This window comes from Megalops cyprinoides, chromosome 2 (genome assembly GCF_013368585.1).
Source record: "Megalops cyprinoides isolate fMegCyp1 chromosome 2, fMegCyp1.pri, whole genome shotgun sequence".
In the NCBI taxonomy this organism is placed as follows: Eukaryota; Metazoa; Chordata; class Actinopteri; order Elopiformes; family Megalopidae; genus Megalops; species Megalops cyprinoides.
In genome coordinates, this window is record NC_050584.1 from 11,987,100 (window position 1) to 12,100,434 (window position 113,335).

Genomic DNA, 113,335 nt, shown 5'->3' on the forward strand with positions numbered 1-113,335 from the left:
GTACTTTACAATCACGGATTGATTTATGGTTAGTCTCTGAATCCATATCTGACATCTTAGACAAGGTCGAAATTGTTCCAGCTACCAAATTAACATTATAGTCATATTTGGTATTGAGGCAATCCAAAAGTAACTGAAAGTAATCAAGTTATGTTACTTTAATATTGTGATACTTGGATTAGATTACTGACTACATTTTTAACAGGTAATTAGTAATTGTATCGGAATACATTTTTAAAGTAACCCTCCCAACCCTGATAAGGTATGAGAGGTATCCCTGAAAATACTACACAGATGCTATCCTGTCGACTTAAACATGGTTAAATATAGATTAAATATTGACCCTTTTTGTTCTTTCTGTAACAATCTGAATGAAACCATAGCCCATTTATTTTGGGATTGTGCCTTTAGTAAAATTTTCTGGAATGATATTAATACATTCATAAATAGCAAACTAAAAGAACAACTCGAATTAAGAATTGAATGTATATTGTTTGGGTTTTCTAATGATGTGATTTCCGCAAAGAAATTGTATGTTATTAATCTTATTTTGTTACTAGCAAAATTTCATGTACATTTCAGCAAATTTGCAGAACAGAAGCCCAATTTCTTGGTTTTTATGTGTTACGTTAAATCTTATCTGGATACAGTAAAGCATTGTTTGAACCCCGAAGCTATTAAGATAAGAAATCTGTGTAATGAGTTTAATATTTAATTTATTGTTTTAAAATACATTTATGGAATGTGCGGAATCGCAATTTTCGGAATTTAAGAACAAGGACGACATCATCAGGCAAATCTCAAAGCTGAAGTTGTCTGATTCAGCTGTAACCAGGCGAGTAGAAGTAATTTCAGACGATCTCTTATCACAGTTGCTAAAAGACATTGAAAGTGCGGAGTAGGCTACTTTAGTTTGGCATTGGATGAATCTACCGATCACACAGACATTGCGCAGCTTACAGTCTGGGTGCGCTTTCTCAAAGGGGACAAATTTGCAGAGGAAATGTTGGCTTTGCTACCATTAGCGGGTCAAACACGGGACAGGACATTCCCTCCGCACTGATTAGTTTTTTTCACAGACCAGGCAAAAACATAAACCTGAATAAGCTGGTTTCTCTGACTACCGATGGAGCTCCTTCAGTGGTTGGAAAGGAAAAAGGATGAATCGCTTTGCTCAGAAAAGTGCTCAAAACTGCATTTTGCATCAAGAGTAGTTGTGCCGCAAGCTTAGAAGTGGAGAGCTCAAAGTGACAATGGACTTTGTGACAAGACCTGTCAATTTTATTCTTGCACACGAATGGAAATACAGAGTTACGTTCGTTGGTCGAAGAGTTTGAAAGTGCATACTTTGACTTGGTAATGCATGCGGAGGTCAGATGGCTCAATCGCGGAAAGGTCCTCGATCGCTTTATGGAACTGCTACCGGCTTTGCGCACATTTTTGGAAGAGAAGGGCTGACGTGATTTACTAGCACCCCTAGAAGATGAGACTTTCATCCACAATGCAGCTTTTCTGACTGATGTAACGCGTCAGTTGAATTCACTCAATCTTAAACTTCAAGGGAAACAAAAGGTTCTGCCCATGATGCTGAATGATGTGGCTGCATTTGAAATGAAACTGAGCCTGTTTGTGCAGCAGCTTCAGGAAGGAAATTTCACGCTCTTTCCTACAGTCCCAAGTGTCACAACCAGGTTCATTTTTACCCACCCCTTATTGCGCCTGCCTCGCGGAGTTGAAAGATGAGTTTTCACGGACGTGAAGTCCTTGAAACCCGCGCTGGCATTCACAGAGAATCCATTTTCTTGTGACGTACAGGCTACTCTTGTCTCAGTCACACGTGTGCAATTCTGAGTCGAAAGGGCTGCGTTTGAGGAGCAACTCATAGAACTGCAGCACAACAACATTCTCAAAGAAAGACACAAGGAAGAGAGCATTGACACATTCTGGACATTCTGTGTTCTGAAGGACACATACCCTGCATTAATCCAGTGTGCTCAGAAAATCCTGACTTGCTTTGGATCTACTTATGTGTGTGAAAGCTCCTTCTCTGCCATGGGAATAATAAAATCAATGTTCCCATCTAACCGACAGACATTTGGCAGACTGTCTCAGTGTAGCTACCACTGAGCAACAGCCAGACCTGAAATTACTTGTGAAAAGAATACAAACTCAGATTTCTCACTAGGAATAAGTAGCTTCTTTTCCACCATGGCTTGTGAAGTTTATTTATCCAAATAAAATGGGTTTTCTTTATTCAAATTGCATTAAAAAAGACTAGCAAGACAAACTTTATTTACCCACATACCTGGTTTGTTACTCAAATTAAGAATATTTTTTCAAACTCCATGATGCTTTGGGATGCAGTAAGTAGTACCGCTGCTGTAAGAGAACATTAGACACCCTTTAAGTGTGACTAACCACTTCTTTCTGAAAATACATGGAGACTTCACTGGCTGTTACTACAGTGTCATTTCTCAGTGGAACAAACCACAGCACAGATATGTCTCAATCTATAATTTGAGGCACTTCACAGAGACCATTGCTACAGTGTTATGTTATCATCTTAGGCTCTAAAAGTCTTTGATATATTAACAAATCCTTACCTGTCGTAGTTTTATCAGGCAGGACATACGATGATTGAAATTGTTTCAGATATATTACACATCTCATTGACTGCAATAACATATGCACCACTAAAGCAAATAAAGCTGAATACAGAGAGAAAGAGATAAATCACTACTTACCTCAGTAATGCTGCAGTGCTGTTCTTCAGAGCAGATCATCTTCAGGGTCTCTTACTGAAGGAGGCTGAGTCTGTGTGTGCCAGCAGAAGTCAAGGGGAGGAATGAGAGAGGCTGGATACTAATTAAGGACTCAGTGTCCCTTGGTGAGAATCTTCACTCAACTGAGTTGCTACTCACATTACAAAGGTCTCATTCTGTACCCTGGAGGTGTCAATCAGAATAGGGCAGCCTGTGATCTCCCTGCCTTCAGGCTGACCTGACATCCCTGAAGGTGCAAATCTAGGTGTAGTTTTATCTCTGGGTGTGCTGATACACAGCATACAAGATCATATCCAACATTTTATGGATAGATTACCCAATTCAGAAAGGTTAAAGGAACTGGTTGGGGAAAAAACAAAGCAAGAAAACATTCTGGTAGTGTAGAACTGTTACAAACCTTCCTTTTGCTCAATTTTTACAAGGAAGGATACCGCTGATATCATTTAGTGAATAGGAGAGATTCTGTATGCGTGAGACAAGCACTCAATCCAGCTGCATCCATCCAAGCAAAAAAACTTCAGCCATGGGAAGTGCAGACAAAAAGGTAAGAGGAGGACTCATATCACATGTGCCCTTTCAATCAAGAAAGACGCAAAACCCCTCTAATAATAGGCTCCTGAGGAAGATGGAGTGGAGTACAGTTACAGGTTCCAACAAGTTCACTGTCAATTACACAGGTACCTTTGTGTTAGAGTGACAGGGGGCCTGCTGGTGAAGTGCTGATTGGAGGAGTGTGATGGCAACAGCTGAGAACTGAGATGTTTTTTGGGTCACAGGGCCTAATTTATATCTACACACATGTATAGATTCAGTCCGTAAACAGTATGTACACTCATAAGTATGTCAAATGTGAACATGATGCAAAGACGTTCTTACCTCCACAAACACTGCAGACCTGGTTTACGTATTTGTCTTTGTTGCTTGTGCTAGTAAGCAAAAAGGAAATTGTTTCCTCTAGTCAGTTTTTTCATGAAAGTGGTGTATGGTCCGGATATTTGCTATTTTAATAGCTGTCTGTTAACAAAATTATACATATTTCTATGCATACAGCAGTGCATGCATTTCAATAGTACACTGAGGTGTGAAGTTTTGTATGCTATCTGCCAGATAATGGGTTAGCTGGTCATATCCATAAACCTTACAACACTGAGAGGTAGGCATTTTCCTTCTAGAAAGTGTCTTCTAGAAAAAATGACCCAGGTATCTGAGTCCTTATTACAAATAATTACTTCTCTAAAATATAACATCCTTGTAACACAGACATTTAGAGAATTGTGCGTACACATAACAACTTTGCACAATAATTCCCCAAAGAGTAATTCCTAAAATGGTCTGGCCATTTTATTATCTTCCCTTCTTTTATCTCTTTCTTTTGCTTTGTTTTTGTTTGTTTTTCTTTGATACTCACTTCTGCATTAGAGAGACCACATTTGTAATGAAACAAGGAACAGCAACGCTATTAATAAACACAAAACCAACTGGCAATGAGGATGGCAATGATTTCCTCAATTGGTCATGTAACATACATCCACAATTTCTCTCAAAAAAACAAAAAACGAAAATGGGACGCTTAGAAGTATCTTAGTTATGTGCACTGAAACCTATACCGACAGATCACTTGCCTCTCTTAGAACTAAAGAAATTCAGCTACTGCAGTCTGGACCTCAACGTGCCTCACAAGCTGTTCTCCTCAATCAGTGAGAGGCACTCTGGAGGAATTTCACAGGGTTATCTTTGTACTCAAGGACAACTAAAAGGAAACAATGCAACATCAACAAGATGCAAGTGGGTAAAGTTTAACTGGCAAGTAAGTGACCTTGGCCATGTCTTTGTATACATTTGGAGACAGCTGCAGTCCTACACAACATCTAGTGCTTACAGTGTGTCCAGTATCTTACAGTGTGTTCAATCTGTCTTTAAACAATCCCCTATTATACGGCCCCAGCCAAATAAATTGCATTTCTGAGGAAAAATTCATCAGGGCCTTGACTGATCTCAGAAGTTAAGAAGGTTTTCTAAAGAGCTTTTTAAAGAATGTTCGTAAATTTCTATGTGTTTTCCAAAACAACTCTTAGAAACGCACTTACAATAATAAAGAACACATTAACAATAAAGAATAATAATATAATGTAATAAGGAAACAGTAGTTGTGTCTACTTAATAGGTGCTGAGAATGTTGTTGAATCGATTTGATAATAACCACCCCTCTGTGAAGCATGCAATGCAGTGAAAAATATCAAATACTGTACATAAATTAAGAAAACAACACAAAAGAAGCAATAGAAACATTTTATACACAAAGAATAACATAGATTAGCCATCCATATTATGCACAATTTCAAAAAGTAAAAAACATGGACAGAGCATATATTTGCAAACAGAAGAATCAGCGCTACACAAATATAATATTCACATAATATTCAGTGAATGTCACTAGTAATTCACACTGTCCTCACTTCAAGCACTAGTGGGCAATTTCCTCCTGCACTTTCACCTTTACATATTTTTTCAGTTTCCCTCTCCACAGAGGTTTATCACTTCAATTATCTGCACCAATCAGTCCAGCCACACAAGTCATGTAATATGCCCTAAAAACACAATCATATCTAACAAGCCCTACCCACCGTCTAAATGTATGTCACTAGCTGACATTGTTTCTCTATTTTAACAAGTAGGGTGTGCTTTTATATGTTTATCACCATGTAGAAATATTTTGCTGTGACTAAAAACATGAATCATTCATAATTTAGTTACAATCTACATACATTGAATACAAAGTCTTTCACACTCTTAACCACTGAACACTGCTGCAACACTGATCACCAGTGTTGGTGGTCATAACAAGATTTAACTGTTAAATCTATAGTTTGTGATGACTGCTGTAGGTGCTCTGTGATGCGGTAGGGATTTTTCTAGAGTAGTATTTCTTTTCTAGAGACATGCTTAGATTTTGTTAATTATTGTGTATGAAATTACATCAAAAAGGAGGTATAGTGATGTTATAGAGCCTCCTCATTTCTTTTTAAACAAAATTCATTCACACTTCCATCTTGTCCTTGATCTCTTCATTATAACTAATTGTTATTCACTGATATGACCCAGATGGCCTTAACAGCAAAGTCATACCTATTAAAAATTCTACAGGAAAAAAAAATTATTTACCTCTTCTCTTAAACACAAACCAAATTTAACACGGTCACATCACATGTCCCAAAAACACTGTGGCATTCCTGATGTTTTACATAGTACTTCCAAACTTAGCGACATTATTCCTTTATAATGTGAGAACTGGTTCTGGATGATGCTACTGCAGGCAGGTTACAACACCTAGATAAGTACTGAGAGAGGCTTAGGGCTTCTTTACTTTCAAAGAAACATGCTTTATAACCTTTAACTAAATCTTCTTTTAACAGCCACTTATTTAGTTTTTAATGAAAGCATGTTTCTTATTAAATACATATTGTATTGCTTCATAAGGATACAAAAACATAAATACTAACTGAAGTAATAGGATTTACCTGACTCTGTGTCTTTGCAGGTACAAGCAAAGCTCACATTCTCTGACAAGGTAATAATTAAAACCTATGATAAATGCTTAGTAAATGCATTGATAAAACATTATCATTGAATTACGTTAATGTAGAAACCACTCTCAGCACAGTGGGGAAACTAAAACACCACAAATGCATGGTTTATTGATATTAATCAATTTAACAGATACTATAGTTGGGTTAAACATTGCTTTTCAGAAAGTACATTAACCTAAATTTTGTTGTTTCACCATATCACTGTACTTACTTTCCAATACACATCAATGGTGAACAAGGTTATACTAACCAGATGTAGCTTCACACAAGATTTTCAAAATGTTTTAAATATGACATACATTTGTCCCTGAACTACACTATTATAAAAACTGTTAAAAATGACATCTATTAGTACCATCAGACTCATACTAGTGAATGTCTCAGAGGAAAAAAAATATTAATTTAGGTATCTTTAAGGCATTTTCATTCAGAACTATAAAGATAAATGCATTGACAAGATGTACTGAGAAATTATTTGGCAGACATAAAGAGTAAACAGTAGTACCATAAATAAACATTAAGCTTAAAACATTGCTAAAATAATGTGCAGCAGTAATTTTTGATTAACATAAAATGATCAACTATCCCCAAAAGTGTCATGGGGCTCCAAGAATCACTTTGTGAATGGATGGTAATGAGGTGTTCTTTCCTGTTTGTGTGTCTCTTTTGCTGAGAACAAACCCTCAAATGTTTACAAGGCAGCATATCTGAAACTAAATCCTACCAAACTCTTCAAGGCACTCTGTTAACCCATAGGTAAAAAACAGAAGTTGCCAGGGTTACCAAGAAAAAACCTTTTGTGTTGGTGAGATACAGAGCTAGTTTAAGATTCAGTTACATGAGATTCATGAATTTACTATTGGTGACATTTCATGATTTCTTTATCTTATTAGTTCAGATTTAGTGATAGAATACTTCGTTCTACATGTAAAATACTTAAGAAAACTTCTTCCTTGTCTTCTTTAGTGCCAATGTCCTTGAGAAAGAAATGTTTCTAACAATTAAAAAACAAATTTCAAACACTCACAATCCTTGAAGATCTCACTTCAGAAGCTATTTCTCTACTGCTGTAGCAGTACCCTGCTCTTTGAGGCTGAGAGCTGAACTGCCTTACTGTTACTTTCCACTGGAGGGTGCACATATCACTTTGACTTAAAAAAATATATAAAATAAAAATGCTGAAGTGAAAAAGGTAAAATAAAAGCAATACATTTCTGTCATATCAGAGTAATACTGTAATTGTTGTAATGATTTACACCAATTCTCCTGGGTACATGGTCTCAGGGCCAGTGAAATAGCTGATGTCCTTCTTTATTTTGTCTCAACACAGGGCTACTCACAGAGAACTAGACAAGACAGCGAGCTGGGCTGTCACCAAATCAATTTCTTTTTTTTTTTTTTTGGGGGGGGGGGGGGGGGGGTGAGAGAGTAATGATAATTGACAGACAATTGGTTTCCTGCATTCAAGACATATTCAATACACAAGAAAATATACTCAAAATATGCTTTTAGGGCCTTCTCATTGTGACAGAGTTCCACACAATGTGTACTTGTGGCCTGCTTAGTTCATTATGTTTCCTTTCAAGAAAAGCTTACCCACACATTCTTTGCGTGTTGTCTTTAAGTGTCTTTAAAGCTTGTTGAGCTTCATGCTTTCAGCCTAGAATGTGCTGCTATACAACAGACATATGGCTTTTTCCTCACTGTTTTCCAGGACATTCTCAAATCCATAAGAAATGACTTGTAAATTTTTCTTGCACATTTTGATTTCTATTGTACAGCTGGCTTAGATTTGTTTGTTGAAGCTGAACTGGTGGTAGAAGTGGATGGTTGAAGAAATCTATCCATTTTTCTTAACCGCGTTAGCTAAAATTTAGAAGGTCCCAGTCATGCTGCATCATTAGCACAATGCAAAAACATTTCCTGTGAATGACAGGTAAGCTGAGATGGCATGAGTTCATTTATTGTCAGTCTGCTCTTGCATTGGTTTGAAATGCCAAGACATTTTAATGAGATTACATTTAATGATTAATTATTAAATTTACAGGATGTGGGAAAGCAGTGAGATGGAGGGACCCTACCAATATAACCCCCCCTGCCCTGACTGTAGTGCTGTGGGCTCCCACATTACATTTAGACCAGACACCCTTATATCCAGAGGAATTTATACAAGCAGTACATAACAGTGGGGAGATGACAAGGACAGAAACAAAGTCCTTGTCCTTGTCCTCCAGGGTGGACACACATTACATTCTGTTTATTAAACCCCATCAATTCCTATTTTAAACATAGCTGTGATATAGCTCCTCTCCCTCGCCCTCTCCATTTCAAAGTCCACACACTTGTGCAGAGGGAGAGATTCTGGGCCTGAAAAAGCAGCTGGAATGACATGGCACCATCAGAAAGTGGAGACAATTGTGGTCAGAAGATGGCCGAGGCTGGTCCATTTGTAAAAGTAAATAAAATGAGATAAAGTGACATTATCCAAATAATTTGCCCTTCTTGAGGAAAAGTTGGGTTACAGCTTCTGAGAAACAAACTGAAGTTAATTACCCTGCAGCAGTGCTGATGGCAGGAGAAGACTGGACAGCTGAGAATGGGATTCTGCTGCGTAACTGAGGGGCCAAGAATGGAATCTCCAACTCCAGTAGTTAATTAAGGACCTCAGAAAAGGACAGCTGGTGCAAGGGCAATCCTATGCAGAGGTCTTGAAGGAAGGGAGACTTCGCACGATGATAAGATCATACTATTATCACCTTGTAGATGTCTTCTCACTTTCCTAAGTGAACAATGTTACCCCCACAGCTACCTTGACCTCTAACAGAGTCACTTGGTGCTATGAGACCTGGTGGCCCTCATTCTCCAAAAGGAATCCAAATCAGTTTTTGGTTTGTACACAAAGAGATCATTAAAACAAATCTGAACATACATTATGGTCTGTGATTAATCACATATAATTTTGATCACACTCGCTCAGTTATCTGGCTATAAACAGCAAGCAAGCAAAACTAGACTACTGGACTATTGGAAGAGCATATGCATTCCAACACTCTTCTTGATTGAGGAACGTGTGTTGTTATTACTTATTAAGTTAGGGATGAGCTATTCCTTTCATGGAGGGCTGCCCTTTTGGTTTTGATCTGCTGTACTTCCTGTCAGGGCACAGGCAAGGACTCAGGCACGGACCACGAGAACTCCAGAATCCAGGCGTTTATTAACAGAATCGTAGAACAAGCAGGCAGTCCAAAACAGGCAGGGTCAAAATACCAGGAAGGCAGTCCAAACACAGACAGGAATCAAAGCCGGGGACAGGCAGGGTCAAACCAGGTAGTCAGGAAGATCAGGTGAACAAGGCAGGACAGCAGGCAGGAGCAAGGTCGAAGAGCAGGCAGGGTCGATTCAGGGAACAGCGATCAGGCAGAAACCACGGCGGGACCGAGACAGGCAAAAACACACTGCGACAAACTGGCAACAAGACAGAGACAAGCAGGGTAGATATAGGGCTGGGCTGATGAGGAGATGGGAAGCAGGTGTGTAAGCAGGCAGGAGGGGATGATCGGGTGGGCGGAGACAGGGCGGAGAGTGGGGCAGGGCTAGAACACAAGGAAAACAAAACACAATAGCTAGGGGGCGGGAGCACTGACACTTCCGCTATCAGGACATCGCTCATTTCAAGTTAAAACTGTCTTTTTAACAAAAATGGATAGAATTGATAGAACATTGAAACTATTGATAAAATGTATGTGTATGACACACTCACAAATAAACAGCCACTCATACACACACACTCTACCAAATAAACAGCCATAATAAAATAAAGATTCTTCCGCTTCCTGAAAGCCTTGCAATACTGCTCTTATGTGATGGTGCTTCAGAAGGTGACAACTAGGTCTACATCTACCCCTGCAAATATTTACGTGCATTCAGACCTTTCAAACTGAGAAGCTGCTACATCTGATCCAACACAAATTCAAAGGGTCAGGTACAGGACCTTTAAGCACCTGACAAGCTGCCCTTCTCAATCAATGGGAGGTACCTTGAAAGACATTTCACAGGTTTATCTTTGTACTCAAGCATAAAAAAGAAATACACAATACCATGCCAACAATATGAAGCCAAGGGTAAATCTTTCAGTGCTCAGTAGCTGGATATGAAGGGCAGGCCACCTGTGACCTTGGCCTTGTCCACACTGGACAACAGCTGCATGTACACAGCTTCTTTTGTTGTATTTCACACCCAATCACCCACGTCAGTCCTTTTCTGGCACTTATGGCCTATTAATTCTGTATGTTTTGCCATATAAACAATAAACTGGCTTTAAACTTTATATAATATGTCGATGATATATCAATGTGAAGGAGCACAAAATGCTGTTGATGTATTAGATGATGTAATAAACAGCGTATGGAAGATCTTAATATATATTCAGTTTCATGTCCTTTGTATCATTTTGAAGGTGTCCTGAACACAAATTTAAACACAAAAAGTTTAATTAGGGTCTTTGCATTCATCCCCATAGCATTCCCAGTTTATGTTTTTTTGTCATTTAAATAACTAATGAACTTTACCATTACATTTTATTTTTCACTCTTCAGTATTTTACATGCAGTACCTGGTTTGTTAGTTGTCAATAATGCATATTATTACAAATATTATAGTCACTGATGCATTTGTCTTAGATTACAAAAACAGATTAGCATGGTTTGTGATGAAAAAAATATTTAAAGGATTGATCCAACTACTATTTTTATTTAATCACACAAGTTTTATTGTAGATCACGTAAATCGGATTGAGATTTCCTTTCAGTAACATGCCGCAGACCTACTTAAAATGTCTTTTGCCAAGAATCTCAGGGAGGCCTGATTGATTTATAAAAAGAATAAAATAAAATAAAATAACAGAAGGATGTACAATCAATGAAACCTAAAAACAGATAGTGTGACTTGAAATCATAAGTCAGTTTGCAAAGAAACATGCAACAGTGGAAAATGGATTGTGGTGTCTAGAATTACTTTTAACAATCAGGATGTCTCAGTGTAATGCAATTATTTTTTTACAGCAGTACTGGATATTCAGTCATTCTGCAAGTGAGCCCCTTCTGGCTCTCTTTGTCACACATTAGTGAGACCATATGTCAATGCAATAAAGATAAGACAAACATACCAGACTTGCATTTTTCTGATGACTAAAAGGATAATGTGGACATCCTGAGTGATGAGGGGGGACCAAAATAGACAATAACAAAAATGAAACAATGTCAAAATTATTTGAAAATAGGATTTTAAACAGAGCCTGGTAAGAAATCCATTATACAGTGCTTGTCCCCACCTTCCTCTAGCCTTCTGTCTACCTTCACCTCTTAACGTCTTCTTTAAAAATCCATCACAACAAACTGGTACACACCCCCACTACCAAATATGGACCTACTTTTTTAAATTACCAGGTCAATGTCCTCTATGCACTGCCCCTCTCCATATTTGGAAGAGTGGTTCCCTTTATTATAAGACTGACAGGCATGGAGATCAGCTTGCTTTCAACAACCAAAAGGTAAGCACCCTAGGGCTGGCCACTCTAATTATTCTAACAGTGTCTCAAGATGTACCTGTTTGATCTTTATTATGATTTCTACAGAACTACTACAACTGCATTTCTTCATTTGGATAGATGTAAAACATATAGTAATTAAATATTACATTCCATTTCCCACGTGAGCTTTAGTCATTTTTACTTCCCCTGCCAAATATTGCTAAAGATAAAGATGAACATTGAAGAGTTTGTTTCATTCATAGGGGTAGGACATTGGTGGTGTTTTCTTAAGTGTGGAACAACACCAGGTAAGAGTCATTACCTACAGTTGAAACAGATGGCTGTTTCCTGTAAAACATTTCATTTTTAGAAACCTTAGCAAAACATTTACCTCACAATTATATTAGGATAAGATAAGATAAGATAAGATAAGATAAGAGAGCTTTATTGTCATTGTGCAGGACAATGAAATTACAATGAATTATTAATTATTAAATACAAAGCTATGCTTTAGTTTAATTGACCTTCATCTTGGAGAATTTGTTTTTTGTTCAATGCTAAATTTAGTTTAATTAAAGTTGCTTAAATTTTTCCTTTAATGATTAGCTTCAAAGGTTACCACTTCTTGTGGTATGAGTTAATTAACAAGACTAACTTTGTGATTAAATCACAAAGAAATAGAGTTACTATCCATAGCAAACAGTGGGGCATATTTTAGTTTATTTTTTTCTGTTTGCATTTTTTCTAAAAGGGGATTTTGGGGTAGATAGGAAGTCACGATCATAGCAAAATATGAACTTGCATAGTCAGCCTTTGTCAATGCCCCAAATCCAATCCCAAATTGGTGGACAAAAATCCATGATTAAAATCTTACCAAATACATTTTCAGGAGCAATAACTCTTAATGCCCAGTAATATTACAAAGAGGACCAGGAAAAGGGTGCATTCAGAAATTATCACCATAAAGTAATGACCTGCTGTCCTCTGTGACACCTCTTCTTTTATTGCATGTTTGACAGATTTAAGCATGCCTGATGCGGTGATGGAGGAGTTTGGGGCGATAGCCCCATACCTGCGCAAATCTGAGCAGGAATCTCTGGAGGCCCAGACTCACCCCTTTGACATGAAGAAGGAGTGCTTTGTCCCTGACCCTGCAGTGGACTACGTCAAAGCTTCCATCACAACCCGAGAAAGTGACAAAGTCACTGTTGAAACTGAATATGGGAAGGTAGGTCTGTTGATCACCGCACACATTGTGGTCAGGAAACAACTAATCACTCTAAAAAGAGTAGCATTACAGCATCACTTCAGCCACAGGATGGGTCTGACATGTGACTCCATAAATTTGGAGTCCTCCAATTTTATCATGTGCATTACTAGATGTTCTGTTCAGCTTTTATACTTTGTGTAAAACTTCAGTTATGGAACATTTGTCCCTAAAATCCTGAACAGTGTCAATACCAGTGGCGGCTGGTGAGCTGGAAACAGGGGAAGCTGAAACATTACCTTTAAATCTATCAGTACTTTCAACCTGTTCCCATTTATGTTCCTTGATTAACAATAAAACAAATAATTCACAGAATAATTTACACCAATCGCGTAAATGGATTAAATGAGTGTGCTCGCTAAACAGCACAGATTGTCTGTAGTTTGTGTGCTTGCGAAAGCTACAACGTGAGATTGTTTAATTAACAAGGATGGCATTTATCGATTTAAATTACGTTAAATGCTCATGACACATCACAGCTTTTGTGAGGTCTGTGTTCTAAACGTTATTGTTCATTGCACTCAACCTAGCCTAAAAGTTTATTCTCAGTAATTTAAATCGATCTAACTAAATTTAGCTCTGTTTTATAATTTGAATTTTGTAACACAAGAAAGCTATAATGTGAAACATTTAAGAGAAAGCTTTGGGATTACTTGCCACTTAATTGTTCAAATTGCCATCCTTGTTAATTAAACAACCTCATACTGTAGCTTTCACAATAGCGCACAAACTACAGACAATCTGCGCTGTTTCGTGAGCATTGAATTGAATTTATGCTAATCTGTTTTGTGTCTATTTTCAGTGGAGAATCTGGTGCAGGAAAGACTGTAAATACAAAGAGAGTCATTCAGTTCTTCGCCAGCATTGCAGCTGTTTCAGGAAAGAAGGATGCAGCTTCTGAAAAAAGGTGAAGTTATTAGCCTAAAATACAGTATAAATTAATTCTTTTTTTAGAACTGAGTACCGTAAAATACAGTGTCTTAAACTATGTTGTGTGTAGTCTGTAAATGTGTGTTCACGTGTGTGTTAACTGTTTTAAATGCAAATACTGAAAGCCTGGGTGTTTCTTCTCAGGGCACCCTGGAGGATCAAATCATTCAGGCCAACCCAGCCCTGGAGGCCTTTGGAAACGCCAACACCATCCGAAATGACAACTCTTCAAGATTTGTAAGTGTCTTTCTCTTGCAGACTGAATATTCACAGAAAAAGCATCTTGCAAAAATATCTTTGTGTAATTTAATGTATTTTATTTGTGCTATACATTAGGGCAAGTTCACCCGAATTCACTTTGGAGTCAGTGGAAAGTTATCCTCTGCTGACATTGAAACTTGTAAGAACATCCTCTGAAATAATTTTATTTTCATTGAAGGAATTATGTCCTTTAGATAAAAGCTGTAAATGTAATGTCATCAAAGTCTTTGATCCAACAGAGTGTATTGCTTTTTTCCTGTGTTTCAGACCTTCTTGAGAAGTCTCATGTAACCTACCACCTGAAAGCTGAAATGAAGCCAAAAGAAGCCAGAGCTGCTGGGTGAGTACCTCTTAAATCTGTGCACGACTGAACAGATGGTTTAATCACAGTAACAAACTGCAAATCTGACACCTGTCACATCTTTCTTTTAGAAATCACCAACAATCCCTATGACTATGCGTTTATCTCTCAAGTAAAGACAACAGTAGCATCTATTGATGATGCCAAAGAGCTGTTGGCTACTGATGTGAGTGGTGTAATGAATATACCAGAGTTGCCTGATCTGATGGGCCTAAACTCTGCTGACCTCATCAAGGGTCTGTGTCATCCAAGGGTCAAAGTGGGGAATGTGTGGGTCACCAAGAGACAGAATGTCCTGCAGGTAAGAAAGTTAGTTTCCCGCTCATATTAAGCAATATGGAAATCATTACAAACATGCTCATTGTTTATCACACTAAACACTAAATCACAAGATCATAATATGGAATTAACTATGGAATTAACTTTCCTACAAATATTTATGGTTTTTAGTTTTCCACTTAGCTCACAGCTGGACTGTAGATGACTTGCTTACTATACCCATCATATCTAGATTTGCAGGTGTATTACTAAATTGGTGCTCTGTTAAAGGCAGTGTATGAAAAAATGTTTCTCTGGATGGTGGTGAGAATCAAACAGCGGTGGACACCAAACAGCCTTGCCAGTACTTCATTGGTGTGCTGGATATTGCAGGATTCGAAATCTTTTTTCCCTCTGGGAAACTTCACACTGAAACTTTGAATGTGTCCAAAATGCATTCAAGATCAATTAGTCTGAAAGCCTCAGAGTCAAATACAAACATATTTCTTTGCTGCAGTTCAACACCTTTGAGCAGCTGTGCATCAACTTCACCAACGAGAAGCTGCAGCAGTTCTTCAACCACCACATGTTTGTGCTGGAGCAGGAGGAATACAAGAAAGAGGGTATTGAATGGGAGTTCATTGACTTCGGCATGGACTTGCAGGCTTGCATTGACCTCATTGAGAAGGTGGGCGGGTGACAGAAAAAAAATTCTTTGTAATAAATTCTTCATGCAACATATGTGGTTTATGAAACTTGTATTTCTTATAGAATTAAAAATTATGATGAATTTCCTCTTACAGGTCAAGAAGTCCATTTTATCAGTATCTACAAAATAAATATTGGAAATCCAATATTGACAATCATTAGATGCCTTTTTATATTTGTAGAACATTTGTAGAACAAGCTAATTGTAAGCTTCATAACACACCAGGTTCAATAATCAAATCATGAGAAATACACACAGTGTTGCACCAGGAGAAACTGCAAAAAATGTCAGATACTTCATATCTATTGTATTTATTTAAAGTTATGTTTGTTTTGTTCCCATGTTCTTCTTTCAGCCCATGGGTATCATGTCCATCCTTGAAGAGGAGTGCATGTTCCCTAAGGCCTGTTATGCCACCTTCAAAGCAAAGCTATATGACAACCATCTGGGAAAATCAGGCATCTTCCAGAAGATTGTCAAGGGGAAACCAGAGGCCCATTTCTCCCTGGTTCACTATGCTGGCACTGTCGACTAAAACATCTCTAATTGGTCGGTGAAGAACAAGGACCCTCTTAATGAGACAGTGGTCGGGCTTTTCCGGAAGTCTACTCTTACATTACTGGTATACCTTTCTGCAAACTACGCTGGTGCAGAATCAAGTATGTTTATTTTCAATAAAAAGGCACTGATGATAGAACTCGTACAACAAGTTATTTAGTTTACTTTCTTGCCACGTAACAGACTTACGTACAGAACATGTCTGATGGTAACAACAAAGTCAAGTGGACTGTTAAAATTGTACTTCAGATGTATTAGAATTAATTTTTACCAGCACATTATCAATGTTGTGAATATGATGTCAGCCAAAAAACTTATTATTGTATATCCTTATCTTTTATTCTCTGAAATGAATCATTTAGCCCAAGAGTCTGGAGGCAAGGGAGGCAAGGGAGGTGGAGGAAAGAAGAAGGGCTCCTCCTTCCAGACTGTGTCTGCTCTCCACAGGGTGAGTCAAAGGACTAAATTTGCTGGAAATTAAATTATGGTAGTGGGAATCCATCTGATAATGCAGATATACTTATCTAAAGAATAATGCTCACAACATTTATCTTAAGGTACAATGAGTATTTAAAATCAGTTACATTAATAATATTACATGCTATTAAGTTGGTATAAAAGACCCTTTGCGGCCATATCACAGATCCTGAAGGAAGGAATAGGCATGTAGCCTATGAATGTTCACTCTCATGCACTACTGTACTATATATGTACAGACTATAAAAGCTTTTCCATTTCATTTCATAATTCCAGTGTGTTTTCCCCATAGGACTGCTTTATATTGTTGTTAATATTTAAACATTGATAGGCTTTTATTAGCCATCCCATAAAACATAGCTGCAGTTGCTTTCTAACTAGATGAGTATTACTTATGGTGCTGCATGTTGATGTGTTATTTTCTCACGCAACATTTTTCATGCAACCATGAGCACAAAACACAGATCTTTCTATGAAGTTAATGGATGGCTTGCAAGGTACATCAAGCAAAAAGAGTAACTCAGCTAAATGTCAGTGGCATACCATGCTGCAAGTGAGAACTCAATACTATAAATATCAAATTTTCAGACCGTTTGCCCTTGGAAGGAAAATTACTTATCTCCTTCAAGTTTTAAAGGTGCCAAATACAGGCATGACACTACAGACACGCTAAATGGGATCTTTTTATAATTTTTTTCTGTAAAGGAGGCACCAATTAGTATGTGTCACTGAATTGCTATTACTAGAATACTGTTAATTCCTTAATTCATATAATGATGAGGTCAAAGTTTACCTTGCCACTCATCATGAACCTAAACAATCATATATCTATCAATCAATCTAAACTGCTCAGACTAAATACTGCAACAGTGAATGATTTAACACAAACTTGTCTTACTGGATAAAGGACATGCACATTAATTGGAGTTGTATTTTTTCCAAATGCAAAAGGCTTGATCTCAGAAAATATTTCATATGGAAAAGAAAATATGAAATGTAAAAAAGAAAAGAAATATGAAATGTATTCTTCTTCAGAAACTTTCTTCAGAAGGGGCCCATGATTGCAATACATAGCTAGCAATACATAGCAGCAAACTCTAAAACTACTTAAGACTCCTAGTTTTGACTCATGATTACTTATGTTTTATAAAAAATAAAAGCAGGGAAGTTCAGCTTATAGATGTCATAACACATTTGGCACTTTATGTTTGATTTCAAAAGAAAACATATATATACTCATGTTCTGTCTAGAAAACTGAGCTTTTATATGTTTTAAACCCAGAGGAGAACCTGAATAAGCTGATGACAAACCTGAGGTCCACTCACCCTCACTTTGTGCGCTGCATCATCCCCAATGAGACCAAGACTCCTGGGGCCATGGAGAATCCACTGGTGATGCACCAGCTGCGCTGTAACGGTGTGCTGGAAGGCATCAGGATCTGCAGAAAGGGCTTCCCCAACAGGATCCTCTATGGAGACTTCAAGCAGAGGTAGAAATTATTCATAATTACAATCCACTGAGACAAAATTGTGATCAAATTACCATGACATAATACATGTATTAAAAAGTAGACTGGGTAGGTACAGAGAAGGCACATATCCTGTAGGGTATGTCATACCGCAGATACATAGACCAGTAAAGCCACTGTTCAAATAACAATTCACATTGTGCGCTGAATACATATATGGATATTATTATTAAGGACAAGCATAAGAAGGACCACGTGACAATGGAGCAGAAAACCCATACCAAACTGTGCCCCATGAAATTCCACTTAATGAAATTTTCTTACTAGTCTCCAATTGCATTCCCCATTATAGATATTGTATCCTGAACCCATCTGCTATCCCTGAGAGACAGTTCGTTGATAACAAGAAAGCAGCAGAGAAACTGCTGGGGTCTCTGGACGTTGACCACTACCAGTACAAATTACGACATACTAAGGTATGAACACAGAATAGATGATCCAACATGAAGGAGGAGTTCCTGGAGCTGAAAGAGGCATATGCCAAATCTGAGGCCTGCAAGAAGGAGCTTGAAGAGAAAATGGTCTCTCTTCTCCAAGAGAAGAATGATCTGCAGCTTCAAGTTCTTATAAGTATTTATAAGAGCAACGACTTTAGAGCAAAACTTTGGAGGAGGCTGGTGGGGCCACAGCTGCCCAGATTGAGATGAACAAGAAGAGGGAGGCAGAATTCCAGAAGGTGCGCAGAGACCTTGAAGAGGCCACACTGCAGCATGAGGCTACAGCTGCCACACTGAGGAAGAAACACGCTGACAGTGTGGCTGACTTGGGAGAGCAGATTGATAACCTGCAGAGAGTGAAACAGAAGCTAGAAAAGGAGAAGAGTGAGTCCAACATGGAACAGACTGTTAAGTCTAAGGTAAAAATGTGATTTCAATTAAGAGTATAAAACATTTCACTACATTTTGTGTAATAAGGGCAGACTGGGTTGCATATCATATTAACCACCTTTAAGTCCAGATTCACTGTGATTGTAAAGTATACTTTTACAAGTATTTTACTTGCCATATTCAAATACATGAATCCTTACAGCATATTTCATATTTATTTTTATATTTCAGACAAATTTAGAGAAGATGTGCCATACTCTGGAAGACCAGATGAGTGAATGCAGAACCAAGGCTGAAGAAGGCCAATGCACCACCAATGATTTCACGATACTGAAAGCTAAGCTACAGACTGAGAATGGTATGTATGTTCATAATTACACAACATTTTCTGAAGACAAATATTTTAGTATGAAATTATAACATTAGTGATTATATACCACACAAGGGGAGCTTGCCAGAAAGCTTGAGGAGAAAGACTCAATAGTCTTTCAGCTGACCAGAGGAAAGCAATCCTATACTCAGCAAATTGAAGACATCAAAAGACAGCTGGAGGAGGAAGTCAAGGTAAACTATTAACAGCAGAAGACTCTTAAAATCTTACTTATTCAAGCATTATGTATTAGTTTATTTCTTGAACTGAAATGGAACTGATCCCAACTGTGGTAACATAAACAATGTTTAACACACAAGCCAAAGGTTTCCTTTTTGTCTAGCGGCACGCTAATGCTATCTTTGTGGTTGTAACGTTCCCACGTTTAATCTTGTTTTCGATAGCATTATATAATGTTACCCAAGTACAGTATACTTTTAAATCTTAGGCATGCATCTGCTGTTATTTCTCGCATCCGGATATATTAGCTTAACATTGCAAAAGTAGCAAACAACATGACAGAATCTGAAGCGACCTTCACCTTAACTTTGTTAACCGTTACTGTTATATCCTCTTCCTTCTGATTGCCCTCGCCACTCCAAAAAGGCCTTTGTTTTGCTCCCCTCAAAGGAGAAAGTGTTACTGTCCACATTAGACTAAGATTTTCCCAAACTTACCCTTAATTTAAATGACAAAACAAGCCCAGCAACCAACTTCGCTTAAAGCTTTGACGCTGTCCATTTTCATTCCTCTTACTATGCCACACGTATTGTGTTATATATCTGAAAAGTATTTGTAAATACGCTTGCATTTATAAAGTAATTGTTTACCTACAGCCAAATTTCCCCACTTATTTAACACGAACGGTTAACCGTAATTTAATTCCCCGCACAACTAACGGGCACCGTTGCTAGGTGATTGCTTTTAAGCACACAAAGCAGCAGTTGAATTTCGATTTTGACACCTAACGTTAACTTAAAACCGCCGAAAATCGGTCAAACGTCATGGAGAGTGGCGCTCGGAGGTGTTTAGGAGTTAATGGGGGAAGATGATGTCAAGGGTGTGAGAAAAACAGAGGCAGTTGACTTACTCAACAGTAGGAAGTGATTTATTGAGTTATTGATTACTTAACTTATATTTTCTCGATTCAGTGTGTTCCAAACACAGTAAACAAACATTGTTGATGGCCATTGTTCCCAGTTTAACATATACAGTCGACATCAGCTGTCACAGAGAGTGTCTAAACCTTGAACTAATAATCAGAGATCGGTGGCGCATTCCCCTGATAGCATGGAAATGAACAACAATGAAAAGAGAAAGCTGACTTTCCTGTTCATCCAAGGAGGAGAAAGAAGATTAAACTGCAGTCATGGTTGCGGTTTAGACAAATGAGAATGGCAAATTAATCAGCTTGGTTGAGAAGAGGCCGACACTGTCTAGCAGAGAAACTATACAGTAAGAAACTCATGAAATCTGATCTCTGTTGGGAGACTAAGGATTACTTAACATGGTTTAGCTAACTTTAAGATATTTGTTCCATGTTAGCCTTCATTATACATTATTAAGGTAGCATTTGAATATAATCAGGCCATTCAAGAACATTCTGTCATTGAGAGGTTATAGTATCAACTTGAAAAATCATCCTTGTACTCTGAAAGACGCATTAGAAAAGCTCTGTATTCTGTGGTTATGTTCAATACATATATCAGTGTATGGCGCATTCATTGGTCCTGGTTTTTGCTCAAAGTGCTTGACTTTGTGGGTGTCTGTGGATTTTTTTCCCCCACAGCACATTCACTTAAAGCTGCTGGTGGATTCTGACTGATTTTTTTTTTTTTTTTTAATTTGTGGGATATGTTTTTGTTTATTCAGTGAATGTAGAGTGGGTTCACCATTTGCATGAGTGTCACTTCTGATCATCAGCATGACTTTACATGATCATCTCCTTGCAGATGCTGCTTTCATATATAAACTGTGGCACATTTTCTTTTTGTAAATTGGAGAAATATAGAAAAAAGGTATGTGGCATGTTTTGGTATATGACATTCTATTTGAATACATTATTGTAAGTAACCCTCCAAACCCAAATCATTAATGTGGAACTTAATGAGATGGGTTGTCATATCAACCATATCCCCTGGCTTAAACCAACCTCTTTACCTGAATACTAGTAAATTAAGTAAATAATTATTTACTGGATAATTACTTGCAGTTACAGAGTAACTTGAAGAAACACACACTTGAAGACACATTCTGCTTACTGTACACTTAATGTAGAATGACCACGACTGAATTTTTTGTGGTATTAAATTATGAAGTTCAAAATTCAATTCAATTCAATTCAAAATAAATCATTACAGAAATAGTTTTTTGTAATGTTTTTCTTTTTATTTCATGTTTAATAATCACATCACTAGTTAACAATTATAACCACAATAAACACTTCTTTCAAACCAAAAAAAAGTTAAATTCAAAAATAAACAAAAAAAAAAAAAAGACAAACAAATCCTGCGAATGATAACTGTCTACTTAACAGAACCCCTTGTCTTCGGCATGCTCTTACTGTGTGTTCTATTAGTTTGTGTGCACATTTGGTATGCTCTACTAGCAGAAGCAGGACTAAGGGGCTCATTGCTGCTTTACCGGAGCACTCTAAGTAACACAGGCCGACCGACAGCTACTTTCAGTCTCACACGAGGGTGTGGAAGGGCACTAACATTGCCACCATACTCCAGGACTGTGTGTGTAGGGAGCAGGGCACAGGGGCACCCTCATTCCAAAATTAGAGATCTCCCCTGACCTCGCTTCTAACTTTCTCCCTCTGCAGAGCACCCTGCTCCTCAATGGCACGTTGAATTTCAAATTTTACACCTCAATTTCAATCCCATTTATGTGGATTTATTTAAGAGGCCTGTGTTGCAATAGGAGAGGCTTTAACTTGGAATGGAGTTAAGACTGGGGCTGACAACGGTTTTCTGGGGAGACTGAGACTTTGAGAGATTCAGTGAGATACTATGCACCTTCTGTGCTGACAGCCTGCTACCTGCTTGTACCCCTCACATGCTCCCTACCCACACACACACATACCGCGTTGTGGCTTGTAGAACAAAATAAAAACACATATATGCATCTTTAATACATTACATTTCAAAAACATTCTTGTACTTCAGCCCTTTATGAAAAAAGGCAGACTTACTGAATTTCAAAAAACACCACTCTCCAGAAATGGTTAAAAAGGTAAATGAATGTAAAAGTTGTACTTAACATCCATATGACCCTAAAAATATATTTTTTTTTCCTGTGGTGATAGAGTGTATAAACAGTAAGATATATAGCTATATACAACCACGTGACCACAGAGGGATAAGAGTGTGAGCTGTAGTAAAGACTGGGGAAGGTAAGTGATCTTAAAGTGGCCGCGGACAGGCACAAGGAGAACTCAATTTGAGAATGACCGTGGCACCAGAAGCACGACATTGAAATCCACAGTGTGCAGACTCACCACCAGGAGACTAAGACAGGTCTACAGCAACTGCTTGCGCTAGTGCTGCACTACAAAAAAAAAAAAAAAAAAAGCTCATATAGAAATATCTACAAACCTCTCTTCATTCAAAATAACATCTTTGATATTAACAATAAACATTATTGCAAATTTTTTTGAACACTTGATTTTTTTTTTTTAAACTCAAGGGATTATTCTAGCCTGAAACAGATTTCATTTTTAAGATTTGAAAATTTACTTTGTTTCAACAGCCGTATAGTTTAATTTATATTAAAATTTTTCATCTACACATGTAGTGCATTTCCTTCATTTAGTCATCTTGAGGCCCTCTGTACCATACTGTGTCCCATCTCTGACACCTCTGCCTGCAAACAAAGAAAAATTCCTCATCACAGTGTACCCTCTGTCATCATCAATGGTGTGGCTCTTTTGCCGATACTTTTGTTCATTGGCTCTGCATTGATTGTTCAAACCAACCTACTTCACGCTACAACCATAACTGAAAAGGAACCCTCAGAAGCGTGCGTGGCACGACCGAGAGATGATGGGCGTTCCCTGCACTGCTTGCTGTTACTTGTTTGGGCATTACCGTAGTTCATGTGGAGCCCATGAGGAGTATACCTAATTAAGAGGGCTTCAGAATGAGAAAAGCAGCAGCAGTTAACTTCAGTGGGAGCTGAGGAAACAGAATTCTCCACCTCTCCACTGTGACATACATACACACACACACACACACACACACACAAACTGCCTGCTGATCTGCACTGCCTTGAGCAACGTATAATGCACCCCCTTTGAAAAGTAAAATATCCATGTTTTAGGAGAACGTATAGCTCATACAGTATACGCAAAATCAATAATCACGTGCACAGGTTCAATTAGTGTGCTGAAATCAACAGTGTGCCAGCACCCTCCTCTCCCTCTCCCTCATGCCCACGGTCCTCAGTACAGGACAGAGATGAAATCAAAAAGCACATCACTGACCAGAATCACAACAAGCTTCAAAGGTATCATCAAGTCTTTACTTAAGAACAAGAGCATTCCTCAAAATTCTCAATGGACATCGATACTCAACCACAACATTGCAGTACATATTACCAGAGCCCCTTCAGCTCTGATGACAATATTACCTTGCCTTGCACTTTTATAGGAAGCTATATTGTATGTTACAGTGTTACAAGAAATGCAAGCCACACCTAGTGTTCTATGGCCAGTTACCACAGGGAACGCTTAACAAATATAATTCTCAAGAAATTCCTACATTTTTAACCAAATATTGTGCCCAATAACACAATAAGTTACCCCCCAAACACACCTTCAATAGGATAACAAACATGACTAATAACACAGCTGAAGTTATAGATAATTCAGTACAGAACCTCAAAGAGCAAAGGGTACGCTAGGCTGCTAAAAAAAATCTTCTCTACTAACATCGACATTCTGTTTGTCTGTCTCTTAAGGGAGACCACACAGAGCCCCTTAGTCTTTGAAACATGCCCCCATCCCATGCAAACTTCCATCAGGGAAAGAGGCACATTCGAGGCACATCGTTCCACCAATCTCACAGACCACTCCCATTTTTGAAAGAACTGCATTCCATTTTTGTAATTGGATCTCAATCACAATAACCCCAAGTCTGCCTCATCACAACGACCAACTGCATTCATAACCATCATTTCTTCTATGTTTGCCGCTGGATGGAAACGGTTAATCGATACCCTTTAATATCAGTCAAGGAAAGACACAAGAATAATATACAAACCCTAGAATACACATCCAACTCTTCCTCACTACCTCAGCATCACCTCCCTGTTTTGGTATCTCTCCATCATCACCCCTCCATACTTCTCTGACACCCCTGCCTCAGTCTCAAAGCCCTGAATGGAGGTGTGTCCATCGCTGTGACTGTGTACCATTTTCTGAAAGATGTGCGTGTATTCATGAGGATTTTTGTGTTTTATTAGCAAAGACCATCGTATTGCTTTAAGAGAAAAAAAAGAAACCAAACCAATGAGGAAAAGAAAAGAGTAAAAAAAAAAAGTTAAAACAGAACATAACAACACAGCTCATTATTACAGCAATTACTCAAACACATCATCACGAAACACAGAGTTTAAAGATATTTAAATAGCCTACTGTTCAAACAGACTACTTGCTTCTATTTGTTGTGAGCGTAGTTGAAGGAGAGTTAAGGGGAGGGGTTTGTATGAGGGGGGTATGGGGAGATGTGGAAGGGTAGTCTAAGGTTATTGGGACAGCCCCACATGCTCACAATAAGGGGTGCTACACTTTATTACTGTCAGGCTGCTCTATAAGCTACATGTGATTCCTGGGGTTCCCATAGCCAGGGGGGGGTCTATGCTTGCAAACAGGTGTAGACAGGACAGGTGTTGCCCGTGAGGTTACTCTGTCACCAACATAGCAACGGGACGTACTGTACGCTGTGTAAGACTGAAGTGCTACACTGTAAGCATCATGCTCTTGGTGGGGGAGGGGGTCACACTATGAAGAAGAGTGTTGTCACTGGAAACAGCCAGGGACCAGCCAGGGCAATTACACTGTGCTGGCTTCACACTGCCTGTCCTGGAGGTTGACCCTCAAGCCTAAAATTTCAGCCAATCAGGAGACTGGAGACTGCGTAGTCTCAGGTCATCCAATGTAACGCTCCAAGAGAGACCCTCCTTTACCCTGTACAGTCCTACCCTGCCTGGAGCCCTGTCTATGTACAATGTTAGCTTAGCCGATTAGAAATTGGGGAACCAATAAGGGAGTGAAACACAAAGATATATGGTGTGGTGCGAGAGGCGGGGTGGGGGGCTCAGAGTGGGATGGCTGAAATCAAGTCCTATGTCCTGCTAATGCGCCGTTGCCCCCCTGCCCCGTTGGGGAGAGGAGGGCGAGGGCTGGGGGCGAGCGGAGGAAGCTGGCGGAACTGAGAGAGTCATTGAGAGAGACGCTGCGTTGCGGGTGATGGGGGCTCCCGCCCGAGGCTGGCCAGGAGATGATGTCAGCGCCGTGGTCCGTGCGAGCCCGGGCGTTCTCGCGAAAGTTGAGCTTGCGGGACTCAATCTGCATCAGGAAGGGTGGAAAAAACGAGAGAAAAGAGAGAGAGAGAGAAAGGGGGAGGGGGCGTGGCGGCAGGAGGGAAGAGGAGAGATGAGAGGGGATGTTGGGGGGGGGGGGTGGAGATGAAGAGGGTAGAGTGATAGTACAAAGCAGGGTTAAATGCCTGAAAAATAAGAGCCAAACACAATTTGTCGGTCAGTGAATGTGAACTAAAAACAGACAAAAAAGTAGAATGACAAAAAAAATAACCAAAGTCTCAGAACATATGAGTGAAATTATGATACACAGTTAGGCTGTGTCTGTCTCTTTTGATTCCGTTCCCAGACCCCGGAGGGGAGAGAGAGCCTCAGATATCCACTGGAACAGTAAAAGCGTAACACATGGCAGCGATCACATCAGCTGAATCCCAGGCAAACCTTTTACTTCACATTAGCTGAGCCATTTTAGAAAACACCCTGCCGACAGCACAGACGAAATGTGCCAACGTGTTTCATTAATAAAATGAAAGCCTGATGACGGAAAATAAAACAACAGGAACACAGCTCACAGCCCAGGATTAACCTGCCTCCGACTATAAAAAATCTATTTATGATCACGTTTTAAAATGAGCAGATCTAAGATCTAAGATCCAACAAATGTTTCCACATCTTGATGCAAAGCAGCGACTTGAACATAACAAAACACATAAATGACGAATGAAAAATATTCTTCTGCTCAAGAAGTTCACCCCTTCATGTATTTCACAGAGGAAACCCCTTTCAATGTCTCGACCCCTGGCACAGAACAGCTCTACCGAGGGACTATATTCACTGCGGCCTGCAAGGGCTGATGACCTGGGACCGGTTCTAGAGGACTGCTGGGAAGCTACCACAGCGGTGACCAAGACCCAGAGAGGAAGTTGGGAGCACAACGATTAATCCCTGCGAGTCCTGCCATGAAGGGGAAGAGTGGGAGGGAGGACGAGGAGGAAGAAGAGGTTGAAACTGGGAGCAGGGCAGGACATGGGCGGGGCACACTTACTTGTCTCAGGGATGCGCGAGTCCAGGCCCTGGGGGTCCCGGAGACCCTCGCCCTCCCCACAGGGCGCGCCCTCCTTTACGCCATTCTCCTGGGCTGCCCTCCCGGCCGGCACCGGGGCCGGGTCACCACTAGAGGGAGCCACATTTCCCTCAGCTGTCTCCTGCGCCCCCTCAGCCTAGAAACACAGCGGGACAGCAGGGTGTCAATAGGGGGATGGGGAATGGAATGGACAGGGCGGCGGTGAGCGTGTGCCTGCGGAACAGGTGGGGGAGAACACAAGAAAACTCAAAGGAACATGGATGGGATCCGAGGATGGCAGTCTGCAGGGAGGTGTCTTCTAGTCTGGGTCAGCGGAGAGAAATAAACGGTTAAAAAAAAAAAAAAGATCAGCAGCAGGGTAATACAGTGTCCATGGTGGACAGTGTGCAGGTACGCCTCCATCTCTACAATACAGCCACACTGGAGGGTGAGTGTTACAGAGGCACCTGGTTAATCCAGTCAACAGTCAAATCACTCGCTGGTGCTAATGTGTCTTTCAACATGAGCAAGCTTGTTCTGACAATGTGTAAATGTACCATTCACTCACATTTTTGATTACTTAAACAATCAGTTGACCTTCAGGTGACCTCCATACAGTACTGTGTATTTAGCATATTTTGCTCAGACTACAGGTATGTATTACTGTGTGGGCGCTGTCACTGGTATTTGTCATACACGCTCCAGTTGAGCATCAGACCGCCGGAGGTTGCAACGGTTCACAGGAGATGGCGCCTGCTTTGTCTTTGCTTGTTGTGTGGTTAAATGAAAAGGGACATTTCTGCCCAGAGCAGAGAGGCCTGTGATTCTGTTTACAGACAGAAGGGAGCAGTCTAGACAAACTCCCCCTGCGGGACAGAGGAACGGGACGATGGGTGGACAGGGTAGCGCGGTGAGCAGGTGAAGCCGCGCATGACAGCCTTCGACGGGGAGGTGAAAAATGAGTCAGAAAATCCAGGGTCATCTGAAGACCAGCCCAGCACTCCAGCCCTCAGACTGAGAAATTCAGTTTGATTTATCTCTCTCTCATTTTGTGCATGTGGAATAGGTCCATCATAGTGCTCCGTGGACTGCCACTGGCTGAGAGACTCATAGGTCCTATCAGCAAGTGGCCCTGGATTTTATCACTTCTGCTTTTTATAAAAATGGCAAGTGAAAGCTTATAAAATGTACAATAAAAACCAAAAAGAACTGGTGCAAAATGAATGATTGGAAGCTGAAACGGGTTTTGTGCAAGTAGTTTTGTGTATGTGTGAGTGTGTGTGTGTCCTTGCACTGTTCTGCCCTTGAGATCATCAGACCTAGATTTTATATTACAATTTTATTTATGGTTTTATGGCTCTGTATCTCCTCATAAATAGTTCCGTAGTATTGTGTGCACATTGAGGGCATTCAAAGTACTCACTGTACCACCACAGGAAAAGCTGTATGTGTCTGCTTTATGAAAGCCATAAAATTAGGTAATGAATGCAGTAAAATGAGGTTATTTTCATTTCACCTCTATAATATTATTTTCAAAAACTGAACTTATATGTTCTGAGTGCATCATAAAGCACTTTAACCATGGGACCAGTATTAAACAACAAACAGCTGGTTTCAAGCTGAAAATTCTGCTCCTCCCCTTGTGAACTCCAATGTTCGTTTCTGTGTGCGTGTGTGTGTGTGTGTACACTGTATGAAGTCCATGATCATATTTTTGTTCACAGTGCCACAATGGATGAGTGATGCATGGAGATGATAGTCATGTGATACAGATGATGGACTGCCATAGGCTGAGGGGACGGGTGACATCACGCTAGATCTGTGACAGTCCGCCTGACTCCAGCAGGCGCTGTCGATTTGCTTCCCCAGACTCAGAATGAGCTTCCGGGGGGTGGGGGAAATCAGTGTAGATAATCAACTCCTGATGAATAACCCCTTCCCCTCCATCTCCACCCTCTTCACCCAGTCTCAGTCTCCTGCCCTATTTCTGTCTGAGCCTGCTTTCCTCTCACTGTATCTCACGCACTCCAGCTACCTCACTCTTAGACTACCTGTCTCCCACTCTCCCACTCTCTCTCTGCTTCAGACCCGCAGCCACAGCTGCCAGGCCCCGGGCCTGCACTGAGCTCCAGCATTCCCACCAACGTCCATGAGATCTCACTCACAGCAACAGGGGCAGGGGGTGGGGAAAGGGGGCAGGGGCTCGTGCTGGCAGCGCAGCTGGAGAACGTGACCAGGTAACACTGTACTACCACGGCAACAGAACTGACACACAACTCCAAAACCGAAATATGAAAACCAAATCCCGTCATCTGGATGGGGTCATGGAAATAAGAGGACAAGAACATAAGGAACGATGAGGCTCATTTTTCCACACCCCCAAAGTGAGAAAAGCGTAACAGTTAAACAAAGGATTCAGAGCAGACATACTCCACAGTGTGATGGGGATCTCTCTCACACACACACACACACACACACACACACACCCAACTCACGCAGACAAAAGAGAAGCATCCATTCTGCTGCACTGTGTTGACCCCAGTGCTCTTGTTGAGCTGATATCTGCAGCGTGTACCGCCTCCGTAGAACGGATGAGGAGCGGAGGTGAAGGAGAGGTTCTTTCTCTCATTCTGATTGCTCACTCACCTTGCAGATCCACCCTTGCCCCTTTCAACTGAATGAAACAGAGCTCATGAACATGAGCCTGTGTTGGTGTAAAAAAAAAGAACACTTTATTTGGAAATGTGTCACTTTACAATAAAGGGTGGAGGAAAACAAGTATTTTAATTTACATTGTCCTTTTCCATTAAGGTTAGTTTATTCGTCAGTAAAACAGGAAAGATATCCTGTTTGGTAGGCTCCTGCTGAGCAGCCTCTAAAGACACAGCATTTTATACTTAAGTCAACACTTCAATAGATTGTTTTTGTGTATTTGCAGATAGAAGAACTGAAAAAATGGAAGACATTAGCAATGTTACATGATGCGCTACTCCAAAACAACATCATAAAGAAATCTGAATAAAATAACAAATAGCATGCACTGAATGACACAAGTTGACAGAGTTCTGATACTATGTTGCTATCTGTACCATCTGTGGGTGTAAAGCGAGTCTAATATTATGTTTAGCACGGTTTGTGTCATCCTGAAGTCCAACCTGTCAGTGTTTACAATTTTGCTGGTTTTGCTGTTTATGCTACTAGTTGTGTTGCATATTGTATACCGAAGGCACTACAATATATTGTAAGAGACCCTGATAAACCTGTCTCGGAAAAATGGTAGTGTGGACAAAAAATACCAAGGACGATAAAATTCACTCTAAATCACAGGATGCCCTATCAAATATGAATTTTGTGGATATAAAAGCGCACATTCTACACTTTGAGACTGAACAGCATAAGTCTAAGTTTAGTTAAGTATGTGAAGTATGAAAGTCTCAACTGCAGTGAGCGTGTTGTGGGGATGTACAAAGCCTGCTGTACTCTGTGAAGTACTCTGACTCGTGACCTCACCTTGATGTGGCCACCTCCTGGTTCATGACTCACGTTGTCCATTGACCCCACTTTGGACTGAGCCTTGTCCTTGAAGTTGACCTTGTGGGACTCTATCTTCACATCACCACCCCCTACAGGATACATATCATACATATCGTTTTAACTGCACAATGACCTCTAATCAAAGTAATCGTGGCCAGAAATGCTGCAAATGCCGCTTTGTAACAGAATAACCTAAATCTGTTCCTGTCACGCATTCAAAGAAGATATAATTTACCACAGACATACAAATGAATAGACAGACAGCCTTAGATATGAGGGTTCTTACCGGGTTTGTGTTTGATGTTGACCTTAGACCCACATTTTGATGTCACTTTGCTTACGTCAACCTTCTTGTTCATTATCTGGACCTACAACACGTACAACACAAAACAGGACCTGTTTCACCAAACCATTGGCTAAGGCTTAAGAATATCAAAAGATTTGCTGATCAAGTGAATGGAAACACCCTCTTCATCCTCAGAGCCCTATTTAGAGGGTGCAAAAAAGATGCCAGAATGATAAAAGACAGTGCACCATTCACAGATTTGTCGTGAGAGGCTTCACATATTCACACCAGGCAGCACACACTGTTCCCAGGTTCACTCTCTCTTCCTGGGCCACAGATTGCCATGCCAAACACCCACCCTCTTACATTCATTTTACATATCACCCATTAAAAAAAAAAAAAAAAAAAAAAAAACTTAAGTACATTAATTAAATACCCTCCTTATAAAGATTTTTTTTACGAGTGACAAAAGAAAAAAGGTGAAAAAAACGTCATTATGTAAACGTCAGGACATTACATAAAATGTGGGTCAAACATGAGGGAAGCATTTATTTAATATAGGTATGCGAACATACAGTAAGAAGCATTAACACTCCCTTTTCATTGAAGCTAGAGCTGTAGTCACCACTGCCGTGGCTATAACCGCTAATGTCACTAGTGTACTGTACACACCACAGTTTTCCCCTTTTCTGTTTGATTTAAAATGGTTTTCAGTTTCAGCTTTGCTAGCTTGATCAAACATGCCATTTTTAAAAGGCAAACTGAAAAAAACTTCTCTGTAGCTTTTGATAATGCAAACCGATAACGTTTTGCCCTGTTTTGAATTGTTTTCACTGAATTCCTTTAATTTTTCAACAATTAAAAATATAAAAATTTCAACATAAAGATTAGTGAGCTAACTTTCTCTGTATAGTGCTGTTCATTATAATTAAAGTGATATGTATAAAACTTTTGCGAAAAGATAAAATGTTGCGTTGAATTCAAATATCTTAATTTATTTATAAAAAAGCCTTTATACACTACTATACGCAAAGCACTCTTGCCTACAGATATATCCTGGTTTGATTAAGATTTTGGTTTAGGTGTCAGCATTAATACATTCAAGTAAAGAATAAATGCTCAATTAAACCGAAACACAAAAATGAGTGAAATATAAATATAAGTACAATGGTAATCAGAAATCATTATGATAAATTAACAATAATAACACCAATGATAATAAACTCACTGTTTCTCATCTGCATTTCAATCTGCCATTGTTCTTGTCTGTGACCCATTACTGCTCATTTTCTACTCATGCTTAATTAAATTTGAACTCTCAGTGGTTCACCTGTAAAAATGTGTCAAATAATTGCAAATCTAACTGTTGTCAGCAATGAGTTTATCAAGGTTGGTGGTGGTGGCTGGAAGAGGAGACACAGCACCTATTGCATGAGTATTGTTTATTTTTGATTTACTTTGTTTACAAGACTGTCTGCTTACAAGGCTTACTTGATTTAGCTATACTTTATACCTTTGTAGGGAGACTGTTGCCTTTCAGTTTTGACAAGTTTATGTTTTATTTTTATATGTTTGTATTTTTTATTTTATTTATAACAGACTACATATACAGAGTAAGTCTGCATTATAATTCTGTGTCATCTCCAATTACGTATGTAAGCAACACTATGCCACGGAAATGGTGCTAATGCTCATTTAAAGGTGTTGTGGCAGGTGTCTTGGTCGGCTCGTTACTGTGACACCTTCAGTTTATTAGACTATTAGATTATAAGACCTTTTCCCAGACAGCATCATTATTATACCAAATCTCATTCAGACACACATCTGAAAATAGCACTGCTTGCATTTTAGATTGATGCCTAAATAGGGCCCTGTAACTTCAAGCCTTGAGGAAAATTTGACATATATGTTTAAACATGTTCATTAAATCCAGCACCCATTAAAAAACACATTTACACAGATTCTGCTTCAAGCTCCCATAAGAACTTCATTGTGCACTGAAGTAATGTGCAGTCCTTTCCCTTCCACCATTTTGGTTTTGAATTTCTGTAACTGGGGTTGTAGCTGAACATGACAGACACTGCTTTGTCATTTGAATATATTAAGTTAAATATGATAAAAGTCTTCATTACAAAGAAAGACAGAAATCAGGCCACAAATGTTGTCAGTGGCATAGCTGACTCTTTGATGAATCTCTTACGGAAACTTATAGAAGCTTCTTTATAAAAAACAGAGCGTTGGTAGTTTTGTGAAAACAACTGCTCTTCACGGGCCAGTTTGAAGGTGGTTTTGGCTGACAATTTCTGGGATGTTATTTTGTCCTTTAAACATAATTTTGTGCATAACTGTATTACAAACACACCTATGACGGTTTAATTTAGTATCATTAATTAAAGGAGATCAGCTATTGTGTCACAGAGACAATTTAAGAAAATGCTGACAGAGACTAGGAAGGTTTGTCATCGAATTTTCTTTCTTTTATTGCTGACTGAAATGTTTGGCGCTTCTTTTTATAACTTAGCTAAGTTAGCTTGTAAATAACACCTGAACTGAACTTAAACATGAGGAATGGAAAAAACCACTGCTCTGACTGTGTTATACTACAGTGTCAATTAGACTGGCCCTGTTTCCTTTAAACATTCCACTGTAGATGAAAATTGCCCAAAACACAAAAAATGCTCTGTCCTACGGCAGTTATCACTTTTGTATATGACTTATTTTATGTTATGCAGCACGCGTGTTAAGTTACATGATTCGTTATGTTTTCATTAGCGTTATTAAGCTTCTCATAGTTCTCACCACTGCTTTTGCTATACTTTGTAACGTTAAATCATGGTAGCCTCAAAGCTAACGTTAGCTAGAATTTTTCCAATCTAGTGTTCTAATCAAACTGGTTTGACTGTACGCATGAAAGGGCTTATCACACCGGTGTGACCGCATGCACGAAAGGGTTAAGGGGTTTTGTTAGTAGAAGCAGGCTATAGACACCGTGAATAGGACTGCTATTATGTCTACAGTTCTGGCACTCAGGGAAAGATGAGGTGAGGTGAATCACAGTGGCAAGGACCACACTGAAACCATGGCAGTGTTGCCAACGCAATGCTCTGGCCAATAACATAATTCCTGTAACAGGACACTCTTTACTGTTTACCACCTTTCTAATAGAGCAGTTACAATCAGCACCAGTTCTAATTAACAACTTGACTGGTGGTTTTAGATTCTGATTTTGATGTTTACCAAGTATATTGGTGGTTAATATAAGTAGCCCTCCTCGCTCTTCGGTATCCTTAGATAAAAGGCACTGTACAAATGCAATTTGTTTCCCTTTCTTTGTTTGTATGGAAGTGTTCTCTCCGGCTGTGTTAAGTGGACGTGTGCTCTTTACCCTGTTCGTGAGCGGTAAGAGGGCGAGCCTTTTTGGGGTGAAAGTGGTCTCACCGGTGACGGCTAGTAAGCGGAGTCAGTCTCGGTCCTCTCTGGGGTTTGTGAGTGGGGTCAGTCTCAGTCCTGTTTAGCTGGGGATATCCACGGGTTTTAAAAGGCAGGGTGTCAGTGGGAAGCGCGGTGAGGTCTGCAACAGGATGTGTACTTACATTCCCTCCACCAGGCACATGCTTGATATTGTCCTTGGAACCCAAGCGTGAGGTGACGTGGCTGAAGTCCAGCTTTTTGTTGACTATCTGAACCTACAACACAGCATAGCAGCAGAGAGGAAAGGAGAGGGTCACCGGGGTCCCGGGTTAGAGGGGCGGGAGGAGGTGCGGCAGGGGGAAAGGGAGCGAAAGCTTCTATCAGCTGCTAGGCTTACTTAGCCAACCACCCGCACCCACACCCACACCCCCACACCCATAAACTCTTTGACACGGGGTCAATCACAACTCTAACTGTCAGTTATAAAGTGCAACTGTGTCCTAAAGTCCTAATGGTTACCCACCTTCACGACACAATAATGTGTGCCTTACTGTTGTATAATAATGTAAGAGTAACCAAGCAGGGGAATTAGGATTGTCATTTAAAAAAAATTATCACAGCTCATATTTCTTATATCTAAATTTCTGAAGAATTTAAGATGCCACCTCAATCAATCCTTAGAGTGCAAAATGGTCTGGTTTCACTGCTGCAGCTCGGCTTCAGGTAGGGTGAACTGAGACACCAAACATTTTCCCTGAAGAACATTGTCAGAGCCAACCGAAAACACTTAGACTAAGGTTAATGGCATGTGTTGTGGAACTGAAAAAGACCCCTTATATGCACCCGTATCAATTACTTTATATGCACATACTTTTTTTTTCCCCTCTAAATGAGGTTCTAAGATACTGCCTGTGCCTGTAGACCTCTCAGTGACCAGCAGGGGGCAGTGCACACAATAAACAAAACACTGGTTTTGTTTTTGTCTCCCAGCCTAAGCTTTCCATTTTACAGGACGTGAGACCTACTCCGCTTTGACCAATGGTGTCTTGCATTTCTGTGAAAACACTGAGCAAAAAGTATGTTTAACCACATTAATATTAATGGATATTAATATTAATTCATATTGATGAATGACCCCATGTCACGACTGTCATGCAAACGTCATAAGACACGCGGCAAACACTCATCCTTACTCCCTCCACGACTCGACACTAGAACTGTACTCATACTTAGACAAAGACACATAGAGACGAGACCAAACAAAACATTCAAAAAACATGTACCGCCATATATTAAGACTACATGATCTAGAATCTAGAATCTGGGACAAACTGACACCAGTAGCACAAAGAGCTCTCGTACACTCACTAAATCATTAACACAAATGGGATACCCTCCCATGCACAGACACAGTATTAATTCAGCGAGGCACATTCACACTGTTAAATTGGCAGCGCGTTCTAAAGGTCAGTTGCATTATTATCCAATGCACACACTCACACACGCTATACACGCTTAAGTGCACACACACACACGCACGCACACACACACACACACACACACACACACACACATGCACCCACCCACACACACACACACACACACACACACACACACACACACACACACACAGTGTCCTGCAAGAGAGGTACTATGGGATATTCTGAGAGAGAGCGGAAGGACCTCAGACCGGTGAAGTCCGGCAAAGCACAGCTAAGAAAAGGGGAGGATGTGATGTTTCCCTCAGAGCCAAGTCTGGTCTTCATTCACCGGTTACACTGTACGCAGTTTCCACGCGTTGATCTTAAAGCTGCACAGCTTTTTCCAAACTGTTCACCATGGACAATCTTTCCAGGAACGTTTTTACTGCAGTCATGAGAGGGGCGCTGTACGCCCCAACGTTAAAGACTAGACTTGTGGCTCTCTGGGACCAACTGTGGCTGCTGCTCTGCTACATAATGTAACGTACTCTAATAAGCCTATGAGGAGATACAGCACAGCTAGGTGTGAGTTAGAGGTGGACCCAACCACGACACCGCACTTCAATTCCAGAGATAAACCATGCAATCTGGGTGTCCAGCCCTTGCTTTTGTGTCACTGACATTTCATTTTGCCGACCCTGTTTTCAAAATGGCTTGAATTACCAAGAGAAAACAAATCAAGAAACCTATGACTCATGAAAAGGGGAATAATGAAATCAGCTGCATATTGCCTATGTGTTAACCACTGAAAGGCACAGATGGGTAGAAAAAGATGTACTCATTATGAATTCCTCCCTCTGCAAGACACTCTCTTAATGGCTTGATTAGGAGTTGTCTATTTTCCAAAAAACAGCTCAGAACAAATAAGAGGGGCACTGAAAAACACACAGATTAGAGACTAAAGCAGAAAGGGGTGAGAACTGAAAGCTTCTGTCATGCATCAGAGCAACGCTTCTTTGTAAACACGTGCCGGTGAATGTTATTTCCTCAACAAGTATGGGGACATAAAACCATTCACTATTTCAGTTCTCAGCTTGGAATGTCCTTGTCCATCAAAAGCGCCAACCCAAGGAGCACTTCCCAGTGGTCTAGCAAAGCCTGGAGCCAAAGGTCAGCAGCAGATCCCGGGCGGAGAACGCTGAGACTGACTGCAGAGAGGCCATCCGTTTCTTGTTTCGGTCCTGTGCTCGTCAGATACCGCACATGCAATTGTAACACAAACGCATCTTTGCCAAGCCAAAAAATACACTGAGCCCCACAGAGACAGACCTGTCTCCCCCACACAATGCATTAAGTGCAGTGGAGAGCTCATGCTCGCCCTCCACCTGGATAATCCCGCAACGCCCCAGAGTCAATCAGTTTGTCTGTCTGTCTGTCTGCCTGCCCGTTCGCAGGTCTACAGAGATACACCTGTCAATTAGTCAGTCCATGCAGCAAACTTTGACCAAAGCGGTGATATAGAGGCAACAGGCAGGTGAGTTCACACAGAGGAATGAACAGGTGTGTGTGTGTGTTTGTTTGCGATCTACACGTTTGTGAAAAATCACCAAGCGAAGGATTAGATGGCAAATGGAAGGAGAGATGAGGTTTAGAATGACAGGGAGAGGCACAGGTGTTGTGCCCACATAAACACATGACAACTTGGGTCTGGATGTGCTTTCAGTGGGAGGACAAAACAAGGGGGACGGAATGTGATGCAACTCTTTGGCAACACTGGCGTACTGGTCATGCCAAAATAAACCAGCTGGGTTCAGAAAACCGTGAGAGAAGGAGAGAAGGATAATTGTGAGGAGACTAAACAGATTGGGACCGCTTGTGTAAGAGGACAGTGTGAACTGACATGGAAGGAGAGAGCAGAGAGAGAGAGAGAGAGCAGAGAGAGAGAGAGAGAGAGAGAGAGAGAGAGGGTGATGGGATGAACTCACTTTGCCCTGGCTTGTCTCTTTGGAGAGGGAGCCTTGTGCCAGAGTGTCAGTTCTGCCCTGTGCTGCAGACACCTGGGGAGACAATCACCCCCCTGGGTCAATACCAGGTAGGATATTTAGGAGGTGGAGCAAGGGAGAGGAGGGGTGGAAGTAAGGGGAAAGAGGGAGGGAAGTAGGAAGAGAAGCTGAGGTAGAAAGACAAGAGAGAGAGAAAGGGTGGGAGCTATTAAGGGAAGGGGGGGGGGGGTGGGGGGAGAGAGCTGACCACCTTCTGGATCAATATCACACAGGGGAGAAGGGTAGAGGAAGGGACAGAGGGATGACGCTGGGGAGGATAAGCAATCTCTTGGGTCGATACCAGAGAGGAGAGTGGGTGGGGTCAAAGAGGGAAAGGTGGGGCCATAAGTACTTGATGGAAGGATGAGGGAGATTTGCTCCATTATGATCTCATCTGTCCCGAGCACCACATTCTATTCATTTCATTTGTTTTCCTTATGGCGCGTAAAAACTGTCACAAGAAAAGGCTTGAGAAAAAACAAGAGTTTGCCTGTTTTGTTGCTCTGCAACTGTATTTTGTCAGAACTGTCGTTATTTTGTTAGAATACTCAATGATCAACATAGAGAACCCAGTCTAGGTTCTAGCAAAACAGTCTCTACAAAGCGCCACACCTCTGATATGGTGCCGTTGCTGACACAGCAGGTGCCCGAATTAGTGACAGTTGTGAAAAGCATTAAAATGTGACAAGACAGCTGCCAGTAACTATGGGAAGCACAGGCATATTAGTTTTAAAGGCACTCTGTCAGGTGAGGGGAGAGAGAAAAGGAGGAAAGAGAGAATAAAGGCAGAGCTACTCGCCGGAATGAACGTTAGGCAGTGATATTAAAAACGGGGCAGTGATACAGTGAGAAAGGGGGATAATGGGTGAGCGACTGAGAGTGAAGTACGCCGGGAATGGAGTGAGAGCACTTCAGTGACTCAGAGGGTGAGTTGGGATGGTTACTGAATGGGGACAGCTGAGGGCGGGTGCCATGTCAGAGCACCCAAAGCGGTGCGTCGATTTTGGTGTCTGCATTCAGAGCTACAGTGGAGAGAGACAACCTGTCAGCAGGAGGAAATGGCGACTGACAGAAACCCATGAGAGGCACAGACAAATGAGGGCTGCACTGAGTGTGATGTGGCGTCAGCCGATGCTCGAGGAGCAAATGGTGATGAATCGTAACAGCAATGCTGTGACATACAACATAGTACCATCAACAATTTCCTCTTCCTGTGGATTTTGTTATTTCCACAAATACCCCCTCAGTCTCACTCAGAGCCACTTCAGACGTTGCCCGCTACGCCAGCCCGTCCCCCTCGAGGCGGCCTCGGTGTCCCTCTCCTACCTTGCCCCCTCCGGGCTGGTGCTTCATGTTGTCCGTGGAGCCGATCTTGGAGCGGATGTTCCGGATATCCGGCAGGGGGGCGGTGCCGGGGCGGGACGAGGCCTTGGCGGGGGCAGCGCTGGGGCGGGGCGCGCGTGGGACGGGGGGCTTCTTCTCCGGCACGCTGGGGGTGGAGGGTTTGGCTGCGCGGGCGCGGGTGGCTGCAGTGCTGGCCACCAGGCTGCTAGAGATGGTGGCAGGACTCCGGCTAGGGTTGGTCCTGGGGCGAGTGGAGTCAGCTGGGGGGGAGAGAGAGGACTGAACTGTCTAGGAATATACTGCTGAGGTGGACATTTTCCTAATTTCTTTTTTTCCCACTTTTTTGGATTAAATTCTCTTTGAGCACACCTCTTTTACAACTGCCCTTTAAATCCATTACTTACAAGTCTTATTCTGTCTTATTCTGCAGCTGAAAGGTATGTTTAACTGTAACTGTCAACGAAGACCTCATTATACAGGAACTGCAGCAACTCATTACGCACCACCTGCCTTTGTATAGCAAGTCAGTGTCGGCAGGCTATGATATAACGTCACCGTGACAAATTACCAGCTTTAAATTGCTGTGGTGGGGTTTCTGTTTTAGGAACTGCTCAGGGAAAGCTTATTTTTATTCATCCATTTGCCATGATGCAACTTCACCATGGTGCTACTTCACCCAGCCACTGTAACAGCATGCAACAGTCCTGCTCATTTTCACCTCCAGTGAAGCATGCCCATTCTCCGGATAAAGAAGAGCTCTTATGAATCACATACTCTCACTGGAGGCAGAAGTGGACAGACGGGGAACATCGAGGGGAGGGAGATGACTGGACGTTACCTGGGGTTGTCTTTAGCGTACTGGACTTCTTCACCTCCCCTGGTTTGCTATCGGTCTTGGCAGCTGAGGAGCAAAAACTCATAAGTGATCCACACTGCACTGCTGATCTCCCTCACCTTGCACACAGCATGAGGCCAGGCTCATGGTTGCTGTACCTTTCACTGCCCTCTCATACAATCAATATCCAAAATCTCACAGAACACTCTTGTTGCCAAGTATGTATCTTTTTCCACTGTATGTAAAATGTGGTGCTGTTCATATGGAATAACCTGGTTCTACCGCCTACACGTCAGATTCACACACTGAAACAGTCAAAGAGCAGGACTAACCTGTCGAGCGTCGTGGTGTGGGGGCACTGGTGGAGGTACGACTGGCTAGGGGCACACGAGGAGCCCCAGCTGGTTTAGTGGTGTCTGTGGCCGAAGAACCATTTTTGGAAGTTGCGGCTGGAGTTGTGCCAGTAGCATTAGCCTTTGGCACAGGGGGGCGCCTCTCTGTGGTACGGGCTTCTGCTGTCTGGAAAAAGAGCAAATATGTCAATAAGGAGATAGGGAAAGAAGAACTGGGGTAAAACAGTGGTACCACAAGATGTGTATATTGACTGCTGACTTGTGTGAAAGGCATGGGAAGAGGAAGATTCACTACATCTCAGAGAACACATAGATTGTCTGACTGTTCACTCCAGATTTCTCTAAGCCTCTCCTGAATTGTATCAGGAAAAAACTACAAAATCCATTCTTCTGAAAGCTTTTACCCATTTACCCATGAGTGGCAGCTCTAAATAGGGTTTATTCTGATCAGTACAGGTACATATTTCAATGACTCATTATCTTGCTCTGTTCTAACATAAAGTGCTGTTTGTCAAGTACAAAGCAAGCCTTGCTCTTCCAGCAATGACTCTTTCGCTTATGTTTCCATTTAATGTCTTTCATTCTAGATAAGAAATCATCATTATGCTATTTAAGGAAAAGTAGCAAAAAAGGAACCCTTTTGTATTTCTCTGTTCGTTTTAATGAGGCTGAACAACAAACAATGAACTTTACTGGCAGTAACATCGGACTGCATCCTTGATTGGCAAAGACAGGTCATATTGTAGGATAATACAGAATACAGTGGGAATGCTCAACTGCACATCTGTACTTCACAAATGTCATAAAAATATCAGATTTTTATTTCTGATTTCTGATTTCAGTTATCTTATATCCGGGCTGGTGATAACTACACATATACAATACTACCAACAGCATATCAGCTTTATGTACAAATGTACAGGGGAAAATGCTGGTAGCACAAGTGTTGATCGATGAAGTAGTGCCCCAACCACGGCCCTGGGGTTGTTCTGTATCACTGCACAAAACACTAAGTGTCAGGGACTGCGGTTAGTCATCTACAAAGGCATCTTACAAGTATCAAGATTTACAAGCTTCAGCCAATAGCTCACATAGCCCTTTTCCTACTTTCGTCACTCTTCTAAACCTATTTCTGCCTGCACATCCTGCTACTTTCACTGCAGGTAACTTTGCTCCCTGCTTTAAGGTGAAAGTTATTCTTCTGTCCCTCTGCATTTTCACCCAATCCTGATGCTAACATCTGGAAACTCCTGTTATCCCATGGACTCACTGCTGGTCAGGTAAATCCAGTCACCTTTCCTCTCCTCCAGGCTATCTAACCTGAACTACTTCCACACATATCCTCTCTGCTTCATATTTCCCAGACCACTGGCTGTGTTCCTGCTGCCTTCAAACTGGGCTGTGTCATCCTCTGATTAGAACACATACTCTTGAACGCTCTACTGTCTAGCCTCTCTTCTCTAATTCCTCTCTAAAACTCCACAATGCAGTGTCCATAGATTACCCCTTGTACAATTTTTTTAAAAAACGGATGTGACTTCAAAGCCAATAAATCTAAATCACTATTCTCTGGCACTGAGGCGATCCACTCTGCAAAAGCAGCCACCCTGTCCTTGACTGTGATCTTCCTGGATCTATCTACAGCATTGAACGCAGATGACCACCAGGCCCTCTTATTTACCCTGGTATCTTGAGCACTGCCCTCAGATGGATCCAATGTACCTCTCTGAATGCTCCTACCCGGTGACATGGAGAGGAGCTGTCTCAGTACCCCACACAGCCTTTTGACAGGTGTCCCCCTGGGCTCAGTGCATGGTATCCTCCTGTTCTCTCTTTACACAAATCCTCCAGTTCTGCTACTTCTTCTTATGGCTTTTCTTATCACAGCTATGCCGATGACACCCAACTCTCTTTCCCTTCCTTCCTCTGACAAACAAATCTTGTCAAGCATCACAGCATGCTTCAATGACATCTAAAACTGGATGACTAATCGGCATCTAAAACTTAGTGTTGCCGAAAGCTAACCGCACTACTTCGCAGCCAAACCCTCACCCACTCAAGATCTCTTTACTATTCTTGATAATACAACACTGTCTGCATCTCAGTTTGCCAAGAACCTTGGTGTGACACAGGAAAACAAGCTGTCCTTCACCGAGAATATCGCGTCAGTGACCCAAAGCTGTTGATGCTTCCTCTACAACATCTGTACAACACATTTCTCACCTCCTACTCAACACCAGTTCCTAGTCTAAGTCCTTGTGTTCTCTTGTCTGTAACTCTTAACTCGCTGGTCTCCCTCCATGTGCCACAAGGCCTTTCCAGCTTATCTAGCCCGCTGTGGCTCTGTGTCTCTATAACCTACTAAAGTATTCATACGTTTCACCGCTGTTCATTTCCCTGCTACTGGCTACTGGTCACAGTTCACATTAAATTCAAAACTCTGGTGCTGGCTCAGTGGGCAACAAAAGGGTTGGCTCCTACTTAACTGTAGGCCATGAAAAAACCCTACACCCCTACCAAACCTCTCTGCTCTGTGATCTCAAGTGGGATGACCTGCCTACAGCAGTGAGCATCACTGATCATAGTCTAGTGTAAACTGAAATCCTTTCTACATTTGGCTCATTCTATGTTGTCAGTTTTACTATGGCACTTGTTTTAAAGAAGGAATAGTGTTTGGTTAGCTGGTCCTGGATACGTGCTTGGGGTTATATGATTGGAAATTCTCCTAGCGTACACAGTATAATACAAATTCTAGATCTGAAGGGATTTGAATGTAGCCAGTGCTGTTTAAATGTCAATTTAAATGCCATTACAAATATATATAGGAACGCTTCTCACGCTGTTCACTGTGTGTGTGACCAGAGACACCAACACATGAACACACACACAGTCTGAGGATGCTGGTTTATTTCGAGACATCGGGAAAAAAACAAGAGCAGCAGCCTTTGCTTTTCTTCTGGTTGCCCGTGGTTACGTGGTGATGGTGATGCAGTGCTGCGATGATATGGCTGAAGTGAGAGAACCGCACTTTAAGTGAGACAGACGTCGGAATGCCAAGGTTGTCTCATCTGGTTACACTGCCTAACAGGAGCTGCTAAAACTCAAACTGCTTTGTTTCATAATGTCTTCAGACTAATGGAGCCTAATGAAACACATATTTGTACACGATTACTAAGGTAGGAAAAAATGAACTAACTGAAGTTCAGAAGGGCTCTGTCCTTCTGGAAACACAGATGCACTTAAAAGATTCAGGTGTTATATGCTTCAGCGAGGATTATTATGGTGATGCATAAGCCTGTCCAACCACTCCAACCTTACATTTATGTAATAGTTCTGGTAATCCCCTCAACTTTGACAATAATGACTATTTCTGACCTTCGATAGAAAGGTTCAGGGGAATAAATTTAGAGTGAATGGAGAGAAGCATTCCAACAGTGTGCTTGACAGAACCGGAAAACTCTGAATGGCATGTCTGCTATTTTCAAAAACACATAGTTATTGATAGTAATGATAGGTGATGGAGGTTTCTGGAGGGTTTCATTCATTTCAACTAATCAAAATATTCGGCTGCTGAGTGTTTTGATTGGTCCATATTATTGTGCGACAGTAAACCAGCTACACTCTTTAAAGGTATACTGAGTAATTACAAATCTTAAAAAAGTAGTAATATTTTGTATTTCCCAAAACAATAAATAAAATATAGAACATATAGCCACAACATGTTTCATTTCCACACTTGAATTTTCAAAAGCAGGTCAGATGTCTGCAAACATTCCGTTCTTATTTGCAATAGTGAATGCCCTCTTATTCTGAGGGCTCATACGAAACTGCAATAAATGGAAAATGATATAACTTGGGAACACTCTCCATTGTTAGTAGAGCTCCACGTGTCACAAACAGAAATCAGTGATAAGGAACAAGCAGCTTTTAAGCAGAGAAGTGCTAACTGCTATTAGTATAAATCTTCATGCATGCCAAGGTAGCAAATAATGATAGATATTCACGTGTCTGGTCAGGGGATTAAAGAACAGCTTCCACATATTTATACCTCCATAAAATGGTTAATACATAAATTAGCTTTGCAACACTGTGACACTGCAAACTGGCATTTAAGGTTTGCGTCTTAAAGGTTATCCACTTGGTTAACAGAAGAATTTATTTAGAACAGAATAGTAACATACATTCCAAGTGTATGATTTGCTATGAACAATAAGAACTGTTGCACAGTGAAAGTTTGTTTGCTACTTAAGTGCAACTTATATTTTCCTTAATAACGAGTGAGCAACTATGCTCAAATATGTGCCGTTTCTCATTGGCTAAAGAACATATAATGGACCGTTTCTGGAAGTCATATAGATAAGTTCTGTTATTGTCATCTATTCTATCATTACTCCTAGAGCTATTTAGCTAGCTAGAGAGGAAACCACATATCACATACTGGTGAAGTATGTTATAGCATGAGCTTGCTACATAGCTACTACCATAGCTATCTTGTTCTGAATATGACTTTGCCATCAGCTTACACTGGTGGTATCTCCCTCTCCACATGTGAACTGATGACCTCTCCAAAGGCTTCAGAATCTGAATGAAATTTCAATGATGAGCTTCTCATATAACACAGAAATTGAATGAGGGAATAATACATTTGGGTGTACTGACCCATATTTTGGATTTGACAGAGATCAATGGATATATTCCAGGAGGGTTTTTTGCTGTTCACAGCTGGAGAAACTGAATTGCAACCTGCACTGATTTACCAGCAACCATCATTTACTTGCAGACCAGACCAGTGCAGTTAGCGTAACTCCAGAATATAAGAAGATAAGTGATTTAATGAGGCAAACAAACCATACAGCCTAACTAGGCTCCTCATTTTGTGTATCAACAGAAAACCGCTCAGCTCCAAGGCTGACGACATTAGATTAGAATCATCATTTAGTCCCCATAGCTATCTCTTGGCAAGTGAGAGGATCTATTCATGTGCTGCAAAGGCAATGCAGAGTATTTTCCAAGGGCTGAAGAAAAGCATTCTGACAACACCAGTCCTGACCAAAAGGGAGGGCAGCTTGTCAACAAAGAAAGGTTTTGTCTAAGGCAAGAATGTGGACACACTCCTTTTCCTGAACAAAAATACTGGTATGTATGCTTATCTTTAGATACTGGGCAACTAATTTATGCTTGTATGATTAATTTTCATCATCCAATTCTGTCACATGAACTCAGAATAAGGATGCACTTGGTCTATGTTCATAAAAGAGTTTGTGACTTCAATTTGCTCATGTTTTTAAACATCAAAATGTTGGGAGGTATGTATGTTTGGAATAAGCTCAAAAATCACGCTTGAACTATTTAAATTAAAGATATCTACGAGGTTAAATGAGAAATTTCACTGAAGAGAAAATGATGTTTATATTTATTAAAAAAACATCTTACAGTAGATGTTATAAAAATAACACACAAGAGATTGTCCTTACATTTTTGGTCAAGTTCAAGACATTTTTGGTCCACTTTGCCTTACACTGAGGGCCGCAGCAGAGGATATGAAGGAAAGAACAGAGACATGCGCCCTACAGAGAGAGGGTGACACTGGAGAGACAAGCTGTCGGAAGTGGAGTTTAGGAAGCGCCCATGGACACGCAGGCAGCGCTGGGGTCCGGGCAGACAGAACCGGAGAGGGATTGTAGCTGGACTCACCTTGGGCTTCACCTCACGGGACGTGGCAGTGGTGGTGGGGGGGCGGCTGGCAGCGGACGGGGGCCGCTTGGTGCCAGTGGTTGGGGTGGTTGCCTTGGGGATGGGGCTTTTTTTGCTGGGGGCGGTGGAGGAGGAGTTGGAAGTAGGGGTAGGGCGTTTGGGGGCGGCCGAGCCGGTGGATAGCGAGCTCGGCCGAGGTTTGGCAGAGCTCGGTTTAGCTGACCCAGCAGCGGGCTGTGGGATGGACAGCACACCCAACAAACGGAAAACAAAAGAACAACAAAACAAAAAAAACAAACAAACAAGAGCACAGGTGACAATGACAGCAGGGTACAGCAGCACAAGCGGCAGAAATCATAAAGAATAAACTGAGACAAGTCAAGCCAATCAATCGTAGATTGGTTAATGCGCCACCTCGCATGCTCCACACAGATAGTACACGCACAACGTTGGGAATACGATCCAGCGAAAGCTGCCATGAAGGAATAAAAGCAACACACTGCTTTTCATTCTGTCTGTAATCTACGAATTACTGATTGTTCGATTTGCACCTCTAACATTTACACAGTAATTTCAGGTGACAGGAGACAATCAGTTTAGACGCCTTTTCCACTCTCTCTCGCGCATACACTGATAGCAGAAGCGGTAGCAGTATGCAGAGCAATGAATGGCAGCACGGAGGTTTGTACAGCCTCTCCCTGGCCTACCTTGGTCTTCTTATCTGGGCTGGTCAGGTCCTTGGTTGGTGCCGCGCTGATCCCGTTTGCTGCGGGAGATTTCCCAGCCACTTTCCCGGTCTTCTCTGGTTTGTCCCCGGGTTTGGTGGCCTTGTCCGTCTTCTCGGCAGCGTCCTTCTTCTCCGGCTTCTCTGCTTTTTGTGCCTTGTCCTGCGTCTCTTTCTCAGCCTTATCTTTGTCTACTTTCTCATCTTTCTCTGCCTTCTCTACTTTCGCCGCTTTTTCGTCCTTTTCTGCCTTTTCTACTTTATCTTTGTCTACTTTCTCATCCTTCTCCTTCTTTTCTACTTTGTCTTTCTCTACCTTTTGATCCTTTTCTGTCTTTTCTACTTTATCTTTGTCGACTTTTTGATCTTTTTCTGTCTTTTCCACTTTGTCTACTTTCTCGTCCTTTTCTGCCTTTTCGACTTTGTCTACTTTTTCATCCTTTTCCATCTTCTGTGCTTTTTCCTCCTTCTCTAACTTGTCTGTTTTCTCAGCTTTGTCCATCTTCTCCTGCTTGTCTGTCTTCTCTGCCTTTTCTGTCTTCTCCACCTTTTCCAATGTGTCCACTTTCTCCACTTTATCCACCTTCTCTTTCTCCTGCTTGCCCACGCTCTCTGCCTTGTCTGTCTTCTCCATCATGTCAGTCTTCTCCGTCTTATCCTTCTTATCAAACATATCAAAATTCTCCACCTTCTGTGAGTTATCCATCCTTTCTACTTTGTCCAGTTTGCCTTCCTTCTCCGTTTTAACTGTGGAAAGAAGTGGACACCAACATTTCAGCCTTATAGCGCAAGACTGTATAAAAAGCTTCAGAATGAATTTAAAATCTCAACAGCACAGTGCATCTGAGTTATAAGAGTGACATTTGGTACCATACCATGTAGAAACAGATCAAACAACATCATTATTTTGATGGTGTATAATGCACCACTCACTTTGTATCATGTCCCAAAGTAAAATAAAGATTCCTTGCCACCGAGGGTTACACTTATAAATCACCTTTATAACGGCATTATTGATGACATAAACAACAGTGGTAATCAAGTGGATAACATAAGAGGAAGCTTAGGGAGGAATTAGCTAGCTGGCACAATCTGACTGCTGAACTGCACTGGATCAAACAACATGTAACACTTCTCCTCAAAAAAGCAATGTGTTACTATTTAGGCATATTGATACCTCATAAGTGCAGTATCAGTACTGATATTGGCACGGTGTCATTGGATACAGTGTATGGGTCAGTGTATCATAACAGTTTGCTTGCCCAGTCATGCTATCAAACATGGCTGGATTTCTAAGGAACGCTGCGGGCCCAGATGCGGAGCTGACCAGTGAAGACCCTGCTGGATTTGGAGAGCGCAGGCCCACAGAGGCCGGCGTGAGCACGTCACGAGTGAGACAGCGAGGGGGGCTGGCCTGTGCGCGGGCCCGTCTGTCCGGCCGCGTTAGACACGGGGCGGCTCTGGACTTGATACGGAATGACAGGGCGGCCTGCGGACACGCGCGGCTCTGCCGGCCAGCTCGTCCGCAACATCAGAAGCAAACAAGAGCGCAGCACGAGCTGCGGCCGAGAGCAAGCCTATCAGCTCATCCGGACTGTCTGACCCATTGGCATGGCGACGCCCAGATTGCACCGAGCTGACATCAGAGGCACGGTCAGAGGGAAATGGCTGCAGTCACAAGTTCCAGAAAACAAACAGATTGCGGCACAACTAGACAAGCCTAAGAACCACCTATACGCCAAAATCAGTCAGTCACATACTCTGATAAACAGACACATATGTAATTGAACAGACAGAAGACAGTGCTGAAAGCTAAAACTGAATCCTGGCACACTCTCTCAGTGGCCATAAACCAAAAGTCTACTGCCCACCCTAGTTTAGCTCTAAGTGGCAGGCTGAACAGAAATTTCTTGAGGCCCGCTCCTAGTCTAACCCTAAGGAGCACAGCTGCTCCAACTGCTATATGTCCCTCGCCGGGTATGAGTTTGACACATACTCAACAGTGTTTTACAAGAGTACTGATGGAGGAAAAATCTGCGGCCTATAGTCCATAGACCCTTACCCATAGCTACCAAGGCAAAGTACTTTTACACCACCTCTGGAGTTCATTTCCCACATGAGAAACCGCAATGTTTTGCCTGTTGAGCTCCCAGCAATAATCTCCACATGGGAAGAACCATCTGGAAGGCTGGCTTTGCACTCTGCAAACCTACTGCACCATGGGCCTCAGGGGTCATTACTTCTACCTCACCTTCTATAACCTTCCATTAGAAGTCAAGGCTTTCTACACTGCAGAGATGAGCAAGAACAACTGATACTGAAAAAAAAAACACATGCAAATGAAATCATGTTCTAACAGAAATTACATGTACATGGAATCCCATTGAATCCAATTATTTCTTACAGAGAAAGCTATTAAAAAAACTGTCTGAGCTGTCTGTTTTCAATGCAGAAATGTTGTTAGTATTCCTAATAATTACAGATGAATAAAAACAGATTTGGAATAAATTTCAGAAATAAACTCAAGCAATTGTTTTCTGCTTGTTATTATTCAATAACAAATATAAGGTTCTTTTGAATAAAGATCTTGATAACACCCACACACATTTCAGTTGTACGTTTGGATAAGCATTCTAGCATTAAATTAACAAAATGTCAAAATTCTAACCAGCTTCTCAGTGGAAATAATCTCCATTATGTAAATGCCAGTTACGATGAAATAATCCTTTTCAATAGTATGCTGAGAAGCATTTATGAAATCACAGCAAAAGAGTATGGTTTTGCTTATATTGTCAAGGCAAAAAAAATAACACAAGTCTGTTTACGCAAAATAGAATACTGCACGGCTGTACAACATAACGACAGAGAAATCCATGTGTTGAAGATCTGATGTAGTCAGTGTATGTTTGCACTTGGCTCATTGCACTGTTAAATAATCAATTAAGATGCACAGCGTTTTAACATGGTCCTGTGAACTGAATGGATTATCGGATGGGCTTACGTACAGTACTTCAACAGGATACTGACCCTAATGGAATGACTAAACCAAGCGGGTCATCTAAAACAGTTTCACTTTTGAGCGGGTTTGTGCATGTGCTGTTTGACGTGTGCTTCTGGTGGCGTTGTAAGGTTTATAAACCACTACTGAAATTGCAAGACCTTCTGAATTCCAATTACTCTGACTCTCGGACATCGGAACGGTACATATACAACACATCTCTGCTCTCCACTTGCTAATCTCCATTCTAAAAATCGTCAAAAGCAACGCTGAAATTTTCATTGTGGGCCAAAACACGAGGGACTCCATAATGTTATGCTCCTTTTTATACTCGATTTATTATACATTATGTCACCAACAAAAGCACCTGTGACACAACAGGAAGACAGAATCTGCTTTGCTTGAAGTCATTAGCGTTAGGGTACTGAGATGAATGTAAAGCAGGCTTTGCAATAGTGCCCGTTTGTGAAACAGAGGAAATGGTTAATCCAGTAAACAATGGATAGTGAACCCAGCACCAAAAGAGGATTTGTTTTCTTGGTTTTGGCAGTCATCGCCCGCCAAATATCTCGCTTTCAAAACAACAACATTTGGGCTCCGTTTCCCTCCACACAACACAAAAGACAGACAGACCGACAGTGAATATTTTGTAATACCTATCAAAACGTATCACTGACATCAAAGGAGGATTCTCTGGCGGGCATAGTTGCTGCCAAACTAGTATAAATTGACTTAACATATAATGTGAAAGATTTAAGTCTCTGTGCAGTGATGGGCGGAGTGAGAAACTGGGGAAAGTCCTAGCTCTCTCACATCTCAACCTTTCTGTGACTCTTTAGGTGGAGTTCAATCCTCCCACTCTGCTGTTTGGCTTTTGCTGACAGGCAAATTTATGGTGCTGCAGGGTTATTTTTTCTGTTGCAAACAAAATTTTTATTTCATCTTAAAATCAAAATGAGTCATTAAAAAGTAAAAATTGCTTAAATTTGTAATTTAAAATGAAGACCAAAAAATAAAAATTCATGCTTCATAAACCTCTTTCATGTGAAAAAGATAAAACTAACACTCATTTGTTTGTCTTTAGAAGTACAGTAACCTAATCCTCCTTCATACAAGCTCACTTCAGTTACAATGAAAGAATCCCTTACTTTGCATGATGCATATTTCAATTGTTTGTGAAAAGACACAAATAGCTGGGAGAGGAGAGCTTAGTGAGGGGTGGAGACTGGGAAGAGGGGCTTTGTTAAACAACTACAGGGGGACAGTGAGAGACAGAGCCTTGAGCTGACAAACAGCACATTGTTAGCACAGACTCCTTACATAACCTGGTAATGTGCTCCCCTAAAAAGAGGAGGAGAAAGTGATGGCAGAGACAAAGGAGAGGAGATGAGAACAGTCTGAGAGATGGGCAAGAGGGAGAAGGGACAAAAAAGGGTTTAGAGGGGGAGGACACGGAGGAAGGGGACATCAGAAAAAGACAAACACAAAAATGCCACACCAAACCTGCCATTTCAACTGGCTTGGGAAGGTGTTATTAATCTGTACCCTACAGAAAATGGGCAAACTACACTTGGTCTTCTGAATGTGAGACCCCCAGCGTCAGAGTGAGTGTCATCAGTACTGTTCAGCTGAGCGGTTGATTTACAGCCACTCTTTTGGCGCAAGGACCCCGTGAGAGAGGGTGAGCCACAGCACTTCAGCAGGAAACTGCAAATTAAGAAGCACACCGCCAAGGCGAGATGATGAGGGCAGCCATCTAAAAGCAGAGAGCGTCACCATGGAAACTTCACTCTTGGATGCCTTGGTTGCCATCTCTGCAGCTCCCTTCCAGTCTCTGGTTGGGGAGCTTTTGAAGGAAAAAGACGTCGCAGGTGGTCGGTCACAAAGCAACAGGACATCGCTGATTGATATCCATAGTCAACAGATGGAAGGCTACAGATCATTTAACGTTTATTTTATTCCAGCACCGATGGGGCTCCACACATTCACACTGCTCCATAGACCCCAGCAGGTACCATGACAACATCTTCCATCAAATAAATAATAATTTAAAAAAAAGGAAAAATCAGTAAGGTGATTCATAACTTGAGTTGCTTATGAGTAACCTACTGATTCTACAAATGTCCAAAATACAGTGGATTCTGCCACTGCTACAATGTCTGACTTGAAAAGGTCAACGCAATGACCCAATAAAGGAGTCCTCTGTGTGTAGATATGGCTAGTACATGAGATGCAAGCCAAGAAATATTACGCTGGAACAAATGCTCAACGCTCAGCATGTTTCAACGAAACTGGTGTTACTGTGGTCGCAGAATAATATCTACACAGTGAGATAACACTCATACCACTCTGTCTGTACTTGTCCCAATGCTACCACCGCTGTTCTTCTACTTGCTGTAGTCTTAGGGTGATCACAAACAAAGGTCTGTTCCAATCACCGTCATTAGGAGTCGGCTCAGGATGCTGACCCACCAAGGCTGTACATGCTGATGAGAGCGGATCCGGCCGCGACGGGAGCCCGCGGCACTGCTACATACAGAGCACCAGCTGCTCTGACGCCAGTCCTCAACACACACGCTCTCGGGTGCACAAGGCAGCTTCGGTTGACAGGAACCCAGTCCTGCTATGCTGAACGTGCTGACATTTCCCCCCAATGCAGCTCTATCCCTGCTGAAGACGTGTGGGATTCCGCATGACGAGGAGAAGCTGGGGGAACATTCACGGCCCGGACAACTGGCCGGTCTCGGCGCTCTCCGGGGGCTCGTGGGAGACGAGAATCAGACCTTTCACACGAGGCTGGCCGCCATCACTTGCAGCGCACCTACGGCATCACCAGTTAAGAGACTATGCTGACAAAACATCTCTACACACACAACAAAGCCTTCCCTCAGGTGTCATTTCATGAAAACATATATAGGCATCAAAAGTGAAAAGGACCAGAGGATTTATCAAACAATTTCTCATTGTGCTTCGTAAGTTGTCAGAATGTGATTGCTTTCCCTCGTATTAAGATGCTTTCTTGGTGTCGGGCTCAGGTGGAAATTATTTCCAACCGCAAAAAGAACTAAAATTAACAATCTGCCTCCCTAGGCTTGGGGAAAAAAAACAGCCCCTCAGGCTTCCGGAGTGTTTCTTGAATAGTCATTGGTTTCAGGTTGTGTGCTCAGAGTCTATACAGCGAAAGGATTGAAAGGTTTTCACGGCACCTGCTCAGCATGCACGAAAAACGAGGAAGAAGCCTGGGGTACGGCTGCAAAGACGTAAACGTGCCGCCTTCAAACAATCAGCACTGCGCACGCTCCTGGCTGCAGAGAAGCAGCCGCTAGGAATACGCACCTACTGTGGGATCATGAACATATCAGTGATCTCTGCCTCTGGACACTGTGTGCAACACTTACTCGAGACAATGGAGAAATGTTAGTTATAAACAATATTATTATGATACTATATGATAATAAAAATGATACTGTTCAATCTGTTTCTGTGACAATGCACAGAGACAGTGCTGTAGACTGTAATGGTAACTGTTCGTGTGTCTACAAACGTGCCCAATGTTTTTACGTCGACTTAAGGCATTGTTATGGAAGGGCTGACTGAGCTAGACTAGCTGTTTACAGATACATGAGCCCCTAGTAACTGCCAGACAGCCAATCACACATCTCAGGTGGTATGTCATGGCAACACTATGACGCCGCGAAGCGTGGCGTAACAAAACAAAAAACACTTCATTATATTTAGAGTGCCCCTCAACACTAAGTTCCATTGGGAAATACGCATCACAATTACACATTTCTTCAGCCACTACAGGACTCGCTGTGCCAGGCACAAAGACAAACGCGCACGCACACACGCACACGCACACAAAACCTCTCATCTCAAGGCTAGGGCTGTAGACCATTCTCAATCACCTGTCTCCAAAGCTTGCTGTCATATGATAATTCACTCATTTCCAGAGAGAGCAAAATGAGTGGTCACTTTTGTGCTGCGCTGCCTTGTTCACTATGCAGCACAACAATGACAGACAAACACTGAAATAACACGCAAAAGACCCAGAAGACTGCCGAGATACAGGGTAAACAGGACCTAGACATACCGTCTGATTCTGATCTCATTCTAGACTCTGATTTTGATTTGGCATTTGTTATTGTGCCTGCCTCATGAATCGCCCCAGAGAAGGGTACAATGACCTCGTAAAAAATAGATGAAAATCTCATCAAAATGTGATCCCCTTCGAGCGCGGTGCCTCGCGCCCGATGCGAATCGATTTTGCAGCTTGTTTGTGTCTGATTTCCTTTGTCTCTAGGAGCGCCGCTCTCTCTCTCTCTCGCACGCCCCTTCCCTGCCTCCCTCCTCCCGCGTGCTCACTCTGCCTCCTCCACCGGCGATCCGGTGCACTGACAGACACACTGACAGGCAGACAGACAGCGCCGCCGGGGGCGGGAGGAAAAGGGCACAGCCACCCGCTCAGGCAAATGCACATCCTCAGCTCACACACACGCGCACACACACACACACACACACGCACACACACACACACACACACACACACACACACACACACACACACACACACACACACACACACACACACATTCCTTGCTGACAGTAACCGCATTGAGATTCTGGACCGAGAGGAGCCACGGGCAGACATCGTGGTGCAGAGTTTGCAGAGATTTATGAATGTGCACGCTCGGTGTAACGGCACGCTCGCGCTCCCTTCGAATGACCTTGCTGCTGCAAAGCGAGGGCGCACGCCGCCTCTCCGTTCCACGCGCGCACGCTGCTGCTCCAGCGCTTTCCTGCCTCTTACACAACAAGGGAGAAAGCTTAATTAACGCTCTCGTGGCAGTCGCACCGCTGCAGATCTCCGGCGCACCTCGCTCAGTGACAGGACGTGCGGGCAGCGTCCGCAGGTGATCGCGAAACGCGCTCAGCACGGCACTGGCCTATTTTCTCGTGGCCTGCGCCGACAGGGGAGGCTTGCTTGCCGGAGACGGCGCGAGGTGAGAGGAGCGGGCCCTCCCCGGTCTCCCTGCGCCGCTCTGGCAGCGGGATCACGAGCGCGTGCTCACAGGCGCGCGTGGAAACGGCACACGCTGCGGGTGAAAGAACGCAGCCATGCACGGGCTCCAGTCGCCCTACAGCATGAGATCTGTGTCAGACCTGCTCCCACTGTCTCAGCCCCTCTCTCTCTCTCAACAAGCACCACCACGCCGTCCCTGACGGCAGCACGCGTGTGTAGCGTTTCTCCCGTCCCCCATCCGCTCTCTCATCCCTCCATCTCTCTCATCCTCCCGCCACCCCTCCCCCCCCCTCCCGCCTGATCCAAGCCTCCCTCTCTGGTCTCCCTGTCGTCCCATCGGGGCGGATTCTAATCGGGACTCGCCTGGCACCCGGCACGGGTGCGAGAGGCTCAAACGTGACTCAGCCTTAGCCTCAGAACAAACCCGCCTCCCGCTCCACCCCCCCCCCCCAGGCCAGGCGGCGTTCCTGGGAAGCGAGCAGGCCGAGGGGCGCGGGGAGGGGTGGCGTGACCTACCCTCCATCACACCGAAGGGGTTGGCGCTGCCGGCGCCGTTGACGGCCTTGCCGGTGACGGGCACGGGGATCAGGACGCCCTGCTCCTTCCCTTGCCCCGGCACCTCCATGATGCCCTCCAGCGGCGAGTGCAGGAACCCGCCGCTCTCCTTCTGCAGGGGCGGGAAGGGAGTCAGGTGAGGGCCCAGGTCCACGTCCTGCCGCAGGTCGGTCTTGGCGGCGCCGGCGGCGGAGAGCGTGGGGGGCGGAGTCGGGGGCTGCTCGTCCGCCACGGTGAGGGAGCGCTTCATGGCCGAGTGGGGGCGCCGGGGACCGCCCCCGGGCGATGGCAGCTCGTCCAGGACGCCGAATTTGTCGGGGTACTTGTCGGGCAGCTCCAGGCTGGCGGGCACGGACAGGTGGGAGCACTCGGACATGGCGCGCCTCATGGCCTTGCGCTGCTGCTCGGCCCGCCCCATGAAGCAGGGCTCCATGTCCTCTTCGCTGTCCTCCGAGGACCCCTCCGCCAGCTGGGGCCCGCCCAAGGTGGCGTCCCCGCCCTCCAGGTAGTTGTCGTTCACCACGCCGATGACGCAGTAGTTGGGCGCCGCTGGCTGGGCCGGCTTGGCGCTCGGCTCGGGCAGGCTGCCGAAGGAGGGGCTCCACGCGGCGCTGTTGGCGGGCTTGCGCAGGTCAGGTGACGCCGAGACGTCCGGCACGTGGGCGGGGGGCAGGACGCCGTTGTTTCCGCAGCCTAGCGCACCGGGCAGCTTCCCGGGCGAGGCGGGCGACTTCCCGCAGGAGGAGGGCGACGAGGACAGGGGGCTCTCGGGGCTCTCCCCCGCGCTGCCCAGGGACACGCCCCCGCCCCCTCCCGCCCGCCCCGGCACCTTCAGCTCTGAGTCCACGCCGACCCCTGCCGGCCCCTCGAAGAAGCACAGCTTGTCCTCGTCGGTGAGGCCGGCGGCCCGCGGGGGCCCTCCAAGGCTCCGCGGGGCCCCGGCCTCCCCATGCTGCCACTCCCAGCCCTGGGACGCCGGCGAGGCCGACATGGAGGGCACCTTGCACAGCTCGCTGTACTCCGAGAACGGACCTGCTGGCTGCTGATTGGAGAGAGAAGACATCCTTTCCTCCCTCTCACTCTCTTTGTAATGCACTGCTCTCTCTCTCTCTCTTATCTGTCTCTTTTATGTTTTCTCCTGCTCTTCCGTGTTCTGATGCACAGGTAGGCGTTTTCCTTTTGCTGTCAGGCCAGGAAATGTGTTTGTGTGCGCGCACTGTCCTCTCTGTGCCTCTGTTCTGAATCGACCAGGAGAAGCACTGAGGCTGAGCTGGATGGGCTGCTTTTTTCCCTCTCTCTCTCTCTCGCTCTCTCTGACAGCCGTTCCATGGCTTTGATCACGTGACTCCACTCCGGCTGCTCATTCGCTGCTGCAGAGACACAGCTCCCTCCTCCTGTAGCAAGAATAAATCCCCCCTCCCTTCAGGTTTTTTTTTCCCTTTCTATCCACGCTACCCCCTTCTACCCCATTTTTCTCCATCTCTCTCTCTGTCTCTCCAACCTCCAGCCCCGTCAACACCCCAGCCCCCTTCTTCGAGGGCTCTGCTTCACAGCCCCGAGTCCAGGGAAAGGGACAGAAATCCACACGCAACACACGAGCCTGCTAACGCGGCGCGGCGAGTTCCCCCGGGGGAGACCCGATTGCTCGGCGGCTGCTTTAGCAAGTGTGTTTACAGTCAGCTGGTAGGCTGCTATTCCCCTTCAATGAATCTGCCTTCTGGAGCTGCTGACACATCCCCCGGTTACATCTCTTCCCTTTTCAGTCTCACTCCATCATTCACAGAAATACCTCCCTCCCGCAGTTGGTTCCTTTGCCACCGCTCTACCTTTTCCAGCCTCCCCGTCCGAGGCAGTCCCCTCCTCCCACTGCCTTCCTGGCAGAGGCCCCAGGTGCGCGGTGCCAGGGCTGTGGGTTTTTTGGCTTTTTTGTTAAGTGTGTTAATGTCTTTGTCGTGGGCGCTGTGATTCCTTTCGCCGCTGCAGCGCTCTGAGCGGAGAGACACCGCACTGCCACCGTCGGCCTGCCAGTCACACACGAGCCAGTGACAGAGAAAGAGAGTGAGTGAAAAAAAAAACGGAGAGGGAGAGAGAGATGGAAGGCTGCCAGATGAATGCAAAACCCGATCCCCAAAAACAGTGTTGATGCTTCTTGTCAGGCCCGATCTCGTCATAGAGACAGTCACTGTTCACATGGGAACAACCGCAGTGGTCGGACTGCAAAATCCTGCACTCCACACACACACACACACACACACACACACACACACACACATACACACGCACGCACAGAATGCCCACACACACACAGAACGCACATTCCCAAACATCACTGACTCCCTACACTATGCTGAAATGCACAATGCTGTGAAGCAGAGGCTCGGTCCCCCGTGTACCAAAACAAAAACAGCAGCAGCCACATCATAACAGGCCTTTATGCAACAGCGTGCACCTCCACTGAGCGAAGCCACTGACAGAGGGACAGCTTCACTGGGCTGGGATTCCACTTCTGCGAGAGGTTAACGGAACAGGTGACCCTGAGAGAGCAGTCCTAAATTGCAGGCAGGTAGAAGGCCAGAGGAGAACACAAAGTTACGGAAAAGGCATTCTGACAACTCATTCAAGGTGTTTCCTGATGGCAGTAAAAAAAAAAAACGAATTACAAGACCTCTTGCAGGGGCTACAAAGGATAGGAGCTTGTGTTTTTAAAGCAGTAATTACAATCACCCCATACCTAAACATTTCACCTTCACAAGGACTGCATTTTCACCCTCAACATCAGGGCCCTTTATCAGTATTTATGGTCTGGTCTCCTCCTCAGGAGCTGTGCTTTTTGTAGAGCAAGGCTCGCGTCCTGCCCCCGCCCCGGGAACAAAGGCGATGGGACGGACATGAGGTCACTCTCAATCAGGGACAGAGAGTGCTTCTCTCTTCCAGCAAAAAAAAAAAAAAAAAAACAAGACTTATTATTCTGAAGACTCATTCCGACAAGCAGATGACAACGAAGCTAACACAATCAGGGGCAGATGGATGTGTGGATGGCAACCGCCTGCAAGGTAAGCCCGGATTTGTGCCATCATCTTGCTGCTTCTTAAACAGACCAGTCCCGGCATCTACTCTGTGGATTAACTCCAGGATTTGTTAATAAAACAATCACAGAACACTGCGCAGCTGAGGAGCCTTCAGTCTGCCTCTGACTGCCGGTGGCAAATTGCCTGTGATTTATTGATGAGGTGTTGGTAAAACAATTGAGCTGCAGCGCAGCAATATGCCAGCCATGTGTTACGTGATCGTTTTCAGAACAGTAGCATTCAAAATATGAAGGATGTCACGGGAGAGCATAAGTAAGCAGGCAAAGGAACTCCCACTCTGACAGTGGGAGGCCTTAATAGCAGTGACCATACAGGTGCGGAGCGCCCATGTAGCATTCTGCAGGTGCAGACACTGATTGAACCGTGCCTTCTTTTAGGGCTTGCCCTCACCTCAGTCTGCAGACGGGCCATCGGGCTCGCGCAGAGGCCCCGGGAATGCCATCCTTTGTTTCTGCCAGCAGACCCGCACGCCGAGCTCCTGTTTCACAGAACTGCATGTTCAGCACACGGGAGGCGGTCCAGACGGGGGTCTCTGCAATCTCTGTCACCGCCATCACTGTTGTCCTGGTTACGTAAGCGCCGCCGCCGCCGTTCCCTTCTTGTGTCGTGTGTGTGTGTGTGTGTGTGTGTGTGTGTGTGTTAATTCACCGGTCAAGGCTGCTGACACACGCCTTTTCACCAGTCAGCTCACGCTCCATGCGCATCGGAGAGCACACACCCTAGCACACAGAAACATTCCTCAAACCTTAATGAGCACATGTTGCATAATGCCCCGATCAGCCAGCTATTGACTGCATGGGTCTGTAACAATAACGAGAAACACTACCAAAGGGGGGCAAGGGGATACTGTGCAGAAGCACCAAAGGAACAGTAAAATACCGCAGGTGATGGAAAACCCAAGAGGCTTCAGAGTTTTCACAGCCCTCATTCAAACACTGGTTGATAATCAAATTAAAAACAAGAAAAAAAAAGAAATCACATTCAACGTTGGACATCCAACTAACAACTGAAGAAACACCATGTGCTGCAACTGTTGTTCTTTCACACTGCTTATTCTGTTTGCTACATATGTTGTCCTCTATCCTCTATCACTGTACTGCACTAAATGCATGAATTTTCTCTCGTTTTGAAAAAGCCTCCAGCAAGATCACTGGGACCGATAAGTGTGTTTTGTTTCCACTCGAATCTGTGCATTCATGTAGTCTGAATGGAAGCCATTCGCCGTGTGGAAAAAGCAGTGTTTAGTACTGGCACTAGTGACATTTTGAATCACTCTAATAATTCTGATTATAATCGGGTTCACTGCTCAAGACAGCGACAAGCTTCACTCCCACAATGCACCACAGCATAGCAGCACCACAGCAATGTTCTTTCCCTGAAACAAACCTTTTCCCTCAGAGGCAGTTTCTTTCTATTGTAGTCCTCCAAAGCATGAGCATTTGAACATGTTTTCTCTGGAGGAAGTGGTGTGAACACTGTTTTTTGCAACGGTTCAAACACCACCTTCAAAATGCAGACTGGAGTTCACCTCACTCTATCTGATACAATGTAGTCATTTTCCAAACAAGTAAAACCCAACTCCTCCCATACAGGAACACAGGCCAGTTCTCTCCAGGAATGACATCACCCCAACCAGCTTGTTTTACATGAATGGGCCCTGTTACATAAATACAGCAGACAACAGTTCACCCTACTTTCCACACACCCACACAAAGCACATAAAAAACGAGGGAGTACTTGGTTACTAAATAACACCACAAAAAATGTACGCAGTAAAAAGACGTTTAACAGTGTTACTGGACATTTGGACACAGTCCAGTCCTTCTGTAAAAGGAATACTTCTCTCTCATTCTCTCTCTCTCCCCCCCTCTCACTGCAGGCATACTTCAAATTCACTGCATTCTCCCTTTGAGTTCCCTCCAGCTAGGAACCAACAAACTGATCACTCATGAAGGTGCCTGCAATATTTCATTCTGAATTTTAGACTGCACGCGGATCACAGCCTTTATTTGGATCCCTTTTTAAACTAACTGGGACGGTGAGAGAAAGTGGCATAAAAAGGAAATTACCATACCAGGTAATTCCAAGCTTCTCAGTGATGGAGATAAACATACTGTAATTGATCTTTATCCTGCTGCCATTCACAAACTCGGCAGCTGACTTTGCCATAAGCCATACACCAAAGTATCAACGACTTGGTTCTGAATATGAGACTGTACACATGGCTTAATTTTCTTTTTGGGAGGGGGAGTATGGACAGGTTACTAATGATGCAACTCTAAGCCAAAGAGCCACCTATTATGTGCAACCACAACAGTACCAACCATGCCATTCATATCTCTGGTATGACGCTGATCAGCCATAAGTGGAGCTGTATATAAAAGTCAGTATTAGAATGGAAACATTTTTGGACTGATGATGAGTGGGGAGGAGGATCGGTTGCTAAGCCGAGAACAGAAGGAGGAGACTAGAAGAGTCACGGCTCAGATGGCGGCCCTCTTCCTGAGTGCAGCGAGCAGCATTTGTCATTAGTGAAGGCAGGAATGCAGGTGCTGAGAGACCTAGCAAGAAAGAGAATGCAAATACCGAGCAGGCTTATTGGGAGGGAGGCTGGGAATGGAGAGACACGGGGAGTCTATTGTATTTCTATTTCTGGCTGAATCACCCCCCCTCGTCACACCCCATTGTTTCCTTGGTAGCCCCTTTTCCCTGCATCTCCAACGCAACCGCCTCCCATTTCCATGGCAACAGGCTCCCTGTCACAGCGGCTGCTGCGGATGGGGGCTGCATCGTCTCGGCAACGCAGGGAGCCAGAGGAAGGGGAAGATGAGAGGAGAAAGGAGAGAGAGGAGAGGGGGAGATCGAGGAGAGGAGAGGAGAGGGAAGTTGTAGGCTAAAGAGGCTTTAGGTTTTAGACTAAACAGAGCAGTCTGCCCTAAACCACCTAGTTATGCTGCTCCCTAAGCCAACCAAAGATCTAATTCTACCACAGTCCGCCATGACTATCCGACACATTGTCTCATTCCATTGTTTGAGACAGACTTGATAGATTTGCCTGCGGACACATGACTTTAAACAAGTCTGTCTATGGCTGAAGCAGCACCCAGAGCGTCTCCATCCTCACAATGTCAAACAGACATTCACACTGTCGAGGGAAGGAAAACTGGGTTATAGCAAGCTAAATATGTTTAGACATGTATAATGAAGTCATACCATTTGGTATTTAATTCACATTTCTAATGGTGCACTGCTAAACCGATTCCCCAAAATCCAATCATTCTACCATATTAGGCACAGAATTTAAGGCATCCTTTCACACAGTAAAAATACTACAGCTTCAGACAAGGAATAAATTACCAGACAGACTGTGACAGGTCAATGTTATGTTAAAAATAACTAGCCGCTGCAATTGAATCACTCAGTGTAAAACGAAACGGAGGGATTTTATTGACTTAATGCTTTACCCGCATCATGCTACTTTCATTAGCTGTGCATGTTATTAAATTATTAAACGATATTCAGAAGGGTAGATTCTTTTGGAAGGCATTAACAAAGAAGTAATGTGCTTTTTCATTGACACAAGAAACATATCTGATGGAGAGGAAATGCAATCTAATGCTGCTCAAATGTGGAAAGAAGGAAGAACAGACTAACATTTCTCCTCAGTCTCCTATAAATAAAATAAATGAAAGCTCTAGAATGACGACTGGTGTGTGGGGGTCTTAATGGAATTCTAGGGTTCCTTCCAAGGTTCATCCTTTTTTTTTTTCCTATCTCATCCAAACTCTCCTTTGGATGAGATAGTAAGGACACCAAGGTGAATTTACAACATTACCTTCATTTAGCAGGCTCTCAGACTATTCAGTTGTATACAACCATAACCACAACAACCACAACACTAATAATGACAATAATGTGATGATGACGTGCTGATAATAAATGCTAATATTATACTGCTAATACTAATACTACTATTAGTAATACACAAACCAAAACATAAAACTTGCGAAAGGTCCTACTAAACTGAATTTATCTAAATTTATTTCATGATGTGATATTCAGTGTGAGCCAATTAACTGGCAATATAATCCATCCAGTTCACCGGTCCTAGATACTTATTTTGGATGGGAAATTATCTCTAGATAAACAGGCGAGACACTGACACCTCCACCACATACATGTGTCAAAGAACAAAAAGGCTGAGGGGAGCTGTTCCTGAGGTATGACTGTCTCAACGGCCTGGTCCTCAGGAACGGTCAGCGGGAGGTGTGCCACTTCAGGAACGGCCAACAGGATCAATCCGTTCTTGAGGAATGATGTGACTGAAAGTGCAATGGAGGGACCAGGTCTTCGGCCGCAGTGCGACACTGCGGGGACAGCGCAGGAGGTGGGTCTACGCTGGTGAGTGGCAGGTCTGCACCGAGAGCCTTCACTGACTGACTCCGCTCGAGCCCCGACGATCCTCCAGCCCCTCCCAGACACACACCAGCGCAACACGCACCGGACCGCAGGGTAATGGTTTAAACATTTATCCAGGGCATACCTGTCCGTACAGCAGCGCTGACAGAAGCAAAATACCGCAGCATCTACACAACAAAAAAGCATGTGGTCTCAAGGCTGTGATGGTTTCAGAATGAGAGTACCCACTAACCCACAGGCAAGGCAGAGGGCAGTAACCACTCTGACCTGCATACCTCACATGGTGGTGGAAACAAGTGACAAAAAAAAAAAAAAAAGGCAAGATCCAAACAGATAAAAACAAACTCAGTGTTCTCACCGCCACCACAAAAAGGTCTCCCACTGCCAGCACTGACTGTGCTGGAGATTAATTACCCATTTAAAGTGAGGACAGACACAGGGGGACTGTTTGCTCCAGTATTAGGAAATATCAATACATAACAGCGTGTTTATGTCACCGTTACTTCTGGCTTCATCATCAAAGAGCTTTTTGTGCCTCCAATTACAACTTTAAACCGGAGTGTTAAAAGCACCGCACAATTCGAGACATTTGCCCTTTGTGTCTCAGTAAATTCAATATTCACACGAATGGCTTCACCATTTAAACCCATTGTCTCTGATGTGCCCCAGATCCGGGCCCATTACTATTCAATATTCATGGGCTGCCTCTGGGCGACCTTGTTTGCCAACATCAAATTCATGCACATATTCTGTCAGCAAATCAAATCTGGGGGCTGGACCGGACTCTCAACCTGTCTGTTCAGGATGTTGAGTGGGTCACGATCTCAATGAGCTAAATTCTCTCCAGCTAAATTCTGACAACAAATAAAGGTGGTTATTTTTTATCATTATCTTGTCTGTCTCATTTACATTCAATCTCGAATAATGACTATGAATGGTTTTAAGCGAGCATGTGTGGCAAAGTAAATTCTGTCTGTCAAGTAGGGGTTGCACGAGAATCAGAAACCTGTGAGTTTCTCACAACAGCTACGGCTCAAACATGAAGGACACTGTGTTTCTTCGAGGCTATGCATCTATTAGCTGCTAATGGACCGCTCACGGTGGCAATCTCATTGGATTTGGTCGAACATCAATTTGTTGTTTTAGCGGTTCAGTTTTAATATGCACTCACAGTGTTTCTGTGTCAAAGTAGGTTTTGGATATGCCAACATAAGCACCCTTATGTTGAGGCAGGATTATGTCACCTGCGTCTGAGCTGATCCACGCTTCACAGTATGGATGGTGATTATTCTTTGAGAGCTGGCAGTCCCCTTTCTTCTTGCTCCGCCCACTGATTTTACGAAACTACTTGATTCCAGAGACCATTTTGTAAATGTGCCGAGGCCCTCTAAATTTACGCCTTTGCATAATTGAGATGCTGATAAAAAGCAGCTTTGCATCTTCTGCCAGGGCCATCTTTGAGCTTAAAGGATTCCTATTTCTTGTTTTTTGCATTACCCTCCGAACCTCACAGTATGGTATCCAAGCGCAAAGAAATGTGACTGAGCAGTGAGGGAGAAAGAGAGAGAGACAGAAGGAGAATGAGATGTGTGTTTTTGGTGTGTGCATGTGTGTGAACGTGTGTGTGCTTTTGTGTTAGCATTAGGGCGAGTGCCACAGAGAGGGAAGCCGCTGATCATTCGGCTCTCTTGGCCTCACCCTACTTTCTCAGCAGCATCTGTCCCGGTCTCCACGGCAACATAAACTGCTGCTTAGTCTCCATGGCAACTATATAGGCCCTGCCCCCCTCCCCAAAGGCAGACATACTGATCGTCTGCCACTAGAAAAGTCAAAGATTTGACCTTCCACTGGATTCTACTGCAATAATGTTCTGCGCCTAAAAGTCTCTTTTTGGATTAAATAATGTATTATCAATCAATTAGCAATTAATTCTGGGATGGAGCGTTCCAACAATGTGTTGTATATCCACTGTTCCACTGTGATTTCACTGGGCAATGACATCACATATTGTAACACAACACCATAATTCATCAAAGCTCATCTCAAATTGCCAACATCTGCTGTATTGATTTCAGAGACAAGGTCGATGTTATGGGCTTCAGAGCTGTGTGATGCATTTGAGACAGTGAGGAGAAAGCACACTGGAGAAAGATCACAGACGGAAATAAGTGGACGGTCACTGTATGGTGCAGGGTGACAGCAGAGACCCTGCTGTGAAGCAGGCCGTGGACTGCCCCTGTCTCCCACGGGACGCTGTGAGGACCTCTATTTATAAACATGGGCGTGGGGCCCCACACCTGAGCTCCTCTCCCTGGCTGAGTGGGCGGGGGTCCCCCGGGAAGAGGGCTGCCCGTCCTGAGCCAATCAAACAGCAGCACTCGCTTTCAGACTCCAGCATTCCAAGCCCAGATTACACATTCCACTCCAATCCCTCCGCTCCAGCTGCTATGCACTGTTTGTACACGCGCATGCACACACTCAGGTCACCTGCGCAGAGCCAGGGAAGCAACGATCAAAGTGGAGTGAATGAGTGCAGAGCTTGGGCTTGCTAGGCTTGAGGGCTGGAGGAACAGTACGGCCAACAGAGGGCAGTAAAGTGTAGGGGTGGGGCTGCCTTGATCGACGAAAGAGCAGCGGAGCACCATAAACCCATAGGTTTTGGGAGGTAAATAGGGGGGGGAATGGAGGGATAGAAAGGCAGGTCTACAGGGAATAGGTGAAGAGCTGGACTGATACAGAGGCAGAAGGCTGAATGGCTGGCACAATGGTACTGGGTACTGGCACAATGACCTGCGCGTTTGGAAAGTCTGGTTTACCCCACCTTCACACCAAGTGTGCGCACGACTCTCTGTCTCTGCGATTACACGAGACTAATGAAGGAGCTGCAATCCAGCACATCGCTCCCAAGAGTCAGACAAGCTGTCCCTGTGCCCAAAATTACACAGCCAGCAGCCCAGCCCTAAAAATAAACACCTGCCATTATCGCAGTGCTGAGACTTCAGCATCCCTTCTGAGCACCTCCTCACAGAGGTATCGGACACTAAAATAAATCGATACATCATTCCGATCGCAAATAAGCTCTCCTACAAATGTCAGTTAGCTGTTTATAGTCCCGTCTGATAGAACACATTGGAAATTCCTTGATGTCTTTATTTCTCTGTAACATTTAAATGCACCATATGTTTAGAGAAGAAATATTTACAGACAAGTTACACATGCTGCCCAAAAACACACCAAACCGTAACCCGCTGCAGTGGTTCTGATGCTGTATGTCGATGTCAGCACCAGGGGGGGCCGGCATTGGGCGGTTATTACGGAAGGCACCTTTGTTCAGGGAGCGTCGGGCCCAGTTGCATTCGACGGCCCCAATTACTGTGGACGCGGCAATTAACAAGCTGTGGAGCGGAGGACGGGCCTGCTGTGCAATTACGCTGCCTGCCGCACCGCGAGCATGCCATCGCAGACCCGCTCGGCGGGCTATAAAAAGCAGAGCGCCGCGCGGCTTATGTAACCGCGCAAACTGTCGTCCATCAATATTGCATCGGCCACAGGAAGAGAACGACGATGGGAGGGGACAGCCTCCTTCATCTGCGCTCAGGCACCGACGGCTATAAATATCAGACCAGGTGGGCAACGAGGGGGATCACAACCAAGCTTATCCATTAACCTCAGCGAACCACGGCACACACTGGATGCATTAACATGTACCGCCCACGCACACGCATGCATTCACACATGCACAGAGAAATCAAGAAAAGATCAACCTACACAACATACTGACTCTTTACATACACACAAATAGATTAAGTATGACCACTTGGTGTAATTACAAAAATATGCATAATTAATATTGTGACATCAGATATAAGCCTACCATTTAAATGTACATTTTAGTACCTTTTAGCTGTAGGACATTGTACAAAGGTACAATGCCATTTCACGGAGATAAATTTTATGCAGACAATAAGCACAGGCGCACAAAGCAGGGCAGACCCACACAAAGTGCTGTATTGGACTTCATAAAGAATGTCTGCGGCAGTGTAGCATAGTGGTTAAGGAGCAGGACTCGTAACCGAAAGGTTGCCGGTTCGATCCCCACTGGGACGCTGCTGCTGTACCCTTGGGCAAGGTACTTAACCCACAGTTACCTCAGTAAATATCCAGCTATATAAATGAATAACATTGTAAAGAACTGTAACCTATGTAAGTCGCTTTGGATAAAAGCGTCTGCCAAATGTATAAATGTAAATATTTGGGTAGTATCCTAAGGAGATGATTACTCAGCACAAAGCTGGTTTGTATATTTGATCAATATTTTCATAAAATGAAAAAATAGTGCAGACATGTGAAGAGCCATCTATACCACATGGTTTGTTGGGTGCTTTATTTTTAAAGATAATCCTATACACACTCCCACATATACACACTCTACAACTATTGTCCAGATAGGTCTGAATAGATTGAACTGTATTGACTTTTCAAAAGAAGCTTTTTGAAGAGTCTCCAAACATATACTAACAGATATATCCAAACAATAAACTGAATTTTTCAACAAAAAAAAAAAGATAAATGCATATTGAGTTTCATAACAGTGACTGAGGTGGAGTGCTTTTCCTAATTACCCAAATTCAATCCCAATTCAACAAATCTACGAATTGTATCAACGTCAAAATATTTAGTTTGTATCTATGTCACCAGGCTCCACAAAACAACTGAGGTTCTGGTCTGCCAACTGGACACATTTTCATGGGTCACCAACCAACCAACCAAACAACTAACCAAGTAACTTACTAACTAACACACGCACACTTGTTTGCTCACTCCCTGGTGAACTGCTAAAAGGTCTCCCTTCACTACGGGTCGGGCTGATTCCATGTGAATGCGTTGTTTACCCACTGCTCTCTTTCAAGACATCTAAAATTCTCCGGTTCACCTCAGACAAACCTGACCTTGCTTCACCATTGCTATGAATCACTTGCCCCGTGCCCTCAGAAGGCTCAGATGCACAGAGAAACATACAAAATAAATAAAGAGGCCCAGTTCCCAGCACAGCTTACAGCGAGGCACACACACAGCATGTGCCAAAAACCATTTTAAAGTGTGAGTACATTAACTGAAGTGACAGCATTTGAAAAGTGTAAAAAACGACAACATCAAAGCATCGGGGAAAAGGAGAACGATTAGAAACCAGAAGCATGTTTCTTGTACGTGAATTAGTTTGCATGACTGGGAAGGGTTTTAATACTGACAGAGCTTAGAGGGAATGGGCTTTATTTTGCAGAAGGGAAATAATTTGATTTCCCAGTGCTGCTATCAGGAATATAAAATATGTCTGCAGTTCCAAAGATATTATATTTTATTTAGAAATCTTGATGGAATAACACAGTCGGTGAAAGTTGAAAGGAAGCCTCAAATTCTGCAGTTCTTAAATGAATACTGAGCATGTTCAGTAGTCTCTTCAACTGTAATTGCGTCTATCAGAAGCATTACTTATCGAATTCAGCTCTTCTGGGTCAAAATGATCTTTTGATCAATAATTTCATCAACAATGACAGAAAAAACAGTAAATTGAGTTCAACAGGGGGTGAACACATACACACACACACACTCACACACAAACGAGCCCAGACACACATGCACACACAGGCATACACGCACAAACATACACACACACACACAACCCCTGAAAAGCCAAAAAGTGTCTGTGGCCCCTTTCCCATGCTGTGGAGCAGTGGAGCGAGGGTCTGACTCTGTGCCTCCTTGATGGGATAAGTGCCCCCTTCAGTGTCAGGGCCCGCCCCGGCACACGGACAGGGGGCAAATTACAGAGTGCAACAGCAGCAGCTGTGTCACATGGCCTCCACACACAGCCAGCAGGCAGAAAGGGAGAAAGAGATCTATTAATTCTGGAACAGTCATTTAAAACCTAAATTCAAGGTCAGCCTGCACTCCTTTGTTCTCTCGACAGCGCCGTGGCTGATGTCACACCGGTGCCAAGGCACAGCATGCTGGAGTTATGATGACGCTTCGGCGAAACAGCTGCTATTCCAGCAACGCCCGGCAGCTCCTCGAAGGCCAGTTTCGAATATTAGATTCCCCTCTCAATCAGAGAGAGAGATTTACATCTGGAGTGCCAGGTGAGCCGATTTCCATATCCAAATAACGACTTCAATAAAACAATCAAGAGCCGAGGCAGACTGATACCAAAGCAGACACCAATGGCACTTGAGGGCCAATTCCCATATTATAGGTAAAATGTACTCTCCATCCAATTACCTTGGTTTGTTATGATTTTATGTTATTCACTATGTTTTAGCACTTAACTGAAGAGGAACACCGGGAGCACACACACTGCACATTAAGTAAAACTGCTCCCGCCTGTTTACCATTTGTGACCCCCACAGCTGTTCTGAGGCTCCACCACAGACAGGAAATCCAATAAGAGGAGAAAGTAAATAAAAGCCCCCCCCCCATTATGAATTATAGATGCGCCTGGTGAGACTCAGCCTACAAGTGGATGTCAGCAACCTATTAATAGAAAGCGCTTGCAGAATGTACGACTAAATATAAATGTTTCATTTTCCAGACTCTGAAGTAAGCCTGAAACAAGTAAGCCTCCCTCTCACCCTGATACGATTTTCCAGCAGGAGACAAGGGCTGATAAATGAGTGGCTACACGCTGCACCGATGTTGAAAGACAATCACGAGGGTCACAGGGTGTGGCGGCGACGGCTCCCCAGGTGCAAACGTGCGTCACTGGCTGTGACGCGTCCCGAGTGAAAATGACCTCACTCTCAGCGAGAGGCTCGCGCCGGCGGACCTGACGCTCGCCGGACGGGCTTACCGCGATGGGGAATGTGGCATACGCTGAGACACGCAGGTCTCCGTTCTCTGAGGAGAGCGGTGCGATGTGACAGGGTTACTGGGCCAGAGGCCAGGCCTGTAAATAAGAGCGCATCTTTGGCTCCGCAGAGCCGGTGAGGTGGAAGGGCGGGGGGGCGGTGGGTCCAGCTCACGGTGGGAGAGGGTTCTGCTCTCGCCCAGACGGCACCCCTGTGGCGCAGCCTGGCCCTGCTAATGCACCCTGCCTCCCCGTACATAAGGCCCTTTACAGCAGTCCGGTTAGTCTTCATTTAACTCTGCGTCAGCATGTCTTTCAGAGGGCTGCCGGGCGCCGCACAGCACAGGGAAGGCCGAGCGTTCAGGAGGTTCAGAAGACGTCCCGCTCACCCCTTCCTTCCGCTTTTTAAACACCAGTCTCCCTGCCTGCCTGAGCCAAAATAAGGACAGCTTTAAAGCGCTCTCTGCACCGATTTATGCTTCAATCTCTATGATTCAATCTGGTCGCCAGGAGTCTCAGTGTTGACCACTGATAACATTCCCACACACATACGGACACATTCAAAAAAAGATAAATCCTGACTTACCTACTGATGGCCCGCCATGAAAAAGAATCCCGGACGGCAGCACATGCAGTCAAAAAAAACAGAAAACAGGACTTCACGTTAGCTCAGAATTTGATGTGGCACATAAATTCACAAGTGTATTGTGTCTGTGTTTGCAATTAGGAACATCCAGCATATTAATGAGATATCCGCACAGATGAAAGGAGAGGCTTGCCCAAAGCAGAAATGATTATAAACCGGGATGAGGAAGTAAGTGTGTTCTGTGTGTGCAGAGGTTCCTGACAAAGGCGAGAAACAGCTGCAGCCCATGCAGACACACAAAGAAAAAGCAAGGAGAAACTGAGCGTTAGAGACACCCGCATATACAGTTACACAGCACAACAGGATCACAGAGTAGAATTTCACCACGGGATAAAGAGCCAGTGCCACTGGGCCCACTGGCGTCACTGCAAACTCCAAGTGTCTGGTTAGTGCACCTTGTAACACACACGGTTAATGAAGAGAGCCCAGCTCTGCACGCAGGCAGCGGTGCATTCTGGGAGAGCAGCACCTATTTGTTGCCAAGCCAAACCAAGCGATCCCCGGCCCGCATGCATAGCCGTGTACAGAGAGGCGCGCAGTGCAGGAGTTTCTCCTCGAGGGAGAGAGTGTTAGTGAGGCAGGCAGACAGGCCGGCGTCCCGGACCAGCCTGGCCCTGCCATCCTCCACACAGCCATGCGGCGCACCGTGGCCCCGCCCGGGGGCCACGCTTCACTCTCACCAACCTTCCAGCGCAAGGGGGTCCGCAAGACCCCCCTCATCCTCCCCTCCCTGCACGGGGTGCTCCTGGTTCTCCGGGAAGTTGGGAAAGAAAGGGGGGGCGGAGGGGTTCAGCTCGGAATTTAAACTGAAGAGCGGAGGGGCGGACGGCGTGACAGGGCTGAGAGCCGGAGGAGTGACGGAGGGGGGCTGTTTCGCTTCGGGGGTGGTGGGGCTCTTGGCGGAGGCAGAGCGGGACTTTTTGGGCTGCTTCTGCTTTTGGCCCCGAGCCTCTTTCAGCTCTTTAGGGCTGGAGAGGGGTTTGTCTTTAGGGGAAGACACAGGACTGAGAGCTGAAGTGTCCTGAGGGTGTTCCTCTGGCAGGGTGGGCCCAGGACCCGCTTTACCACCAGGTGAGGTGGGCTCCTCATAGTGAAGGGGTGTGAAAGGGGCATCTTGAGGAGGAAATGCGCCTTCAGTAGGTGTGAGAGGGGAGCCTGTGCTTGGGTCGATGGTATCTTCGCTGGGCGTTTCTGAAGAGGATGGGGTAGGGATCGCTTCCCCGGTGGGAGAGCCAGGGTGGAGGGCAGTGAGGCTCGCCACAGGAGCCTCTTTAGGGGGTGACGGAATGGAGGGCACAACGACATCCTCCTCATGAGACTCCTTCACAGAGCTGATGAAGGAAGGCTCCAACACCGGCACAGCTTTCTCAATGGGTTCACTCTCAGCCTGCACACCCTCAGGGCTGTAGGGAAGCTCCTCTTTATCAGCAGACACAGAGGTGTCAGCACCAAAAAGATCTGAGGGAAGGAGGGACAGGCCCTCTTCAGCCTTCTCCATGCTGGGAACTCCAGCCACTACACAGGGGGCTACAGGACTGTCTACCACCCCTACAGAGAAGGGAGTCTCCAGACCGAGGGGTTGCAGAAGGGTCTGTTTGGGGGAGGAGCCTGCTCCCAGGCCTGGGGACATGGCTATGGGGCTAATGAGAACAGGCTCAGAGCCCAGTGTGGGAGGGGGGAATGAGGCTGTGAGGGACAGCAGATCCTGGGTGAGAGAAGGGGGCACTCCAGGTATAAGGCCGTCCTCCAGACTAAAGGAGGGGGAATCCCCAGACAGGCAGACCAGGGGGTCCCTCATATCGTGGGCGGGGCTCTCTGCGGCCTGGGGGCAAGCGAGGGGGGGCGTAAGTGGGTCTGCGGCCACCTCCTGGGGGCGGGAGCCCGGAGGAGAGACAAGAGGCTCCTGGGGTACACCCCATTCCTCTGGGACCTTCTTTCTGCTCTTGCCCCTCTTGCCCCTGCCCCCACTTCTGCCCCCGTCCTCGCGCTCCCAGCCCCCCTCCCTCCGCGGGGATACCCTGTGCGGGGCGTCGGTCGGCGGGGTGTTTTCGGCCTGTGGCCCATGCGGGTCTGCCGGGCCCCTGGTCTCCAGGAGGTCGTACACCTCCTCCCTGGGCCTCCTCTTCTTCTTCTTCTTCTGCTGCTTCCTGTCGGCGGCCTCGTTCTCCCTCTCCTCCCCGGCCCCCGGGCCCTGCCGGTGGCCCCACTGGGGGTCCGGGGGCTCCTGGGGGCTCCCTGCCAGCTGGCTGGCGTGGCGACTGATCACTGTGGAGACGCTGGGGGTGAAGGGCAAATCCGTCCGCAGCCCACCCTCGCCCTCCCAGGGATCAACCAGGACTCCTCATGCACAAAGAAGGGAAAGAGAGTTACATTCAAGGACGCTCCCACTGCACTCACTCAGCCCGTCTGATGCAGCTCTCAGCACTAAGAGACACCTGCAAATAAGAGAAGCTTGCTTGCACACTGAAAACTTCAAATCCCACAATGCATTATTAAAATGGGGCCCCTGGAAACAAAAACAATCAATTTATCATGATGCCCACTTACCTTTTCCTTGCTATCTAAAGTAAAAATAGTCTCTTTAGACCTTTGACGAGGTAACTTTTCACCTATGAAGGAATATATGACATGCCTGTGTAGGCTTAGGATGACATATGCTAAGGACATGACCTCAACAGTCACTGATCTTTTTTTGTGGTGGGCACCATCTGTGACTCCAAAATGAATGAATAATAAGTAGTTATGAGACAAGAAATAATAAAAATATGTGTTTGTTCTCCAGTGCTGACTCAAAGCTGCTGCGCGATGTGTTTATGTAAATGCTGACGGAGGTCTCGGGCTGTTTGTATTGTAACGGGAGATGTGTCCACTTGAAGGCACATTGAATGGGTGGATGAATGCATGAATAGATAAATAAAGAGGAAGCCTCAGAACAACGGCTCACTGAGAGCCGCAGACAAACAAAGGGGCAGACAGAGGTGACAAGCGGGAACAGGGGTCATGTGACACGGGGTGCCCAGCACCGACATACTCTTGGAACCAGTGCGTGCTGCCACACACACAAACAAGCCTACCATCTTTCACACACTCACACAAGCGCACCATCTACCACACACACACACAAACAAGCCCACCATCTTTCACACACTCACACAAGCGCACCATCTACCACACACACACAAACAAGCCCACCATCTTTCACACACTCACACAAGCGCACCATCTACCACACACACACACAAACAAGCCCACCATCTTTCACACACTCACACAAGCGCACCATCTACCACACACACACAAACAAGCCCACCATCTTTCACACACTCACACAAGCGCACCATCTACCACACACACACAAACAAGTGCACCATCTACCACACACACACAAACAAGTGCACCATCTACCACGCACACAAACAAGCCCACCATCTACCACACACACAAACAAGCCCACCATCTACCACACACACAAACATACACACAGTCATGCACACAAACATACAGATACATACACACACCTTACACGCCCATGTACACACACACACACACACAAACACACAGCACACAGAGATTTAAAGCCACATCTGATAGCTGAGAGCAGAGGAAATAAATGTAGCTCTGTGCGCAGTACAAGAATAACAAAATAGCACTGTCATAGCAACCCCAGCTTTCATAGACTCCACATCTGAGTCGGACGCTGGGATACAGAATTTGCAGCAATTGGGGTCAACCACGGCCTATTTAAGGGAGGCTCATGCCTGCACAAACAGCACACTATAATGAGGCCATTTGGTTCTGCTCATCCAAACCGGAGCGCCCATAGCCTGCACTGCAGCGGCGGCGATGACGGGAGCAGCTGGGACGAGGGCTGGGCTCTGGGCCCGTCCACTGCCCGTGCCTCCTCAGTGCTCCACTTACTCACCCTTCTCCAACCACTTTAAAGACCCCCGCACTTCCTTGGCCTCCAGTTGGGTAGTGCATTTCTGCGCAAAATTAATTTCTGCGATGAAATATACGCACAAAGACGACACACACCAACTCGCTTTCTCAAGGTACTGACTTTTAGAGAAGCGTTGAGAGTCTGCTGTGCGAGCGGTTAGCTTAAAGGTGGCACGGGGGTAGAGGAGTGTCTCTTTTGAGCACTTCTGCAGATGCTTTTGGTTTTGGACGGGTGGCTCAATATTGGAGTGTTGCAGGTTCAAATTGACACTGTGATTCCAAACACCCCACCCTGATGACACCAGTACAACATATACTTCACTGCACGTGTAAATGTCAGTGAAACATTGAAAGACTGTGAGCGACTCCATGTGAACTGCCTCCTCACTTTTACGTACGGAAAGCCCACAACACTGCAAAATATTAGGAGTCAGGCAGGAGCTGAAATGAATGTTTGAGAAATGAAAAAAAATGTAAAAGTAGCTTAAATTTTCATATTCGTTCCTCATAGCTAGGCACAAAATACAATGATGTTAGACTGAATCTAAGATTCAATCTATACAAATCCTCTCAAATCTAAAATGGCTTCTGACCCCTCAGACTCACCCCGACTGGGCTGATTTATTCTGATTGGATGCTTCTGATACACTTTGAAACACACACCTTTGGTGGGAGTCTCAATGACACTTACATCTATATTTCAAGACACCATGCTGTTTAAAAGCACAGAGTGCTTTTCATTTCACTCAGACCTGGGCACTTGAAGCACGGCTGCTGAGGAACTAATATTGCATGTGGGGGCTTCAGAATTTGGATCCCCCTGGTGCCATTTCTAATCAAGAGAGACGTGCGGTTGACATCACCGATGACATAAACACAGAGTACGCACGCCCACCCTACAGTGCCAATATCATCTGAGCACAGAGTGTCTCAGGAATTTTTCTCATGGATGCCATTTAACCGGCAAATTATCTCACCTTAACACAGCCTCACAGACAAGGTTTTTACACCTTTACAGCATTGAAAATACTGCCAAATTACTTTGCACAAGAGGGCCAAAGGTTTTGCTCCAAACAATATGAACTGAAGGTAAAATTGTTTTATGATTGAGATGCTCTTAGTGTTATTTGATTTTTAATAAATGTGATTTAATCTTCTGTGTCCTTATAAACACAGATGAGAGAAGGGTATTCCAGGATATCTGAAGCGCTACATCGGCTTACTACGAATAAAACACAGCAACCAAGCAAATGAGTTACCCCAGTGGGATTTTTTGTGCGGGGGTGAGTCTCCCTCCCTAAGTCAGTGCAGGGGAGTCAGTCTCTGTCCTTGAGTCAACGTGCAGGACTGAGTCTCTCTCTGAGTCGGGGTGCAGGGGTGAGTCTCCATCCCTGAGTCAGTGTACGGGAGTCAGCCCCTCGAACGGAGTCAGCGTGCAGGAGTGAGGGTCCTCTCAGCCGGTGTCCCTGTGAAAGGGGCAGGCTATACGATGCAGCCCCTCTGCATGACCGGTCCCATCACTAATTCAGCAGGAGTTCAGTTCAGCGGGTAATGGACTCACTGCGGCACTTCTGCTCCAGTGACCCCCGCTGTCCGCCTCAGAGACACGCTCAGCACATGGGCGTGCTGCATACAGGCCCTGCATTTCCGAAGCTCACCACAGAGCACTGCTCCAGTGAGGAAAACATGTGTCTCACCACTAACGGTATTTTTCTGTGCAGATACAGTAGCAAGGGCCACTGCATTTCCATTTAAAAAAAAACAAGAATGGATGCAAATGGGCAATTCAAACATACATACTGCATTTCATTTTTTTTTTCTTTAATCCCTGTTTCCCCAAGCACTAACATTAGAACATATTTAATGAGATCATTTAGTGAGAGTGCAATTGTTCCAAATTTCTATATAGACACATTAACAAATAACTGCAATTAAAAAATAGTAAATGAAATTGTAAGCATGTATTCCTGGGTGCGAGATTTTATAGGAGCCTGTTTCTCCTAATTAAACAGCCATTTCTTCTGCGATGTCAGCTATCAAGCTAAGTGAAGTACATTTTGCATGTACGTTTTGCAGCGATTTTGCATGCGTTTCCATGTCACTGAATCATCACTGCCACTGAATTTGTGCCAGGAATGTGTGTTATGTGCCTAGCACTGACACAGACGTTGCAAGTAACAGTTTGTAATTCATGCTTTCAGGATCATGCAGCTGGCTGTCGATCAATACACACCCTCTCCTCTTATTTTACTGGTGAATAAGAATAAATATTGACCCGTATTTCACAGATATTACACCATGTGCCACGCACAAAAGCCAAGCTGTGGAAACTCTTTGACGCCATTGTTAAAGGCCCAATTACATTATGAAATGACCAATCCATTCCGAAATGGAAATTTCATTTCCAGAGGTCAATGCCCCAGTTCAAGCTGTGATTCTGTGATCCCAGGATATTAGGAGTCCTAGATTCTGCACACCAGCTCGTCAAACCTGCTTTCCTCTACGTACACGAGACCGCCGGAATGTTTTTACTCCATGTATTCGCAAAGCTGCCAATATGTTCTCCACCCGGCATGGAGACCACCAGGAGAAAGGCTCCACACTTCGCCACTGCACCGGCTCCCAGCTCCGCTGTGAGAGACAAAAGAGCAGTCTGGGGTTTCTAATTTCCGCAGAAATACAATATTGGCAGCCCACCAAGAGCCGAAAGTCTGTAGTGAGATACGCTCCAAATATGTGACAGTAGCCTCCATCCTCACCGTGCCCGTTACTGCTGAACTGGAGAGCACGCTGTGCTAAAGGGTCTGGATTGGACTTTGAAGTGCGATCAACCCAGCAGGGGTCCACTGCTGTAATCTCCTAATCCTCTGTAAAAACTGGACCTCGTCAAAGATGGACAGACACAGGGGAGCACAGCTAAAACTACCGCACCGTAATCCAGCTCTTCACACCGCACGGGCTTTGAAAACTGGACGTAAAAAAAGGGACGTCCAGATTAACTTGATGGCCAACGACTGTTTTCAGGAAACATGGATGATATTGGCTTATTTACAGATAAAGTGGATATAATGGAATTCTTACCCATGGGGCACATGCACACGCACGCACGCACGCACGCACATACACACACACACACACACACACACACACACACACACACACACACACACACATATATATACACACACACACACACACACACACACACTCTCACACACGCGCGCACACACATACACACAATAACACATGCACACACTGCAGAACAGGAAATCCCAGGGATTAAATGCCTGTGAGGGTGTGGCTGTTGCTTGACCACTCTGAATGAGCATCTCCCATTTACCTGCAGCAGAGGCTGGGGATGCCGGAGCCAGACCCTCAGTGGCGAGTGAGGCCGGGGGCTTCTGAGGCTCAGCAATGCTGGGGGTCCTCTCTGTCTGCAGAGGAGCCACCCCAACCTCCATCTTCATCATCCCCGGCTGAGAGAAACCTGAAATCACACACAGACAGCAGCTGCTGCACCAAGCTACACAGCACATACAGTACAGTACATACAGTACCGAGACACAGAGGAGCCCTGCCAACCCTACAGAAAATATGATCTATTGATATGAATAGGCGTGCAACGAAGGGTTAATTGTTGAATAAGAATTAGTCATCCCAGTAGCTTGCATAAGGTGTTGTTTTCAATCTCACAACCGCATTCAGAATACTGAGTGGCGTGTTTAAGTGGATCTGAAACGAACATTTATCACAGACGAGGCAGATACACTTGAATTCCCCTTTCCCCTGTAACATTCTAAATGCATTAATATGCTCTTGAATCAGAACTACTTAACAACACCTTCCCTGAAAAGCACAGTCTAAATGTCACCATTCAGAACAAAAACGAAGGGTAATGAGTTTTCCTTGTCAGTGCCACAAGGGACGAGGGAGCCGATTCCCCCTGAAGTCCTGACAAATGGAAAGATGAGGCGCTTAGGAATCGATCGCGAATGATCACTCAGACACGACGCGATGCACAAAATGGCTTTCATTTGCTTCATCTGTAGCGGTCTGACATGGATTTCTGATGGCGTTTGACACAGGATGGCAGGCCGTCCTTCAGCAGACAGTGAGCGCTGACTGCACTGTCAGCCTGGTGATTCAGAGAGAACACATGACTAAAATTCATTACATTCCAATTCAGTTCAATCTGGGATTGGCATCATACCTCTATAAAGCACAAAGCTCACATCAGAACAGGAAAATCACAGCATTCCGATAAACAAACAGGTGAGAGCATTAAATACGGAGAACTGCGCTGCACTGCCCATTGCATGAACTGTACAGATTTCAACGCAAGGTATGACTTGGAAGTAAAGGACTGCGTTGACATGAAACCAAAGCCCGAGCAAACCAAAATTTCTGTATAGACACATTAACAAATAACTGCAATTAAAAAATAGTTAATGAAATTGTAAGCATCTATTCCTGGGTGCGAGATTTTATAGGAGCCTGTTTCTCCTAATTAAACAGCCATTTCTTCTGCGATGTCAGCTATCAAGCTAAGTGAAGCACATTTTGCATGTACGCTTTGCAGCGATTTTGCATGCGTTTCCATGTCACTGAATCATCACTGTCACTGAATTTGTGCCAGGAATGTGTGTTATGTGCCTAGCACTGACACAGACGTTGCAAGTAACAGTTTGTAATTCATGCTTTCAGGATCATGCAGCTGGCTGTCGATCAATACGCACCCTCTCCTCTTATTTTACTGGTGAATAAGAATAAATATTGACCCGTATTTCACAGATATTACACCATGTGCCACGCGCAAAAGCCAAGCTGTGGAAACTCTTTGATGCCATTGTTAAAGGCCCAATTACATTATGAAATGACCAATCCATTCCGAAATGGACGGTCACAACTGACCCCAGCCTGAACATGTTAACTTCATCTGCTACCTCACTTGAACCTGACTGGGAGTGGCTGTCTGCGCAAAAAGGCTGTAATTACCAAAGCCACGAGTAATAATGAAAAGAAATCAAAATATATATCATATTCAAAAGCTTACATTTATCAAAATTACCTTTCCAGCACATCAACTTTTTTTTTTTTTTTTTACAACACGAAAATAATTCACTGGTATGTAACATTCACCAGATTAACAAATGAACAAAACACATCCTTGTTGGGAAAACAGCACACTGGTGAATAAAGTCTGTACAAGTAAACAAATAAGAATGAGAAAAATTCAGCTCAACAATACAACAAAACAAACACTGCTTTTTGAGAAAACACTTCAGTGAGAAGTTCCTCCCGTCTAAAGACGAAAAACAAATAAATTAATCCTCCAGTCGAGCTTGATATATTCTGTAGCCTTAAAAACGTTAATTTCTTTTGTGCATATGCCATTCATTCAAAATGAGATTTTAACCCAGAATTCAGACAGCAGTGCATTTAAAACCTGACAGCCAGAAACACTGAGTGTGGCCTGACCTGAACCCAAGAGCTCTAACACAATGACAGGCCCGAACCGGCCCAAAGTCAACATGTTTTGTCAGGTTCTGCCAGGTTCAGGTCAGGTTGCAGGGCTTTATTACGAAGAGCAAAATTAAAGTTAAAATGACTGCTTTCCAAAAACACAAATCCTACACGACCAGCACTTGTTATGTGTAAGCTGAAACTTAAAGCATCAAACAGCAGTTTCAGACATCAGTGTGGAAGTCTTCAGACTGTACATTTCACAAGTTAGTTACTATAACTATATGATAGTCTGCTTAGGGGCCAAGTGTCTTCAATGGCCAAGTTTTACAGCCTGTAATTCAGTCCTCCAGCAGCAAGATGGCAATGCAGCCTCCTCACGAAGCCTTACGCTGAGCAATAATTAATGAACTTCCCATGGTGGTACCTGAATCATCTCAATTACTCATTAAATTATTACTAATTATGCACATTGGCACAGCCGTTCACACAGCGGTGCTCATGGGTACTGACACATATTTAGCAGGTTTGTCAGCAGTGTTCACGATCACGTGCTGATAACAAAAATGCTTAGAGGCAACAGAACCTTATTATAAGCAAGAGAATGAAACGTTTCATCAGAAATGCTGAAATAAAAATAAAAAAAAATATATAAGAGATTACCTGTTATCATGGAATAATAATAATAGAATAACCACAAAATAGTATTTAAAAACATTTAAACCTTTAAAAATATAACCTTCAAAATTCTTCAAGAACATGTTCCAACGTTTCCAAGTTTTCCTGTGTCAACGTTTATTCATATTTCTTAATAAACTGCAAATTTTCACATCCTTAAAAAAAGTGTCATGACATTACATCATTTAGCAGACACTCTTACCCAGAGCAACTAACACAGGTTACAATTTTTTTTTCTTTTACAACATTACCCATTTATACAGCTAGATATTTATTGAGGCAATTGTGGGTTAACTACCTTGCCCAGGGGGACAACAGCAGTACCCCAGCGGGGAATCGAGCCAACAACCTTTCGGTCACGAGTCCTGCTCCTTAACCACTATGCTACACTGCCGCCCCATGACCATGTAAAGAGAAAATACCGATAATGAAAGTTTGTTCATGGTCACTTACACAGGGGGGAAAAAAAGAAAAAATTTCAATGCACTGGATTTAGCTTTTAGATGTAAGCACAGTCATTTGATCAACCCAGTTTTCTGTCATGGAATATCATTATGCTGTGAAAACATGCCAAAAGATGTGAAGAAACACTTCTCTCAGCACCCTGACAAATATGTTTCAGCCTTCCGTGCTAAACTGCCAAATACTTCAGCTTTCACCATGAATTGTTTTAAGGTCGTTCCTCTGCTGTGATCCTTCATATACGTTTTCGTGAAGCAGCTTCAGTCCAAGCAGTTCAATGTAATGGAAGGACATGGCTGTTTGGGGTTGAATATTCACACTGCTGTCAGACGGTTGTAATTTCGATGAAGAAAACAGAGTTTCTTTTCTGTATTGATTGGAAGTATTGCAATTAGGTATGGCAATTGCAATTTTTTCATGAATGTTGTTGAAGGATTTGTTTATCATGGTGTCTGCGCTGTGAACCTGTGGTGCCGGTGAAACTTGGATTTTGTGTAACTCGGCTGCTTTGGGTACATATTCACTTTGCAGCTCATGTATCACAGGGATTGTGCTTTCCTTTCCCCCATGCTCCAGATGACAGCATGCAGTTTGTGAAAATGTGCTTTCTGCAGTGAGATTTAGCAACAGTTGAATTTGACCAACAGCTGAACTTGACCTTTCATTTTGTGTTTTCACGATTTTTCAACAAACTGTTTTTTTCTTTTGTGAGCAAGTGGATATTTCTGCAGGCATTTCCGATTAAATGCTTTCAGATATAGATATGAATGTAGTTACATTTTCTATCAACATAATTCTCTAATCTAACACATTCAGTTAGCACAGGGATTTGCTGAATTGGATGAAACCCACTCTATTTGCTGTCTCTTAATTACCACTTAACGAAAGTCAGTCATCTTATGTTCTGCTAGCAGCTACAGTGACACATACTGGATTTCAGTCTCATTACAATCTTCAGACCCCCAGCTGGCTAAAATGCAAGGCCCTAACTATACCACACTATAACATGCTATGCTATGCTATACTACACTGTGCAGTAACAGTTAACAGCAACTTTAAAATGTTACAAACAAGTGACATAGTTTTGATTGCCATCAGCAACATCAGAAAGCTAGTCATGACTGAAATATTCTCTGTTCAGTCTTGTTCCGTAATAATGACCCACTTTACAATGAGTTATTCAGATGAACACAGATTCACTTTGATGTATAAATGAAGACAAGAAAGTGAAAACATTATGCAAGCCTTCAATCAATGATTAATTCATTAGAATTGTCATTTCCCTTGGGTACACAGCAAAGCATGAATGTACTGAATATGAAAATACAAAAAATACGATACACTAAAGTCATAATTAACATTACCAACATTTGAATACCACTCCCATAACGGGCCCTACTCCCAACGACCTCATATAGGAATACTGACAACAATAACCTGGGTGGGCACTCATCAGGCTGTTGTCCTGCATCTGGGGGGTGAAGGGCTGGGTGTCCCACTGATCACCAAACCCTGACATGGTCACTGGGCCTGCAGAGACAGGGAACATCTCAGAGAGAGGGCGGGGGACCGAAGGCAGACACCAGCAGGGTATGCTTAGTCAGATGTAATGAACGCCTAAACAGCAAACCAGAAGAAAGAGAATATCTAATCTAAGGAGCGCTTAATCATTTATTGTAAATTTCTCATTTGTCCTATTTTGATCATGAAATATTCATGTCTTGATTTCTTAAACATGTGATTAAGCAGTGGCCTAATAAAAAAAAAAAACCCTGCAATATCACAACACTTGCATCATTTGAATTCCCCTCCCTCAGTGTGGAGCTGTGGCTGCGGCTTTGTGAGGCTATGCGCAGTTAAAAGTCCCAACCACAGCTCAGCTTTTCTAAAAGGGACGCACCGAGAGAGCCTGATTTATGTGAAACTGCCAGCCTGTCACCTTGCTAAAGCTCCTGAAGGATACAGCAGTCCCACTGATGGAGCATATAGAACTGCGGTAAGAGGATTAAGGGCTACACAGCTAGCACGTAACGTTCACTCAGCACAGCTGCGACAGTGCGGCGGTGTCATGACTCTGCCACAACACTGCAGAAATTCTGGCGCCGGCCGCTCAAGTGACAGGAACGCACGGCGACGGAGAAGGATCCGGACGCGGAGAGGGCCGGTCTTACCTGACATGAAATCTGTTGAGAAGACCTGTTGTCCTGTCGACCGGGGCCGCACTTCCCCCTGTGGTTCCGGGCGCTGCGCTGCAACCTGTCCCCCTGGCGTCACCGCAGAACCTGCTGTGATGGGAATAAGAGTCACCCCACATTTGTTCCCCCCCCGACGACAAGCCCACACGCATTCCTTAAAATACGGCGCACTAAACTCTCACACACTCACCGTCACTGTTTCTCTGAACAACAGAATATCTATTTATCCATCTATCTGTTCCTGTCTCTCTCTCTCTTGGTGTTTGATGGGACAGTGTTACCCAAACAAAATCACTCTAGGAAATGAAAACAAATGCCCTTCCTTCTAATCCATTAGTGTCTCTGTGTTGTGTAACCTCCCTAATATGTCTGACAAAAACCAGGAGCTGCCTTTCCACAGAGTGAAGTCCGAGCCTCCCACTGATCCCACATGACAGGCCTGGCGTTAGTGGCGGCTCTTTCTGTGACTGCTTCTGTCCCGGCCCGCAGTGCTGTCTCAGAGGGCCGACCCCACCTCCTCCCCGGCCTCGCCGTTCCCCTGGTGGTGGCTGGGCGGAAATCAGACGATATCGCAGCCTCAGCCTTATCTAATGTGGCTGCCTTGCCCACAGTGAATAGGAAGCATCCTTAAAAACAACACCCCCCCCCCCACCCCACTCCGTCCCTCCCTCCCACTCCTCCCCCCCTCACCCCTTGCATCCCTCCCATCAGCACTACAGAGGATGACAGTGAGGAGAGTGGACAGGGCGACACCAAGAGCCCTCTCCCTCAACAACAAACCCGCTGCCACTGTGACGACCCAGGGCTGCTCCGAGTTTCTCCCGGGACTTTCCATCAGCAGCGGGAGTGACTAAGATCCGCAGATGCTGACCTCAAACAGATCAACGCCTGCTCTCTCTGGTGCTGCAGAGACTGCAGAGAGAAACACACCGGTGCAAAAACCACACGTCGACCAGGCTGGCAAACCTGTACAATCAGCCTGGCAGGAAACTGCCTCTGTGCCGATGTATTTCTGCACTGTGAGTTTGCTTTCACAGGTCTTGCCTCCACTGTGTGCAAGGCTTGCTCTCTTTTGATGTGCGTTGCTGTCCAAGGTGCTTACCAAAGAGGAAGTGCAAAGACAGCTACGCACAAGCAAATACGTACTCACCAGACCCACCCACACACACACACACACACACACACACGACACATAGAGACAAGGACAGCAGGATTTTAAGACATGGACAGAAATCAAACATCAACTACATCCAATCTGAATCCATTCAAAAACAGCCATCTGTAAATTCCCTCATTCATCCTTAGATCCACTGCGGTCCATTTATAATTTTTGAGATAAAACTGAAACTGAAATTCAAATTATTCTTCAACAGTCAGGGCTACCCACCCTATACAGCAACATTTACCCTCACCATACAGTCAGATTGCCTCATGTTCTCTTTTGTGTGAGGTAACAGTCCTCTCCTGCTTCTCCCAGTGTACGTGGCGTCCTCCGACGTATAAACTACAGGAGGTGCTGCTGCTGCGTGCTGCTCTGTGGGGCCGTGTCTGTCTCGCTGATACGTGCACAGACATGCCATGGCACTGTTTCTGCTAAGTGTGCAGAGAGCGGTCACTCTGCACACAACACCCAGCCGGTGTGTCTCTGAGTAACATCACCTCAGAGAGGAGGAACGCTGACCCACGAAGACCAGGCTTCAACGCTAACGATGAGGACATTATCGATGTTTAATTAAAATGGTTACTCGATGTGCCAGTAGTAGCTAAGCTCTACCGAAGCTTAAATATTAATACTATTTATAACAAAATACCACACTCTACAGGTGGAGCTTTTGAAGGATTGAAAAAGCAAAAAATAATAACTTTATTTTAACACTCATAAAATACATTTTGATCCAGCTTAATTTGTTTTGCTTACGCAATGACCTCAACCGACACGGTATGTGCATTGGAACAAAACTCTTGTCTGAAAGCTGTCAAAATACCTCAATTTTCATGTTTGCAGCATATTGCAATGTTCATATTTTAATAACACTTCAGGAAAGTGATAAGGAGGTAGCAGAAATCCGTGCTGTACGGAACATATGGGTTCCTTGATTCTCCATTGTAGCCGAAATCCTCCTTTAATGGATGGTGCTGAACTTGCAGGAGCAGCACATGGGGAGGATTTGTGCTGATTAAATCCATGTTCGTATGACTTGGCATGCCAAGGGAGGCTGGTGAGAATTCTTGGATCAATACCGCAGGAGTGCTGTAGGAGCTAAATGTCAGGATTACAATGCACTGGCTGGGCGGCCTTTAAAAAGCCAGGCTGCCGCGGCTCTGTGCGACAAATCAGAATGAGCCGCACTCAGGGCAGGGAAAGGAGGGACGCATTAATCCCCGCTTTAAGGCGACTGTCCAGGGGTGCAGAATATGTCAGCGCAGATGTGACCGCGCCCACGTGTGCTCTGTCTCAGAGAGGTGCAAGCAAAGAGCTTCCTGAGTGCCACCTCAAAATTTAACCTCGGCAACGCTGCCAAGTGACACAGAAGAGCACGTCTGATACGATCGTCTGAATGTCCCAGGAGGCCCAATGTAGCGGATAAACCCCAACTACAAAGCCAGTGAAAGGACGACCCGGGTCTCTGCGGAATGGAAATGAAACACCGGTACTCCGACAGCTGCAGGCGCTCCATCACACAAACCGGCGCGCGGGGCCCGAAATGCCGAGTCATGCTGCCAGAGAACTCACCGAGAGGAGCCGCGGTGACCTCCCATTGTTCGGTCAACAAGCTATTAGCTAGCAGATAAGCGAGCCCGGCTGAATAGCCCCGGCTTGTTTGCGAGCGTTCTGAAAATAAAACCCACAGAGAAAGGGCGAACTGTGGCGGGGGGCGGGGGAGGGGGAACTCGGACAGAGAGAGTGGCGCTCCGCTGTGGGGAGCCGCACGCTGTCCTGAATATCGTTGGTGCCTTTGCCTGGAGTCCCCACTTCCAGACTGTTACACAGTATCCTTTCTTTCCGCATCTCCGGCCGCACCCTTTCACTCCAGCTGACCCACTTTGCCGCTCCCGCGCCTCTCGCGGCGCTCGCTTTCTTGCGTTCCGCCTCTCTCTGAGGAAAACGCGGGCCGCGCTCTATATATATCCCTGTCATTATTTAGCAGGGCTTCTTCCTGAAAAGCCGGGCTGGCGGATCCAAGCTGCCTCGGCCCGGGTCTGCGTCCCCGGGAAACGAGCGGAACGCCGAGCTCCTCACACCCCAGCCTCGGCCCTGCGCTGAGATCAGCTGCCTCTGTAGGGGTTTGTGGTAATCCCTGCCGAAAACTGCAGGAAGGTAACCAAACCGTGACTGAACCGTAAATGCAGGGGACCGGTCACGAACAGTGAAAAGTACTTTACTTGTTGTTCCAGCTCTCTTGTTCACACCACTCTGTTTCGCAGTACTCACACCCATGCTGCTTCACTGCACCTTTTATACTGGTATTATATCTGTTATATCCAGTATCTACTATACTGGTAGTTGGCGCCTTTTTCAAAAATGTTACTTTTACCAATCAAATCTTTTTTACATTTCACTAATCTGAAAACATGCTATTTTGGTAATTAGTTACCAATTGCTGCCATTAGTTGCCATATACAAGGTTACCAAACACAAGATTTAAATTGTGTTTGGGAATCGCCTAAATTAAATGCGTCCCACCACAGACAGTAATCGGACTCAAACAGGGGCACAAAAAGAGCAATTAAGGCACACAAAGTTAAGTGCTGGGATTGACTGTGATTGTTTCTGCTTTAGAGGAGAGCACAGTGAATTATGTCTGTGTCATGTGGCCTCCTGGTGTCCACTCCTGCACCGTTCCTGGTCGATAGAACTGGGAGGATCCGCACGTTGAAAGGGCCGGTTCTGGAAAGAGTGACACACGCCGCTTCCTCGCTGACGACACCCCTGAGAAACAGGAGAGCACACGAGCAAAATTAAGCCTGCTGTTTTAAGCCCCCCCCCCACACGCCCCTCCTTTCGCTGCAGCTCCACCGTCTTCGGATCACCGCTCGATGTGTTAAGGCCTGCGTCTCCGCACCGCTTCACCCCCGAAGCTCCGCATAGCAGCCTCTGGAAAAATACCCACAGACAGGCAGAAGGAGACGTCTCCTTGGGCTGCGTACGGGAGCAGCGCTCAGCTCAGAGACCCCCCCCGCGCCATGCCGTCTATGTTCCTATTTGCAAATCTGCCTCTGAAGGCCGCGAGCAGCCCTCCACAGCGCTGGATTGATCTCCGGCATTTATCTGACGTATTAAGGCCGAGTGTTACATAATTTTCAGGGCTTAAAACATTTATCCTAGAAATAAGAACCTATGTTCAAAAAAAAAAAAAAAAAAGCTGGGATATTAGTCCATTTGGCTGGGATAATTTTTCCCCTTCAACTCTAAGAAAAGTGTCTGCTGCACTGCTGCGGGGTTCAAGCGATGTGCTGGGGGGGGGGGGGGGGGGCAGCGAGGATGAGTGTGACAGGGAGGCGTGGCCTCTCCAGAGGACAGAAAATGCATCACCAGACAAAATCACATAGAGAAAAAAAAGCCCCGAATATTCCATGATATACATTCCAGCCTCATATAAGCTTCTTTTCAGTATTCCTCCCAGCCATCTGAAAGCAACACATAGGGTGACACACAAGAGAATCTTAGATGATAACTTCCACCTAAGCCGTTAATGCTCTGCCTGTGCACACATGTGTCACATCTGACAAATCGGAGCCGATCTCAGTCAGAGCGCTAAAAAAGGTGTTGCTGTTTTCAGTAACTGACCTGAAAACCGAGTGCAGGCAAGGACTATGGAAGGGCTTTGAACAGAGCGGTGTGATAAGGGCTGAAAACAGAGTGGACAGGAGTGATCTCAGGAAACAGCTGACTGATAGATGCACTCTGGGTGTGACAGCGCAGAGTGACGGGGAGCTGCACAGAGAGTGAAGCTGGGTGGCGTGGAGATGTGGGTGCAGCTTCTCCCACATGCACTCTGGTAGAGAAACGCGGCCATCTGAGCTGCTGTCAGCCGAGGATTGGCACATTGTACCAGGTATTCCTCAGCTGAGCCGCAGTGACAATATACCCCATATCTCACTCACTGACACACACACACACACACAAAATACTGACATCTCACAAACACTTCCCCCTGACACAACCACACACACACACACAGACAGAAATACACAGAAATTACATGGACACCTATCTGTCACCCCTTCCTGCCTAACACACACACACACGCGCACACACACGCACACGCACACACACACACACACTGACAAGAGTCTCTCACCCATAAGTACATCACACACACTCACTCACACGCACACGCACACGCACTGACAAGAGTCTCCCACCCATAAGTACATCACACACACAGAAACACACACGCACACAGATAAGGAAAGACTCGCTTTCACACCCACACACAGAGGCACAGTTCCGTTGCCTGATCCTCCCTCTCCTGGGACTGTGGGTGAAAAGGAGCGCCTCAGCACGCTGCCCATCTCGCTGAGCTGTCGTGCTCTGACTTCGACAGCAGCCCCGTCTGTCAAACTCATCCTCACAGCCTGTTCAGCCTGTACACAAATGAATCACGTCTCCGGTCCCTCATCCCCCGCCCCCCTCTCCTCCCCAAGCCCTCGGACGTGAGGTCACAGCGGCCGCAGCGGCGTGTCAAACAGCAACGGACAGCACACAGTGTGAATCTCATCCAGGGCTGAGAGGGGGGGGGGCCGTATCTGCTGTCCACAGCTTCAGAACGCATCAGGGCTCCGTTATTCAGGCTCAGAACATGCGTGAGCTCACACACACACATGAAACGCCTCCTGGAGCCACGCCTGTTAAGCCTTTCCGTCGATGCGCTGAGAAACTGCTTTGGACAAACAGCTCAGATGAAAGGCCTGCTTGGCTTCAGATCTACCTTACGTGTGAGTTTCTTCCTGACTGGTGAAGAACATGCATAAATTCCTGTGGATTTATTTACAGCTCTATATGTACTGTTCTGAGTTTTTTTTTTTTTGCTCAGTCTCTTTGCTGTGTTCAGTCACAATAGAACTCCAAAAAACCCGCATCACAAACGTGGGGCTGTCAGGCTCCATCTTGCCATTCACACAGTTCATCTGGATCTTCTTCTCAGTCTTCATTCCAGAGTGGCAGATTTGAAAAGAACTCAAGAGTGCCATTACATAAGAGCAGGAGAGCTGTTTGATTGAGAAAAGCATTAGTCAGAGCAGTAAAAAGGTTTAGACTCTCAAAAAAAAAAAACTCTTCTGAAACTCAAAGGCTTGTGAAAAGGACAATCTGCAGTAATGTGGCCCGCATCGGTCGCCGTGCTATGGATTCCTTTTTAGGTCTATATTGCGTGCGCGTTATGTTTCTTTATTTATTTATTGTCACAGGAGCAGGCAAGCCCCATTAATCAGGCTCGCCGTGAACCCAGCTGGAGGTGCAGCGGCTCAGTGTAGGCTTGCTCCTTCCTCTCGAGAGGGGAGAACCAATCCCTGATTAGGCACATCTGCTGCGAGATAGCCCAGCTCCAGCCCAAAGTAGGCCAGGCTGACCCACATCGCTCTACCCCCAGAGACACCCCTGCCGAAACAGCCAAACGGAGCACTGCTGCACCCCCCCCGCACTCCCGGGACAGGAGCGCGTGCAGCCACACCCACACACTCATGGGGGCGCTGTGTCCCTCTTTTCACGAAACAAAATGCCAAAAATAACACGTTAGGATGTACATAGGACTCCACGTGTGTGAGGCTTTTTTAAATGTTGCATAGTTTACAGAAATAACTAGTGTAAAACTACAGGGCAGAAATGTCAAAAAACACCTTTAGATGGCACTGTGGGAAAAACTCTCAGGTTTTCCCTGCAAAGTAAGGCAGACAGAGGCAGTAGGGAGATACAGTGGAACACCATATATTCTACACTTGTGGGGAGTAATCGTTTTGCAGTAACTCCATAGCTAGTTTCTGCAATCTGTTTTTTAAATGGTTCTGAGTGATTGCCCTGAAAACTGGTGTGAAGTGGTACATTTGCTACAATTACAGCACATCAAGCCACTCAATGACTGATGTCTCAGTACATCATTAATATGCCATTTCCACAAGATACTAAGGTCATATTCAATGGCACCCTGCAGCAATCAGTAACGTAACTGATCAAGTACATTAAATTTGGTCAATAATTCGTCCACTTTGCTGAATAAACTAAAATGCAACAAACAATTGGGCAGAACCGATCAGGGATCCTTTATGAGAAGTAAGATATTTAACTTTTCAAACAAACATTTATGTAAGTCTTTTAAGTGAAGTGGTTTGATAATGCTAAAGGTCTGCTGTGCTTGAATCTAAGAGTGCATGTACAGTGGGGGAAGACAACTTCCATTACCGTACACTGCCTGCGATCTTTGAAAAGCAAGGGCTAACGTCAGTTATATAATCACAAAGGAAAACTCTCAACTAAACTACGAAACTAAAGAGCCTTGTCTCTCGGCATCCTAATAATGTGCTATTTCTCAAGCCACAATCTGATGTGAGTTTTGTAATCAGGGAAAAAAAAAAAAACAAAACCAAACGCCATCTCTGTGAGTTGTCCCCAAATATTCAACACACATAGCACATCTTTCTTTATGAGGTCGAATTGGGAAGGAAGCGTGAAAAGAAGAGAAGTCAAGACAAAATCTAAGGACACACTTCTGGAGAAAAAGGAATGAATCCAGAAGGCTCACTTAAAAGATTGCAGAGAGCTTGCAGTATATTCCATTAGGGAAGAAAAACAACTTTGAACAAACCCTTGTACGTGTGTTAAGAGTTTATTAGGATAGTGTATGAACAGACAAGATTATAAAAAGCACGCAATATTTCTATACACTACAGCAACAGGTGGGATCGGAGAGCTTTGTAAATAACAGGGAGAGTCTTACATCAGAGTTACAGAAATGAGATGTTGACGTCACCGTTTACCTGTCCCTCCTTCTACGACAAACGACGGCTGGAATTACAATTACACTGCTAAACATCCTGTAATTTACCCATTTTATATGTGGTTATGCATTATATTGTCTTTACAATTCAGCAGGCAAGAATGCAAACAAAAAATAAGAGCCAAATTTTTTGAGCTAACAGAACAGCAGTACGCATAAGTTTGGAGTGAATCTACCTTTAATCGTCTCAGTGTCACACTCTGCACACAAGATGAAAAATGAGCAGAAATTTAAGATGGCATTGGAAAACTACAAGGCCAAACTGATGAATACGCTACACAGAGGCACAGTGGCAGAGTAACCCGCAGGGGTGAGGCTTCTGCCACAGGTGCTGGTAAAGTAAGGAAGGGCTGAATGATGCTTCCATGTTGTAGAGATAGTAAGGCAAGTGTGTGCCTTTGCAAATTACGAGCTACTTCAGTCAGAAAGCAAACTGGGGGAGAGTTCACTCTGTAAGAGTGGTGAAAACAGCTGGCCCAGTGGAAAACACACACATGCAGTGATGATGATGCTGATGATGTACTGGTTGCCCCTTAAGATTGCCCAAATTCACAAGACAAAACACTAAGCAATGCAAAAGTGCAGACACACACCACACACGGCCATATGGGATATTGTCTTATTTTAAACCATTTAACTACAGGACTGTTATACCTGTCTGGCGAGCACACAGACTTCAGCGCTTGTCTTCTTCGGGGGTTCACTGCAAGTGCTAACCAGAAATGGGCCAAGGCTAAGCACTATTCCCAATGCAAAGCTGGATGTCTAGGTTTCAAGACGGACGTGGGGACAAGCTTGGCCCCTTCTGTGGTGTTTCATGAGTGACAGAGCAGAGACTCATTAGATTAACCTGATTAGAGGCCCATTGCACAGTGAGGACCAGGACAGTTACAGCCTCATACTACTCAGAACGGTTATCATTTGTTAACATGCATTTTGAATTCAACACACTTCCAAATATAATACGGAGAATACATGTTTAAAAAAAAAAAAATCCAGAAACACACCAAGGCAAAAACTGGTATTGGCTATAAAGGGCTGTGTGCGTGTGTGTGTGTGTGTGTGTGTGTGTGTGTGTGTGTGTGTGTGTGTGTGTGTGTGTGTATGTGTGTGTGTGTGTGAGAGAGAGAGAGAGAGAGAGAGAGAGGGAGACAGAGGAAGAGTGGGACGGAGGGGTAGAGAGAGACTAAGAAAAGACAAGAGACAGAAAGCAGCCAAACCCTTATGTATTAAGAACCGTCTGTCATTCACAGCCACCGCAGTAAGACTGCAGGGCGAAAACACACAGACAAACAAACAGCCAACCCCATAAAGAGAGCGATCGGAGGGATCCCAGAAAACAATCAAACCACACACTGTAAACTATAAAAGCGATCTCATCATAGTGCTGTGGTAGAAAACAGCCTTGAAGCAGTAGTTATATAAAAACAGTTCAGACAGGGTGATGACAGAGGACGCTGTTGTCGGCAGTGTTATCGATTGTGTGTTGTCACAGGCGGGGACGAGAAGCTGATGCCTCGGTGTCTGCCTGAAAAATCCAGAGGGGTCTCGATGTGACAGGAGACGGCTGGACACCACGATGGTGGTGTATCGTACGACTGTCTGTGCGCTGCTTGGAATTTGGGGGAAAAGGAGCAGGAGAGGGGCGACAAAATGGAAATAACACACTGCTGGCTCTCTTTAGCGAGCGTTTTCCCTCCTTTCCTCTTTCATGACCCTGTGATGCGCGTTGGTAATCCCCTCTGAGGGTCTGCGAACTCTCAGCTCATCCACGAGCTCTCTGCCTGATCTACCCGTTCCTGCCCCAGTGCCACCCGTCGCACATTACGCCCAACGAGGCTGAGTTCCACAACAGCTGAGAGTTAACCGTGTTCTGACTACGGGTAACTGTGCCAAGTCAATCCACTTATGTTCTTCTGGTCGGCTGGGCGGTGATTGGTGGGAAGCGCGGTCAGAACACGGCTCGAGTCAGAGCGCTGTAGTGTGCGCGTGTTGTCTGAAGTGAACCCTCCAACAGCACCGCGCCGCTAAGATAAGAAGCGTGTGCCGGAGGGCCCAGGGCACAGATAAGAGGCGGACACGGGGACGGCCTGGTGTGACAGTACCCTGTCACTTCTGCACACGTCAGCTCTTACCCTCAGCTAAAACGCTTCCTCTAGCGTCCCGCATTACACGGTCTGCCGTCTTTCTCTGAGGGGACAATGCGAGCGCGTTCGGGTCGGTGATGTTCGCGCCGCGGGCTGCTCTACCGGCGCTTTGGTGTGAGCGTGCGATTTGGTTTTGCCCCTCTCCTCGCCTCCTCAGCCCAGGATGGAGTCCCACAGAAGGAGCTGAAGGGAGGGGACAGGGGGGGCAGAAAAGCCCCCCCCGGGTATCAGAGCAGCGTGGGGGGGAAGAGTGGGAGGTGAGGGGGGGGCCTTCGGGGGTGCTACTCAGCCTGCAAGCAATGACAGACGCAGTGAGGGAGAGGGTTAGGGGCGCAGAGCGGCAACTGGGGGGATCAGTCAAGGCTGTGGCAATCTCTAGTCCTCTGGAAGCGTAGGTTTGGGAGAGAGAAGACAAGAGGGGACCAGGAGGAGGGGGGGGGAGAGGGAAAAAAGGAACGAAGAGGAATGAGAGAGAGGAGGAAGGGGTGGGATGGAACGTAATGAGGAAAAACAAACAGGAGAAAGAACATGAGAGGGAATGGAATAAAGACGAACAAAAAAGAAGAAAAAGAGGACAGAGGTGAGAGGAAAAGGAAAGAATAGGAATGAATGAAAGAGGGAGGATGAAAACCAGCGGAAAGCAGACAGTGCCAATCAGGGATGGTGGGTGGGCATGATTAGGAGTGGGGAACAGGGTGTGGAGTGGGAGGTGGCAGGGCGGGTGAAAGGTGGTGGGGAGAGAATAAGAATGCTGGTTAGTACGGACTCACATCAGAACTGGATCTGCCCACACCCCCCTTGCCCAAAACTGCATGCATGGCAAACACTCCCCAGTAAGCACTATGCTCCCCTCCCACCCTCTTATTGCGGAGTCTGCTGGCTTTGGCTTGCCACTCAACTTCTCAATGAACCGGCCTAGTTACCTATTCCTCCGGGTTTACTTTCTTTTCAAATGACAACTAAGTGATAATGATAATTCATAGATTTGATGTACAAACTTTAACAAACATTAAAAACCTAAAATGCAACAGGGAAAAAATACAGTACATAGAGTACAACTTTAGGAACAATGGCGCCACCCTGAGGACACTCTACTTAAGGCACCTTCCAAAGATCCCATGAAACCCCTCAAATAAGACATTCTCCATAAACTACTGGAGAATATTCAAACAATATTTGCTTCTTATTTAACTTCAGCAATGTAACTCCAAAAAAGCTGCTGTTGTTTTGTCCAGCTTATAAATGTCAAACCGGTTAATCATCTATTGAGATAATCTCATTGCTAAATAATTGAGAATTTGGGTGACAACCAAAGCCCACAGACTGGACGAGCCCTCGGGGACCTTGTGACAGGCCACAGTCTGGCTGTACGGCACAGACGCCGCCATCATGCAGCAGAGAGGTTTCTGTCAGCCCCGGCATGCAGACGTGACGTGCCAGCGTGCTCGGTGACATCACGGCGGCAGTGGAGGGCACCCCGTTACTGATGCGCCAGCATTCCGCGGTCACATGCGCGGACCCGCCGCCGCGGCAGGCAGACACAGGCAGCCGGCTCTGTTCAAAGCTTTTTGCTCTTACGAAACAGGACAGGTGTGGACACCGCGTCGCCACGGGGCAGCAGGGAGAGCACCTACTTTAAACTCACTGTCAAATCCGCACGCGGTTTCTGAGCAATTTGCTTTAAGAACATTTCAGTATGGACCGAACAAAAAGCTTTGAAAGGGGTCACAAATCTTACACATAGCAAAGAGTCAAAACGACCATACGCACATGCACGAGTCTCCTCTCTCCTTCCTTAGTGTAACTACAGTAAGAAATACACTTAGGGGCGATATGTCAAATTAAGAAAAAATGAAGCTAAAAAAAAAATTTAATGAAAAATAACCGTATTCCCACAAATGCACACAACACATACACACATGCTATTCAGAGACGACACTGTACTGTCACAACACCTTGTAGAGAATCCACTATACACTAAAACCCCAATATGCATAAATAAATAACATGAAACATAATTAAAAAAAAAAAAGCTTCCTCATGGTGTCAACAGACTCATGATCATGACCTCCACAGACTCCCTGCTGCCTCCCACTCCCTCTCTCAGGGTGTGTCTGTACACTGGGAGATGGGATGGAAGCCATGGCTGCAGGCCCCAGAGGCGCAGGTTACAAACAGTAAACAGAATCCTTGCCTAAAAGACTACGTGCCCCTGCTTCAGCTTTTAACTACAGACAGAATAAAGTTGTGGTGGAAAATCAGCCCTCTGATTTCAGTTACACACAAACCACCGAGCGTTGCAAAGTCTCACTCATCTCACTTAAGCCCTGCACCGCAACTACAGAACACCGAATTCAGCAAGGACACCGGGTATCATTTATTTGCTTAGCAGATACTATTCAAGCTTCTTAAATTCTGCATCACACTCATTTTGGACAGTGGAAAAAAAAAAAAAGCGTTGTACAGCAGGTCTTCAGTCAAGCAACCGACTGCTGAAAACCATTTACATTTGGAATTCAGATTATAAATGGCACATCTGCCATATCAATGTGGAACCGTAAGCAAAGAGGAAGTGATGTTCAGCAGCAGTGAACACGGCCGTGGCTTTGAAACTGCTTAAGAAGCACAGATATAGAGGCCGTTGAGGGCTAAAAATAGAAGGTGAGGGTAAATCCGATGTGGCTGAGTGGGCAGTCAGAGAGAGAGCTAACAGTGAGAGCTGTGCCTCATCAGCGGGCTGGATCTAAAGGCAGCGAGCCTTTTTAAGCACACCGCTGACGCGACAGCGCTAACGGAGGGCAGCTGCAGGTGAGGCTCGCGTCTGCACGCGGCGATCTCTGCGTCACCGGCGTGGCCCGGGATATCTGCACATCTGCACCGCCGGAGCTCACGGCTCGTTAGCCCATCTGCGGCGGCGCCGGGGCGGACAGCGCTTCAGAGATTAGCGGACATTGTCATCCCGTCCCAATTCATTTTCACATTGTAGTTTTCCATCACGCTCACTTCATACCGGCTAATGGAGGGGTGAGCCAGTGCCTTTCTACCCACGTGATAAATGCCCAGTCCGTAGTCTATTAGCATGTGTATGTAAACCTCTAAATGGGTACATCAGCTTTCCAGTGGGGAAAATGTGCATATGCCCAATTATTTATACTTATATTTCAGGATTTTAAAAAATTGACAGATGCAGCCCAGGGAGATATGACTACTCTAGGGGGCAACAAACATTGGTTTTATCTATGACCCACTAAAAGGCTGTAGAAAACTCTTTTAGTGGATTCCAGAAGCCATGGATATTTGACACCGTAACTGACAGTTAACCTCCAAACATGGAAGCACTAAACAGAGGCTTTTCTGTGCGACAGATGTTCACATACAGAAAGAGTGCTGTACTGCTTTGCTTACAGTATAATGGAACACACTACAAACCAGGTATTCAAGAGAACAGTAGCCTATACTACTACATACTGCTGTTGGTATACTACCGTACACTTCATATCCAACTTCCAGAAATCCATACTATCTAAACACCATGCCATTTAAGCACAAACACCCAAATACAACCAAAAAAAAACACAAATCAGAAAGTACCGAACTGAGCAACAACAACAGCAAGAGCACGCACATACATCCAAAAAAAAAACCTGAAAGTATCGAAGTGAGCAACGAAGACAGCAAACAACATAAGAGGTGAAATGTCATAAGAGACCAGCTGGGTGGGATGTTCTGGCGGTCATGGACTGAAAGAGGGGAATTTTGGGGGTTGCTCTTACCGGGTTTCTGTGCCCCTTGGGCCTCCTGTTCTCCATTTTCCAACACTGGCTCTGCATCTAGTCACACACACATGCACACACACACACACACACACACGCACGCACGCACAAGTGCACACACACACACACACACACCCACACATATATGCACGTTACTGCACAAGCCAACACACACCCGCAACACCCTGCATGGACACGGTCACGTCCCGGCGCTCTCACCCAAGCAGTTTTGTGGCAGACACACATTCTTACTCCCTATGTGAAGACGGCACAACCGCAGCAAGGCTAGAGCCACTGACACAGTGTCTGGAGAGATACACTGGGACTGCAAACTGACCACCAAACAGGGAGTCACAGACTCCTCGTGGACGTCCCTCAGTACTATTCAGCTGTACCTTTCCAGGCCGTCCGTACACGTACATACGCATTTACAAACCTATTAGTGCGCATGTGAGTCTTTGTCACAGCAATGCAGGTGTGTTGCTTAGGGCTACAGCTGCAGAAATGCCAGCCCTCTGCTAGTCAGCTCAGACTGCACACTGCGGCCTACTGTAAAGCACGATTCAGTCTTACAGCCTCAAACAATGGCCAAGGATCAACTCTTTCACTACTTATAGTGAGCCTCATAAGAAACAAAAGGCCTGTCTCCGAGGGCTAATTTGATTTGAGCGTTTGAGATCGGCTCACAGGTACGCGCTGTTCAGCGCCACCTGGTAATGGTGAAGGGTGGTGAAAGAATACAGGGGATTTGGAGCACTCTCTCCCTCTCAGTGCTTAGTCACCAGAAGTCGTTGATGAGATTACGGGAACAATGAGAAGTAATCTCATTACCTGCTCAGGAGGATGTGTGGCTTCGCAATGTGAGCGTGCCCTCACACCAGCTGAATGATGTCATCTGCCCTCCCCTTTCATATAACGTGCTCTATAGCGGTATGCAGCGGTTGTCGTTAATACCGTTATACATATCCGCATTAGTCATAATTCTTTTCTCCTCTTACAAACGTTGATATGAGCGATATCATGGCCCATTTACACTATAGTGCATACACCTCTAACTGTATTTTTACCTCCATTCTTGGTTATGTTTCTGGGACAGTCAGAATTGCCACTAAACACTGCCACATTGCCTCTGTCCAAACTGGCCCTCGCCCCTGTCCTCTCCTGCACCGTCTGCTGCCCCGCCCACTCACCGTCTCTCTTCTCGTCCTTATCCAGCAGCGGGATGTAGTCTGTCTTGCCCACGGTTTCCCCCACCTGGTCCTCGAAGGTCTCGGCCTCCAGGGCGGCGACAAAGTCCCTCTGAACCATGTTTTCAGTGCCAGACTGGGGCACGCTGTCAGTCAGAGCATCGCTCAGACTCAGGTCTAGGTCTGCCATTGTCCTGGAGCACAGAAAAGAAAGACAGGTGGCAGAAGGGTCAAAGGTCAAGCGCCATTCACAAGGAGTACAGAGGCTGCCTGGCCCTACAGCCGAATTCAGGATGGTGTCTCTATTACTGGGATGCATTTCACCTTACCTTTACTCCCACACTAATGACAACAGTGCGTGCTATTTACAGAAGTGAGGAATAGGAATACAACCTGTCGATGTCATGCTGCTCCTGCAATGTCTGGGGCATATGGGCAGCAGTGTAGCATAGTGGTTAAGGAGCAGGACTCGTGACCGAAAGGTTGCTGGTTCAAACCCCGCTGGGACACTGCTGCTGTACCCTTGGGCAAGGTACTTAACCCACAGTAAATATCCAGCTGTATAAATGGGTAACATTGTAAAGAACTGTAACCTATGTAAGTTGCTTTGGATAAAAGTGTCTGCCAAATGAATAAATGTAAATATCAAAACTTCAAAATGCTTTGTTTTGTGTTGCCAAGTTTGATGATATTTGGTGTCCAGACAACACAAAGCACATTTGAGTGAAGCTTAAAATGTCTGCTGCCATTGTCCAAGCCTGATTAGATCCAAATCTCAGTTGCATAAACATGTGAAAATGACATCTCCATGCAAGGTCTAATGGGTGGGGCAACAGTCACGTCTCCATGGATTCCAGCTGATAGCACCTCATGAGTGGCCACCAGGGGTCAGATTTTTACCAAGACCAAATGCCACCATGACAGCAGCCATGGACCGGCCCCGGCCAGGGACGTGACCAGATGTTAACACAGCACACATCTTCCTTAATGCTTATCTGCAGAATAGGGCTCTGCGATATGACCAAAATTGCCTATTTCTTATTACATTTTGAATTATATACTCGACATCTAAAAGGTACTTACTCATATTTGGTTATTTTTCTCCTTTTATTTAGAACCTTTGTGCAAATTTTCTATTAACCCTTTCACACGTACAGTCACACCGGTGTGATTAGCCGTTTAGCACTAATCACTAGATTGGAAAAATTCTAGCTAATTTGAGCTTTGGGGAAACAGCGATTTAACGTTAAAAAATAGCAAAGGCTAACTGAAAACTATGAGAAGCTTAATAACGCTAATGAAAACATAACGAACCATGTAACGTAACACACAGCATAAAAATAAATTATGTGCGAAAGGGTTAGGCATGTAAAAAAATATATAAATGTATAAAATATAAAGAGATAACTAGAAAACACTTTTCAACTATAGCTCTGTGTCACGTTCACTCTCCTCCATGTTTGTTTGTGTTGGCTGTCATTACCCGATCTGTGCCTGTTGCCCGATCCGTTCTGCCCATGCGCACTCGTGCACATTTCCTGCCTGCATCCGTGCCGTGTGGAAGAACGCAAAGCGTCGTCCAAATGACGAAAAATATTGCTGTAAAGCGTGCGATTTGAGACACGACGAAATAAACGATAGAGCATGATATGAATCGACAGATGTTTTTCAATCGTCACACGATATATGTCGTCATATCGCACAGCCCTGCTGCAGAATGCTCGAAGGACACTCCCTGAACACCACTTTCCCTGCCTGAAATCCAGGCCGGCCGGGTAGCCTCCAATAGGACGGGCTAGATGTGACAGCGCAGTGGTTAAGGAGCAGGACTCGTAACTGAAAGGTTTGATTCCCCACAGGGGCGCTGCTGCTGTACCCCTGGGCAAGGTACTTAACCCAGAATTACCTCAGTAAACATCCAGCCGTATAAACGGATAACATCGTTAAAAAAAACCTGTAATTGTTGTAAGTCGTTCTGGATAACAGGGTCTGATAAATGGCAATAATGTAATGTGCTGTGAAGCCCGCCCTTGAAGGCCTGTTTATGTACGAATACCAAACTGTAGTCAGAGACCGTTTAGTTTAGGTTTGATAGTCAAGAGTTTTTTTTCAGGAGTGACTGTGTGTGAGTGACACAAATGACACTCCCTCCATTTCTGTCACTAATTTCGCCAGGCTCCCGGCCTACGCCATCTTCTTTGCTTCCTGCCTGTCCCCGCACCGCACCTCTGCCCCCCCCCCCCCTTCCTTTGCCTCCCGATGCCCTCAGCTGTCTGAAATCTACCCCTAATGTTCTCCCTCTCCCTCACTTCCTCAGCCAGGGGGATTAGGACAGCATGTGCCGATGGTGCATCAGACAGTGGATTACAGATGGCTGGGGCACGTGAAGACCCACAGCACAAAGCCTTCCGTCCTCTACACCTCCATTAAAAATCCAAAATTGGTTCCTAATTTCACTTCACGTGAGGGTTTTTTGAAATTTTGTCTAGTAATTTTTCCATATCTACTACTGTCCAATCAATCATCTTGTTTTCTCACCTCTCCCTTCTTCTGGTTATCCTACCCTCTTCCTGTTCCTGTCACGCATAGCTGGACACCTTGAGAGTTGCTCCTTGCTCAAAAAAGAAACAGCATCTCCCCCTGGTGGAGAGCAAGGTCACAGCAACTGAAAGAGAAAGGCCTGAAGAAGGAGAGGGAGGCTAGGGGTGTCCTCAAGAGGTAGAGGTGCTGTCTACAGAGTGAAGGTGAAAGGCCTTCATCACAAAGCACCTCGTGTTTCACCCCGCGCTGCCCGTCTACCTCACTGCGCGCATCCCTGTCCGTGTCTTCCTGATGTCACTGTAGTCGTTGCTCTCCATGTGACCTTGACTACGTTCAAGGCCCTTGATCCACGGCACTAAAGCGAGTCCTGAAATGCACTGGAACCCGAACCCTTAAGTCTAGTGTGCAGCGTTTCATCCCCGGCAGCACATAAACTGCCCCAGCGGTCACTTCCCTCAACCGCAGTGTCTGATGACGCGCCCCGGTTGCCTCAGAGACCCCACTTTTATCATGCTGAAGCTTCAGATGGAGATCACTTTAGTTCACTGCTGTCTGGGTACAGCAGCCCTAGATTAGAGGTGCGGTGTCTGGCTTTATGTAACAACTCAGAGCAGCAATTTGGGCACCGTTTCAGCATAATTCTCTGTAGCCATCAGATAACAACTGTGGCTTACAGAGGAGTGCCCAATTTTCTATATTTAAACAGTGCTCTCCCCCAGATTGGTGCCTGTTAAATCAATGCAGGATGAATTATTTTCAGACCAAGAGAAAAGAGAGCACAAATCTGACAGCTACCACTGTTTTAAATATGACATGAAAATAATCATTTCAAAGGCGTGTCTTCCTATTCTGGGGGTAGGGTCAGGTTGAAAATCTCACTTGAGGTTGATCCACAGCTGGGGAAAAAGGGGTGTCTGAACTGCACCGTGCCCTCCAGCTTGCTGGGAAGTGAGGGTTCTTAGGTAAATTCCCATCATAGAAAATGTGGATTCTTTCAGTGGAAGTTGCCAGATTCATTCATTCTCTGTCTAAGGTTGGGTCCCAGCATTTGTTTACATTTGTTTTTATCTGAGATGTAAGGGCACAGGGCAAACTACCTGTAGTGTCAACAACAAAGAACAAAATGAGTATTTGGAGGTCCTTCTGTTCCAATGCAGTAAAGACATTTTTAATTTTTAATGTGCATTTCACTGAGCCATAAATGACTGAACACATATAATCCTACGTACCTGTGCAGGCGGAGATGGTTATGTGTCCTCTTGCTGTTCTGTAAGATAAGGCCATTGAGACAGTGAATCCCTTTGATCTTAACCAAGTCAGCAGACCACCCTGCATCATTAGGTTTCCAGGCAATACACATGCATCTATGGTGTGGAAAGCACTGGTGGTGTAGGCAGCTACAAGGCCAGGACATGTCACTCCATGCAGACAGAAGCACATGTTTCTGGTCAGGTGTTCTGATTGGCTACAGTGTCTTCAGGTTCCTGCTGCACCCCAATACCTCAGCATGTGAAAGGTAAGGCAATGAAGTGGGCTGGCGATGTGCAGGAAGGGGGGCGGGGGCCGTTTTGCCGGACGAGGGGGGGGGGAGCCTTGTCCCGAACTCTCGGCAGACTGCAGCCAGCAACTCAGACAGCCCCGAAACCCTGTACCCTCTCAGCGTGGGGTTACGGGGGGCGCTCTGTGATTCAAATGGAAGTGGAAAACCTTCAGACACTGCGGCCCTGCGGGTGCAACAGGACGGCCGGAGACTGGGGAGAGGCGGAGGGCAGAGTTAATGTAGCAGTCAGAGACTGCCGTTCGGCGGGGTGGGGGGTGGTCACTGTCTGGGTCAGCGTCCCTCGTTCCTCGCATCCTCCCCCCCCATGGCCATTTCTCCATCCTCCCCCTCAAGAAACAAATGACACAGACGCTCTGGCTATCCTGAGCTGCACTGTCCACTGCAGGGCTGGCTCAGAAACAGCGCTCAGATGCCAGCCTCGTTCTCGTTCCTGTCTATTTAAACAGCCCTGTAATTTTGGTCACATGGGCAGAGTAATAGCAGCTCCACCCCACCTTAGCCCATGAGGTAATTGGTTAATCGGTATCTGTCTGGAGCGGGATAATTAATAGATTGGAAAAAATGAGGATGTGGTTTTTGTCTTGCTCCCCATTAAATGGGCATTCAGGCCGTGTAAGTGTTGCTACCTCACTGAGTACTGCCATAGTCCTGGGTTTCGCGGGCTGGGCTCTGCTTCTCTATTCTTAACGTCTGACACACCGAACGTCTTCCCTTTTTTGTCCAAATGAATTCCTCCACAGTTGACATTTAAAAGGTCAAGACCTGTCACTGTCGCTGTCATTCAAAAAGAAAAGAAAAAAAAAAAAATCAACGCTCTGATCTAAGATGGCCCCCCCTCCCTGCATCTCATGGACAGCCACTTAATATACCGGCCCCATTCCCCTCTACCCACCCCACAGTGCGGGAGAGACATGACCGTGGAGGGTTTATAACCCACACCACTGCTGCTGTCAGCCCCTGACATTCCTCCAGTCACTTTTATTTGTTGGTCCAATTAATCGGGCCCAAGACATCAGGATTTGGGTAGGAAGCAATCAAGCTTTCAGAGCACAAATGAGGCACACGGCAGAGAGTCCTGATTTTACAGCCCAATTCTGCCTGTGTCACAGGATCTTATATTCGGGCGGCTGATACTGCCTCTCTGATTCTTAATTTCTGACTTTTTCAAGCCTGTTCTGGAAGGCTTGCTCAAACATGACATGACAGACAGTACATTACTGGAGGCAGTGTCAGTGACAGGTAGCTGGAGCTTTGCCCAGAACTGAAATTATTAGAAATATTGCATTTTGTCCATTCGTCAGTTACAGTTTTCTGTCGATAAAAGTACTTTGCAGTAACCAAGGGTCTTGGAACCAACAAAACCGAGAGTTGCTAGTACCACCGGTGCAATGACAACACATTTTAAACCCTGGCTGCTTCTCCCCCCCCCCCGTAGACTGAGGAATGGCTGAGAATGGCCGGGTGAAAGAGCGGCGAGCGCTGAGCTTGATGAATGCTTTCCTCGGAGAGCGGCCCTCGCGCCTGCGAGTCTGCCCGTGTGGGACGCGCCATTCCCCGGATGCCTGGGATTCCCCGCTGAGACCGTCCTCCTGCTTTAGCGCGGTGACTCAGGAGTGACTCACCGTCACGCAGCGCACCAGAGGGCCCCGCCGCGCCTCTCCGCTCCGAGCGGGCGACAGCGACCTGCACCCTCCTACCCCCCGCACGTACCGCGACTCTCTCTGGGGCAGCCCTCTCCAGGAGCTCGCAATGTGACCCCGAGTATTAATATTCCCTCCCTCACTCTGCTTTCACCTTATCTCATTATTGACCCTGAACGAACACTCCCCTTCTCATACCCTCTACGGAGTGACTAAAACTTTGTAAACTGCTTTAAGCCAGTGTGCCTTCTGAATGGATTACCGTGAATGGAGTTGCTGGCGAAAATCTAAAAACCGAATGGTGAGAATATACTTATTAGTTTTTTAGGCCATGCAAAAGGTTGGGAAGAATTTGTTTAGCTATGGTGTTAACCTACGGACAAAACATGTTTTCGAATTCGTCGAGTTGTGATTCGTCCGGCCTGTGAGGAGAGCTGTGCATGCCACTGTCAGTGCCCAATCGGCTGAAGCGGACTCATTTTGGAAATATTTAACACGAGAGAGGGGGTGATTCAAACCTGCATTTAGCCAACTAAGCAAACCCAATCCACTGTGCTGCAAGAGCTTCCCCTTTAGACTGTCATCGCCATTCATCTAGCCCTATGCACCTGAGAGCCTTCAGTTTTTCCATATATTAAGGTAGCCTTCTGCACGGTGCCTATTGTACCGTAGCTAGTTACCGCTAGGCTAACTCCAAGGACTGCTCCCAGCTACACCTAAATATAGCTTACCTAGTTACACCTAACTGTACTTCACCTGGCCACACCTAACTCTACTGTACCCAGCAATGATGACTTCTAGGACTGGCTATGACTGCACCTGCTTCAGCCCATCCCTTTCTGAAAAGAGTCATAACAAAAACGGACAGTCATTATAACTCCTAAGTGGCTTTTAAACATATTACAACATATATCTAATTTGATAATGATAATGGCTTTCATTCTAGTATTACTTAATGATACTTTAAGTTAGTCCTTCATGGTCTGCTTTTTGGTTAAGACGACACACGCAAACTCTAATTAAATCATAGTGATGTGGAACCAATTCTCTTTGATTCATACTAAAATAACCATTGAAAACATTTCCTCCTCATTCTTCACTACGTAGAGGACATGCGTGAAATGGGAGTCTCAACATTATTCCCTTTGTGTGAGTGTTTGAAAATTTTACTATCCGGTTAAGCTGGCATGTCTTATGTGTAACAGTTCAAGTAACACCACATTCAACACATCATTCAATTTGTTGGAATAATTTTCCCCAGAGGAGACAAAAACAGCTGTGTTAATCCAAACGCCCTCTCAGACCAAATGCACTGAGACTCCTGTTCTCAGCATTAATGCTGTCCATATCGCCCCTTGATGAAGTGTAACATCGCAAAGGCAGACGTTAGGAAATGTTTCATTTTAGCTACACTAACAATTGGTGCGAGCGTCACATTAGCCTAAGCAGTGAGTACAAGAGTCCTCTCTGCTTTTATGGACAGCCCTTATAAGTATTGTCTGAGTTGCACTGCGGATGCCTCCTTTCTCTGAGCTAAAGACACAGCACAGGTGTCAGTTAGCATACAAAGGAAAACATTAGGCAAGACTACATTAATTCAATATAGCCCTGCTAAAACAAGAGCGTAGAGAAGTATGCCCCTCTCAGAATTATTTTCCAAACAACAGGTTATTTATTTAATTTTTGATTTATTATGACCACTGTTTAATTCAGAACAGACCCTGACATGTTATGGCTGTAAGCTTTTATCAGAGTGCACATCTAAGATGCCAAGATTTGTCTTTTATTGACTAGTAATCTTAAAATACACCATCAAATTCAGACACTGGGCGCTATTTTCCAATGCTGACAACAGCACTCCATGCACAGGTCAATTGTAACTAAAAAGAACTAACTGAGAGAAATTATCTCAATATTTATATGAATATAGATAACTAGTGTTCATAGACAGAAATGATCAAAGAGCATCCATTTAACTGCATTTGGACAAGGGCAAGCATTTTAGAGGGAAACAATACAGGATCCTGCATACAGGAAAAGTCTTGTGCTAAAGCCATCAGATCTGTTAGTGTGTTCAGGGTGGAGATCCAAAGCATTTCTATTTAAGAGCTTATTCAAGCAGGTATACCAATCACAACCCAACAAATCAGTTGAGCATCCCTGCTGATTTTAAATGATGGTCACAAACATTTAAAAAACTGTTTTGCCTGCTAACTTTATTTAGAAAGGCGGGGATTGGGGGTGCTGTTCTTCTCCCATTTTGACAACCTCTGTGAATCGAACAGGGCACCCGATTCAGCACAGAGGCGTGTCTCAGCCTCTCGGTCAGAAAAGATGAAAACATTACACCAACAGTGCGGGAGGGTCAGGTGTCGGATATCGCACGCGTGTCAGAAATCTTCAGGCCAGGATAAGGGATTACTCACAAAAATGAAAATGACCCCAAAACGCAGGCCACTTTTCCTCAGGAGATCTGCAGGCGTGACGCAGGGGAGACCCATGCTCAAACGGTCCGGCGGCAAATCGCTGGGGCCCTCGGGTTCACTCAAAGCAAGAGCAGCAGCGTGTGGATTATCTGTGTGTCAAACCCACGCGTGTACGCAGAGCTGAGGGCTGTTAAGGAGATTCTGTTCTGGGAAGGGTTCAATAGGCCAAAGGTTACACAATGCTTCACAGAGGTGCTTCTGGGACATGTAGTGCAGAGGTACCGTAAAAGCAGTCCTCTAAAACCAAAATCCTCTCTGTGAGGCCTTCACCTCCCACCATCACTCAGAAGGTCTGCTTATTGACCCCATCACAGGTGCCATGTGCGGCTGTTTCATGTACCAACCACATCCTTGCATCCTTATTTGCATTCAATTTGACTGACAGTTCAAATTCTTAGGTGCTGGAAACACCTACGAGATCCATTAACACTTACACAGCCAAAGCAAAGGAATACCGGCACTCCCACAGTACTACCCTAAAAGAGCGGCATGCGGTTAGGTGTGGTATCCATTAGCTTACGAGGGAAGGCCAAAGGGGTTCAGGGTTAATAAGTAAAAACTTGTGTGGCTCCTGACAGCCCGAGAGCTGCCTGTAGGAATGCAGGGAGCAGGAGCGCACCTGTGGCTAATCGGGCGTGTTAACACGCTTCAGGTGCGGCGGCGGCTCTAAAGTCTCCGCCCCTCTCCGCGGGAATCGGAGCTGGGGGAGGGGGGCGTGATCCGCCGCTCGCCAGCTGCACCCCAGCCAGAGGCAGGAACGGGCCCATCCGACTGATCTGCCTTCTGCCAGAACCTGATTTCGCCAGTGCCGTTTGCATGAATCTCTATCCCAGGTGAATCATACTGACTGAGGTTTTACAGCGGGACGGAGTTTGTGGAGGACACATGAGAGGTTGGTGACCGGGATTTGAACGCGTATGAACAGGAACCGGAACGCCAACCTGCTCATGCAGTAGCTTGATTCTGAGAACGCTGCTTGGAGGAACGTCTGTTCCTTCCTTTATGGGAACGTTTGTGTTGAAACATATGCAGACGTCCCAGGTCCAGGACCTTCCTACTCCACCGCCCACCTCTAAAGGAAAACGTCTTCACAGCAGCACCACAAAACCACAGTGGCTCCACATGAAACTGTTTACACGCAGTACGCTAAACGTCCTCCTGAATCGTTCTCAAAAAGGCATATGCTGATCTCAGCTTACGGCGAGCAGGTTTACGACTGCTACAGAAGTTGTTTTGCGCTTGGTTCTTCATCGTGTAGAAAACTGGCAACACAAGTGTTCCCTAGAGCTGTTAGCCCGCCTCAACGTGGCACAGGATAGAAGGGAAGCCTCGCCCACCTTCTCCCCCTGGGCAGAAAGTGTTTGTACAGTCACCAGGTAGTGACTGAAATAGCTCGAAAAGCAGCAGTCCCTAAGCTCCATCAAAGACAGGGCATGTGCATATAAGAATTAATAATTCAGTTCCTTACCACAGCCTCGCCGAGGCCTTTTCCCAGATAGCACGAAGCAGCGCGTGAATTCAGACAATGTTTGCTTTCCCTGTGCGCGGATCGATGCTGAAGTGCACAGCGCAGGGAGCTGCTTGCACAATCACAGGGGACATTAGTTCAGAGGAAGCCTGGGAGCTCCCAAAACCTGACACGGATCCAACCGCTGCGCAGGCTCGGCCTCCCTGCTGACATTGCGGCAACACTGCCGCTCGTAGCAGTCAGGACTTCAGTGCGCGTGTGTGTGTGTGTGTGTGCGCGCGTGTGTGTGTGTGCACCTCTGTCCTCCGCTCACCCATCTGCCCACGCACCACCTCGCCTGCGCTCAGCTTCCAGTCAGTGCACGCATTCTGTCTGATCAGCGTCCCCCCCTTCGCGTTTCGAGGGGAGACGGCACCCCTGGTCCACTCAGCGTCTTCACGCCTTCAGCGTCACACGCAGGTCAAGGACGAGCCGTCTCATTTATGTTGATCTTTCTATCGTGCTTTCAGTTTGTTTTTTTGGGTGCAGACTGCGAGTTTGCGACTCGTAAAGGAGGCGGCAGAGAGTGGCAGACAGAGGCTCCAGAGAGCACTGCGTCCGCACCTAATCCAGTTACTGCTTCTCAAAGGCATTTCTCCCTAATTTCTGCCCTTCTGCGGCCCATTACCCAGCGCTCGGCGAGGGCCGCCGCTCCATCGCTCAGAGCCCGGGGCCACGCCCTTTCTCGCTGAGCCCTAACCCTCGTTACTCCGTTGTATGACCGGCCCATCAGGTCAGCGGTCGGAGGGCAGAGGTTAAGAGAGGAGAGCGGAGCTCAACAGTGGGGGCCGTCTGTGCGTTAATGGAGCTCCGACGTGCGGATCCACACAATCTCTCCTTTTGTGCGGTACATAGTGTGCGCCAACACACACCCACACACACACACACTCACATATGCGCACGCACACGTTATCTGTCACACACACAAACACACACACATACACACACACACACACACACACATTCCTCCCTCCCCCCCCCCCCCAACATGTCCAGCCTGCACAGAGACACACACTCACGCTATTTGTTTGCCAGGATAAGGAACTGTACCCCATTGTTCCAGAGTAGCCTCGGCATGTCGAAGTGGAATGCATAGCCTGATACACAGCAGAGGCAATGCTCACACATACATGGTCTGAAGCAGCAGAACACTCACTCGGCCACAACTACAGCAGGAGGAAAAGGAGGAAAATAAACAAATCGCTGTTCAGCTCCATTCTATCTATGGCCGGGCTTTAACGTGATCACTGTCTGCAGTTACTCAATTGTGCTCTCAGCCGAAAATTAAACGAGAGAGCTTCTCCCACTGTCCTTATTGGCCCCAGGAGTCAGGAGTCCACTTCCTCCAGCCCTCTCACCCCGTTCCTCCGTCACTCCACTTCCCTACCTTCATCTCCTCTCTCGCTCTCACCCTCTCCCCTCCAGATCAGTCTCTGTCACCGAATTCAGAATGCGTTATTGGCAGGGCGGAGGCGTATGGCACATACTGCCAAAGCTTAAAATTTCTCCCCCTCGTTGTGATCTATGGAGATGGCGATGCTGGACGTTTCCCATCTGATGTATAATTCTGCAGAAGCCCTGATTGACGGTAAAGCCCCGGGACCCAGCTGGTACTGTTGGGGATTACTGCTCCAGTCAATCCTTGCCGTTTTCCTGGCCCCATCCCTCCGCCTGTCACGCAATCTCAAAATCACTGCCCGCCTATGGGGGCCTACGGGCAAAAGGCCACCACAGATATGGCCTCACCACACCACAATATATCCCCCCTTTTTTAATTCACATCCACGCATACGTTCTTCTTTTCCTCGGCGGCCCCTCTTTAACCCTCTACGAGACAGACGCACCGCGGTGGAAAAGCTGTGACCTGAAACCGGGACGGCACTGACCACGCTCACTCCTGACACCCCTTGTGATGTGCTTATAAGCACACTGCAAAATCCAGAGGGATTACGGCCCTAAACAACTGGCTTTATAATACTGCTATCTTATTTTCAAAGCTGCGTCCTGCAAGGTTAAAAGCATCGTTTTTACTGTTCTCCTGTCTAAGGTCAGTTGACTACTTATTCCATCCATTCTTCTTCTGTTCGTCCCAGTTCTCTTTCATCCTCCATCATTCCATCCTGAAAAGAGTAACTTTAAGGCCCTTATGGTCCACCGCAATAGAAAATATGTAGCTATAGGAGGCCAGACAAGACTCTAGTGTGCATGATTAAGAAATGTGTTTCCCCAACTAAAGACCTATGAAAACCTAGCTTTATGATGATAATGTGATGTTCTCTAGATACAGTAAAAAATTATGCCCGGTACTGCGGACCAGTTGTAAGACCTGTAATCATCTATGAGAAAAGATGAACGCACAACTAGTACACATGTGTCATGTAACTGGAGAGGGATGAAAAATTTCCAAGCACTTAGGAAAAAGGAGGACCTATATGCCCTCAGGCTGAGCGGACCGGCTTTCACGGACACACCTGAGTCCCCGTAGACCTTCAAAGACAGCACAGACACGCAGGGCACTAATGGGCAGAGCAGCCTCCTCTTTCATGTCTACTATCATTTAAATGAACAAAATCATTGAATCCGAACAGGAAACCCAACTCTGCTTCTCCACAACAAACACACACACACACACACACACACACACACACACACGGACCAACGACATTTTCAAAGCGGCAGTCTATTGATTTCATTTGCAGGGGAGTCGCAACTAACTTAAAGACAACAATAATAAAACAGAACTAATGGCATTTATGAGAAATCAGAATCGTCGCAGATTATTGCAGTTTTCTGAAAGGGGGAAAGGATTTGCTGAGGGATTGTGGCGAGGCTGTGAAAACTGCATTCTCCACACCGCCTCAGAACAAAAGCCAAGCAGAAAGCCAGCAGCTTTGATTCTCTGCCTTCTCTCCCTCTTAGCAAGACAGCGACACACACTCAACCACAGAACCCTTCGCTATCCAATTAGACTTACTAAAACTGACATAAAAACAACTACAAAGAAACCAATTAGTAACCTCATAACTCAGGGAACTGAGTAAGAGGGAAAGTGCCTGCACTGAGAGTGCCACTGAACATAATGGCCATGATAAGTTGAACATGTTCTAATTTAAGATATGAGACTAGGGGTGCTTTCTCAGAGCTTTCTACAGGGCTTGCTTTCTCAGTGCCAGGGGGAAAGCAAAAGGGTATCCAAGGATATCTACCACATATGAACACCACTTCATCTTTCATTAGTGGAGTCCTCTCACAAATTTAATGCGACCCCCCAGAATGCCTATCATGCCTAACTGGTTTAGCTTGAAATTTGCACATGCTCAGTTCAGGTCTGAGAATGACCGAGGTGTTCGACCACCCTGGACCAAGGAAAAGCATAACGTGTTCAACTCAGACCGGCTTTTAATGTGACTGTTATTGTTTGGAAGAGGGGAACACATTTAGGTCAATTATACATATAAATACTTGTCAGTACGTGTGAGTGTGCGTGTGTGCACAAATGGAAGACATAAACCTCACGCACTCGTAAACCGAATGCACTGGTAATAACAACCCCTGCATTTAATCCTTTAAAATAACAAACAGGACCAATTTAATTCTGATTTTCTGACTTACACAGCACCACAGCTTGCTACATAGCAGGAGAGAAAACAGTACTATATAGGCTACTTTGGGCTTATCATGAATTAGGCTATATATCTCCTGCGTTATGTATATGTGTGCATGTGCTCACCAGACCGTGAAATATCCTGGATGACCCCCGATTTCCTGATTCACAGTTTACTGACGAGCTGTTGTAATTACATTATGGCTGATTGATCACATCAATTACTGAGGGTGCAACAGTAATTGACTCCTGCTCTGGTCCGGCCAGGGCCTGGCTGCCCAGAGGGCGGGCTCCCAGTGAGTCAGCAGCCTGCTGCCGCTAGTGAAGAGCACCGTCACAGTGCGCCAACGCCTCTGTGGCCAGGCTCTGGCTACTGCCGACACCTTCCGTTATCTGTCACTCTCTCACCGCTACCTAACGACACCCGCTCCGCAGCAGGCCGGTCAAAAGCGCCCGGGGTGACGTGGGGGGGGGGGGGGGGGGGGGGCGGCAACGCGCGACGCAAAGCCGACATCCAAGCCGAGCGCTCGCCGTAACACTTAAGAAAGCGCGTATCGATTTCCTGCTTCCAAAGGTTCTGTTGAGATTGACACACCAGCTCCGAAGAGCAGTCCTCTCGACTCACTCCTACCGCCGGGGAGTGACGCTCTGGCGCTGCCTCCGCGCTGGCTAATTTCACACAAAGGGACGCGCTGTGCTCCACACACCCCGCTCTGGCGGGACGGCGCACAGCTGGACAGAGACGCGGGGAACACGCTTTACGTAAGAGGGGAGAGAGCGACAGGACAGGAAATTCACAGACTGCAAGCCGTGACGAGTCAGTCCCTGAAAACGAATGACAAGAAAGCAAAAAGACCGAGAGTCTTGTCACTTCACACCAACGAGAATGAGGGCGGGACGAAAAAGTCACAGTCAGAGGAATTCTAGAGTGAAGTGCTCTTGGTGCGTCTGCCCTTCAGGTGCCTGCATTCTCTTCAGAGGCGTGGAATCTCAGAATGAAGACTTGGAGAAAAAAAAAAAAACTCAAGCCCTGTTCAAAATGAACACTTACTGCAGCTTTAAAAAGCCTTTTGCCCTACCTCTGTGTCTGAGAAAAGGGAATCTGTGACCTGGGGAATCTTCTGCCTCAGAGTTTCCTCAGTCCAACATTCCATCAGTAAGCTTCCAGAATGTGGAGTGCAATTCTGAATGAGTGCATTCCATTATGAAGCACTTTTTATGGCTTTACTTGGGAAGCCTTTATCAACTGTGTTTGGTTTGCAGCTACTCTGGACTGAAAATATGTATTCAATTGGTCTACTTCCAGTCTGTCTGGGGTCATTGACAACCATTAACATTTAACTTGAAATGCAAACGGGATGAACCATTAAAACCATTTTTTCCCACAACCGTATCCAACAATAGATTGAAAAATCCTTGCCTTGAATATGCACTCTGTGCTCTTCCAGGACACGCTGGGGCTACCGCTTTAGAGGAAAGTGGGAAAGAGATGAAAGACAGGCAAAACACTGCAACAGCAAACGGTGGGATGTCTTTGACCCACGACGAAAAGGCACAACGTGCGCAACAGGAGTGTTACGCACACCAAACAATCCAACAAACAGCTTACATTAAGGAGTAAACCCAAAGACAGGGCGAAAGACCATGTACCGTGGTTTTCCCAGTTCTGAGACCCCTTTTCCCCAAACAACGCCAAGATTCTTGCAGAGGCAAGCTTATCTGCTCAAAGTTCAGATTCTCAGTTCTGGGGCAATGGATAGCTGAAGTTCCCGGTAACACTGCATAGGCATTACCCATTGTTTTGGTTTCAAGGTCTAACATATCATTCTCCATGGTAATTCACAACCTTATATTTTACATACTACACACAGTAGGTAGCCATTGTGTTTGTTC

General features: G+C 45.2%; 1 protein-coding gene and 1 pseudogene across 1 annotated transcript; one reads left to right on the forward strand and one right to left on the reverse strand.

The window, feature by feature from the left end:
• The first annotated feature begins 12,924 nt into the window (after window positions 1-12,924).
• Window positions 12,925-19,115, forward strand: LOC118796110 (annotated as a pseudogene).
• A 6,927-nt stretch (window positions 19,116-26,042) lies between these two features.
• Window positions 26,043-107,871, reverse strand: LOC118796141 (microtubule-associated protein 4). The gene is made up of 19 exons (XM_036554984.1): window positions 107,800-107,871; window positions 101,874-101,911; window positions 98,107-98,297; window positions 82,979-83,092; window positions 82,236-82,337; window positions 77,545-77,691; window positions 70,950-72,605; window positions 70,206-70,208; window positions 46,678-47,441; window positions 45,971-46,204; window positions 40,256-40,442; window positions 39,927-39,989; window positions 39,071-39,348; window positions 37,688-37,759; window positions 34,464-34,556; window positions 30,871-30,952; window positions 30,561-30,673; window positions 27,033-27,207; window positions 26,043-26,175 (listed from the first exon to the last, which is right to left on the reverse strand). The coding sequence occupies exons 3-19, from the start codon at window positions 98,291-98,293 to the stop codon at window positions 26,168-26,170; spliced, it is 4,278 nt and encodes a 1,425-aa protein (XP_036410877.1). The 5' UTR covers window positions 98,294-98,297; window positions 101,874-101,911; window positions 107,800-107,871; the 3' UTR covers window positions 26,043-26,167.
• Between the last annotated feature and the right edge of the window lie 5,464 nt (window positions 107,872-113,335).

Bases quoted from the DNA above. Each gene is read 5' to 3' on its own strand.
- LOC118796141 (XM_036554984.1), bottom strand. From the start codon at position 98,293: ATGGCAGACCTAGACCTGAGTCTGAGCGATGCTCTGACTGACAGCGTG. The intron at 37,760-39,070 runs GTAGGAGAGGGA...TTGTCTCCCCAG, and splicing joins ACCAGCCCGGAGGGGGCAAG to GTGTCTGCAGCACAGGGCAG. The intron at 27,208-30,560 runs GTGAGGTCACGA...CTGTGTTTCTAG, and splicing joins CAGGAGGTGGCCACATCAAG to GCTGAGGGGGCGCAGGAGAC.